Source organism: Alosa sapidissima, chromosome 3 (assembly GCF_018492685.1).
Source record: "Alosa sapidissima isolate fAloSap1 chromosome 3, fAloSap1.pri, whole genome shotgun sequence".
NCBI lineage: Eukaryota > Metazoa > Chordata > Actinopteri > Clupeiformes > Clupeidae > Alosa > Alosa sapidissima.
In genome coordinates this window covers 2,470,758-2,576,833 of record NC_055959.1, presented here as the reverse complement: position 1 = coordinate 2,576,833, position 106,076 = coordinate 2,470,758, and the positions used below count along the sequence as shown (strand labels likewise).

The 106,076-nt window shown below is 43.0% G+C and overlaps 9 protein-coding genes across 15 annotated transcripts; 4 read left to right on the top strand and 5 right to left on the bottom strand.

Annotated features, from left to right (window-relative positions):
- The first annotated feature begins 1,148 nt into the window (after window positions 1-1,148).
- On the top strand, window positions 1,149-7,867 carry tecra (trans-2,3-enoyl-CoA reductase a). 2 transcript variants are annotated; one of them, XM_042087540.1, is made up of 12 exons: window positions 1,149-1,396; window positions 1,708-1,897; window positions 2,576-2,627; window positions 2,727-2,771; window positions 2,939-3,042; window positions 4,008-4,123; window positions 4,659-4,764; window positions 6,503-6,575; window positions 6,660-6,703; window positions 6,803-6,860; window positions 7,035-7,123; window positions 7,443-7,867. In XM_042087540.1, the coding sequence occupies exons 2-12, from the start codon at window positions 1,736-1,738 to the stop codon at window positions 7,614-7,616; spliced, it is 1,023 nt and encodes a 340-aa protein (XP_041943474.1). In that variant the 5' UTR covers window positions 1,149-1,396; window positions 1,708-1,735; the 3' UTR covers window positions 7,617-7,867. The 2 variants fall into 2 exon arrangements, with proteins under 2 accessions (XP_041943474.1, XP_041943473.1); XM_042087539.1 differs by having other exon boundaries at window positions 1,150-1,396; window positions 1,704-1,897.
- Window positions 7,868-9,118: 1,251 nt separating this feature from the next.
- Window positions 9,119-14,439, bottom strand: samd1a (sterile alpha motif domain containing 1a). 5 transcript variants are annotated; one of them, XM_042087536.1, is made up of 8 exons: window positions 12,384-13,065; window positions 12,219-12,295; window positions 11,549-11,846; window positions 11,208-11,347; window positions 11,032-11,092; window positions 10,824-10,914; window positions 10,387-10,501; window positions 9,119-10,142 (listed from the first exon to the last, which is right to left on the bottom strand). In XM_042087536.1, exons 2-8 carry the CDS (start codon window positions 12,222-12,224, stop codon window positions 9,993-9,995), a joined length of 861 nt encoding a protein of 286 aa, XP_041943470.1. In that variant the 5' UTR covers window positions 12,225-12,295; window positions 12,384-13,065; the 3' UTR covers window positions 9,119-9,992. The 5 variants fall into 5 exon arrangements, with proteins under 5 accessions (XP_041943470.1, XP_041943466.1, XP_041943467.1 ...); XM_042087532.1 differs by lacking the exons at window positions 12,219-12,295; window positions 12,384-13,065 and adding an exon at window positions 13,804-14,439; XM_042087533.1 differs by lacking the exons at window positions 12,219-12,295; window positions 12,384-13,065 and adding an exon at window positions 13,846-14,436.
- A 203-nt stretch (window positions 14,440-14,642) lies between these two features.
- prkacaa (protein kinase, cAMP-dependent, catalytic, alpha, genome duplicate a) lies at window positions 14,643-38,982 on the bottom strand. The gene is made up of 10 exons (XM_042087538.1): window positions 38,313-38,982; window positions 28,068-28,129; window positions 27,453-27,581; window positions 27,235-27,333; window positions 26,268-26,350; window positions 25,195-25,321; window positions 24,677-24,772; window positions 24,115-24,237; window positions 21,255-21,419; window positions 14,643-18,316 (listed from the first exon to the last, which is right to left on the bottom strand). Exons 1-10 carry the CDS (start codon window positions 38,359-38,361, stop codon window positions 18,191-18,193), a joined length of 1,059 nt encoding a protein of 352 aa, XP_041943472.1. The 5' UTR covers window positions 38,362-38,982; the 3' UTR covers window positions 14,643-18,190.
- Window positions 38,983-41,861: 2,879 nt separating this feature from the next.
- On the bottom strand, window positions 41,862-46,614 carry asf1ba (anti-silencing function 1Ba histone chaperone). Its single transcript, XM_042087542.1, has 4 exons — window positions 46,140-46,614; window positions 45,649-45,764; window positions 45,082-45,258; window positions 41,862-42,632 (listed from the first exon to the last, which is right to left on the bottom strand). Exons 1-4 carry the CDS (start codon window positions 46,246-46,248, stop codon window positions 42,438-42,440), a joined length of 597 nt encoding a protein of 198 aa, XP_041943476.1. The 5' UTR covers window positions 46,249-46,614; the 3' UTR covers window positions 41,862-42,437.
- Window positions 46,615-47,576: 962 nt separating this feature from the next.
- On the top strand, window positions 47,577-52,896 carry crb3a (crumbs homolog 3a). Of its 2 annotated transcripts, none has more exons than XM_042087545.1 (5): window positions 47,577-47,945; window positions 48,147-48,202; window positions 48,554-48,739; window positions 51,517-51,575; window positions 51,726-52,896. In XM_042087545.1, the coding sequence occupies exons 3-5, from the start codon at window positions 48,652-48,654 to the stop codon at window positions 51,927-51,929; spliced, it is 351 nt and encodes a 116-aa protein (XP_041943479.1). In that variant the 5' UTR covers window positions 47,577-47,945; window positions 48,147-48,202; window positions 48,554-48,651; the 3' UTR covers window positions 51,930-52,896. The 2 variants fall into 2 exon arrangements, with proteins under 2 accessions (XP_041943479.1, XP_041943478.1); XM_042087544.1 differs by lacking the exon at window positions 48,147-48,202 and adding an exon at window positions 48,031-48,108 and having other exon boundaries at window positions 47,580-47,945.
- A 734-nt stretch (window positions 52,897-53,630) lies between these two features.
- tubb4bl (tubulin, beta 4B class IVb-like) lies at window positions 53,631-56,757 on the bottom strand. Its single transcript, XM_042087531.1, has 4 exons — window positions 56,586-56,757; window positions 55,598-55,706; window positions 55,247-55,357; window positions 53,631-55,003 (listed from the first exon to the last, which is right to left on the bottom strand). The coding sequence occupies exons 1-4, from the start codon at window positions 56,640-56,642 to the stop codon at window positions 53,946-53,948; spliced, it is 1,335 nt and encodes a 444-aa protein (XP_041943465.1). The 5' UTR covers window positions 56,643-56,757; the 3' UTR covers window positions 53,631-53,945.
- A 3,353-nt stretch (window positions 56,758-60,110) lies between these two features.
- LOC121706080 (zinc-binding protein A33-like) lies at window positions 60,111-64,336 on the top strand. The gene is made up of 6 exons (XM_042087530.1): window positions 60,111-61,294; window positions 61,857-61,952; window positions 62,038-62,268; window positions 62,982-63,004; window positions 63,124-63,242; window positions 63,604-64,336. Exons 1-6 carry the CDS (start codon window positions 60,890-60,892, stop codon window positions 64,137-64,139), a joined length of 1,410 nt encoding a protein of 469 aa, XP_041943464.1. The 5' UTR covers window positions 60,111-60,889; the 3' UTR covers window positions 64,140-64,336.
- Window positions 64,337-64,445: 109 nt separating this feature from the next.
- LOC121706079 (zinc-binding protein A33-like) lies at window positions 64,446-68,667 on the top strand. The gene is made up of 7 exons (XM_042087529.1): window positions 64,446-64,574; window positions 65,468-65,872; window positions 66,390-66,485; window positions 66,783-67,013; window positions 67,122-67,144; window positions 67,393-67,511; window positions 67,724-68,667. The coding sequence occupies exons 2-7, from the start codon at window positions 65,477-65,479 to the stop codon at window positions 68,284-68,286; spliced, it is 1,428 nt and encodes a 475-aa protein (XP_041943463.1). The 5' UTR covers window positions 64,446-64,574; window positions 65,468-65,476; the 3' UTR covers window positions 68,287-68,667.
- Window positions 68,668-68,724: 57 nt separating this feature from the next.
- On the bottom strand, window positions 68,725-72,632 carry LOC121706085 (G-protein coupled receptor 183). Its single transcript, XM_042087541.1, has 2 exons — window positions 72,581-72,632; window positions 68,725-69,770 (listed from the first exon to the last, which is right to left on the bottom strand). Exon 2 carries the CDS (start codon window positions 69,746-69,748, stop codon window positions 68,732-68,734), a length of 1,017 nt encoding a protein of 338 aa, XP_041943475.1. The 5' UTR covers window positions 69,749-69,770; window positions 72,581-72,632; the 3' UTR covers window positions 68,725-68,731.
- Between the last annotated feature and the right edge of the window lie 33,444 nt (window positions 72,633-106,076).

Sequence of the window (106,076 nt, the reverse complement as noted above, 5' to 3'; positions counted from 1 at the left end):
TTCGGTAAGGTCTGCTGTTTATTCTGATATATGGTTTGTCATGTGCACGATGGGTTCGTGAAGTATTCCACCGAGATGAATGGGTAGGGAGATGGGTGTAGCACCTTATGTAGACGTTATGATTAAATGTAATTATATTATTTACTTTTCTCGCGAACCGTTCACCACAGCAATTAGCGGCTGACATTGTTTAAAAGCTGAGAAAAAGTTCTTTCATGTGATGTGATACATGTGCCTGTGTGATGAGTAGGCTTAGCTATTGCAAGTATTTCAACTGAGAAGAATGGGTGAATTTGGACGCACTTTCTGTCTTGCCATGCGCTGTCATTTTCTCCACTGTGTAAGACTGAATTAGTTTGCGCTGTGATGCTAAGATTATTTTGACAGGCTATAGGCTAAATAAAAATCGCTATTAAACGGACGCAAAGCAGAATATTGAAAGAAGGGGGCACCAAGGCCAACGCAAGGGGCAAAGACGTGGCCGCCGTGAAATCGTACTTTATATTAGGCCTCAGATATGTAGGCCTAGGTCTATGCGTTTGTTTATGTTGGAAATGTACACTGTTTAGTTTAGTTATATAAACACTTAATACAACAAACTGTAGTCAGAAGAAAACCCCTCTCCTCTTCCCTGAGGAGAGAGGATTTCGGTAGCTTGTTTCAGATTTTGACCACACGGGGGCAGCAAGGTGCCCTTTTGAGTGCTGAGCTAAGCAGTACTATCTATCTTTGAAGGGCTGCCTGATAGCCTATTAATCAGCACAAATACATAATTTCATTACAGGACTACTAGCCAAGTTTATTAGAGCTCCTTGACCCTAAATGTCCAAACTGAGTGGTCGACTGACTTTCATTTAATTGTTGTAATTTAATTAAATTACAATTTAGATTAGGCTACCAAATTAAGTGTAGCCTATTTAGTGTGGAGTCAAACAAATAATTCCACTCTGAAAATGTATAATTGATCTCGTTCTAATTAAGGCAACTCAGCTGTTTATGAAGCTGCGTACATGTGAAGTTTGTCTAAATGTTTTTTACTGCAAGGTAGCCTAATTGTGAGAGGAGGTCGTGGGCACAGTGTTGTTCCATTTGCCGATTTGAAATGTGGGCGGCTTCTTTAACCCACGGACACGCGGTGGTCGTCTAGGCCGTCTCACTCTGGGTGTTGAGGACAGCAGACCAGCAGTTCTGGTCTTTCAGGCGCTGCTGCTGAGCATGCTTGAGTTTGACAAGGTCACCATACTACAGCATGACAAATTTGGCCGCTTATATTTAGCTGTGTACACGACGCCCGTGGATTATGCCTTGGGTCTCTCGGGTTTCGTCTTCAAGTGACTGGTGGGAGTGAGTGCTTGTGAGGCGGGTGACTTGTAGCAGCTCCTCAGGTGTTTTGAAGGTGGGTTACGTTCTCGCGGTTCTCTACCGTGCAATCTTTATTTGCTCTCTCGCTTTCTCTCTGCCCTGTCTTTTTGTCATTAGTTGGGGGGGGTCTCTAAACTCTGGCTATCCCTCCTTAGTTATGTGAAACCGAACGCTTTTGTCTTGGTTAAGGGGAAAGCAGTTTAGCACAGGTGTCAGGGCGCTAGTGTTGTGTAATGACGGCAAATGACAGCTGACAGGTGTTTTTAAACGCTCTCAAGAAGGTGGACGGGAAATTGATTTTTTCACTCTTCCAGAAACAGCTCTTTTTTGTTTTTTGTCAGTCAGGCACTGAGGCAAGTGGTCCGAGGGCATCATGGATGCCCTGGCGCTAGAGGCGAAGGGCAACAAGGCTGATGCCCCAGCTGCTGCCCCTACCAAAAGACCAAAGCAACCGAAAAAAGCTAAAAGAATCGTTTACTTTGAGTTGGAGATATTGCACGCAAAGACAAAGGAAAAACTCCTCCTCCTGGACAAGGTAAGTGTGTGTGTGTGTGTGTGTGTTTGTTTGTTTGTTTGTTTGTTTGTGTGTGTGTGTGTGTGTGTGTGTGTGTGTGTGTGTGTGTTTACATTTACCTGAACAAATGTGGGGTTATGGTTTTGTTAAATTAAATTCTCAAAGCACAGACAGGTCAGAAAGACCATTTATCTGTAATGGACATGATTTAACCACAACAATTCTACAAAGCAAACATTAGCAGTGCTTATTATGATATACTAATAATAACTGAAATGCCATGAGACTTGCTCCTCTATCAGAGATAGGCTATCTGTCATGTGTGGGGTAGCGAGTCTCACAGCCAGTGACATACTTAACCGATACTGTGGTTACATGTGGACATTATCCGGCTGGTTCTTTGAGGTCGTGTTGCATTTGGAAGGCGAGAATACCCGCTGAGCTCACAGGAATCTCCTGAGCTAGCCGTGAGTGTGCGCTCTCTGCTTGGTCAGGCAGCCAAGCTAGCAGAGCAATGCATTTGGCAGGCATGTGCATATATATGTGCACAGTGTATGAATATATTCAGATGACAATAACTTAAAAGGCGGCAGTGGTACATTTGTGAGATGTTTTCTTAGAAATCATGTCTATCGGAGGCAGTATTGAAATGATTTTTGCTTACATATTCCTTAAACATATGTTGTTGTTTACATCAAGGTGGAGCCCACTTCAACCATTCTGGATATTAAGTCCATGTTCCACAAATCAAGTAAGAAAAACAGATAAGGCATTACATTACTGCTCTGAAGGGCTCCATGTTTGAATCATGCTGCGCTCATCATCCATATTATCTCTTGGTTCCTCCCAGATCCACAGTGGTATCCTGCTAGACAATCATTATGCTTAGATCCAAGTAAGTAGACTGTTTCCATTTCAACCTGTGAAATCACAGAAGTAACATCTCCACACCTGCCACAGATATTCCTCTGTGGGAACTAGAAGCTTCTTTTGGCAGGTTAGCTGTTTGGATGAGTTTTATTTAGAGCTGTCTTCATGACTGATTGGAAAATGATTCTATAGAGGGGAGGTCGCTCAAGGATGAAGACATCCTTCAGACCCTTCCCGTTGGAACTACTGCTACTTTCTACTTCAGGGACCTTGGGGCTCAGCTCAGCTGGGGAACAGTAAGTCTGCAGGGTCGCCACAGTGAAGTATGACCTCTACTCTACTCGAGTGCCCAGACAGAATCACAGCATGCACAGGCATTCTTAAACAGGATGTCTTTTCTTTTTTTTAAGTGACATAGGACCCCCAGTCATTCACAAAGACACACAACAGTAACAATAGAACACACTCTACCCCCACACAGTCTGTTTTCTGTTACTCACACACACACACACACACACACATTTCAACTACTCAGAACACACATACACCACTGAGAAGATATGCTGACAGACAAGTTGACCATCCTCTTGTTCAGTTTTCTCTTGCTTCTGTGGTAGCCCTTCTTCCTTCCTGGAACATGTAATCTCACCAGTGTCATATCCACGCAGGTGTTTATCCCTCTGCCCTCCTGTTCACCTTCTGCTGGAAGCCCCTGCAGCTCACATTAGCCCTGATGCTCACGTCTAGCATTGCTGTTGTGGTAGCATGGAAACGTGCTGCTAACTGCTGCCAATGAATGTTAGTTTTAAGTGCTTCAGAATTCATTAGTCTTCATTAGTGTTCCACCACCTTTTCTCACCAAATAGTTCCTGTTTAGTCCTGTTTGAGGGTCAGTTCGCTTTGAAATAGTTCTGCCATGCACTCTCGTTTAGACAATGCCTCTTTAGTTGAATGCCAAGTGTACAGAAGGTAATGACACCGTCATGTATATTATGGAGGCCTTTCATATCCCACTTAGCAGAGCACAGATCTCTATTGGCTACTTGAATTTGACCTGTTGCCCTCGATGATAACAACAGTTGTTTTGCAACTTGATCACTGAATTGGATCACCTGTGCCTAAGAGCCCGAACCAAAAACGAACTATTATTGAGGCAATGTGAATTTTATTACTCCTACTGTTAAATAGCAATTTAATATTTTTAATGCAAGTTCTCTACCACTGTGTCTTTTCACTCACTTTCACAACCTTATTTCTCTAGGTGTTTCTGGCAGAGTGCGTTGGACCCCTTGTCATCTATCTGTTGTTCTACTTCCGGCTCCCCTTCATTTATGCCCCTAGATATGACTTCACCACCCCTAAACAATGGGTTGTACAGTGAGTACTCGTCATTTCCCACCTATTAACCAAGGTTTATAGATTGACTTAGCAAACATTCGTTAGCTACGAGGTTAATACGCCGTGGCGGGCTATACATGGAAATGCATCTCTTTCCTTCATTCTTCTTTTATGATTAAAGCACAGTCTGATTCACTGGGCTAGTAGGCACTGTGGTTAATACACGGGTGCGCTTAATACTTTTTTTCTTTTTTTTTTAATTTCCATAAAACACTGTCCTGAGGTTTATACACAATGCTGCTAATACACTATAGACTGGTTTCATTTGACCCACATTGCATATCCATGCTGTTGCACCATTGTCCATCTACTTCACAGGGTGTATTATTAGGCAGATTGTTGCTTTAAAACCAGGCCCTCATGTGATGACACTGCTGGTGTTTTCTTACAGTTGTTAAAGTAGACATTTACAGTGTGGGATGATGAATAGACTCATCTAGTGTGATTGACTGATATAGCATGCCCATTACCCGAGGTCAAGCCTTCATCACCCAGCTTATGTCTCTCATTGCAGCCTTGCCTGCATATGCCACTCCTTCCACTATGTCAAACGGATCCTGGAGACCATGTTCGTGCACCGGTTCTCCACAGGCACAATGCCCCTCCGCAACATATTCAAGGTAAGTGACGGAGGAGTTTAACCCCGATGGGACGAGTCCTTGGCTCATCGCACATTCTCTAATTTGAAGAAGCGTTTATAAAGGTTGACATATATGACCGTGAAGCCACTGACACAGCACCTTTCGTTTGAATCCCTCAGTGGTCAGTGATTTTGACAGTATTACTGACATTGCACTACATTTTGTTGAAACTCAGTTTATAAAATGGCCTCTCACCCTCATTCCTGGAACTAATTTGGTGTTTTACCACAGTACTGTTCCAATTCAGTTCATAATGATATTCATGGTTTATGACTAGTTTATGACCGGTTTTAAGTCTGTTGTAGTGGATTTGGAGTTTACCTTTGTAATGTGGGAGGTTACAAATGACAAGTTACTCTATAACTCAGTTACTCTAACTGTGATAACTAAACTAAAATTCAACTTATCAAACTAATGTAACTTATTGGATTTGATTACTTACGATTAGTTGGAATGGCAGATAACATGAGCAGTGCAAACAATGCTCAAAATTTGAGCTGAATGGAACCTGTCTGCAGACATCTAAGATTACACCATAATGAATATTACATTCTACCTATAAACTCTCTCTATATTTAAAAGAATATCAGATGTATCCCCTCTGTAATCACCAATATTTTATTACCGGTACATGTTTCTCAGCAACTCTACCAAATTACAACTACATTTATTTTGTATTACCAATGTAACTTTGTTACATAGTTATGAATATCATAGTGTGGTGTAGCACACTGGTAGAAAAGGGGCTCTAGTTACCACATCATTTGACACTTCAGACATCTCCACAACACACTGAGGGAGTATGACATGCCATTTCACATTTAAGAGATCCCTGCGGACACCTTATGCTTGATCATGTCACAGAATAAGTGAAATCTTATCAGAGTTTGATTAATTAGAATTTTAGGGAAACACATTGACATGCAAATATCACATCATATTTTATTTCGATATGGATTGTTCAAGGGCTGATTTCACAACAAGATTAGGTAATGATTCTTCCCACGTAGAGTTGTTTGTGCATGGCAGGAGCTAACTAAAGTCATTTTTGCTACGATGAAACATTTTTGAAACTGCTCCCTTATCAAGTTCAGGTTTAAATATAGCTCAGACAGCAGCTGGAAGTTTTCATAGAGCGGCAGCACCCTGACATGGTGGTTGTGACTTTACCTGTGACTAAGAAATGACTGGCTCCCACATTATATTCTATACCATAATATGCAAACATTAAGTGTTTTTCGAACTTGGTTAGCATCCAAAAAAGATTGCACGGCTGAGGATGAGTTTACTTAATTAAATCCTCCTGTTAGTTAATCAGTCTTGAACTACCGAGACCAAGATTTATGCTCACTGATGGAGTTGTATATGTAAATTGCCATTTGATTGAGAGGAATGCATATATAAATGCCTTGTTCTTATGGGTTAATTTTAAAGGAACACACATCATTTTTGGGTTAAATAAGAGGGTACATACCATTTCTTCTCTGAGCTGTATACTAACTGGTGTAACCCACTTCCAGGGAAGTATACTATAAGCTAGGCTAGCAGTGTTAACGGAGCCAAACAGGGTTATTGCAAGCACAGAGAAGAGAAGGGGGAGTGTTCTTATGGAACTGGGGTAGACAGCAAATGAGCAAATTTCACAAAAAGCTGTCGTGTTCCTTTAAAATTGACCCAGCAATTACCCATAACAACAGCCATGATATTTCCCTTTCAGAATTGCTCCTATTACTGGTTCTTTGCAGCATGGAAGGCATATTACATTAACCATCCTCTGTACACTCCACCAAGTAAGACATACCTCTCATTTTTAACACTGTTTTAAAGCATTTCACAAGATTATCAACAACACCACTGTAAATATGTGTTTTCAGTGTATGGGGAGCAACAAGTAAAGACTGCTCTTATGATATTTCTGGTAAGAAGCAGTTGTGGTATAGCTAATACATATTTTATTGCTCTTTTGGATTGCACATTTTTTAACGCTGAAAGACATTGTTTGAATTTATATTCACAGTTCTGTCAGTTAGGAAATTTCTCCATCCATATTGCCTTACGCAACCTCAAGCAACCTGGTGAGTTAATGAGGCAAGATGGCATGCTCTTTCCCAAGAGTGCATAGGCACACCCACACCTTTTAATTTACTGTCGGTAACTGCTGAAATTGGTATGCACTATGCAGACATCCAAGCCAAGTGCTGTCACATTGAAATGCAGTTGAAACTTTCTCATCTGACGTGTCATCACAGGTTCAAAGGTGAAGAAGATCCCTTATCCATCTAAGAATCCTTTCACATGGATCTTCTGGGTGGTTTCCTGTCCAAATTACACTTACGAGGTATTGAAGAATGACATCGACGCGCTGTGTGTAGTGGTATTTGCCTGAGTACTGTTGAGTGCTGCTGCCCCCCACTGGCTAGATGGATGTTTTGCATTGAGTAATGAGGCAGACAGTCCCCTGCCAGACACAGTGCTGCTGTAAGCTTGCTAGAGGGCATTCTCGTCCTGGAGCTGTCTCACAATGACATCGCTACAAAACATCACATATTTAAGAGTCTGAATGATGGAGAAGCACCAGAATAACTTACTGTTTATGGTTTGTGTGTGTGTATGCGCGTGGGTGTATGTTTGTGTGTGTGTGTGTGTGTCCTCTCCAGTGTGGCTCCTGGGTGGGCTTCACAGTGATGACCCAGTGTGTGCCCGTGGCCGCCTTCACCATCGTGGGCTTCATCCAGATGGCGATATGGGCACGGGGCAAGCACCGCAGCTACCTGAAGGAGTTCCCACACTACCCCACCCTCCGCTCCTCCATCCTGCCCTTCATCCTGTAGGGCACGCCAGACACCCTGATGGACCCTGGGGACTCAGCAGTCCTGAGTAAGAGGGAGAGAGGAGGGGGGGGGGGTTACCCCCATCACCTCTCCATCTGCTCATGTCAGCAGATGTTTACCACAGCATCTAGTGAACAGTTTAGACTCTGAGCAATGAAATGCTCTTGATGGACGTTGAAGTGATACTAGACAAGGAAAGTGATTCATGAATTACATTGCCTGTGTCAAATAAATCTATTTGTAGCCTGAAACACTGACTTGTGGGTATTTATGCTATGAAGGTTGAATGTGTTAAAAGAAACTGTTGCCATCACATCGAATGAATATTTCATGCATAACTACACAACACCATTAGTCTAATCAGTGGGAGTTCTACCTCTACCCAATAACCTATTGCTTTTATCTATCTGGATTACAATAATAACTATCCAGATGGTATACTCTGAATCTATAAAAAGTTTTTTTTTATAATTGATTACACAAGACCAAATTCATATGTCACTTCTTTCTTTCTCTTTGTGGATATAATTATATCCTTTACACAGAAATGACTAAAATATACTTTCAGATGAATCTGAACATTTGCATTGGTATTTTGGCTGTTGAAGTACCTTGAGTTAGCCTGGGTGAGCCCAGACAAATCTGTGACCACTTTTGATTTGTTCTGTAGATCTACCTGGCCACCTTCCAATTCCCAGCCATTCCCAAAATCACAGAAAACCCTTTTTAAAGTTAATTTCACTGCTGGATATGTCATGCCCCTTGGAAATGGGAAGTTAACGAAGGGTCCCCTTACCAATTCTCTTTTAAAAGTCCGGTGTCAACAAGACTAGCCTTAACCGTTTCAGGGTAACCCTCATCAAACTGGAAATCAAACACCAAACAATAAAACTTTTGTCCCTTTCAATTTTCCCCCCAAATATATGAAAAAGAACACTGCGTTTCCACATCAAAGCTCAACATCCATGGTGCTGCTTGGACGCAAACGTCCCCTATCTCTCCTCTCAATTTCAGCTGATGGTCTTTGCTGTCTCAGTTCCCTCAGCCTGATTTTTTAAAATCCAATTTTCCTACAGCTACAGCAAGACTGGCACACTCTGAAAGGCATTCAAACGTCTATGCTACAGCAACACTGGTACACTCTGACAGGCATTCAAATGGAAGTGTGTAAAATAGACATATCGGTATAACCGATGCTCAACCATCACAACACAGAAAACAAATATTGAAATTGATGCCTTGAGTTCGCATTTGGAAAATAAATTCCAGAATGTGACTGAATAAACTTATTGTAACCATGAAGAAAAGATGATTATATCATCAAAAAATATCTTAAATGTCCGCTTGAATAGAGGACACCCTAAGAGATATGATAATGCCTACTTGGTGGATATGCAATCAATGGCATAAAAATGCAAATAAAATCAAAATGGGATTCCTGAAAACCCTCAGTTTAAAAAGAATTACAATGACATGACAAAATGAAACAGGACATAGCCTCATCAGATGCTCAGTCAAATCACTTTAATATAAGCGCCAGTACAGGTTAACAAAACAAACCTGCTCTTCCAAACAAGGTTTCCCCCGAGGCCACATCATACTTTATCGTCAAACTGTTAGTTCTTGAGAGAGTAACAATTTACTCTTTATGCCCAAAACAAACACTTTTCTGTTTCCTGAATTCAAATGAAAATGCATCAGTTTATGTAACTTATGGATATTTCTTCTCCTTAGTGCCAGACACAGAGATATTATATTCATTTTTTTATTTTTGTTTCACATGCATTGGATGCACAGATAAGTACCTTCAAATAAAAACGGAAACCTGATGTCTGTAAAATCAAGGAAACAGTCTGACTTAACAGTACATAACGGTTAAAATGCTATTGTTATGCATCTTATACACACATACATATATACATTCAAATCCAGAGCTAGTGGTCAAAATTACTGCTCCATCAAGGCAATGGCAGTGTATGTACCATGTAGCCATTAACTTTATAACACTATATACATTAACCATATCTTACATGGAATCCACTAAACAAGGTCTCCACACATGTGCAAAAGTAGAAGCTGTTCAGAGGCCAGTCCCAGAAACAGAGGGAGAGAGATTGAGATGTGGCACAAGATAGTCTGTGCTCTCTCAGTTCTGAGGATGAAGGGTGAGAACCTCAGCTCTGGCTGACGTGGTTTTTAAAGTGTCTCAGCTTGATGCCACTGTTTCAGTGGTGACCTTTCTGACTCACTCAGGGTCAAGATGGCTAGCTTGTTCGCCCTGTCTAAGAATGAGTGAGTGAGTGAGTAAATGGTTGAGAGACAGGCGTCCCAGGTTGCTGTACGGACGCCTAACGGGGAGGTGGAGAATGGCGACCATCAGCTGAGGTCACCGTCGTCCTGGAAGACCCTCCTCTGCAGCATCTTCACGTGCCGCTCGTAAATCTTGAGGGCAGGCCCAAGCCTAATGGACAGGCCGGTCAGCACATCACTGCGCTGCATCAGGAGAAGAGCCCGGCCATCAATTTCCTGTCAAGGACAAAATGGTGTAAATAACAAAAAGTCAGACGTTTGACCTTATGTAGATTCATCTTAAGAGTGGTGATCATGATTATTTTTGCTTGTCATTTATCTCCAGTATGGCTAAGAATATCAAGGGATCTGCTTTAACAATTCATTTTAAAATGGTTACTCTGTTGCAAACGACTGTGATTGAACATATAGCTCCCCCCTGTGGTGAGAGCAGAGAGGACAGCCTAGGGGTATATAGTACCTGGGTTCTGAACACCAACGCCTGTTCAGGGAACCCTGCTGTGGTGAAATAACTGGCAACATCTGCCACAGTCCACTGCATCGGATCCGTACCAATCTCCCCGCTGCCCTCTGAGCTGAAGACACAAAAAGCAAAATGGACAGGCATGAGAAACAGTTGAGGCCATGTGGCAATATGAGAAATCTTTTCTCTGAACCTGTCAAGATGTTGGCATCTGCGTTCAAACAAAACTTGAACGTGGCTCTTGCATTACTACATACTTCAAACAGATAGAGAGGGACTTACAACATCTCACTGTGTGTGGGGGTGCTTGTGAGAGTGTGCATGCATTTGTGTACATGTTAACTAACCTTCAACATGAAATAAGTTGCAAGATAAAGAGTCTATTGTTTGCTTTTTATCCTATTATGAACATAGAGCTCTAAAGACATATATACACTTCTCTGCTCTGCTCTGTATCCTTGACGAATGCATCTTGTTCCAGAGTGGAGGTCACAGTCACCTTCATCCCCTTCGTACTCTCCTTACCTGGAACAGGACAGGCAGTCAGGACAAGATGATCAATCACCACAAACCAGCAGATAAAACCCCACAAGGTCATCATCTCATCACACAAGGTGATAAAATTGGGCCCTCTCCACTCACCATTCTCTGAGCCATAGGAACACATTTGAGAATGTCCTTTAGAGACCTGCATTGCTTCATCCTGCAGACAGGCACACAATAAAGTGAGTGTGCAACAAGTACACACTAAAGGACTTACATTATACAAACACATGATATACATCCAATATATACATCCGATGATCAAATGGACTGACCTGCGTGTGGCTGCACTTTGACCCCAGCTGATCCGGTGTGGCCGCACTCTCTACTGCCCTCATCCCTTCTTCTCTCTTCAGAGCGTACCTCTGAACAGACGGGCAGAGAGCAAGAGGCTGGCTCCCCAACTCCAACACTCCTATCACACACACACAAACAAATACAGTTAATTGCATTTCTTAGCATGCCTAGCACACCTTTCATCTGCATATTCCCTTTAAAGGCAACGTTTTGAATGACTATCATCAGGGGCGCTGCTTGAAAATTTGGGCCCTATGACAGACAATAACCCCCCCAACCCAGCCCACCCACCAGCGGCGCCCCTGACTATCATTATTACCTGTCTCCCGGAGCGATCCAGTTGGTAGGGGCTCTGCTTGGTAGGCATTGCCCTCATATCCCTCATGTTTTAGTGGGGCCAGGCTAGGAGAACATTTGCCCAGGCTGGGCCTGTCTGAAGGCCAGTGGCCATTGCATGATGGGCCCAGGGGGTGAGGAAGAAAACTGACATGGGCACAGATGCCCATCTCATTTCCATGCCCAGAGCAGGACCCAGTGTTGCCACACTCATCCTGTGTGTTGTCTGTGCCATCCTGTGTCAGAGCGTTATTCAGTTCCACGGCCATGGACACGCTCCCCTGTGAGACAGAAACTAATGTGATGCTGAGCAATACTTCATTATATCCACATGTTTAATTAAAGTTAACAGTGAATGAAAATACAACTATCACACACTAGAGCCCACAGCTTGAGATTTATATTAAAAAATTGTAATAATACAAAAATGTCATTATCTAAGAGAGAAATAGTGTCCAGCTAGGGAATTTTCTCTGGTTTTCAAGAAAATGTGCTGGAATCGAATAATAAGATTTAGGTTGATGCCCTAAGAATCTGTTGTCATATGATACACACTGCCCATCACTGGTAAGAATGCAGACCACCATGATCATTCACATTGTCCCATCGGCATGGGCAATGCTCTTTCTGATTAATTCAATGAAACACATTACCGACATGACCCCGTAGCAGCATGTTCGCGTTTTCGAGATCGGTATAACCTTCTTGCTCTTCGTCAGAGAGAAAATGTCTGTGAAAGACAGTCAAGTTGTTTTGTGTCTTTATGAATGCGTTATGTATGTAAACTGCGCCATATCAACAAACGCATTAACACTGACCTTTTGCCTGAGTGGATAGCGGGCATACAGAGTGGGATAGCCCATCATCATCTGCTTGAACGCGAATGCAGAGATAAAGCGCTAATGCTGAATACTGAAGAGCGTATGAAACTGTTTGAAACAAGTGACAGTGGTTGGTGCAAAAAATTAAATTGCTTTTGTACGATTGTAAGAAATATGTGCTGATACACTGCTCGCATGTCGACCCACAACGTCGGGCAGTCTCGAAAACGTTGCGAGTTTTTAGGCCTTGCTAATGTCCGTGTCTTCACAAAAGCGCTTTTTGGGAGGCTACGATTCGCGAAAACACTTTCATATTTCAGAGTTTCAAAGGGGTCAAACGTGTAGTTTGCAAGCGGTCGGTCGCCCCCCCCCCCCCTCCTCAAATGTGTTTCCAACGACACATGAAACGTGAGCCGTGTCTCGCCGTACGTATGTCTGTGTGTAACTAGCTGAGGCGCGCGAGTGCGAGCGCTAACTCCACAAAGCCCGCCCCGCACCTCACTGAAGCGCTTGCGACTGAGAACACGCAAAACAGACAACTAGCCTTCAGCCTGTCCTGTCGATAATCACCAAATACACAAACACAACTGTTTAGAGTGTTGAGCAAAACACAACAAGAGACCAATCAGATAAGACATCCGAATTTGAAGAAGTTTCCGTTATTTCCAAAAGCTCTATCAGTTCCTCTCGCTTGGATTACCTATTTCGTTCAGGGGGGAAAAGGGGCAAAACGCAGTGCTGACGTGCAATCAAAAATGCTAGCTAGCTAGCTGCCTTTTCCTTTGCATCGGCGCTATGTCGTGAGTTCTTCGATAACCGCACCGACTACTTCGTTCCCACTTCCGAGACGAGCAGGCTACTCTGACAATTAGCTCCAGTCGACGAAGCAGATCTATGCAGGCAGGCAGGCAAGCTCACTACCCATTCACTTTGTTTTGACTAAGGGACATCTCTCCCTGCGACAGGCGCTCGTTCATACCTATACACCCCCTTATCTTAGAGCTTTGAAGTGCATGACCTTTGAAATGTATCGTCCTCACGGCGCTCGCGTTCAGAGCTGAACCAGTCGATCCCCTATATCCAAGCTGTTTTTGTTACGTTCTGGCCTCATGTCGTTGCATGCTTGGTCTACACAAGGCTCTAGTTTGTAGGCTACTGGTTCTTTCTGTTCGTTCTCATGGTACATGTCAAAGTTTTATGCTTTTTGTTTGTTGCATTAGTTACAGTTTCTACTTGGTTGCAAACTTGGTTCACAAACACTTGCGTTGTTCACGCTGACAGGAGAGCGCCTTCCATTGTTGGCGTTATTACCCTGGTCATGAGAGGTAGTGCCGCTCCCCGTCTGCGGCAGTTTTCTGTGGGTGCACTTGCTTAAATCACTAAAACCATTAACATCTAAATTCACTTTGACGAATACCTGTGTCAGTGTGAAAATGGTCGTTTCAGACACTAAACTCACAGTTGTATCCTCGCCAATGTCGGTAGAATCTACTGTTGTGTCAAGCGTAGAGTCGTGAAACTGGCTGCCATGCATTACTTCCATATCCCCCATCTCATCCTCCGTGGGACCGAGAACACTGTCGTCGTTGCTCGAATCTGGGAGCGCTGGTTGTTTTACCACTGATCTATTTGTCACCTGACTCAGTTTTTTTCGATTTCTTTGAACCTTTGCAGCATTTCGATAAGAAATCGAGCCTTTGTAGTTAACTTTAAGGACCGTTTGTTCTTGGATCAGTTTCTCCAATTCTTTACAGGTTCGATCTGGCTCGGACCCGTGTCGTCTTCGTACCATCCTACAAATTCTTTCAAGATCTGGTCTCGCTTTTCTTGACCGTAAAGAGTCTATCGTCTCAAGTATCCAGTCGCGATACGATGGTTCAGACATTTCTTTACAAACAGGTTCGTCGGATTCTTTGAGTGTTCCCAATGTGACTGCGCTACTTCAAGCCGCGGTCGCGGTCCGAGCCCAGTTGAGACTCGAGAGAACGGAAACCTCACTGTACGCGTGCGTTGCTCACTTTGTGCGCTTAAGGTGGACTGCCCGAAGTGGAATGTGCCGCCAGGGGAGCAATTTAAGGGCGTACCGACTGGGACAGGCGTCCTTTAGCTGCATTCGCGCGCTCTTCCCAGACTGCGCCTCATCTGCTATTCATTATCAGCTTCGATTAATGAAAAGCTAGTCAACTAGCCACCCTTTGCTGTCGACCATCCATGAATAACAGGTCCAGCGTCTAACAAAATGCAGCCATGTAGTTGTAATTTTAACAAGTAAAACTTTATTGGAATGATACATGTTGTAAAATATTACTTTTTTTTTTTTAACATACTCGATGTGTGCTAAGGGTATCTGTCAAGTTATCCAGAAGGTAAAATAATTAAGACTGATAAAGGCAGAGATATACAGTATTGTTCCCCGAAAAAAGGTACAACAGACTACACCATCACCATACCTGCATCGGGAGGAAAGATTCCTGTTATTTATACATTTAGAAAAAAAAATGACAAAAAAAAAAAAATCAACATTTTTTTCCTCCATGATTCATAAAGCGAAATGTCTGTAGCCTAAGAAGTGCGTAAGGGAGAGTGGATGCATACAAAAGCAAAGGTAAGCATGAACTGGTGACCACAATAGAGCAAAACGGTGGAAGGAGGGGAAACAAGGAAGAGGGAAATGTTGACAATCGACACCGTTCAAGAAAGGTTAAAAGAGCCAGATAGGCTATTAAGTACTCGGTGTCATTCACATGTATATTATGAAGGTGATTGCTCCTTTACAAACCATTTCGGTTCTGCTCTTTCCTTTTTTTTATGAAGCACTGTGCTATCATCCACACCCCAGAGACCAAAAACTTAAAACCAACCTCCTAAATCTGCACACCCAGTGTCGGTGTGTTATACAGCCACCAGGTGGCGCACACCACTGCCGCACTTCGAACAATAGTAATGTGAACGACGTGAGTTAAGAGCGTGAGGCCTGCACCAACACCAGGCCCGATTCGGTGGACATCCATATGTGACCTCCACTCTAAATATGACAGGAGTGGTAAATAAAGGTGAGAAAACAAACATGATGAGTGCCTTGCACATCGCTCCAGAAAATGTGCAAATCCTTTTTTGCATCTTCATCACATTTGAAAATCACTTTGAGAGGATTTTGCAGGAGAAAGGTGCTTCATCACCTAACCATAACCACTAACCTGCAATGCAGTAAAGCATTACACTGTGCAGGGACCCTTCGAGAAATCTCTGAAACCCAGTATGTTTCCTCCTTCATACACATACATTTTTTACAAGACAGAATTCATCAGTTCTATTGAGTCAATTAACCCAGTCCTTCCAAACAAAAATAGCATTTGAAAGGTTTAATAAGCTGGCAACAGACTATTAGATTTGTGAACATTCAGTTGAAATAATTTAAACTAGCCTAAATGTCATGACAAAACAATGTGTTAATGTTCATTGAAGAAACAAAAAGAAAAACACCAACACATATCAGCTGTGTGCTGTTGCAGCTGGCAAAAGAACAACTGACTGGGCGGATGGGCCAAAGATAATGAAATGAGTATGAAAGAAGTTCACATCAACCAAGAAGCCAAAAGTAAAAGTTTGGACATAAACAAATTGTTTTGCATTATTGCACAGGGTTCTTAAAAAGCCAACCGTGTTGGGGATTAGGCCATAGATTGTCTCGCATCCTGCAGTACACACAGGGAATCCTGTCCAAAATGTAACCGGGCTAGCAGACTTTAAAATGACCCTCTTGCAATGATTAATTTCTGTACATTATAGGTAGATTTTTTTTCCATTTACAGATGGAATTGTAAGCGACATGGACGCATTGGTTTCCAGAATACACATCCAGAAAAAAAGTGTCTTTGTTAATGGAGTTAAGGAGGGGTAGGACATGTCAGAGGCTAGAGAGGGATTGACTGGACAATTTAAAAAGCTGCTTTAAAAGAAAAGCAGACGAAAAAGTTCACGGATCTTGTAGCCCAAGCTGGGGGGGGGGGGGGGTCTTGAGTAGAACTTTAAAAAAAAAAAAAAAAAAAAAACCTCAAACCTGGCATATAGTAACAAATCTACACTCACTCCCTAAGCTCCCTTCAAATATTATGAAGCAACAGAAACAAAGGCATACACACACACAAACACACCAACAATAACCTCCACCCCACCTCCAAAAAAAAAAAAAAAAAAAAAAAGATACCCACAACCTTGTGAAACCTGGCCCAAACAGATACCGAGAAGAACCAAAGAAAAGTGTTACTTACCCTTTTATACGTGTTATCTACAAAAATGGCATGCACCATGTATCTGAAACGTTTTGCGTTTTGCTACTTTTCCCCCCTCTTTACAGTCTCCCATCACTTAAATTACTTACATAGCATTTAGGCTCTCAACAATGCCGTCAACATTTGTGATTTTGGCAGATATCATGTCAGTTTATTTGTAAAACAACCAAAAAAAAACTTTTATTCCACAGCTATTAAAGGCGAGAAAAAGCGATAGGAGTGAATGAAAGGGTGTGGAGTCAATCATATCGATTTATATTTATGTGCTACAAGAATCTATGCTCAGGAGTGATCATAAAAATGGTGGTGATTACTAAAAAAAAAGGAAAACACATTATAGATTCTGTCCAAACAACTAAACAAACACTCACACACACACTTAAGAAGACACACATTATTCGCATAAAGGTTATTAACAAAAAAAAAAGGGGAAAAACCTCATTCATGAGAGCCACCCACAGATGGACATAATTATCCCTACAAAAGGCTGAGCATAGGTCTGCTAACTGATAGGTCCCTAGGACAATTAAGACCTACATGACAAACCTGCTGAGAGACCAACTTTCGGTACATGACTCAAATCTAGTCTTGCTTTTTAAGTGGTCAACCATGATGGAACAGAAAGCGCTGGAAAAAAATAAAGAAAAAAAGTAAAAAAAATACTAACAATCGTGCCACAATATAAACACATAATCGATGAGTGTGTGTGTGTGTGTGTGTGGTGTGGTGATGCATCAGGCATCATGATTTCAATTCTCAAGAAAAAGAAAGAAAAAAGACAGAACAGAGAGGGTTCGCTGCCGCCACAAGCTGAATCCCAGTGGAGGTACTTTTCAGCACGACCACTGAAAAAGCTGCCATCATGACAGGCACAGTAGAGACATTAGAGCTGAACTTTGTATTGCTTGGGCAGGTGAAGGTTAAGGAGCAAGGGCAGACTGAGTGTGTGTGTGTCCAGATGGGGTGACGTGTGGTTTCTAATAACCAAGCAGTGATGGTGATGCCCTTGTTCACTGACAAGCACCCCCAGAGATAACCCACCCTGGGAAGGGCTGCAGCCCAGCACCACATAGACATCAACGCCAGCAACCAGCTGCAGTGACTCAACAGTGTCACTCTGCCTTGATTTTAAAAAGAAAAAAATAACCAAAAACAATGACGACGGATTACAAGAAGAAAAAAAGTGGACTGCATCTCTGCCACCAGACCAAGAGATAGAAAGAGGGGGGAAAACATTAAATGGATAAGTAATAGGTGAGAAACAATCGGAGAAGGCAACACTGCTGGCTCTATCTGGACCACTTCATTGCTCCTTCCGAGGAAGGGAAGGAAGGAGGGAGGGGGGTTGTACATTGTTGTTGTCGCTCTTTCTATGTGCAGGTCGGCAGTCCCGTTTTTTTTCCACCTTTATGCCCCCCCTCCCCCTTAACCCTTTGCTCTTTCTCTGTTCCTCCCCTCCACTTTTCCTCTTCCTCTTTGTCCCCACTCTGCCTCTGCTGCACCTGGGTGCGTTCAGAACTCGGCAAACTCCTTTGCACACTTCTCTGTGAAAGACACCCGGATCTCCTCCTCCTCGTAGTCATCGAAGTTGCTGGTGTCTCCAGGACCTTTGCACTTAGGGATGAAAGGAGCCTCCACCTTAAAATCACACACACACACACACACACGTTACTCTTCATGCCACTTCAAAGATCATAAAATGACATTCTTCGTGACGCATATAAAGATCCATGTCTACAGTATCACCACTTCTCTTTGTTACAGCTCTAAAATGGTGTGCTAAACTGCTAATTAGCCACACTGCCCTGTTTATAACGGACTGCTCCTTTGGACAATGGACCACACCGCATTTGAGTATTAGAAGTTATTGCACGTTCAAGGTGGTAATGCAACCACTAAGTGAACTGGAGCGCTTTAACTTCTGATAACCAAACTTAACATTATTATGCATTCAATTCTAATAACCCAATGCCATGAAGTCCATTATCTCCCTTATACCACACTTTCATTCAATTTACTGATATCATAAAATATAACAAAATGTCTGATATGCTAAAACTGTCTTGTTTGTAGAACTACTTTCCATCACACATTAATTAATTTCTCAACTTACAGGACAAACTGCCGTTACTAGTTCTAAATGGATGGTTGTTACAGCCAAAGATCAGTCATTAGTTCCATCTCTTTCATTGCCAAGCTAGCATATCTTGAGGTTTTGTTGAGCCTTAGCTTTGTAAACTCACTGTTTTATTTACTCCAAATGCAGTGTAAGCCACCTCGGTCATATGTTACACATCAGTCATCAGTCACCTCAGTCAGATCGGCAATTTGTAACGCTGTTGCAATGTGACATTTCATTTAATTTTTCACGAGTTTGGCGATTTAATACACAAGCATAATGCGGCCAAACAACTGACAATACTTCATAGCAGACATGTGGACTCGAGTCACATGACTTGGACTCGAGTCAGACTCGAGTCATGATTTTAATGACTTCAGACTTGACTTTATAAAATTCGGCATGACTTGCGACTCGACTTGGACTTGAATACTATTCACTCAAGACTTGACTCGGACTTTGCCTCTTTGACTTGTGATGACTTGACATGTCTCGAATCAAAAACTAAATTTCCTGATCGTGTACCAGTCAACCCAGAGACGCTTTCCCGCGACTAAAAAAAAATAAAAAAAATAAATAGCGGAGACAAGCGGCCAGAGCACAGTTCAGTAGATTACTGCCACTACCCCCACACGCGTTACGCACTGTGTGTAGGGCACCAAGAGACAGAGGAAGGACCAACATTTAGCCAATCACTAGTAGCTTTACTGCAAACTGATTTGCACTCTTGTTAGAGAACGTTTGTCAAAAAGCACCAACAGCATGTTACATAAAGATGATACTTTTCGAGTCCTCTCCATTAAGATCCAACTTAAACTTATGCTAAGCTACTGCATTTAATTGAGAACACATCTAAGCACGCACGAGAGGGAGAGAAAACGAGTAGGTTCCAGCTGGCTTGTCATTGTTGATGATGATTGATATCTTCTTTTAAATATAAGAAACATATAAAAAGAAATCGTGGAGGCAAAAAAATACGAGATTAGAGGAGATTGTGAATTTATCCGTTTCTCACTAGCCTACTATACTGTTATAAACTATGAGATCCAGGTCACTATGACATAGCTGCACTCACTGTGATTTGGAAAGTGGACAAGAATATTATGAAGAGTTGTCTTTGCCTTGTGTAATGGAACTGGTGAGTCTTGAAGTATTCAATAATTTATTTACATGAAGCACATGATATGCCGATTGAAACGCATTCCACTCAGCTACTGTAGCTAGGTGGCTACTGGCTACCAGGCTCATAATTCACTTTTAATTGCAAACAGAAAATGTCAAGCAAGCATCATGTCATACATGCTTCTCTTTCCAAAGGAATGAAAGCTGTTTGTGCCAACTTAATATCATGCTTATCATTGTTAAAATTGTGCTATACATGTGGCACAAACAAGTTTGTGGACTAGCCATAGGCTATATTTGAACGGAGCTGGTAAAAAAAGATCATTATGAGAACGTGTGGACAGTGGCACACAATGGGCTTAAAGTGACCGTGCACCATTTACAAATTAGATAAACAGCATCAAATGTCTAGTATTTCTTAAGAAATGAATACTTTAAAACAAAATTACTGTCATTATTATCTTTTAAATAATATAAAACTGTTGACCTTGGCTTCCCTTATGAGTCACCACTGGCAGACAGCCTAATAAATTGTTTGCAGGCAAATCTGTGGCCTAGCGCAGTGAAATACCATCAGTCAAATTATTACTCGTCCTTACAGTGGGCTCCGCAATTTGGAAAAACATTATATATATTTGCAGCTGTGCTGAGTGTCATGTAGCTATCCATTTTGTAGAGATTACTCAGGTATGCACATGTGTATATTACACAGGTATGCACATGCATATGTCGTAAAAGATTACAAGACAGAAACATTGAACATATTTTAATCTGTATTTATAGAAAAAATACTGTGGATTAGATGGAAGTGCTAAAATTATGATCGATAGTCTAATAATGGCATTATTAAGTGAAGAGTACCTGATGACTTGTTCAGGACTTGAAAAAGATTGGGACTTGGACTTGGACTCGACTTGGCTTTGATGTGACTTGGACTTGGACTCGACTTGCCCTTCTCTGTATTTACTTGGGACTTGACTTGGACTTGACTGCTAAGACTTGGGACTTACTTGTGACTTGCCAAACAGTGACTTGGTCCCACCTCTGCTTCATAGGTATGAAAATATCTCAAAGTTAAAGGAGAAATCCAGTGATTTTTTCCATAGATCTCCGTTTGTCGAGGTCCTGCAGCGCTCACTCAGGCACCTGGCCCACCACACTGAGAAGACATTCAGCTTGTCCTTAGCCGCCGCCCCTTCTCACTTTGCACTTTCCCAGAGTGACGGGACTTTACTTCCACACATACAACTGAACAGGACACCACCGTGGGGCTGGTGTCGCACGGCGGCACCTGGCCTGCCTCAGCTCAGCCTTCACTTTTTCACTGACACTGACCTTCCGCTGGTAGATGGCGATCCAGTCGGTGGTGGCGAACCACTTGTGGCCCTTGATGTCGTTGACGCCGTTCTTGAGGTTGCCGAAGCGCTTGGTCAGGTCCACCTGCAGCAGATTACGCAGCAGGTCCTTCAGGTCCGAACTGAAGTGCGATGGAAAGCGCACCTAAAAAAGCCAAAGGGGTCAAAGGTCACTGCTGGGGGTTCAGCCATGAGGCCAAATGAACGTCCCAACCTAAGCAGCTGTTAATCGGGTTCTGCATACAATTTCCCTTTTAGATAACATTTCCTAATGCATTTCTACACAGCTGTGGTTGCACAAAGATTTACAAGTCAACCATGACAATGCTTTGAAAAGGGCTCTGATGCTCTGACAGTTGTTTGTCCTGCACCTGGGATGTGCACAGTGACCTCCTCTAACTGAATGTTCTGAAAATGACATGCTCACACATTCATTTGCTTGAGAGAATCAGATATTCTAGTAAACTTCCACTCAACAGACAAAAGGGATTCTATATTCCACGTTCACACTTCATCTTCAATAATGCACACTTCTACACCAGACCATCTCTTGACTCAGAATTTCATACCGTAAATCCTCAAATTATGGCCGGGATTTTATTTATAGCTGGGCCTCGGATAATAGCAGGGGCGTGGTCAATTCGGACAAATAAAGGCCGGTCCCCAAATACAAGCAGGGGTTATAATTGCATACCAGTAGGAATATCAGTCCACGAGCACTAGAAGACATTGTTTCGATTTAACTCAATGAAATTGAAAGCTCTATTATGTTCACTGTGTGCTGCTACCTTGGCCAGGGCTCACTTGTAAATGAGATACCCATCTCAATGTGATTTTCTTCCCTGGTTAAATAAAGATATAATAATAAAAAAATATATAAAAGAGCTCTTCTTAATATTTTATATTGTTGGTTGGTTTAATACTGTTGCCAATGAAAAGTCGTTGTCCTACACCATGGGTCTCCAACACGTCGCTCTCTAGCTACCAGTCTCTTGCCGCCCCCTTCTGAGCTTGCAAGAGGCTGAAGCAGTACTACTACATTTAAACACAATTGTTCCCGTGAAGCGTTCCATCCTACGAATATAATAAAAAGTAAATCATGCATAATTAAAAAAGTAACTCAATTTAGGCTACTTGGCTACACAATAAGGTTTCCATTACAGCACAGCGCACGTTCAATGAATGAATGGAAGTGGCTACCTTGTCTCGCAATAAATAATAGTGAAATACCCCCCAGATTCCAGTGCCCATCAGTCCCAACATGCAGCAATATAATCAAACAGTGCAAAAGTAAATTAAATACCAAGCCAAACCGAAAATCTTCTGCTTTTGACAGCCTACCGATATGCCGGTTACAGAAAGTGTTGAACAGTGTTGGCCCACTTTAAGAGTAGCCTTTTACTTTACTTCTAAGAATAAAATTCTATAACAGAAGCCTAATAAGAAATAAAGGCCTGCCTCGAATACAACCTGGCACCAAATAAAGTAGGGCTGCAGCTATCGATTCTTTTTGTAATCGATTAATCTAGCACTTTATCGATCGATTAATCGGATAATTTTTTTTTTTGCATTTTTAAACAACCAAAACACATAATGCATAACGAAAATGACATGGCTGTAAAATGATCAAGCAATTGGCACAGAGGTATTTATTCTAACTCCAACATTAGGCTACAAAACTAAGCCAATTTATTGCAATTTACCCATTTAGTGTTTTTAAGTGTCAGTGCCATCAATTAAATAATGTTCAAAATGCTCTCTGTAAAATTGCAGCCTCTTGTGCATGACTTAGCTGGGCGAACAAAGCTGCCCATACTATGTTGTGAAGTGCTGGGAGGGAGAAGAGGGAAAGCAATTTAAAGTATTAATGTGTAGCCTACAACAAGTTTCATGCTGTAATCTAGACCTGACATCAACATAAATATCTGTTTTATGTAGATTTCTACACCTGCAGCATTTACCATTAGGCTACTAACAAATAATTTTACCATTAGGCTACTAAAAAATTATTTCTGGGGTGAGCCTATTTGCTATGGTAACCTAGCAACCTGTGCGTGTGCGCGCGTGTGTGTGTGTGTGCACGCGTGCGGTGCGTGAGGAAAGATGAGGGTGCATGCATGTGTGTGAGGGGTTCTTTTTTTAGGCATACTGTCTTGCAATTGAACGTGAATAAGTTTACTTACTTAAAAACATCAAAGCTAAACAAGCTATCATGACATCGCTACAAATACAGTATGTGATTAAAATCAGCCAACATCAATGTAGGCTATAGGCTACGTAGATAGATGATAGATAGGCTAGATAGATTGATAAATAGCCTAGCCTACTTTATTGACGCTTGGTGAAACAGCATGGAGTGGATATTTAGGTTCTGATGCTTGTTCTTTTCCTTTTTGAGTATGTAATGATCCCAAAACCTTACTTGAAAACTTTAGACATTCTCTGCCATTTATGGATATCTTGACTCCGCCATCGCGTCAGAAATTTCAGAATGTACGATTCACGTGCTAGTGGTGTGCTTCCTGAACAACGGTCCGTGTGGAACAATCAGATCCCTGCGCGTATAGTGCGTGTCATAGAAATTTAACGAGGCTTCGAGGCAGGGTTTTTGCCTCGAGTAATTTTTGTAATCGAATTATTCGAGTAACTCGATGAATCGTTTCAGCCCTAAAATAAAGGTCTGTGCTTTGTGCAGCCTAAGTAAATAAATGACCCCGGCTACAATTTGAGGATTTACGGTATACACCCATAGGTGACCCATATGTGGAAAAACAGAAGAGAGCAAAAAAGAATCGGAAGCAATTGGTCTCCTTTTTTTGCAGTTCAATATCTGGACTGACCTTTCCCGAGACAATCTTCTCGTAGATCTGAATGGGCTGGTCAGCAAAGAATGGGGGGTAACCTGCGGCCATCTCATAAATAAGCACCCCCAAAGCCCACCAATCAACAGCTTTATTATAACCCTAAAGAGGGAGAGATGTAAGGAGAGGCAGAGAAAAGGACAAATAGAAGCAAGGTCAGTAAGAGACAAAAAAAGACATGTCCTTTCATGACTAAAGCCCGGGCTACAACAGGCCCGCAACTGAATCACTTTGTTTGTGTAGCATAGCAATTGTTTTTGAAAGTCTGGACTAATTTTTCCGAACATACCATCACGACTGATGTAGCCAGTTCCATTGATTACAGTGGAACTTATTTATTGCAGCTGACATAACACCAACGGAATGGTTCAGTTACGTGCCCAGAATAGCCTCCCTGTACTGTACCGTCCTCCCATGACTCGGATATAGCCAAGATCAAAACATACAAACAGACACGCACGCACGCGCACACACACACACACACACACACACACACACACACACACACACACACACACACACACACAGAAGGGGCACTCACTTTGCTGAGGATGATTTCAGGGGCCAGGTACTCTGGGGTGCCACACAACGTCCAGGTCCGACCTTTCACCCTTTTGGCAAACCCAAAATCTGTTACCTGTGTAAGGATAATCAAACTTAGTGTGAACACTGAGACTCCCACACCCAAAATGGCACAACGCCTGAGCTGAAAGCATCTAGTGAGGCTGACACATGTTGTGACTGAGGCAACAGTTACAATCCTTATTGTTGTGCTTACTGTGACTAAGTATGTGAGTCACTCCCTGCCCAATGATCTAAAATCCCAAACATTTCTCACATTCTCACAGATATGGATGCAGGCCAAATCTCAGAGTCAAACACAAAAAGTAGCAACGTGATTGATGGGTATTTTTGGTATTGGGCTCTGAAACACAGCCAGTGGCCATATCTGGAGTAACTGGGAGAAAGTCATGCAGGGAATGACTCCATCAGGACACCCAACTCCTCCTCTGCTGTCAAATCCTAGGATAGGATAGCACAGGCAGCAGGTGGACGTACCTGTATGTAACCTTGCTGGTCTATGAGCAGGTTCTCCGGCTTAAGGTCTCGGTAGATGAGGTCTAGTGAGTGGAGATACTCGAAGGTCAGGACGATCTGGGCAGCGTAGAAGCGGGCATGGGGCTCACTGGGAAGGAGACAAGCACAAAACAACAAATATTTTAAAAGGCTCTTCCCACCCTGTCCACCATCTGTTTGACCTTCTGCCCACAGGCAGACGATACAGAACACTTAGAACACGCACCACTTGACTGTTGAAGAGTTTTTACCCAAAGGCCATCACTACACTGAACACTACCATGAAATCATCCAGATAACTGGGATTGTGCAATAATTGTATTTATTTATGTTTACAGCATATGTTGGCCGTATACCTGCTGACTGTGTTTGAGTGTTGGTGTGTGCGTGGAAGGAGGAATGTGCAAATGTTATTTATATAGTTTTATTTTTTTACTTATTTATTGCTTGAGATCTGTCCTTAGTTGGTGCAATGAAATTCCGTTGTATTCTTTTAAAGGTCACAATAAAAGGAATCTGAATCTGAACAAGTGATCATGAGAGCAACAGACTCAGTTACAGTTTCAATGACCTTCTTCACAGCCACATTTCTCTCAACACATAGAAATACACTTTTAATCTGATTTGGTATACAAAGGGACAGCTGCTTGGTTGACTTGAACTTAGACAGATTGCAGAGAACAGAATTTCATTCATGAATATAGGCATTCTAGTGTGTCATCTGTGCTATTTTACACTAAAGAAATGTGCATAGCCTAGTTTTATGTCACTCATAAACAACAATACTACAAGTGCAGGTTCTCTTGTTGTGTGTTAGTCTGGCTGTCCACTTGTGGCTCCTAGCTCATGTTTCACTTGCATTACACAAAGTGAATCTGAATACACAAAGAGAATCTGAATTCACAAAGTGATCTTGCATCTGGTTAAATTCAGGCTAACAAAAACAGCCATTACACAATACTGCGCACAGTATAATAATGGAACAATTATTAAGCTATGGTGTTATGGTTGGTATGGTATTACTATGGTAAATATGAGGTACAACGACAACTCACCTGAACCTGCCAATTCTCCTTAAATGAGAGAACATCTCGCCCCCAGGAACGTATTCCATGACCATGTACAGGTTTGTGTTGTCCTGAAGAGCACAGACAGCGGGCATAAGGGACCATCAGATGTACAACAAGAGTCATTGTCAAACATGTCAGAAGGCATGATACTGACTGATATCATAAGGCTGGGCAGTATATATAATTTAAGATTTGTCGATATATTTTCAAACTAGATATCGGATAAGACATTGTTTATATCAATATAGTTTATTTTCCGTTAAAATGACTACACGTTTCTTCAATTCAGCAACCAAAAAATAATTCTGACTTTTTAAATTAAGTACATTCAGAATGCAAATTCTCAACGTGGCGATGTAGAATGCAACAACTGTGCTGTGGAGCTTGCCTGGTGTAACTATAGATTGTACTTTGCTCGGAAACCCCTGCAGCTGTAAGTTTAATAACAATAATTGTGCCATGCTATCACATGTTATATCCATTTCTTGTTAACAAACATAAAATACCACCCAAATAAGATGTACAGACACAGCCATCTTCAGAGCAAAGATTCTAGAGCGCTACAGAGTTTGTTTTTTCCCAAAGTAACGTTGCTGAACTGCAGGTCTACACAGACACCAGCAAAGATTCAGTTGACAAACAACCCCTGTGTAAACTATGAAGACAGTGTAGGCCATTTGCGTAGGCTTGGGTTTGCTATACATTTTAAGCCAAATTAAAAAGTGCAACTAATAACCCTAATGCATAGCCTAATGCTTTGGTGGAAACAGGAATTTACAGAAAAAATATTGTATATATAGAAAAATATCGATATATTGTATATCGCCATTCTGCTAAAAATATTGAGATATGACTTAGTTCATGTCACCCATTTCTACGTCATAGACTGTTTTACACACACACAGGACACACAGACACACACGCACACAAACAAGCAATGGCATGGCCGTACCTTGAAGGAGTGCTCCAGCCGCACTAGGAAGGGGAAACTGACAGCCTGCAGGATGCGCTTCTCGTTCAGCGTGTGCTCTATCTGTTTGAGCTTCACCACCTGACACACACACACACACACACACACACACACTTCAGTGAGCAACAATACTAATGCCGCAAGGAGCAACCACATCAAAGCCACAGCAGTCATGGGAGTATCCATTTAGGCCACTCTACCTTCTGTTTGTCAAGGATCTTCATGGCAAAATGCTGGCCCGTTTCTTTGTGTCGTACCAGCATGACCCGTCCGAACGAGCCTGTGCCCAGGGTCTTCAACCGATCAAACTGGTCAAGGGCTGCGGTGTTCTGTGGAGAGGGGAAAAAAACAGTCAGAACTATAGTTGATAAATAAGATAAGGATTTGATTCTAATGAATCAGTAGAAACTTTAGTACAGTTTACAATCACTTAACACGCATGGCCTACAATCGTTCAGACCCATGTTAAGGAATACCATAGAACCAAAAGCATTTACCATATTTTTGGAGCTTACAAAAAAAATACTCTCCAAAACCTCAGTTATATATGGGGAAAAGATTCACCATTCATTTCATGTACTGCCTCATATCATTGCACCATATACCCAGTAGGGGGCACACCCCCCCCTCAGACACTCAGTACCACAGTCACAAAGGTGAACTGAAGGTGAAACATACCAGGGCCTGCCTGATAGCGTGTGTACATGAGGGCATTCCTTCAATGAGTGAGAGGCCAGGGCGGCCATGTTGTGTGTGTGTGTGTGTGTGTGTGTGTGTGTGTGTGTGTGTGTGTGTGTGTGTACTGGTGGACTCACCTGTGCAGGGTTCTCCCATTTCCTCAGGAAGTCTTCTTTGGCTTTGGCGAGGAACTCCTTCACTGTAGGAGACAAGAGAGAACAGAGGCTTAGAGCACATACATTTCTTTTCTAGAGGATTTCAGCAATGATCTGACGCCTGATCGGCAGCCAACTTAAAACTGCAGAAAATTACCCAAATGTCACTCACTGGTCCAGAAAAGCAACTGTTGCATCAAAGAATTTATAACCACATGCTCTCATTGATTGTATGATTGCACTATTTGTGGTATGCAGGCATTGTACAACAGGGGCCCCATATCCAGTATTCACAGAATCATCATATATCTAGTTCATAACAACAATTAAATTAGATATAGTCACCTACAAATGAAACAGAGGGCGCTTGTTTTATTAAGCAGGTCTTGCATAGAAGCCATAATAAGGCCATATCTGTGTATTATTTGAAATTTTAGGCTATGGTATGTTTATTTTTTCTTCACACAGGATGTTAGTGTGCTGTGGGACATTTTAAGTGTCAAAAGTGTGCCGTGGAACAAAAAAGGTTGAAAAACACTGGCTTAGACTACCAAATAACCTAAACCTGGGGGGAAAACCCCTCTCATGTGGGTGTCAATAGTGGTTGAAATAGATCAAGTCATTGTAGTTCTTAGAAGAGCACAAGATATATATGATAAATCAATTTCATGACTGGTTACACCGGCAAGACAACCAACTCATTATGCAACTTCAGTTCTCTACATTCATTTCTTACATATTTCATAACAGGATATGTGACTGAAAGGCTTTTCAGTTGGAGATGTAACTACACATGGGTGGATTATCATGGGGACATTATCTAAGAGGCTGAGGGCTGCAATACCGTTTAGTTTGATAGCTATATTAAAATTGTGACGTCTTGGCTATCTATCTACATTGTTATAACATAGCCATATGTTGTTAGGAATTTGATGGCTGCAATGGCACTGCAGGGTTAAACATATTCCAAACAACCAAAATAATAGTGAAGTTTACTGACTGACTACTGACATAATTTTGAGGGAAGCCCTAAAACCAAGTAATACTGATCATCATATTTTCTGGTTAGTCTACAGCCATAGCAAGAATAAATTGGCATAATTTCCCTCTGGGGATGAATAAACTAATCTATCTATCTATATATCTATCTAATACAAGTTTGTTTGTTTGTTTAATGTAAGGCCATTTCCGCAACTAAGGCTATTTAATGGCCAGAAACTTAAATATATATTTTTTAAATCTATGCTAATAAGATATTCTAAAACCTTCAAAAAGGTGGGACCTTACTAAAAACATCAGCTATAGAATTTTCTATCTAATACAAAAGGTAACCTATATCAGCATCAAATAAATAAAATGTTTTAATAGCAACTTTGTTGTCTATAAAAACACAACAAATATTGACACATTTGACTAGTTGAGTCTTCGGAAATAAAAATCAACACAGAAAATGAAAATCCAGTACAACAGCCTCTTTTCAGTCAGTCCTTTTCACTGGTCTAATCTGTCTAAGCGTATAACCTGGTTGGTCTAGTCGCAGCGAGTATTATACTTGTTTGAAGGGGCCCATGGCTATCTCCACTAAACCAATGCTAGCACCGGTCTAATTTCCACAGCTGCAAGAGGCATATTGACCAGATCCCTGCATTATATAACACATCCTGCCCCGGCCAGCCACACAGGAAAACTGGAGAGGCAGAGCCCCTGATCGATAGTATCCACCACTGTGTGCACATGGGTGGCATCTGCCTTTAAACCGCCACACAAAGCCCCAAAGTTCAGACCGGCGACACGTTAAAGAAGAAGCCTTCTCCTTTTGCCCTGAAACTGGCCTAACGCCGCCCATACACGCCGCTGTCACATGCACAATCATATTTGGTGGCCTTATCTTTATTGGGCTAAACGCTCTGTGGGAACATCCAGATTACAGAAGGGCCTTCCTCATTCCACACCACCACTACTCATGAAAGAGAGAGAGAGAGAGAGAGAGAGAGAGAGAGAGAGAGAGAGAGAGGAGAGAGAGAGAGAGAGAGAGAATAGTAAGTAAAGATCAGACAGACAGACAAGAGAAAGACTGTAGATGGCTTCTAAACGCAATAGTTCTCAAATAGTCATCCACCAACACTGATCCAATAAAAAGTTTGACCATCTATCATTAACATCACACACTCACACACTGTGACAGTCTTTTTGAACACCGTACCCATCCACATGCCAGCAGTGGCGGCGATGCTATCTCCGGCCTGCCCCCCACCCCACCACACCCAGACAGTGCTGCTGCTCCAGTAGCCTGCTCCACTCCGCCCAGCCACACATGCACAGGAGGTGAGAAGAACTCGACTCCTCACAAGCCAACCAGCCACCACAAACCCGTGTGCACAGAGTAAAGGAAATAAGATACATCAGTGGAGATAACCGAAAGCGCACGCACGCACGCACGCACGCACGCACACACGGCTCTACATTTCCTGCCAGAAAGACCACAAGAAGTTTCCTCAAAGGACTCTTAGCATTTGGCCTTTGTGGTTCATAGAAACCAACAGGTCCATTAAGCTCTTTCAACAGCAAAACAAAACAGTAGTGGCTTCTCTCTCGTCTATGTTTTTACTCCCCGGGTTCCATGGCGACCGCCCTGGAAGGATGCAGCCGGTTCCCACCCCTTACCCCACTCCAGCAGGGCCGTGGGACAGTCAGACGTGGAGCCTCCCCCGCCATCAGCTGTTCGAGAAGCTGCCGACTCTCGGGCCTCCCGTGATTCTTTTGACTCCCGTGGCTCTTTAGACTCCCTTGATTCTCGTGGCTCTTTAGACTCCCTTGATTCTCGTGGCTCTTTAGACTCCCTTGATTCTCGTGGCTCTTTAGACTCCCTTGATTCTCGTGGTTCTTTTGACTCCCGCGATTCTTTCGGCTCCCTTGATTCTCGCGGCTCTTTCGCCTCCTTTGCCTCTCGTGATTCCCGTGCCTCTTTGGGTTCTTTGAGTTCTCGCAATTCCCTGGATTCCAATGTCTCTTTTGGCTCTTTCGTCTCCCGCAACTCCCGGGCTTCTCGAGACTCCCGGGACTCCCTTTTCCCACCGTGCCTCCGGGAGCTCTTGCGCTCGCTCATCGGGCTGCTGGGCCTCGTCCCTCTCACAGACTCATGCTTCCTTGGTGATGGAGGCTGCCCAGGGGTTGAGGCCAGGGCTGCAAGTGGAGGCTCTGGCTTCAGCACTAAAGAGGTAGCCACCACAGCAGCTCACAGTGCCCTGGGTATTCAGTCCTCACAGTCCAGCCTGCAGAGAGCACGAGCCTCTCAATCTCCTCTGTGGTCACTGTAGTCACCACAGCTGCTAACTTTACCCAGCACAATCAATTGGACCCTTGCTCCGTTTCAATCCTTATCAATATTTATTCTGCACACAGAGTAGACACGCAGGCACACACACACAGTATTGATCCTCCCTTGGGTCCGGTCACCAGGAGGGGCATCATCACCAATCACAACAACAAAGGTGAGAGACTGACAGCTCGTAAAGCCAATCCCCTGGTTGGCTACTAACCATACTTCATTAACAGTTGTTACGGTGACTGGACACAAGAGGTCGAGTGGCGCTGGAGTGACATGGAAAACCACCCTGGAGCTCAACCCACCAACACACAACCATATCCTGTGTGTGTCCTCCAGCAGACAAAGCATATCCATCTACCGTCCATCCCTCCATCCCTCCATCCATCCACACCCATTCATCGATCAGACCCATGGATGGATCAGTAGTGCCCAGCGGCAACTGTGTGCCACTTTGACGTAAAGCAGGCTGGGAAGTGTGGTGGTGCTGGTGGTGGGAGGGGAGGCTGTCGGGTCAATGGGGCCAAAAGGGGGTTAGCAGTGGTCTGGGCATCAGATAGGGGGCGCGCTAAACCAGATCTCATCTCCACAGCCAAATAACGCTTGAGCTTCCAGCCGCCACTCGGTGTGGGGCATGTCCCTAGTGGCACGTGGCACAACGCCATGTATCCGAGCCAGTGAAATTTGCGGTCAGAGCAACAGTGGGTACATGAGCACAGAGATCCACAAGCTCATTTGACGAAACCCGGAGATGATGGCCGTATTTCTGGTAAGTTCACAAAATTTGTTTTCACTGCTTTTAAATCCAGTCGCTATGTGGTTCTTTAAGTCCTGCAGTCAGCATGACAGTAAAAAGCAGAGTGGGGAAGGAGGCAGGAAGGCAGCATCTGAGCTTCACAGTAGAGAGGTAGGCACCCTGGCCATGGTGAACATGGGGAGCAGACACTGGCGGGGATGCAGCTTAAATGCTGTTAAGCGATGCAGTGCTGTTTATTTCCCATGTATATCTTGAAGACCTTGCATGTGCCACATTAAAAGGAAAACTGGCTACAACCTCCTGACTAAACAAAGGCTGGGGGCAGAAGGGAGAGACAAAGAGAGGAGCAGAATGAGACAGTGAGTCAGTGAGTGGGAGTGTATGGAGTGGGAGTGTATAGGGAGAGTGTGTAAAGTGACAGATGGGTGGAGGGAGGGGGTGCAGAAAGACAGTCAGACAAAGCAGTCAGACAAAGCAGACAGACAGACAGACAGACAGACAGAGAGAGAGCACAGAGAGGGAGAGAGGTGGCCAGACGGGGGGGAATCACATAAACACAGCGCAGCACACACGGATCGACACTCTATTAAGCCCCACGCTACAGGGCTCTGGCCCGCGCCGCTGACGGACACACGGACGTCTCCCGGGAGACAGACACACGGCCGCGATGGAACTCCTGTGTGACGCAGCCAATGCCAGGCAACAGAGCAAACACGAGACGCTGCATAAAGAGAGCATTGTGCGAGTGTTAGTGTGCGTTGTGAGAGAACGTACGTGTGTGTGTGTGTGTGTGTGGGGGGGGGGGGGGGGGGGGGGGGGGGGTAAAGCACCGTAAGTCACACACCCCTGTCCAAATCTCTAATCAGGGAACAATCTGCAGAACACCGCAAGCTCGTCCAATGCCCCAGCTTCCTGTTTCGCTGCTTTCACTACACTGCTACTGTTTTAAAACAAAAACAGCTAGACAGAGAAAGCCAAGTGCTTCAGGGGATGTCACTATCCCAGTTGAGCAGCTGAGGCCCACATTTGGCTTTTCAGAAAAAGAAATCTTTACACAGTTTAGTGGACTGTACTGGAGCACCCTCAACTATCTGAGTTAAGCAGCTAGATAACCAAGGACAGTGACCGATTTTTAAAGAGCAATATACAGAAGCATTATGCTTCCTAATTTTTGGATTTCAGGTAGTTCTTTTTATTCACACTACACTGCATTCATTTAACATGCATAACATAGACTAAAAGAAACTGTCCTTCTTCAAATGGAAGATTTATTGAACGACTCATTCTGTGAATCCATCCCAAATCTGACTCTACCAAGCCACATTGATGACAACGGTTCAATGATGACAGGAGAGGCCTGATTTACAACCTCACATGCATCTACGAGAGCCAGACCGAGCGAACGGCAGCAGCAGCAGTCAGAAGATCTCCTCAGACGAGCTGCTCACAGCCAACCACCCCATCAGCCGTCCCTCCTCCCACCCACTCAGCCAATCAAAACACTCACTCCAGCCAAGGACCCCCGCCCCTCAATCCCACCCCACCCCCACCACCACCCCCACCACCACACACACACAAACCCCTTTTTGAGCAGCATAGCTCTGTAAAGTCAGTCAGTCAGGCACTCACTCCAGCGGCAGGCCTCAGGCTCGTCCGGCAGCTGGAGGTGACTGTCGTTCTCGCCGCTGCCCAAGCACGGTCCGGCGCGCTGGAACAGTCTCCCCGCCAACTTTTGCAGAACCGACATGCCACCAGAGGGTGTGTATGTGTGTGTGTGTGTGTGAGAATGTGAGTGTGTTTATGTGAGAATATAAATGTGTGTGGCAAAAAGTAAAAACAAGTGTAGCCTTATTGGTTAAGTGTGCCCAGTCCCCAAGTCCAATCAAGAGCTCGCACCACCCCTCCGTCTCAGTTTAACTCGATGTTTTGTCCAGACCTCTCCAAACTTCCTTTTAGCCTTTTTGTGCCACCCCCACCTCACACACCCCCACCTCACACACCCCCACCTCACACACCTCCACCTCACACACCTCCACCTCACACACCTCCACCTCACACACCCCCACCTCACACACCCCCACCTCACACACCCCCACCTCACACACCTCCACCTCACACACCTCCACCTCACACACCTCCACGTCGCTGCGTCCACCTCACACCTCACACACCTCACACCTCACACACCCCCACCTCACACACCCCCACGTCACTGCGTCCACCACTCTCTCTTCCTCCGTTTCCCTCCCTCCTGCCTGAGCTCAGACTCGGCCAGCAGGCAGGCGGGCAGCGCTCGGACCTTTTGTTGCTTCTCCACTTCCTGTCCCGCCACACACTGTCCACCCAGCCCTTTCCTGTGGGCCCGAGGCTCCCCGAGGCACCAGGAAACTCCCGCTCTTCCCCTGACCGCTAGCGGAGAAAAGGGCAGGTAGGGCAAGAGTGCTGCTGCTGCTGGTGGTGGTGGTAGTAGAGTGGTCGTGGAGGGCAAGAGGAGAGACATAGACATTTGCTCCAGAAGCTCCAAACACCACCCCACCCTCCAAGACAGGTGAACTTGAACCCTGCCAGTCGTGGCCCACGATCTCCTTAAGGTCCTTCCCGACCGGCGCACTGCAGGTCTTCGTCCTCCGAACCATGCAGATGTACTGGAAAACGGAGTCGACTCGGCGTGTGCCTGCGTAAGCCCCCACCACCACCACAACTCTGACCACCATGCCCCTGCACCTGTTCCTGGGCATCAGGGTGGACCATGGGCAGACACAGCTGATTGGGGGACTGGCTTTAGTGGGGGGAGGGCACTGTGTGAGGTTAAGTGTTTGAAAAATGTTTGAGAGTTTAAAATATGATTTGTATGAGAGAGACAAAGAGAGAGTCATAGAGTAATGTCAGGTGTGTGTGTGTGTGTGTGTGTGGGGGATGACATTAGTGCAGCTGGAAGTTACAAAGTGTGTGAAAACGCATGCTCCTTAGACTGGATGTGTGTGTGTGTGTGTATATATATGTGTGTATGTGTGTGTGTGTGTGTGTGTGTGTATATGTGTGTGTGTGTGTGTATGTGTGTATGTGTGTATGTGTGTGGGGGGGGGGGGGGGGTTATTATTTTTGTATATAATAAGGTTTGTTTGTTTGTTTGTTTGTTTGTGTGTCCATGAGTAGGGGAGAACTCCAAACCTGCCCTCCTTGAGGGGATTGGCTTACCGGCTCGCACTGCTACGGCTTAATCACCCACCTCCATGAAAGGCTTCAGAATAGGAACATAATCTGCCAACCCCCTACCCCCCCAGCCCTGCACCCTGCCCTAGTCCTCTCCAGTCCCCCCCTCCCCCCACTCCATACCAACGCCACCCTCACAATCCCACCACCAGCGGCAGCAGCAGCACACGTGCCACACCGCAGCTGAATGTATCGGGCATATTCAAATGACATGCAGTCCCATGCAAATAGAAATCCACTCTTCACACTTACGCTCCACCGGCAGCCTGTTGCGAAGGCCCATTTCACACATCCCTGCTTCACCTCACGGCCAGCAGACACAAACGCACGCGCGCACTCTCTCTCTCTCTCTCTCACACTCACACACTCTTACAACCAGCGATGTCGGCGCTGGCTCTAAATTGCACATTTTGCACAAGGTCTTTCGACAGTGGTGGCAAAACAGGCTGGATTTAAAAATCTGGCAGCCACGCATGTGTTCCATTCCTGCGGTAGGGTAAAGCTAAATCACTCACACATACACACAACACAAGTGAAGAGGTAGTGGCTGGCCTCTGCAGGACAGTTTGGTGGGGGGGGGGGGGGGGGGGGTTCTCCGGCGCCGAGAAGAGAAGTGAAGAGGAAATGAGATAAATAGGGAACAGAGAGTTGTTGGGATAGTAGGAAAGGAGGAAGAGAGAACAAGAGAAAGCAGAGCTGCCCAAAGATGGGCACAAGAGGGTCACACACACACACACACACACACACAAGTAGTCTTGTTCTAAACACTGGGCTATCACATGATGTTCAAGAGACTCCTCAGCGTCACAGTTAAGCCTGGAGTGGATCACATCGACTGGATCATATGACACCTCTACAGCCCAGAAAATGGCTCCCCCCCGACACACACACACACCACCACCAGACTTCCAATACACCCCCCCCCCCCCCCCCCCCCCCCCCCCCCCCCCCCACACACACACACACAGCCCCACCATCGCTACTACTTTGTGACTGCCACAGAGCATGAACATAAACAGACTTCCTGTGAGGGGAAGCGTCTCTGCCTGCAGGTCAGGCGGACCCGGCCCCCTGAGGGACACCAAACTGTATATTTTTGCATGCGGGCCCTCATAAGAGCCAGAGCGACCCAGCGCTTTAGTTCTAGGTCCCTATACCCTCCATTGCCATCTGACCTACACTGCACTTCTCCTCAAACTTTGCCACTTTCCCCATCTCCAAAACATGGGACTAGAACATTACAACAACCCACTACAGCCTCTCCCCCTGGGGATGGCTTCAGGGAGACGAGCCTCCTGTTTTGGAGACAGGCTCTGATGCAGATTTTCTGAGGTCACAAAGGCAACTTTTCCGATCTCGGAGAGGTTGACAATGAGCTTGTCAACACTACATTATTTTCCTCTCTATTGCACATGTGGTATAAAACTCTACTTCCCCTCCACAGGTATGCTTTGTATACTGCCACCCATATCTTCTTCTGACTCAGAAAACAAAATAACAGCAAACATAAAAAAAAAAACCTGTTGACCTATGCTCCATCCTAAAGGATCCACTGTCTTGAGACAATGTGCAGACAACACTGAAATACAAAACATTGGGGTTTGTTTCCCAAAATGTTCCCCAGAAAGAAAGAGATTGTTTTGAATACTGAACAGGTTGTGATAGTCGCGGTGGAACACTGCATTTGGGAACTAAAGCTTTGAACTGAAAATCCAAAGAGATAGCCTACCTGTTCCTTACTTCCTCTTTGTTACAGTCATCTCAAAGGTAGATAACAGCAATTTATCATCTAACCTGCCCCCTGAACAGTCAACTTGTGAATGAGGTTGCCATACCCAGACAAGGAAACACGGCTCCGAGCTACTGGAGTCCTATATCTTCAGTCTCACGAAAATATGTATGTTTGTGTTAGCAAACTCTAAACAACACGCATTTGAGGTCTTCATTTTAGCTTCTTCTATTCTAATTCATTATATACAGCAAAAAAATACTTTAAAAAGATGTCTAATTATTTGGCATACCAAGACTATCAAAACTAATCTCAACCATGGAGGAAAAGCTTTGGTTGACACTAAGCACAACAAGTCTGGGTTCATGACACTCGTGTTCCATAACACGCTCTCTCTCACCCCACACACAAACACACGTTATGTTCCATTATATTCTACAAGTTCTACATTTGGCCACATACTGCTGGACATTGCAGTGATAACCTTAATGGTACATTACCTTTTGAATACCTAACCAACCATGACAACGATAGGCCTACTTCAAATGCTACTGTGTTTGAAAGTCCTGGCTAGTGGATGCATTTTCAATATTTGCTGCAAGCATTACGCAAAGTTTTTTTATTATTATTATTTCTCACCTAGACATCATAACTGTGCATCACGTCACATTCAAAATCAAACCAAACTGTCACAAGTGCAATGGCAGGGTAAAAAGCAACGTTGCAGATCTCTACAGAGTGTAAAATGGCCAATGTCAAGCAATACCACCAAGTATTTCCTTTTTGAAGGCGAGGTTCAAAGACCCCTCAAACTGACAGGAAGGAGGGAAGTGGTTGAAGTAAGACCTATCGTGAAGCTTATCCAAACCGGTGCATGTAACATTTGCGTGTGTTAGTTCGTAAAACGACATTGGAAGAAAAAAAGTCAACAGGATTCGAGGGCCTTGACCGACTGCTGCTACTCATCTTCAGGAGAGCAAAGAAAACAACTAAGCTAGTTAGCTAGCTACGCGTTTACATAGGTGTTTCAGTGCCTTGGCTACCTAGCCAGTCAGCTAATAATACATAATCGAAAGTGTTCCCCATTGACATTTGGCCCACCTATTCAGGTGATGCATGAAGACCCGAAATAATTCTGCATCATACTAAGGTTGCTAGCTATCCAGCCAATTGACTAATGTTTAACCATACAAGCAAACTCACCACTCTCCATCTCGTTGCCCTTGTTCTTGGCGGTGGGCGCGTTGCCCATGATTGCAGGCCAGGTAGGAGATCCCTTGATACAGAATTTCTTGCGATTTTCGTTACGTCCACTTCTCAATCGAGTCTTCAATATCTAGAGTCGATGCGCACGTAGTCTACAAACATAATTCGCAACACGTCTATACCAATCGTGGTATCTCCCCGTTGTTTGTTCTACCTTGCGTTGAAAAAAGTCCGTAGGTAACGTTTGCTAGCTAAGTAGCTAGCTAGCGAATAAACGCCAGCTAGCTCTGTGAGTTAGCTATGTAGCTACCTTTGGGTTGCAGTAAACTGCTAGCCAACTAATGTTTCTCGGCTCCCTAGGTACAGTAGAAATCGTCGAAACCAGTTCTTTGCGTGTATCTCTACCCCTCGAACGTAGCTAACGCTACCCCCTCAGACTCTACTGTAGCACCCAGCAAGGCCCGGACTCTGCTGCTGGAGAAGCCAAGACTCCTCTAACAGCTGGTATTATTTCTCTAATAAAAAATAATATTCCCCTTTTCAGTTGGTCCCTGCCCCGATGACTTTCCAGGATCCAGAACCGCTGCAGCTAGCTAGCTTGTTCGCATAATTCGACAGACCCCCATTAATCCTCCGACTACAGCTAGAGGGAACTCCAGCTTCAGACAGAACCAATCCCCTAAATCTTTCTTATTGGTCAATGTTCAGATGACAGGCTCAAAGAATGTCTTTGATTGGATACAGTTTTGCATGTGTGGTCTGTGCAGAATTGTGATTTGTCAAAGACTATCTGTCAGGTTAACTTTGTCCCACCCTCGCAGTCCAATGAATAACGTCATCTATTTTCATACTATTCATACAGTAAAGATCCACATTTCAGTTCAGTCATTCAGAACTGCAACTTAACTGTGCAAAACATTTCGTAGATCCACATAAATTATTCTGGCCAGCAGCCCATGGCTTCTGAAACGAAATGGCCTCTCCCGCCCGACTAATCTGTGATTGGCTGTGTGACGTCAAGATGGTCTATTTTTAGAAAGTTGGTCAGAATTTAAAGCACGCGGACACCCTACGTTTTTAGAATATAAAAAATAAGTCGGGTTTATGGCAAGTCACAACATTGAGGTCACTTCTGTTCTGTGTGTATAAGCGTATTATTAGAACGTTTGATTACTGTTTTCCAATGGGCAGGAAAATATAAAAAATGGCTACACAGCATGGGAATTGTTGAATCATTAGGGGGCGTCTTGCTCGAGTACATTGACCGTTTCATAATAACACGGCAAAATCCAAAGTCTTTTTGATGGCAAGAAGACTAGCAATTGCACTGCAGTTAAACTATACCATTTTCCATAATGTGTCTGGCAATACCGTTATACTTTTACGTGGTAGAATCCAAAATGGTCATTAACTGGCTAAACTGTTCATTTATTATAAAACAATACATTACTAGGTTCGGCATAAGGGAGGGGGAAAAAACATAGGCTCTTATGTTCCTGTGTTGCATGGTTGCGTGCTGTAACTGCTCACGTTGCTTAGCAACAGGAAGCGAGCTGATCCACTCACTCCAAAATGACTGGTGCTCCTTTTTTATGAATGAAACCAGAAAAAATGTGCTAGGCTACTCTCTATTCCCTTGTATCAGGCACCACACCATTTTGCATGAACAGAGAGCATGACATACGGCAATGAGCATAACCAAAAGGAGTGGGAATCAGACACCATAACCATAAAAAACTTCATCCTGTCTAGCATATGGCATTTAGTGGATATGCAATAGCATGGAATCGAATTATTTATTAACATTTGAAATGACAGGTATGATGAAAGCATAAAAACATACATTTTTTTAAACAAGTAGAGAAAGAAAAAATCATGCAAAAACAGCTTAAAGCAACACCAAAGAGTTTTTGTACCTTAAAATAATGTTTCCAAAATCGTTTCAGTGGTTAATCAACTCGTAACAGGGTGAACGGCACTTCTGCAAAATTCGCTTCGCTTCTATATATGTAAGTTTGCCAGATCGGGTAGCGGTTCTGTAGTTCGATGGAATGAGACATAAGAAACTACAAGTTTGACTTGCATCTGATGTCGCAATACATCGTACTTTCATAAAATCATGCAACATATTCTACCTTGTCTGACATCGTTATTTGCAAAGCCAGTGCTTGATAATTAGCATGCGTGCGACTAGAGGAAAAGTTCTTTTAAAGCTCAGAGGAGTTGTGTTGTGTTTTAGTTCTACTCATAGGCACTATATTCCCCATGAATAGAGGAGTGTAGGGGCTGCAGGCATGAGCAGGGGAAGAGCTTCCCTTTAATATGTTCGTGTGGGTGCACAGATAGCTCTACATGTGATCACGTCTTTCACATAGTATTGGAAAAGAAAAGATAGGATTCCAATTGCAGCAATCTCCTGACTCTTTGTCAACTCACCCCACACTGGGATGAGAATTGGATAATTGAAGGTTAGGTATATTTGCTTTAGAACATGACATGAGAGACTAGCTCTTTTGGCAACTCTGGGATTATGAATCCTTGGCCTCGACTTTGCAGATCATGTACTTGATGTGAGCATCCCTGACAAGTCAGACAAAATCTAAACTCCAAGATGAACACTCTGTCTACTGGTAGTCCAATGATGTTGAGAGGGAATGTTGTCCTCTCTCCTGGCACTGATAGCAATCGTCATCTTAATTCCATGATCCACCATCACTTCTCACCCACTGTTCCTTTGATGACCATCTGCTATGTCTGCATTCCACAGCAATGTATAGAAGGGATTCTATAATCTTTGCCTTCCATCAAGACTAAGAGCAGAGACTTTCTGATGAGGAGACACAGCACTCAAAAAATCCTCCATAGAAATGCATGGGCTTAGTTTGTAACGCCAATATGGCAGTTGTCTACGCATATTACACCCCTTCCGCGGCAAAACGTTGACATGTGAATACATTGAGCCAATCATGTGCTATGTTGTGAATACATTGAGCCAATAATGTGGTGTGTTGTGAAGACATCGCGCCAATCATGTGTTGTGATCTCGCCGCTGGAGCAAGATTGCAGTAGATTGGTGTCGTGAAGCCTTGCGCACGCGCATTTCTGCCGAGATGAATGCCCGATGAGTGCCCGTGCCCAAAAAGCGTTGCCGAGTGGAGGGACTTGCCTAAAAGGACTTTGCTAAGAGTCAGTCAAGGCTTTTTATTATTTCCTCACTGGTGGAATGATTAACAGTATGCTCAACATTCTAGCTATAGTTTTAATCTATATATAATATCTAAATCTCTTTACCTTGTATCTAACTAATTATCAGAGTTAGTTTGCATGTTTATGGTTATTGTTGTTATTCTGTTAAATTCTACTCTGTCTATTATTACTAAAATCAGCTATCACTTTAAGTCAATAAAAGCCTCTACTAAGAACTTAACATAAACATAATGCTCAGAAGTGATTCTGTTTTGGTGATGGAGTATTAAAGTGTACAATCAAGAATGTCTGATGTTAGTGACCTCTTGCATCCCCCTCTCACAACCAATCAACCAGATATAACAAAACATGGTTTATTTGAAGACATAGAAAAACAGAGTATTAGATATACAGTATAATACACTTGACCACCCATACAAACCCAGTCACCTGCATCCTCCACTAAGGAAGAGTTGTTGGTAAATACAGACGGCCAATGAGGAAGAGTTGTTGGTAAATACGGACGGCCAATGAGGAAGAATGGTAAAGGCACACATTCACATTTAGCCCAACAGGCCACCTGCCCATTTCCTTAGTAAAGAGTAAAGACTTTAAGGTATAAATAAATATTTAAATTATAGATATGATTATCCCAAGATCGTAGCAGCTATGCTTGCTTCAATGTTCCCTAGTGCTTTTGCAATGAGGCTCTCGATACGATACATTCTTCAGCCAGAGGCGCACAACGTCTATCTGCTGTAAGTGCATACCAGCGGATAAAACAAACATACTGAAGAGGTTTGGGGGCTGTTAAGGCTTAGCTGGCTCAGTGTGTCTTTCAGGCAGCCACTCCTTTCTCACTTCTCAGGCTTGACTTCCTGGACTGAGTGAGGCCGTGGATGTGCTCCTGTGTCAGGTCTACATGCAGAGTCTGTCTTACATGCAGTCCATGGAGTTGTCTGGCATCATTCCAAGACCAAGGGGTGGCGCTTTGCCCCCAGCACAAGAGGGCATCGTGGTATTGGGGGCCGGATCCACATTCTCCAGATCCTCCATCTTCTCTGCACTCCCCTCCCAGTTGATGTGGAAGCGAGTTACACGTGGGTTGGAAGCCAGAATGTTCCTCTGGAGCTGAAAGAAAAAGCACAAAAAGTTGTTGTTAATGTTCTGTTTGCTATGGTGTGATGTCAAACATACAAACAAACTTAAGAAAATAAATGGAAAATAGCTATTTCCTGCTCCCAAATACAGGGTTTTTGCAGATAAACAAGATCATTGTTTGACTCAAAGGACTTTTATCATTCATAGTGCGACAAGTATAAAAAATATGGAGGAAAATGAGAATTACTTGCAAAGTACCCATCCATGATTTCATTCAGATTTACAGAACTGTGTGCATGAAATAGTGCGTGTATGCGTTTCATGCATGCCCAACATTTTTGTCAGCCATCTTGAGCAGGTCACATAGTTTATAGTCCATGTGTGTGCGAGCACAGAACTTGCAACCAACTGAAATGTGTAGCATAAGTAAAATGTCAGTGTCTTCCCAGCTTTTGAGGTTTAACCAATCAATTAATACCAATCAATGGTACATTTTAAACTTTTTAAGACCTCACAAAAACCCTGAAATAGGGTTTCTGGGTTCACTTGCCTTTATCTGGTCTATGTAACCTGTTATTATAGAGAGGTTTCGATCTATGGCATTTCCCCCACATTAGGCCTACATTTCTGTGTTCAAAGCTAGCACACACCAAGTCGAGGATTGGACATCTGAAAATGTCGGGCCTCTGAGAATCTACGGTTCAAATCAGTGTGATGTGTGCTGCATCATTGGCAACAACAAACCTCTGCTAGCTTGTATGCAGCTGATTCAGCATGTTGAATAGGCGTTGGAGCTGTTGGTAAAATGATTGCTCCGACTGGCTGTTTAATTTACCTATCTGTTGTCAAGAAGCACAGTGTAAGGAGATACAGTCCTGGCAGTGTTTTGCATCTGGACTACTGGATCTATTTATGTGGTTTCTACAGCAAGAGTAGGGTGAAAATGGTAAACAAGTGCAATAAGTGCTGCTCTGTTTACATTTTGTACATCTAGAATGTACACCACTCAGAATGTACTTGGTAGCTGACCATGGACAGTAGTTTTTGCAGGGGTGTTCCAGTGCAACTTTTCTGGCCTAGTACAGGCAACACAAGGACACTTAACAGTCAGTCAGTGTCGCAGCTGATGCTTTGCCATGCAATAGCCATGATACTGCTGACAATGACATGAGCAGTTTTTAAAACCATACCTGTACCTATAACCTGGACACTGCTCAGTGTTGCGTTCAGGTGTTGTCAGTTATTGATACAGCTGATAACTTGATGTATGAGGATGGATATGGACAACTTATCAAGAAGATATAATATTAAAGTCTATAACATCCTTATAAGATCTAAAAGATAAAGTGTATGGCTGTCATAAATAGCTGTAAAACCTCAAAGGACAAACAGCATTAATATACAGTACAGTCATTTTATCCAAGAACACAAATGCATAGTACAGGTAAGGGAGGTTTTTCCGTTGGCACTTGCAGCCAAGCCAAGGTGTAACACGCCAATCTCTTTCCATTACAACTTTGACTGTGCCACACCGTGCTGAGCTGGTCCACTCATTTTGGACTTAATCCTGAGCTGGGCCAAAACCATACCAAGTCTGCCTCCAAACATGCTAAGTGACTTGGAAACTACCATCAATTTTGTAGCTCAGTCATTATCCAGTTCATCAGTCAGTTTTCCACTGATTTTCCACCGTTTCAAGGTGGCTTCGAAATGAGTCTACTTAGAATGAATCGTACAATATACCGACCAAAGATTTCAGAGTACCTGCGTAGCATTCAAGAACCTTTTTTTTGAGTGGGAGATGAATAAATGGACATTGAATAAGCAACGTTAGGCTAACCACAACCACTCAGTAGCAGTAAAGCTAATTACCAGATATACATCAATTCCTCGTAGACATATAATATATAATATAAATATTATTTGCATTAATGTATTTTTGCAAGTACACTTTAAACTGCAAAATCCCCTGATATTCCATGACTTTGCCCCACAAATGATACAATTTCATGACTTTCCATGTCTGGAATAGACTCTATCAAATTTCCACGATATTCCAGAAATTCCATGACCCGTGGGAAGCCTGGAGTCACTGTCAGAAGTATTGACAATTTGACTGCATGTTAATCAGATAAGAGATTGGTTCCCAATAGAATTCACAATTGAATTGAATCATAATTGAAGAAATCCGGGATATGTAAAGATCAGAACTACCTCAGCAACCATAAGATTCAGTCATGCTCCGGTCAGATGTCGTATTAGGGTAACACAAAGTCATAGTCTGTGGACCCCCTAAAATAGCCTCGGCCATCCCCTGGTCACCCTCATGCCACTTCCACTGCTTGATATCACTTCAATTTGGGAAGGTCGTTTTAAACATTTGAAGCAAGAAGTCAAGGGTTGCCTAAAAATGTAAGGCAGAACTGTGGTGTTATATTATGAGTTCACAGAGTGTTGTGTGAATTGATGCCAATACTACCTGTGAGTAGTCTGGCTTGATAGGTGGATTTTCCCGCAGCTCAGGATCAGTGTACTCATTGTTCACATAGTAGCCAATGCGGATGAACTCCTGTCCACGGTATGTACAGGTGATCAGGACAACAGTAACGCCTACTGCATCACTCTCTGGTATGAAAGAAGGGTTTGCAGCCTCCGCCTGGTAAAAAAAAAAAAAAGGATAAAAAAAAACTTTAGCCCGCCAGGTAAACTGGCTGAACTCGTACAATTGGGTATAAGGGAGCCATCAGGTAGCGCAAGCTGAAGGAAAGCAAAACATGATGGGGACGTCAAAGTCAAAGTCTGCTTTATTGTCAATTTCTTCACATGTCAAGACATACAAAGAGATCGAAATTGCGTTTCCTACTATCCCACGGTGGAGACAAGACATATTTTACCAATTAGGTCCACAGACAGACATAACATTCAAGTAAACAATATAAAAAGTACAAATAAGAAGGCACATACAATGAAGAAATAAGAGCAGCAAAATTTGGTAGAAATTGTGCAATTGTGTATACAGTAGACAGTCAATATAATCAATACTCACCTGAAACACAAACATGTGTCTCCCAGCTGGTACAGGACCAACCAGCACGGAGTCAAGAGTCTGATCATATTCCTCACTCTCTGCTGAGCCAACATATATTATCTTCCATTCCAGGTCTTCAATACCGAAAACGCATTTGAAATAGACACCATAACACGGATTAACCTTTGCAGCATGATGTGTTAACGTTCCATGACTAACAATTGTCCATCAAGGTGTAATTTCTCTTGTCACAATACATATATGTTTTTATTTTGACTAATAATCTAATCAAATTCCAAAACAATTCAAATCAACGTTGACGGGAACTTCAGTGGCATTCTGGCTAATACTAGCCAAGATAATGTTCCTCTCCCGCCACGAACATCATCTTGGAGGGAAAGAGGGAATTTCTAACGTCATGGCTGGCAAGCACAATAAAGTCGCATTGGCCTGTATCAAATATACTCTGCATGTTTTTTTTTTATCAGGTAACGATATGTTTTGCTCACCTTCGGGTAGATCTTCCATGCACTCAAATGTAATTTCAAACTGAAAAGGGTTTCCGAAAAGACTTGGATTGTCCAAAACAGCAACATTGAGAACCTGGACCTTCGCCATTAGTCTGGCGAGTAGCTAGTTAAAATTGCGTTTAACGTTTAACTGAACAAACCTAAAGGATGGCTGTCAATGCAGTTAGTTAATTAAACAAAACGTTTCTCCAGGAGTTAGCAAGGCCACTAGTTAGTTTCGTTAGCTAGCTAATAATAGCTAGTTAGCAAGGTGACAGACAGACCTGGCCGGTTAAACAGCTGGTTGGTTAGCAGACAAACCAATACATCTACGAGCTTTCTGAATGAGATCGTCTAACGTTAGATAACAATACACTTTGGTTTAACAGTACTACAACAGAAACTATGACCCTTCTACGGTCTTTCTTTCTCCCGGAGCTGTACAGTCCTCCCGCCGACTACGAACATAAGCAAGCGCACATAAAAAAAGAGCTAATTAATCTAATTTCTGATTGGCTGTGGATTTGCCATGACCCCGTAATACGGCCATTTGGATTGGCTAAAAATTGGCAAGCGTTATCCAATTGGAGCATTTCACAACGAGGTATCAGATTGGGTCGTTCCTTAAAAACAATTCTCCACTTTTTATGTAAGATTGTTCTCTTAATACCTGACTGAGAAGTGGGAGTGTAGATTTAAAAAAATATTTTACAATTATATATGGATCTATATTATATTAATTATATAATGATATATTATATTATATCTGATACTAGTAATGTTGTGGGCCATTAGGCCTCCTACACAAAAAATGCTCCATCTATCATTTCCAAAGAGCTTAATTTCCAAAATCCGCCCAAGATGATGTTATCATAGCTTTTCATTTTAAGCAGTTTTCAGTGTCAGTGATAACATTGCTGACATGTGTTCTGCTGACAATAATATGAGTCAATGGGTGGGAAAGAATATTCAGACAACACCCTCAAGATCCATTTCAGTCTGTCACTCATGAGCTATTTGTATGCCAAACCTTATTGCTACCTTTTTTTCTTGATAATTATTCTGTGGTTGTTAAATAAACAGGGAGATTATGTGAAAGTATACGGTGTACTATTTCCAGTATAATGACTGCCATGGCACGCACCATTTGGTTAAGAAGTGTGACACTAGGCTATCCCAAGAAACGAGTATTTTGCATTCATATATACTGACCACTGTTTTAGCCTGAATTTGAGATAGCAAATGCAATTTGGACCAGAAAGGGATTAACAGAGCACACTGCGATTAGTCGTGCTCCTGGAATTTTAAGAATTCTTGCTTTCCTAATTGTCCAGAATATCATGCTAAACCACTGGGGGGCGCAACATGCCATTGTAATACATGATATTTAGTAATTGGAGGGCAAAACGCACTATGGTATGACGCTTAAAACAATAGCATTTACTTGCTGTCCTTTGTGGAACTAGAAAAAGTTTAGTGTGAGCCAAAAGCATTTTGAAATGTTCGTCTCAAGTCTCCACGGTGATGGATGAGAGTAGCGCTCCAGTGCGCACAGCGAGCAGGTGGATTGCAGTCGGCTCAAAGTGCACACAAAGACACGTCTGTATCGGCCTTGCAACAGGTTGAACATTGGGCTCAGGTACTGTAACGTGAGCCTGCGTCATGTGATCACCACAGGGACGACCAGAGGAGGAGGAAAAAACTGTTTTACATAGGTCGGTCTCGGCATTTCTTTTTTTTGGGGGGGAAAGAAAGAAATTTTGCTTCAACCAGATCTGTGTAGGCTATAAAGGCTACTCAACAGAGGTTAGTAAATGTCCTATATATGTACTAATGCAAGTTAATTATATGCCAGAACTCCTTCGATTGAATTTAAATTATCGGTCGCAAGGCGGAAGCGGCATTTTTTCTTCATATCATTCAGAAGGATAACCATCACCATTGGATAGAGCTAATTCTACGTGAACAGGTATTGATATAATTCATTCCTTTAATTTGATTCTTCAGCATTTGTCCATGGGCATTTCTTATCCGGATGGTAGCCAACTGGTCAGTCAGCGCAGGTCAGTTTCAGTTGACTTTAACCCTACTGGTCACTTGTTTGGTCCACTCCATAAATAGCCTAGTTCATTTTATGCTTGCTTTTATAAACAGCATGTGAATCAGCATCATAAGTTATTCGTTACGCCGTTGCGCCGTTATCCTCTATTTACCTCTGGTTTGTTGCTAGGCTATTATTAGCAGGTGCAGGGTGCCATGCTGGACAAAGATTAACTTGTTTCTTTTTGGACATTTGGTTTTGAAAATTGTTGAGATATAGTTTATGAGAGAGAGATGGGTGTTATAAGAGAGATGTATTTTCCTCAGTTTTAGTACATTCTCAACTCTATAAACATATTTCTCATTTCTCACAGGGTGGCAACGGCTGAGATTATTGAAAAAATGGCATGAACCTGATTCTTGGACACAGAAAGCCGACCCACAGAGTTGAGGGGTGGCAGAAAAACTGAAAATGACACTTGGGCCAGACACAATACCACATTTTGGGCTGGTGGCAGGTGGTGTTCTCCTGCTCTTCCTGAAGAATAGCTCTGCTAGAGGTAAGTCATGCCTGGCCCCTCCACCATTTCATTGCTGGAATTTAATCTTAACCACCCAAGAAGGCACTCACTCCCACAGGCTTGGCAGTTGAGGAGCATAGGGCTGGGAGGGCGTGTACTGTGCAGTAAAGTTTTTTCAGTCTTCAACTTCACTATCCACTATTTCCTGTTCTGTTTTTTTAGTTCCAGTCACTGACAGGCATCAACATGTCAACAAGTTGTAGGAACATTCAAGGATGTGGGAAGGCAATGTGGTCCTGAAAACAGGAATAAGGCACTTTACACTCTACATTCCGTAGATAAATATTATATTATTCACCCAATATGTGGGTCCCTACTGCACTTTGGTCAGTGTCAGTCCTGTTATCTTTCATTTAAAATATGCATCTCATGTACTGGAATTAAGGAACTAAGCAAACAACAATAACAGCAATAAAAACTTTGCTGTCTTGACCAAGATGCCACTTCCGTCCTTGAGCTCTTTGACCATTTACCTTAGGTGAATGATTAACTACTAATCTGTCTCCAAACAACCCTCCAACCACCATATGGTTTTGCCACAAAGTCACTGAGAGTTCAGATCTCCTCAAGCTTCCCCTACACCTAGGCCCATGTCCAGAAGTGGTTTCCAAAAGTCACACACAGGTTCTGTTGTTGCTTCTGCTTTCTTTCTCGCATGTCCCATTTGATGTGGTCACTGAGCACAGTGCAATCGCAGACTGATCACATGGCCAGAGGCATGGAGAGAAAAGCTACTAAGTTGAGAAGTGGCTTGGTCACTGTAGAAACCTGAAGGGCATGGGCTAGATTAGGTCTGCGAGTCTAATCACATTTTGTCAGATTCAGTGAATTGTTCCTCGCTGTACTTAAGTTGTCCGTTGTTTGATGTGTGTAATAATAAAAAAAAACAGTATTCATACACACTCCTGGTTCTGTAAATGGGTAACAAAGCAGCTCAGACCAAGCCAGACACAATTCCACCCATTTCCATTTCAAAGGATTTAACCTTTATCCAAAATCACTGACTAAGTATAAGTATATATACTCTTGATCCCATGAGGGAAATTTGGTCTCTGCATTTATCCCAATCCGTGAATTAGTGAAACACACTCAGCACACAGTGAACACACAGTGAGGTGAAGCACACACTAATCCCGACGCAGTGAGCTGCCTGCAACAACAGCGGCGCTCGGAGAGCAGTGAGGGGTTAGGTGCCTTGCTCAAGGGCACTTCAGCTGTGCATACTGGTCAGGGTTCGAACCGTCAAGTCCGGTTACAAGTCCGAAGCGCTAACCAGTAGGCCACGGCTGGCCCAACGACTGACTGTACAGTCATTTAGAAATTCTCCAAATGTCTCCAAATGTACATTTCTCTCAAAAAATAAGAAAATTCGAATAGGTGTAGATTTCTTTTCTGGGTATATTGAAGGAAAGTGCAGTCATTTTGTGTGACACACCCTTTGAAAGAGTTGCAGTTCCTATCTAGTTTTTTTTTTTAATTATTACTGTGACTCAGAATGGCAAGGTAAGAAGCCCTCCTCTTGTAGGACTATTTTGATTTCTGTGATGTAGGCTGTGTTAATATGTTTGTATGGGGATGTTGAATTACGTTAGGTTCTTCTAAGTAGTTGCAAAGATTTAAGTATGAGTCTTTGCATATGGATTTGTTGTACTGTATTAGGTTATGTGCAATAAACACTAAGGGCTAAATTTTAGCAATCTGAAACGCTTGGTCAGAGATGCAAGGTTTAAGGCGTGTCCACTCCACATTCGCTAATTTAACAGTGTGATTTTGTAATCAGACGCCAGGCACATTGTTCAAAAGGGTTGTTCTTATGTTTCTTAATCAGTCATGGGTGTGTTTTGGGCGTAACATCCTTTAAACCAATGAGAGTGACATCTGTCATTTCCTTTAAGAGCAAGCAGCGAAACGTCAGACAGCGTGTCGGTATTTTGACAGAGCGCATCTTAAGGAATCTACTTGCACACGAGAGATTCCACTAAACCTTGCTTTAAAAATCTGTGTGTGACTAGAGTATAGCCTACATGCATCTGCATTCGCTTATTATTTGAACTCATAGGCAAAGGGAAACTAACTTCACCGTGGTATCATAGGCAACAGCAAAACACAGTTATTTACTTTCACTATTGAGGGGTTACAATCGAAAACAAGCAACACTTACCCTAATAATGTTCGAATGACTGAATAAAAATCCTAAGGATATTTGTCCTGCAGACGTGTCATTTGGGACTTGTTACTAAGGGCTGTTTACGTCTCGCTTTATATGCGCATTTCGTTTTAGACCAGGTTTTTCTTGGTTAGTGGCGTAATGATTTTAAGAGGGTGTAAGATACTAATTTTTGTATCATGTGCCTGACCACACTTATTTTTTTTAATTGACACGCCCGTGGGCACAATGTTCAATTGAAGTGGAGTGCATGGCGAAAAAGTCATCACTGAATTGGGTGTAAGATACGAGCAAGGCTTGGCGCCACGTTACACCGGGTGTACGATAGGGCCCAATGTGAGTGAAGTGAAGTGTTCCAGTACTCATAGCCACCAGTCCATCCCTCCTCTCTGAATTGTATTCATGTGTAAAGTTATTATCTGGCAGTGTCTGCGTCTCTGTTTCATGATTGGTTAAGACACAAATTTGTTTTTCATATAGCTAGTTTGTATCTGATTGCTGGAGTAAGTAGCTGATTTCGGGAGGAAATGTTCTATATTCAGCATGTTTCATGTTCAGCATGTTTGACCAACTCACTAATTTTCCACAGCTGGAAATGCTACAGTCATCAGTGGTCTATCCAGAAATGCAAATACCACAAGCCCCCAGGTGAGTACAGAGCCTATGTTCTTTGTTGATGTTTTTGTTGTGACTGACACTAAAAATCTCATCTCTTAATCTCTATTCGGTGCAGTTTTTCCCATTCATGCCCTACTGTAGTAGTCTTCTCACATTGATCTCCTGTGTTTTGTTTTACAGGATGTTGTAGTCATCGTGGTTCCCATAGTGGTGCTGGGTCTGCTAGCCATCATCGCTGCAGTCTTGGCATATCTCTTCATTGTGGTGAGGAAAAAGAGGCAGACGGAGGGCACGTATCGGCCGAGTGCCGAGGAGCAAAGCGGGGCACACAACGCAGCCGTGCCCGATGCCCTCAAACTACCCAAAGAGGAACGGCTGATCTAATGCACTAGCAGGACTCTCAGCACTGCTACCATCCGAGTGATGTCACAGTTTGCTTCCAAAAGGGAGTTGTGCCTTCATCCAAATAGGTTCTGTAGCGGCTGCTGGACTACAGTGGAGTGTCAGTAAAGACACAGAGACAGCTGTGCATGGATTGAGAAATATTCATGTGATGTCATCAGACTGCTCGCTATTAAAGAGGAGATATGATAGAAGCGTACGCTGTCATCGTCCACCTCACATGCTTTCCAAGAGGCTACCTACAGATGTGATGTCATTCCTAGCCTTATGATACAAGGAAGGTGGAAATCTTCAACACTGACCAGAAGGATCATTTTATAGAAGGATAACACTTAACAAAATGTACCCTGTGGGTAAGCTTAAGCTTGAAGGACCGCAAGAGGAGATTCTTGTGGTACTAAAGAACAGATGTTCTTCATGTAAAGTCCTGTTTTGGGATTCCTGTGGCACTAGCCTAACTGTTTTAAGTAGCTATAGTAACTGCTGCTAGTGAGCTAGTGCTTGTTTGATACACACAAACTGCACATAAACATTTCATGCTGGTTATTTGGGATGTGTTGAAACCCAAATTACAGTTTTTACTAAACAACTTTACTTAAATATTTCAAATGTTTAATTATTTTTGACTTTTTTAGAGATATGATTGGCGTTTAATGTATGTGATGTGACACTAATGGTCTTCATAGTAATGGGAATCTCATTGGCAAGTTTCATGTATCATAATTTGAATGTAGTAGTAAGTAGAAATGTGGTGTTTACACTTTAATCGTTTTTAATTTCAATCAGACATTTCTTGATAACTATCAATAAATGCACAAACCTTGTGCAGTTTACTAAAACTACAACTTAGGAATTACTCCGACACTTTATCTTATTCAGCTGTAATTACAATGTGATCTCCATCTAATTTGTGAATGTTATATTAAATGTAATTTTTATCAAATCAGAACTGGCATTCCTATTTGTGTTTGTCACAGTACTTTATAGAACAATTTTATTTTTTTAAGCCTTTGGACCTTTGTGTTAACCTAAGCTTAAAATGGTTTGTTTGCTAAATATCCTATTAAATCTGGATATATTTGCCCAGTTAGATTTATACTGTTGATGACCAATAGTAAGATATTTTTGTCGTTTTTATATATTGCCATCTGTTTATAAGTGCAGAAGTTTTAGTTACCAAGTAGTAGTAGTTCATGTGAGTGGTGAGTGGATGCTAAGTGCCATTAGATTGTGATGCGCAGATGCAGCTACACTTATAATACCTTTGTAAGCATCTCAACAACGTAATCTTTTTCTGTGTGTTAAATTAAAACATCCACTTAAAGTCAGGCAAAATTAATTATAGGCTATGGCAACCCATAATAAGGTAATGTGATGAATCCATATGATGGATGTCGTACATCTCCATCTAGTGGTGGTCTTAAGAAATTTTCATCTCTGGTCTTGTAAACCAGTGGCAGCACTAAAATATGAATCCATTCCTTTAAAACCTGGTACAGGTAAATGCGTTTGTGAATACAGCTCTTGGGTAAATTCAAGTTAATGATAACGTATTCAGTGTAAAACAATTACAGTTTGCCTATGTGAGATGTACATTTCAACTGTTTTCCATTAAAAGGTGTAATAACATTTATTTTATTACTAAATTATAATTAAATCAACATACATAAAACACAAAAGGCCTTGTTTTTAGAATTAGCCTTTAATCAGGTTCACATGGACAGTTGATACATATCCAAATCTGAAGGCTTCAAAGTTAAAATAGTTTGATTTTCACTTCTGCAAGGCAATGAGTGGGCAATGTGGTGCAGCAGTGCATTCACAACATACAAAAACACAATGATGAATTAAATAGAAAGTTCAAAATTCTGCAAAACATCAAGATTTATTAAATGGGAGTAAACATGATTGTGAATGAAGTTCACTGAGGGGACTATGGGGGGATGGAATTAGGATGGAGTGATGGGGGGTGGGGTGGAACTCTGGTTGAGCGGAGATTTAGGCGACCTCCTCTTCGCCCTCCTCCTCGAATTCGCCCTCCTCGGCGGTGGCATCCTGGTACTGCTGGTACTCGGACACCAGGTCGTTCATGTTGCTCTCGGCCTCGGTGAACTCCATCTCATCCATGCCCTCGCCTGTGTACCAGTGGAGGAAGGCCTTTCGGCGGAACATGGCGGTGAACTGCTCGGAGATGCGCTTGAACAGCTCCTGGATGGCGGTGCTGTTGCCGATGAAGGTGGCGGCCATCTTGAGACCACGTGGGGGGATGTCACAGACGGCCGTCTTCACGTTGTTGGGGATCCACTCGACAAAGTAGCTGCTGTTTTTGTTCTGGACATTGAGCATCTGCTCGTCCACCTCCTTCATGGACATGCGGCCGCGGAAGACGGCGGCCACTGTGAGGTAGCGCCCGTGGCGTGGGTCGCAGGCAGCCATCATGTTCTTGGCATCGAACATCTGCTGGGTCAGCTCAGGCACTGACAGAGAGCGGTACTGCTGGCTGCCTCGGCTGGTGAGGGGGGCGAAGCCGGGCATGAAGAAGTGCAGGCGAGGGAAGGGCACCATGTTGACGGCGAGCTTGCGGAGGTCAGCGTTGAGCTGGCCAGGGAAGCGCAGGCAGGTGGTGACGCCGCTCATGGTGGCCGACACGAGGTGGTTGAGGTCGCCATATGTGGGCGTGGTCAGCTTGAGAGTGCGGAAGCAGATATCGTAGAGGGCCTCGTTGTCGATGCAGTAGGTCTCGTCGGTGTTCTCCACCAGCTGATGGACGGATAGTGTGGCGTTGTAGGGCTCCACCACTGTGTCTGACACTTTTGGCGAGGGCACCACGCTGAAGGTGTTCATGATGCGGTCGGGGTACTCCTCACGGATCTTGCTGATGAGCAGGGTGCCCATGCCCGAGCCAGTGCCACCGCCCAGGGAGTGGGTGAGCTGGAAGCCCTGCAGGCAGTCGCAGCTCTCGGCCTCTTTCCTCACCACATCCAGGACAGAGTCAACCAGCTCAGCTCCCTCAGTGTAGTGGCCCTTGGCCCAGTTGTTTCCAGCACCACTCTGGCCTATGATATGGAACATTATTCGACACAAATGAAGGCTTGGGCATTCAACTAGAACTATTACTAAAACTGAATCATCACTGAGACACTAGGGCATGCTAAGGCCTATGTATCATGTTCACTGAAGACTCAAAGAAGATTCAAAGCTTTGTGTTTTTTTTTTACAATTTCTGTAAGTGGGTCATTTTAAATGGATATCAACTGAAATGAATACAGAGGGTATTTGAGAAAGGTGCCATTATTCACCAAAGACGAAGTTGTCGGGCCTGAAGATCTGACCGAAGGGACCCGATCGGACAGAGTCCATGGTACCAGGCTCCAGATCCACCAGGATGGCACGAGGAACATACTTCCCACCTGACAGGACCGACACAGATATCTACCATTACTCCCCTTCTAGCATATCATAACTGTTCTTAAAATATACCTATTTATCTTTTTAAACGAAATAACAATATTAAGTAAGTTAACAACAATATAAAATACTACAGGAATTGAGGACGACGACACATAAATATAGCTGATTTATTCACTAATTTAGTTGATTCTTAAGCCAAAAAAAAGAAAAGAAAAACATGCAATAAGAAATGTACACACCTGAGGCCTCATTGTAATAAACACTTATCCTGTCTAGCTGGAGGTCGCTGTCTCCATGGTATGTGCCGGTTGGGTCGATGCCGTGTTCATCGCTGATCACCTCCCAGAACTGAGGCGGAGGAGAGGAAAGGCGGACGCCACAGGGGAAAGGGAAGAAGATTAGGACATACTGTATTTTCATACTCGCATGCAAAAATCGAAAATCCTCATGCTGCAGGATTATCCAACCGAAAAGCACGAATGTTTGAGCAAATTATACGTTAATGGATGACTAGCCTACAAATGAATGGTACTGTCTGTCCTTTAGTGGGGGATGGATGGTGCAAAAGACTCCCAAGCGTATTCGAGGTTTCCCCATGTTCATATAAACTATAAGCTTTAAGTTACTATTTTCTCTTTCCTAATTTAAAAACTAATGTTTTTAATGTAAACCCCCAATTATTCTGTTCATTTTGTTGCGCGCGATTGAACCCTGAGAAAATAGGTCATTCTGCAAAAGGATGCTTACTCATGTAATAACAATGCAATTGATCTCCCTGATTCCTTCACAGTGTTGTATAACTGGTAGATATAAATATTGGGCTGTAATTATGCGACAATTATCATATAACTCACAACCACGCAAAGACAATATGGCCAACATGACCAATATTGCCTGGTTGTATAAAAAACGGGTGTCTTTTCAGGCTTTCCACCTTCCCATTGTTTAAAGTGGGATGAACCATTAGGCTACTTTTATTTCATCGAATAGGCTAAATCTACACTTGTCTCCTACCTAATTCTGCTAAATTCTCATTTCAGTCTTGTCTGAAACTTCCAATAGCCTACTTGCATTGGAATTCTGGAACATTCTTATGGGCCGATTAGGCTACCTATAGCTTTTGCCCTGAGTAGCGGCTTTTCGTGTGATCACGCCCACGACACCGTGCAGCTCATCTTTGCGAGAAAAAAACGCAAAACAACACAAAAACGCAGTCTTTCAGCCTACCTTTGCACCGATCTGGTTACCGCACTGGCCGGCTTGCAGATGCACGATTTCGCGCATGGTGCCGCAGAAAAGTCAAGATGTTCGCGTGGACAAGAGACTTAAAAACAGCTTGCACAAAGCGTCTCAGCTGGAATGCCCCTATTCTCTCTCCGTGGCTTGAGTCCCGTACGCTTGGAGAGATTGCGCCCGCCTCTCTCGCCACGACTGGGCCGAATCCGTGGTGCAACATGACGTCATCGCCATGGTAACCAAGGACCGGAGGAGAGAAGGAGGACCTTGGGCTCGTGGAGACACCGGATAGGATGCTGTGATTTGCACTCCAATAGTAATTTAGGAGACTATGCTCCGGAGGGATGGAACTATGGTTTGATGTGCGTTTACGTTATGAAATGGCTGTGCCAAAGGTTTATATAATAAGATGGTTGGAGTATTTTTTTTAGCCTTAGTGTAGTAAGGGTTCAGCAAGTTCATATCAATGCTAAGCCTCAAGGTTACAGTGGCGCTAACATCTGTCACAGAAAGGCAAAATAAAGAGACATGACTGTGCAAGTGACCCAGTGTAGCTTACTGAAGGCCTTTTTTGTCAAGCGTTTTGCTGGTAGAAGGTTGGCGTGCTTGGCTTGGAGTAAATGTTTCTATTCATTAATTCGTTCATTCTTTGCATTTTATGCATGGAATTTTGTATGGTCAATGCAATACTTTACTGTTTTTCTATTTTGATCTGAGGGTAGGTTGTGGTTAGTGAATTCTACCTTAAATATTTCCATTTTTAGAGCTATGATGACCCTCCAGATGTATTAAGGGCCCCCCACTAATTGTCATATATGTGGGAGGGGGGGGTTGGGGGTCCTCCCCCAGAACATTTTTAATTAGTTTGATGTGATTTCCTGTATTCTGGTGGATTTTGGGGATGGCCAATACTAAATTCAATCAGATTCATAGCCTACATCCTGATTTGTTGATATTGAGGCAATGATTCCATGCAAAGGCTTGGGCTTCAGGACCCCCTGACCCCTTGGGCCCCTGGGCCTAGGCCCGGTAGGCCCGTGCAGTAATCCATCCCTGTGACCCTCTCCAGTGTTGTAATGTAACGGAGTACAAATACTTCGTTACTGTACTTAAGTAGGCATTTCACGTATCTGTACTTTACTTCGCTATTTAAATTTATGTCAACTTTCACTTTTACTCCACTACATTTCCTAGATAAAATGTAATACTTTTACTCCGTTATATTTCCACTAAGCATCTTCGTTACTCGTATAAAATTAGAAGAAATGTGTGCGACTGCAATAAGGGAGGTTTGGCGAATCACTGCTCCTAGATTGCATTACGCACGCTCCGCGCTCTATTTCAGTGCTTGTTTGTTGCTAAAGGAGGAGGGAGGAGGACGCACAACTGAAACCGTCATGGAAGCACGAGCAGGAGCACCTAGTGGAGGACCTCGCGTTATCATAGATGACCACCCCGACGATAGTGGTGAACTCAGTGAACAGGGTAGTGGTGAAGAGAACGTCATACACCCGTGGCCGTATTTGCAAGAAATGTTTCTGTACATTGGCAACTTTCTGTGTAGCTGAACACTCCGCTACCTGCCGCAGCGGCCTGTGAAAGGCTATTTAGCATCGCAGGACTTGTCTTCAGTCCAGGAAGAGTAAGACTGAATCAGGCCCGGGGTGGGTAATCGGGAGAATTCCCGGTGGGCCGCTTCACTTTTGGGCTGGTCGAGGAAAAAAATATTGACATTTGTCACGTTAGTCTATCTTTTCTTAAAGTAGGACACGTTCCGCATTCTGTGCATGACACCAATGCCTCTGCATGGGTTGTAGCCTACGTGAGGGAGTTCTCCCCTCCCAAAAAGAGTTGGTTGGGTCCATATAGCCTGTCTTTTCCAAAAGTTTTCTCAGATACCGATAGCTGAGCCGGCCCTACAGTAGGCTAGAAACAAGCGTCAGGAAGAATGGATGGTAGAAAGAGGCCAGGAGAGACTGAGCAGAAGATCAACCAGTCGAAACCAACCACTGAAAATGATGAGTCCGAAATTAGTGATGAGAAGGCCATGACTACAGGGACAAGTAGAGAGGATAAATTAAAGTTATTTAATGTAAGAAAGAGCAATTACCCTACATGATAAACCTATATGCCTTGTTTGCTCAGAAGAGGGTGTAGTAAAGGAGTAGGCTAAATCACCAAACAACAATATAGCCTACCCATGCAAAAAACATGTAGCCTAAACATTAGTTCAATATGCCTTTGTGGAAGCGTGGGATAGGCTACATTTCAAATGCTTTCTTTCTTTCTTTCTTTCTTTCTGTTAACTTGTGGAATAGTGGAATATTTTTTGTTAACTTCTCAGTTGAAGTGAATTATTATATAACCTTTACACATTTGTTGTTAATAAAAACTACAGGATAGTAATTGCTGAAATGTTGCTTCATTTATCCAATTTACACCACTATGGAAAACATGGGCCGGTCTTGGGCCTGAAACTCCCGGGCACTGAATTCTGGCAACTTTGAAAACCAGCTTCTTTTGAAGATGAACAGACACCTTTTCAGTTTCAACTAATGACTGGCATATTAGTAGCTGCTGGACATAGGTGGCCTGTGTGTGTGTGTGTGTGTGAGAGAGTGAGATGGTGACCTGGGGAGTAAGCCCTAGAAATGCTCATACCGCATGACCAAAATGTTCTCCCTACAAGCAGGTCATTTAAAAAAAAAAAAAGAAATAAGTTATTTATTTTTCATTTTTACCTGAAGTTCATACAAAAGTGAAATTTCTTGATGAGTGAGATTAACCTAACCTGGGAACCCTGAATATGCTTTATGCTTTACCATAAAAAAGCCAAAATAAAGTTCACAATAAAAGTTCAAAATAAAACCGCTTGCTTTTTACTTTTTACTTTTACTTCAAATACTTAAGTACATTAAATATCAGAAAATTACTTTTGATACTTAAATACAGTATATATCAGATACTTTAATACTTTTACTTAAGTAATATTCTAAAAGGTAACTTTCACTTCTACCAAAGTCTTTTTCTAGTACGATACTTGTACTTTTACAAGTATTGCTTTCTAGTACTTTATACAACACTGACCCTCTCCCCACTTAAGGTAATGACTAATTTGTCTGTGTAGGCCCGACGGGAGAGCCGTTAGTCTTAAGGATCAATATGGTGCTTCGAGGCAGAGCACCAAAGGATGCCGGAGGAGGACCAAATATAGCTTCTTCTCCCTGCTGTTGTTAGCAACTTACACAACTGATAGAGCACGGGCACAGTCCTCAATCCGAAGGGCGGGATAAACGCTTGTCTTTTAAAGGTTGTATCAACGATGGCGGGGTAACGTCACTTCTGTTGACGTTCAAACAAAACAGAGAGCTAGCTCGCTACTCCCTCCCCCTCCCTCCCGTGCAATTGAAACTCTCCTGAACGCACATCTCGTCTTTGGCCTTTGGCCTTTGTTTCTTTCCTGTGTGGCTATTCTTCTCACAGGCTAAGACCACTCATGCTACTTATGACTGTCAATGCCACACAGAGACTGGGTTTAACCTGGCTCTTTGAATGGGCATTGTTCATGGAAAACCTAACTTTAGATCAGGGTGAGGTTCTACTTCAGGAAGGGAAATCCATCAGCCCTTACAGTTAAAAAAAGAGAAAAGAATGGCAGTGTTGTGAGCATGCAGTCATGAAAACAATGACTGGTTGTACTCTTGTAAAACACTGTAAACGCCAGGAATGATTAAATAATGTCCTTTTTTTTTTAATTACTCAAATGTTACCTTACCAGCCCCTGAACTTTTTGTCAGTTAAAAAGTTTATGATTTTTAAAATGTGCTACATATGCAGGCACTAATTTATTTAATTGAAGTGTCTGGTAATATATGCTATAGCTTAGCAAAGTGTGGGAAAGTCCAATCTAGAATTTTGCTCCTGCAAATGACTGTTTTCAGTATGAAAGGGCATTAGAAGCAGGGCCCGTAATTACACATCAGGACATCTCACTGTAAACAAAACTGGTTCCCAACACCTCCATTAGCACCAATCAGCTTTGTCTTCCTGTTTCTAGACACCAGCTGACAATGTTGTCATACTGGCTTCTGTGTAGCTGCTTTCATAGGCTGAGGCACTGGCAGGCTGACTAGAGGAGGGGTCACTTTGGGAGAGAAAAAAAAAACAAAAGACATCCTCTGTTAGACAATGGTAGTAAATTCAGCGGAGAGACAGGCAGCTACACGCAGTCAGCTGCTCCACAACCCCTGAAGTTAGCGTCTGCGTTGAAAGTGGTCAGGAAGAGGACCGGTGGAATGTCATCTGGGCTGTCCTTACCAGAGGAGGACCTCTCCTGCCCTGTGTGCTGTGACATCTTCAGGGACCCCGTCCTTCTCCCGTGCAGCCACAGCTTCTGCCGGGAGTGTTTGCAGCGCTACTGGGAGACTTCGGGGGCTCGTAGCTGCCCGGTGTGCCGGAGACGGTTGTCCCGACGCAACCCCCCTGCCAACCTGGCCCTCAGGAACCTGTGCGAGGCCTTCGCACAGGACAGGGTGCGGAGGGAGGCCACCGAGGCCGGCCAGCTTTGCCCGCAGCATGGGGAGAGGCTCAAGCTGTTCTGCCAGGAGGACCAGCTGCCCATCTGTGTCGTGTGCCAGGCGTCCAAAACACACAAGGGCCATGAGTGCCTGCCACTGGAAGAAGCTGCTGTCGACTGCAGGGTAAGACACACGCACACACACACACACACACACACACACACACACACACATACAACTGAGTGAGATAGAAATGTAGCTGAACCTCTGTAACAGCAAGGTGCTCTATCGCACGTGTTGCCTTTGTTTCTGTTAACTCTGCTTTGTCTCTGCCCTTATATGGAGCACAAGGCTTGCAGAATGCTGTTAATCAAGTCTGTTTTGACATTATCATGGGGCATATTGGCAAAGCACCACTGGAGAGAAAATACTAAACCACACAAAGGTGTAGAGCTGCATTCCTTTCAAGTTGTTTTTACATCAAAAAAATCATCTGTTTTGTTTCTTTGTTTTATGACATCTGTGTTTGATAATTGAACTAATAAAAAGCCCAATGCATGTCTATAAATAGGATACAAAGTTTGAGCTGGATTAAAAATAAGAGTGCTTTTCTTTTATAAACTGTCCTACTAACAATGTGTGTTGTGAAAAAGTTATGATTGATCTATCAGTGAAGTGCAGGTCTTTAAATAGAGATATCTGGAATCTGGCTCGGCTTGAAAAAAAAAATTCATCTGGTTCGCAGGCTGAGCTGAAGGCTGCTCTCAAAACCCTGCAGGACCAGCTAGCTGCCCTTAATAAACAGCGATCCAACGTAGACATGACCCTTGAGCACATTAAGGTAATTACCCCATCTTCATTGACATTAATTGCATGTGCCGTGTGAACAACCTGTTTATACTGAGACTGTGGTGTTTCTCTCTCAGCTTCAGGCCCAGTCAATAAGTAAGCGGATCAAAGACAAGTTTTTGAAACTACACCAGTTTCTGTTTGAGGAGGAGAAAGCCGCCCTGTCCAGTCTGAGAAAGGAAGAGGAGGCCAGGCTCCACACGATTAAGGAGAAGGCCGTGTCCACCGCTGAGACGATAGACTCCTTCTCAGAGACCATCAGGAGCCTTCAGCAGGAGGTGGCGGCTAATGACTTGACTGTGTTACAAGTGAGTGCCTGGGTTTCACAGACACGGTTCGGTTGCCAGATCTCTGTGGTTTTGCTCCATCTGTTTACACTTGCTTAGGACTCAAGGCAAATAGGACAGATTATTTTTTCAATGTTATATGACCATAGAATGTGACTAACATAGAAAACATACAGAGAATATGGAAAGGGCAACACACAAATCCTTATACCATTCATTTGTATTCCATTTCATTTTCTCACAACAACAGCAATAACTGGGTGTGTATAACATACCTATCAACACTCCCGTTTTCCCGGGTTCTCCCGTATTTCAAGGTCATCTCCCGGCACCCTCCCGTTTTGTTATTTCTCCCGGAAAACTCCCGTAATTTGCATGGCCTTCAAACTTCATAAACTGTTATTGAGTGTTGTTGATACACTGAACTTGTGTCCTCGGAACCAAATCTGACAGCAGCTGGTGGATACATAACTGGCATGCGTAAGGTAATGGTAAGGTAAAAGCAACGACCGAAATGCAGTGTTGAAACACGTGAAACATATTAAATATGCAAACACTGATCCTGTACAAACACTGACACCCCCCCCCCAACCTGGCCAAGCCAACCCATAATTATCCCTGAATCTATGCACACATGGTCTCTTTAAAACCAATCATTTCTGTGTTTTTTTGTTTTCATTCTGATGGAATCTACAAGTTATTTATCATTGCTCATTGTCTGACTATGTTCACAGAGATTTAAAACAACTATGAAGAGGTAAGGGCATTTCACATGGTTCACTCAGTTCAGTTCAGTTTCTCACTCAGCTTTTATTCAGTTACCCATTACACTATATGCCAGTGCCTGTGAATATTAAAGCCATGTGAGTTCCACAGAGTCCAGTGCTCCGAGCCAGAGACGGAGTTGGCCTCAGGGTTGTTGATGGATGAAGCCAAACACCTGGGGAACCTGAAGTTCAGGGTCTGGGAGAAGATGAGGAGTGTTGCTCCACACTGTGAGTGAGGACCAAAACACTTACTCACCACTTGCTACAGGAAGTGAAAATGTGATGTTTTTGTTCTGTATTTGTGACCCAACCACGCTGAACTAGAGAGTTCTTTGTTGTTGGCTCTATCTGGAAGAACAGGAAGTATATTTTTGGGGGATTTTTGCCTTTAATGTGATAGGACAGTGAAGGGTCTGACAGGAAGGGAGTAGGAGAGAGATATGGGGTGGGATTGGGAAATCCCGTGGGCGCTTGGACCTGAATGTGTTATGGGCACTGTAGCCAGTTGTGCCTCCCTGAAAGAACAGGTTTTTTATGCTACAAGTAAACTCCTTGAAGGCTAAACCTTTTACCATTCGTTGTGTCCTAGTTCCTGTGATCTTGGACCCAAACACAGCCCACCCCTGTCTCAGTCTCTCAGATGACCTCACTGCCCTGCAGCACAGGAGTCCCGCGCCGCGTCTCCCTAGCAACCCGGAGCGCTTCCACATGAGCGCGGAGGCATTGTGCTCCACGGGCTTCTGCGCCGGGACGCACTCCTGGGTGGTGGACAGCACCGGCAACCAAGACTGGATCCTGGGCCTGGCCTACCGGTCGGTGCAGCGCAGCGCCGAGATCTCGGCCCGACCTGAGAACGGCTTTTGGACACTGTGTCTGCGAGACGGCGTGTACCGGGCAATGACGTCACCGCCGACTGTTCTGACACTGAGCGGGAAGCCCAGGCAGATTAAAGTTGAGCTCGACTGGGAGGGAGGGGAGCTGTCTTTCACAGACTCAGAGGAGGGCGTCACCCTGTACACGTTCACGCAGACTTTTGAGGAGACTGTCTTGCCATATTTCTACACACAAAGTAAACACCCTCTGAGGATTTTACCAGAACCAGCAAGTGTTACCAGAGGAGTTTAGAATGTGGAAACCAGGCCGTTTCTCTGACAGTTTTAGATAAAGTCGTATTCATATTAATGTATATCATATATGTTTGTGTTTGACAATGGTCTATGCATTTCTTGTCAAACAAACATTGAACAAGGGAATAAACTCATTGCATCATTGTCAAGTTCATTTTAAGAATAAATTGTATTGTTAATAAATATTACTTCCTTTTTTCTTCAATTGCCAATTGTAAAATAATTTTCTATGTAGACAAAAGTGGCAAAAGAAAGTATGTGGAGAAACCTGATCAGCCACCTGGGTTTGTTTGTCGGGGCAAAGATCAGCTCATAGATAGAGCCAACAGAGGAAGGGCGGCATTTATGAGGAAGCACTTCAGTATGAGTGAACGCAGTCAGCAGAATCAAGCTTTACTTTACACAAACACACTGCCTCAACTGATCACATCAGGTAAGTTTACATGTATGTTTTAACTTCAGGTAAGAATATGCTGATAACCTTTGGTTTGTATTTGTGTGTTGTGGAACCTCATAATTCAGAGATGGCCTCTGGGTCTGTGTCTCACGTGTGTGTTTTTTAATGGGCTAGCCGCTAGCTCGAGGTAGGCGCCTGCGCTTTGTGTAAAGGTTTGTGTATGAAAAGGTGTTTCGCCTGGTGTGCAAACGTTTATATCTCAGCCACGGCCCATCTAAGATCTTGTACACTGTTTCAGCTTATTTTAATGCAACACTATTTAAGATCTTACACTGTTTCAGCTTATTTTAATGCAACACTTATGTTCATAACAAACAATATGTGCTGAAGTGTGATATGCAGACCAAGGAGCCAAGTGTAGCCATTAGGACATTCACTTAGTTATGGAGATATGGTTTTACCTCAAGATAATTAAAAGTTAGTCAAATGAAAGTCAAGTTTGTTGAAACAGGTTTGAAAAAGTGGTTGGCTATGTTTTGATTATTAAAAAAAACATACAAATCATGGTCCAAGAAATTTAGGTCCACTAATTATATCCTTCTAGTGTTTCATTCATGGCATGGTTTCACAAGCTTAGGCATCTCAATCTCATTTCCAATTTCCTCTTAATTTCTAATCAGGGACACATAATTAAATATCTTGATGACCCAATAGACACACAAATGGACAACATGTTTGTATTCACATTTTCTAGTCAATATTGTCTGTGGCTTCATTCTAGTTGTGGCCTCATTTACTGCGCACATGTGAATAAAGGCACAACTAGGATAAGTTGTTAAGTCGATAGCAGTGATATATAACTGCCCCACAATCTCTCCATGATATGCAGTGATTTTGTGTTTGTGACTTTGTGTTTTTCCTCATGTCAGTCTGTAGTCATGGCGTATCAGCCTCTACCAGAGGAGGACCTCTCCTGTCCTGTGTGCTGTGACATCTTCACGGAGCCCGTGGTCCTGACGTGTAGCCACAGCTTCTGCGAGGAGTGTCTGAAGAGATACTGGGTGGACAGCAAAGTAAGGCTGTGCCCCGTGTGCCGGAACGTGTCCCTGACGGACAGTCCCCCGGTCAACCTGGCCTTACGGAACCTGTGCGCGGGCTTCAGGAAAGACAGCGAGAGAAGGACGGTGGTGCAGTCAAAGTTGTGTAGTCGTCACGGCGAGCAGCTCAAGCTCTTCTGTCTGGAGGATAAGCGTCCAGTGTGTGTAGACTGTCTGACCGTGGAACACAGGGATCACAAGTTCTGCTCCACACAGGAGGCTGTTCAGATGTACAAGGTCTGTCTGACATGCTTGACAAGAGTTTTGAAGTGTATTGAAACTACAAGAAAGGGTAATAGGCCTATGTTATTTCTATGGCATTCCAATGACTAAATGATTAAATTGATATTGCAAATATTCCTGTCTAAACCAACTGATGTTTGAGAAGTGCCTATCATTTCTAGTGTAACATATTATGTTAAAATTAGGTAACCACTGTTCAAAAGTGACATGACATACATTCAACAATTTGCATGTAATGCTGTCAAAAGCTGAACTTGTGACAGAGGGATATAAATATTTTTCTGTATATACTAGAAATATTTGATTTACCATTCCTTGTAATGCATTCAATGTACCGGTAGTTCCTTATTTTTGCATTTTAAAGGTACCATCTTGACCACTAGGCTGCACTGTCTTAAGAGCATATTGTGCACATACAGTAATTTCCATAAAGATATAAAGTTTGTGTAATAAAGATATAATATCACATATGTTTAAATGGTAATCTTCAGGTATTCTCTTTGCTTCGCAGGATGTTTTGAAGACTGCTGTGAAGCCGCTGCATGAGAGACTGGCCACCATAAAAAAGAACAAAGAAACCTGGGAACAAACTGGACAGCTTTGTATCGTATGAATATTTCCACATCATTTTGTACACATCACCATGAAACACAAAGCCTTATGTGTATACATTTTGATGGAATTAACTATATAGAATTGTATAGAAATGTATAGAGTAATGGGATAATTATATTATTTGATTTGAAGAACTGTATAAATGTCTTTCCAAAGTCAGGGCCTCTCAATATGTATTAATTATTATATAAGAATGATACAGTCATTATCTAAAACTTTACAAGTGCTTCTGGAGCATATTGAGCCCACAACAATGCATGTTCTGACAGTCTAACTGCTTCCACTTCAGAGTCAGGCTAAGTCCACAGAGAGCTTAATCAAAGAGGAGTTCAACAAACTGCATGTGCTTCTGCAACTGGAAGAGAGCATTTTGATTGATAAGCTGAGGGAGGAGAAGGACAAGAAAAATGAGACCATTGAGAATAAAATTGAGGAAATCACACAAGTGATTACATCTATCTCACAAACCATCACCCTCATCGAGCAGGAGATGCCAGCCAATGACCTTTTATTTCTGCAGGTCAGTCTCTGCATGCAGTCATTATGATCCACATAATTCACTAAACCCCACTTTACATTTTACACTGCATGTTGACAGTATATCTGTTTGTATTTATTTTTTTGTCAGAACTTCAAAGACACGGAAAAAAGGTATTGGACCAACTTTTTCCTCATTCACCAACTGTGATATAGTACTATTTATAAATGAATTAGCAATACATGATGCCAATATTATGTATACGTATATCATCATTATACACATACATACACATAGATAGATAGATAGATAGATAGATAGATACTTTATTCATCCCAAGGAAATTTTTTGAGAAAAATATATACTATATATATAAATATATACTATATACTGTACACACACTGTATACATGTCTTTGCAGAACAGAGTGTACAGTTGACGATCCAGAGGATTTAACGGGGGCACTGATTGATGTGGCAAAATATCTGGGCAACCTTAAATACAATGTTTGGAAGAAGATGCTGGATATTGTTTATTTCAGTAAGATCTTTTGTGCTTTACTGACATATGGGTTTATGGAATGTGGTTTAAATTCTGGTTGATGACTGAAAATCATTTAGAGAGAGGTCAATTAACATAATCAGCCAGTTTGGTCATTCTTTTGGAATTAATTCCACATGAAATTACACTACGCTAATGAAATAATCCTCTTTCCAGTGAATAACAAAAATGTTCTCTTCATTTTTGTTCAGCACCCATAGTCCTGGATCCAAACACGGCCCACCCCATGCTGAGAGTGTCCGACGAGCTGAACACCCTCTCGGCCGGTGGGGTGCAGCCTCTGCCAGACAACGCTGAGAGGTTTGACACCTACCTCCAGGTGCTGGGCTCCGAAGGCTACACGTCGGGGAGGCACACCTGGGAAGTGGAGGTGGGCCAGAACCCGAGCTGGCTGCTGGGCATGGTGAGGGAGTCGGTGAAGAGGAAAGGGCCGGTCATGCCCTTGGGCCCCGTCAGCGGCCTGTGGAGCATCTGGCACCGCGACGGCGGCTACATCGCGGTCACTACTCCGGTGACCCCTCTGCTGGTGAGGAAGAAGCCGCGCAGGGTGAGGGTCGAGCTGGACTATGAACGAGGGGAGTTGGTGTTCAGTGACCCCTCCACAAAGGTCACACTGCACAAGTTCAGATACAGATTCACAGAGAGAATGTTTCCCCTGCTGTCTACAGGCACTGACCCACCATTGAGAGTTTTACCTCGGAAAATGTCTATTTCACTGGAGTTGAATGATCAAAACAAGCACTTTCATTTTTAATATGTCGTAGGGTTTTAATGAGTCATTGAATAGGCATATTACTAAATTCAGAGCAGAAAATGGTCTGTGCAGTCATAGAATAGTCCTCATGGTGTCAGTAAAGTCCCAGCTAAACCAATGCTCTACTATCAGTCAAGGGGCAATATTTTGCACATGACACTGTAGACATAATGTTATACAACTATGGCACAACTATGGCATTTTGTCTTTGTCTTTACTACTAACATTATATTCTTATCCTTAAGTAACTCTAGGATTTGGGTACTGATATGTAGCATATGTTAGGCCTCAATCCTAAAATAGCTAGAGTTGCTGATAATTGTTCTCATATAAATGAACAACTATCTGAAAACAAAGTTAATAAAATTAAAATGATGTTCAGATGTGTGTGTCTATCTGTCTGAGTGTGTCCTATGAGTTCCGCTGTTTCATGTGCAGTATGGGGTTAGGCCGGGGAAAGAGGTGTGGTGGATGCTACGGTTGCTATGGTTTCTGTGCTGGCGGTGATCGTGGGCTTCTCGTTGTTGGTGGACTGGTTGCGGGCGCAGCACCTCTTGGTCCAGGCCTCGGGCAGGAAGGGCACCTTGTCCAGGCGCGAGAGGAAGATCATTGGCTGGATGGTGCTGCTGATGTTCAGGAAGGCGAAGCCCACCGGCTGCACGTAGCAGCGGAAGACGTCTGGCGTGTAGCGGTCTTCAAACGGGAAGAGCGCCACCAGTGGCAGGTAGTTGACCACGATGATGACCAGGATGGAGAGCACCATTTTGAAGGCCTTCTTCTTCATGGGGTGCATCTCGTCCTTGCCGGCGCCCTTGGAGCGCTTCAGCGCCAGCAGGATGGAAGCGTTGCACACCATCATCCAGGTGAAGGTGGCCAGCACTTCGCCGGTGAACACCTTCTCGAAATTGGGCAGGCCTCCGACGGCCTTAGCGGCAGAATACGCAAACGTGAGCCCAAACACCAGGATTGTGAGCATGATTCTGTACTTGGGGTGCTTGAGGTGGCCGAATGCAATAGGGAAGACGACGGCCACAAAGCGGTCCAGGCAGATGCATGAGAGGAAGAGGGGTCCGCTGGTGTCCTTTACGCCGTAGGAGAACTTGCTCGCCGTCCAGACATCCTTGCTCTGCCATTGGTACATGTTGGCTATAATGATGGGCGTCATGACCCCGAAGTAGGCGTCCATGAAGGCCAGGCAGCCAAGGTAGATATCGGAGGTGGACGGCTCACGGCGGTTTTGGATCAGGATGACAATCACCATGACGTTGGCCGGGATCCCCAGGATGACATTGATCAGCTGGATGGCCATGTCAAATAGAATGGCCTCCACCATTTCCTCGCACCCGTCAAACACGCTGAATGGCTTGGCGGTGGCGTTGACCATCATGCCATCTGTGGCGTTGAGTAGAGTGGGGCTGGAGGTCTGGTTCAGTCGGAGCTGAAGGCCTGGAGGAGCTGCCATGATCCTCAAGCGGTCGTTCGTCCTGAAATTTGGATGGAGGTCAAATGACTAGGATAAGAGACATGGCACTGATATCAACGGCCATCCTGGCTCATATTTGTTAGATAGATTGATAGATAGATAGATAGATAGATAGATAGATAGATACTTTATTGATCCCCAAGGGGAAATTCAAGATTGTACTGATTCAGTGTTTTACTTTGACATTTGTAATTTGTTGTATTTGGGAAAGAGTGACACATTGTTTGATCACTCTTTTGTCATACATATTACGGGCAGCCGTGGCCTACTGGTTAGCGCTTCGGACTTGTAACCGGAGGGTTGCCGGTTCGAACCCCGACCAGTAGGAACGGATGAAGTGCCCTTGAGCAAGGCACCTAACCCCTCACTGCTCCCCGAACGCCGCTGTTGTTGCAGGCGGCTCACTGTGTCGGGATTAGTGTGTGTTTCACCTCACTGTGTGTTGGGATAAAGGCAGAGACCAAATTTCCCTTACAGGATCAAAAGAGTATATATACTTATACTATTCTCTTTCCCGTCATCTTAAAAAAAAACTGCCTTAAACTCTTTGTGTTATTTGGTCTCTCTCTGTCATTGCTAGGAAAAAACATGCCTGCAGCTATTTTCTGTTGTTCAGATTTGAGTTGGGACCCTCCTGAGATAAAATCCCTTTGTGTATGGATGTCCTGTGGATCTAAGAGAGGGAGGACGTCCTAAAGTACAGGCCACTTGTTGTAAAGACTCCTCCCCAACAGTATAAATAGACTGCTACCACAGTCGCACACAGTCTCACAGTCATAAAAGTGATATACTCCTGTTCTGAAACCAGGCATCTTTAGGCCTCAAGGCCAGAACACATATGGTGTACCATATATCTATAGGCCATGCTATTGGCTTAATGGTGCTCTGTTTTAACTTAAGAACAGAAAATATGACTACTTTGTCTTCATTTATCGTAATGACTTACATTTTACAGTAATATTGTTTGGCACGCATCTTATATGCGGTGAACCTCCTGGAGATAGTCATTCAGCAACACACAGGAGGAGATGTTAAATTCTTTGTGCTAATAAATAATTATATTACTCACAGAGTGGCCAGATCTCTCTGTAACTATATATATATATATATATATACTAATATTTGCAGTTAAAGCCATATAAGTTACCTCCCAATCAGTCCCAAACACACCCCACATTACTGAACAGCACAAGCTGTGTTGTTACATGTGTTTGTGTACTAAGCATTGCTGAGCTCTCTGAGAGTCGGAGGACTGTCTCTGCCACTGCAGTGCTTTATAGCCAGGCACCTTCTGCACGCCCTGCCCCCAACCCCACCACTGCAGTGCTTTATAGCCAGGCACCTTCTGCACGCCCTGCCCCCCAACCCCACCACTGCAGTGCTTTATAGCCAGGCACCTTCTGCACGCCCTGCCCCCAACCCCACCACTGCAGTGCTTTATAGCCAGGCATCTTCTGCACGCCCTGCCCCTCAGCATCTGGAGGGCACACAGGGGCTCGGATCGCTGCCTCTCCACTGCTCCAACACACACACCTGGCCCACGGCGCTCCCCTTCCACCTATCCCAACGGGGCCATGAACGCTGTTTGCTCAAGATCTGCCTCTCTTGAGGTCCTACCACTAATCAATTGTGTGTGTGTGTGTGTGTGTGTGTGTGTGTGTGTGTGTGTGTGTGTATGTGTCTCTCTCTCTCTCTGTATGTGTGTGTGTGTGTGTGTGTGTGTGTGTCTCTCTCTCTCTCTCTGTATGTGTGTGTGTGTGTGTGTGTCAGAGTGAAATAAACATTAACTGACACTTCAATTGAGACTACATGAGAAAGGATCAGAGGTGACAGTGACACCGCAATCTATTCTCAAAACAATCAAATGTCTAACAAATTGTGAGTCCAAATCTTAATCATAAACTAATATTTAAACTTTAATTGATTATTAATATGGGAGATTTACATCTTATCTTGACAAACCAGCCGGAACGCAGATGGGCACTACCAATAAAGCTATAATCATTTCTGGTCAAATTCACAATGTTGAAAATGTCAGTCCTGCATGGGACAATTCACTGTTAATTGAATCCTAAGGTAATTAACACATCAGCCCGTAGGAGTGAAAGTAACTTATACACTCTAAAATTCAATGTAATCAACTAAAATCCTCTGAAATACTAATTTAGCCTATATCAAAACCAGTGATTTATTGGCTTTCCAAAAGAGAACCCTAATATTCAGCTGGAATTCACAGTGCATTATGTTTAACATCTTGTCTAATTACAAACTCAATTATGTTATGCATATACACACAGTTATATTTCAAGTTATATCTCAAGTTTTTAAGTTTGCTTTGAAGTGTCCATCTTATATTTTCATTTTCAACAGTGATCTTGCAAGATCTTTCAGATGTAGTGTATTATGCTGATGCATAACCTGAACAATTATCCAAGGGCAATATGAAAATACAAATGTAGTTTGATCTCTTACTGTTAAAGGTTCGGAAATTGGTACTGCTGAAAGTGGACAAATCACATAATTTGGATAATACAGTGGCTAAAGGCAAAAGACAATTCATAGACAGATCTTTGGTAAAGCTCCCCTTATACAATGTGCCAAAGAACTATGAAGGAAAACATTTGAATAAAAAAGCATCCTCACAACCAACCCTCCATAACACAATGTAATGGTTAAATTGAGTAAAAGACTGATTTTACATTTTAAAAAAAAATCATAATCTACTAATTTCACTTATTAATGAGATACTCACTCAGTCGAAGATACTTGTTGATATTAAAAATGTAAGTGGTTTCTTCCATTAAGTCTTACCTGTATTGAGATAAGAGGGGGCCGTTCTTGAGGGACCTGTTTATAAAGGCTTCTGAAGCCTTGAGGAATTGAAAGTCTACATTGTGGGGAGGAGGCTGTACTAGACTGTTTTTTTTTTGGGGGGGGGGTGGGGGGGGGAATCCTCCACAGACATGAAACAGCTCCTAGGGTGTTTTTTATGGTGACTGGCATGGGAGCACATCCATAAGTGTGTCAACAGGGCTGGGTTATCATGGGGCTTGGATGACTCAAAAGAGAATAGTAATCATACAGGGTGACTGACCTTCTACTGACCTTCTGTCAGAGACGGAATGCAAACGGTTGAGCTTGACTGGTAGGAAGGTGAAAACCCAGCTTGTGAGCCGCAACATTAAATGGAGACGGACCACAAAATAGGCCTCTTATTTTATTTCAATAAATATATAAATAACTCAGCTGTCTGGGGAAAAAGAGCACAAAGATAATTACATACAAAAGCAAGAAAGTGCTGAAGATGCAAGCTTCCCCATGTCTGAACAACTGCTTGTCTTTTATCCACTTTTGAAGGTGTGGACAATGATGAAAAGAATCACATGTTCCACCAAAAGGCTATTTCACTATTATGGTCAATATAAGTCCAGTGCAAGTCTAGGATACTTTTTACTTTTATACTTTGAGTACATTTACAAGCCTGTACTTTGTTACTTTTTACTTAGTGAAGAAGTTAAATCTGTAATCTGTAAGTATTTTTAACTAACCTGACTCTCGCCAGATGAATTTCGTTCCGCCTAGCTCCACTCATCCATCTGGAACCGATCCATTGGAATGGTGTTTCAGAAGGCTGGGCCTAATCAAAAAATGCTTGCATATGATTGAATAAGCCACTTGTCCGTCATCTATTGACGTGCTACTTCAACCACTCACATCGAAGCCAACCCGTGACGCTGATAACAGTCTCACAGTCGCTTCTACTATGTCACATCCAGGGTGCGATTTGTAGGGGGGGATGGTGAGGATTTCCCCCCCTCTTGTTTTCCTATCCCTACCTCTGCTAAATTATTTTTATCCCTGGTGGGGACAACATTTATCCCCCTCTGCCCCTCCTATTGATTAATGCTACTTCATATAAGTAAAGCGCTGCAACGTAAGAACAGTCTAGTAGGCTAGCCTACATAATAATCTGACATCAGAAACGCACCGTCACCATCAGCACTCATGCTGCTGACACAGTGGCTGCGTGATAACTTAATTTGGCCTTGATCGTGCAGGACATTTCAGAATGTTCAGTGTGTAATCCATCATAAATGGCTAGTTTCAATGGAAAAGTTAGCTGGACAAATGAAAGAAAACGAGAAGGATTCAGTGAAGCATAATAATGTTTTAGAACCTTCAAAATTAGAAAACTGATGCAACTGAGGTGGAGGACAACTGCACGTAGAGTAGAACGTAGGCCTATTGTTCGAAGGAACTTACATTAAATGAGGAGATATTTGCTAAATGTCACAAAAAGTGTTACAGAAATTGCTTGGCATCGCTTATTCAATGGCTCTCTACCGAAACACCTGTAGTTTGCGGAGGACGAACGAGAAAGCACTCGTTTGATAAATCAGCCAGTAGGCTAGGCCTAGTAGACAAATAACATTTAGAAATAATCTGTACTGCAAAAACGAATGTTGGTGGGTATTTAAACTATCTAGCGGGTGTTTTAACAGCTGCAAGAAATAGAAGCTTCATGGTCTTTATGTTCTGGTTCGTAAATTATTTTCATAAAACTTCAAGTTGCCCTATAACTTTACTCTCCAAACTCTTCACTGCACTGTAGGCAATTAACTGACAGTATGATAGGCTATTTATTTTCTGTAGGCTACAATAAACACATTTATTTTTTCAACTTTTGCAATATTACGCACTTGGCTACTGAACGCAAATCAGCAGGAGAGAGAATGCACGTAGCCTACGCAGCGTGTAGCGAAATGTGTAGGCTATTTGGTTACCAACTAACACTGTTAGCCAATTCACTAACTTAAGACTTCAGTGCCATCATATACAACGTTTTTTTACACAACAAATACAGAAAGGATGGAGGTAGCAAAAGTAGAGGAGTCATTTCAGATGGGGCAAGAACAAGGTGAATTTGTATGCTTGTCAAAACGTAGTCCTACCCTGCATTAGAGGAGCTGATCATACCAAGCACACTCGCTGTTTAAAGTCATACACCACGGTAAACTAAAACTAAAATGTTACAAAGGTGGCAAAAATAATATAGGGTATTATTAGCCATGACATTTAGGCTATGAATCGTTCGTTCATTTTTTTCTTTTTGGGGAGGGTGGGGTGTTAGTTTTAACAAACTTATTCAAAATCATCCCCATCTCTGGTTTTTACACAAATCGCACCCTGGTCACATCTATGAAACTCCCGCCCTGCGTCCTGATTGGCTCAACCATACAATCGTGTGCTGAAATCACTCTCAATGGAAGAGGTCCCAGATGGATGTGAGTGAAGCTAGCCGGAGCTAAGCGGAACGAAATTCATCTGGCGGGAGATTTTTAACACTGCAAAATCAAAAATCTAAATCAAGGGAATATATACTGTAACGTCGGTGTCTTTTGGACGGAGGGCTAGCCTCCCAGAATGCAATGTGTGTGAATGCTGGTTTGTGTAATGTCGGTTCTAGTTAGTGTAGTTGCGTTTTCCTTGTCATGTATGTGTTAGCTTGTGTAGTCTTTCTTTAGGTTGTACCTCATGTGTTTTACCCGGTGTATTGTATGTGACTACCCTGTTCGTGTATCGTGCTCGTTTTATTGACTTCCCTTGTGTTTCCTATGTAATGGTGTCTTGGAGTGTGTGTGATTCCCGCTTCAGCTAATAAACCTTTTGATTAGACAACTGTGTGTGTTGCTATCAAATTGTTACATTGATGTCAGAAGCGACTTTCAAACATGACCTCCGCCCAGTGAGAGAAGCTGGAAATGGAAGACCATACCGCTGGGTGGAGGCCCACACAAGAGGATCCAGAAAGAGCCCTTGTAAGGACTGCTAAAGAGCTTGAGGCCTTCTATCGTTACTGCCGCCGGAGGAGAGGAGCTGTCGCCTGGACCTGTCTGCTGCCATGGGAGGAGATGTTGCCGGAAGAGGGGCCTGATGAAGCGGTCGCGGAGAAGACGGCGCTGGCCTGGGCGCTGACTCCGCTGCGAGCCGCGGCGCGTGAGCAGAGCCGAGGGAGAGCGGCGAGGAAGAGATTCCTGGACAACGGACGGTTGGCAGAGGCGCTGGGGGCAGCGAACTCACGACGGTGGGGCAGCTTCGACGGAAAGGCCCTCTGAACTTAAAAACGTTTGGGTGCGTGTGAGAGGCACCGTGCTGTGTGGGCGCTTGCTCGAGTTGGCCTGTTGGCCGGCGCCTTTTAAAAAAAAAAAAAAAAAAAGGTTCGCTGTGTTGGGTGATAGCACGAGGTAGAAGAGGGGGGGTCAAGCCTTCGTTGTGACCATGACGGAGTGGAGCGGGCCGGGAGCAAAGGAGGACAGCTCTGCGAGGAGGCAGTGTGAGGAGGGACGCCGAAAACGGTAGCTGACGGCCTGAGAGCTCAGCGTGGTCCGGCTGCAGCGGAGCTGGTGCCTGCCTATCCTGGTCAGTGCGACTGAGCGACGGAGGTGCAGCGACAGTTGACCCGTGAGTTCCGGTGCTTGGTGCCACAGTCTACGGTAGTTAGGCCACCTAAGGCCCCGTCTGGAGAGGAGGAGTGCCGCGGTGACACGCCGCGGAAAGTGCAGCCTGAGGGCGGCTGCTGAGAGGGAGCTGGTGACGAGCGGGGACGGCCACGTGGCTGCTAGCACGCCCGCACTGGATTGCTAGCAGCGTGGCTCCCCGTTGAGTGAGCTCCTGCGGCGTGTGCACCCCACGTGTTGTTGGCGGTACTACAGACTGATGGACTGAGCGGGTGAATGCCCACACCGACGTTATGGCAATGGCTAAGCGAGGAGATATTGCCGAGGACGGCAATAGCTCGCGAGGGGGCTGTGTAACGTCGGTGTCTTTTGGACGGAGTGCTAGCCTCCCAAAATGCAATGTGTGTGAATGCTGGTTTGTGTAATGTCGGTTCTATTTAGTGTAGTTGCGTTTTCCTTGTCATGTATGTGTTAGCTTGTGTAGTCTTTCTTTAGGTTGTACCTCATGTGTTTTACCCGGTGTATTGTATGTGACTACCCTGTTCGTGTATCGTGCTCGTTTTATTGACTTCCCTTGTGTTTCCTATGTAATGGTGTCTTGGTGTGTGTGTGATTCCCGCTTCAGCTAATAAACCTTTTGATTGGACAACTGTGTGTGTCGCTATCAAATCGTTACAATACTTATAACAAGACATTTTTTCACTTTTTACCTTGTAGTCAAAATATTCTTGTTCTATTGGCAAATCTTGCCAGATCATTTTGCCTATTTTAAGTAGTATTTCCACATACAAGACAACTATCAAAACAGAAGCCTCTGCCCTAAGGATGCAGCATGTCAGTTGTTCTCACCTCTTTGCTTCGCCATGTCCCTCCAGAGATAGAGATCACAGGTGCTTTGAACTGTGTACGGGCATATATTTACATATGTGTGTGTGTGTGTGTGTGTGTGTCTGTTTTTTTATTTCTCTTTGAGGATATGAGATATTTGCATTTGTGTCTTCCATGGAAAAAACATTGTGCCTTGTACACAAGTATAGGTCAAGAGATTCCAGCGATTCTTTCTCATAATTTATAAAGACACATAAGGAAACACATTAGATAGTTGAATGCATGTTTAGAGCAATGTACAAATATTAAATATTTACCAAGTAACATGCACTACTAGTTTTTACCAAGAAACATGCATTATGACTTAGGTTGTTGATTTATATCTGGTATGTTAGTGTTCGAGATGATCAAGGGTGATACAGTATAACTCTGTATGGATATATTTTTCTACTTTTCTCTCTCTCTCTCTCTCTCTCTCTCTCTGTGTGTATGTGTGTGTGTGTGTGTGTGTGTAGTGGTCGATAGTGTTTTCATAGAACACTCACAAACCCTGTGCACAGTGTGTCTGCAGCTTTTACATGTGTGATATGGTCATTTCATATCTTTCCATATCATAGTGTCTATTCTGCTTTTATAGCATGTGGATCCTTTGACTCTGTGTTTATCATCAATATAGACATTACATTAAATCTTTTATTCATGCCAGAGATGTAATCTCAGATGATAGGGAGAAATGGCTTGTGGCCCTGCCCACACCCCCATCATCCTCCGTGTAATGTGGTTTTTATACAACACTCTCATTCTTGTCGTGACAACACCTTCCACCTGGGGGCAGTACAGAGCTAGCACCATGCTGCACACTGTAGAACAAGAGGACTGGGTCGGTGCCACTGCGCTATCTTCTCCATTGGCTGTAGTAACACAGTAGTGTGACTCCTGTTGTGCTCAAGTTCAACTCAAGCCTCAGCTACACATCAGAATGGGATGACTGAGTCTGACGAAGGGCTCGCGTTTTCATCTGTGTTTTTTCCACCTCCGGTCCATTTATGTGTTACTCACTGCCTTAATATTACTCATCGCTTTAGATACACTTCAACAACCATTTTTTTGGATTTTCTGTTCTTTTTCCAGAAATTCCCTCAGGGGTAACATCTCTCTATCTCTCTGTCTCGCTCTCTCTGAGGCCTGAACTGTACAATTCCTTTCTGATGTTCTCAGGTGTTATTTTTCTTGCAATTCAAATGTGAGTTGCATGGGCTTTATATCAAGAGAGAAATTGAGGTAAGCTCAAACTTTTCTTCTTCTTTTGTCCATTTACGTCTTCCTCCTGCCCATCCCCCCTCCACACACTCTATCTCTCTCCACTCCTCTGTGTTCACTAAAGCAGAAAGTTTGTGTCACAGATGGACGACCAGTATGGCGTGCTGGGTCAGGACATCTTCCACAAGGGAATATATATATATATATATATATATATATATATATATATATAGTTCACCAGGATCTAACTCAATAAAAATAGCCCAATGCATAAATATTTCATTCTGTTGATGGATGTTGAAAAAGAGGCCCAAAGTGAGCTCATAAACAGAGCGGATTACACGGCGTTTCAGCCCTATCTCCATACCACAGCTTTAAGACTGTGAGGCTGTGAGCTGTAATCCTCACCTGCTCTCACTGCCAGAGATGGGACCTGGAAGTGCTCTTCCTCAGCCTGGACATCAACAGTGTCCTCCAAAGGGCAGCGCAGTCTCTCTCTAGTTTGTGGTGGGTGGGGGATATGGCTTCTGTCTATTATTTTAAAATAGAGGAGTTGATTCTTATTCTGGGAGGGAAAGTGCCTTTTGACAACTCTGATCTACTCTTCAAGTCTAATGTAGCTTACTTATCTTGTTCCAACAATTCATGAGCAACACTTTTGTGAGTCACAGTGCAGTGGTTATGACATGCATCGCTAATGAAGTCCACAAAAAACAATATACAGTGCGATAAGATTATGTAAACAAAGCAAACCATTATGATCAGATGTACGGTAAACTCTCCATCACGCAGACTTCAACTAAACATATAATTAAAAACACAGATGAACTTATACTACTGAACCCAATTACTAAAGCACAGTTCAACATAATACATAATTAGTGGACCCAGTATTCTATTCAAATCTCCAGTGATCCATAATCACTGTAATAGATTTGCATTTTCTCTGTGTTGTAGGCTAACTAATGAGATCCTGGCCTTCTATCTCATTTACACTCCATAAACCCCAATCTCCTAGCCTGGCTAGCGCCACCACTTCTCAAAGAGACGTGGTCTGGGAACCAAACGTTCATTTTCTCGTATTTGAAAAAAATGCCCAGATCCGTTTATTGGGTGCCACGGATGTCTATCAAATGCGTCTGTGCATAGCTCATCATCGTCTTGCTTTCCCACCTGTTCTGTGATTGGTTCCCTATCTCAGGCGAAAATTTGCTCCATGGTCTCCAGGCTGCCTTAGCAGCGTGAATCAAATCGCGCGCAAGGCAGCATGGGAACACCCAGGCTACCAATCTCCCATCACTAAGGAAATTGCATAGAGCTAAGTGGTCTACAAGAGAAAGAAGAAAAACTCTTCACTGGATTAACTAGATATATCGATATTGAGCCATGGAATGCTATTGTTATGCTACTGTACGTTATGATTGCTATGATTGAATTACAAACACGACACAAGAACTTCCTCAGCGGATGTAAGCTAAAGAGCGGATGTGGAGGTGGAGCACAGTATTATGGCGGAGACTGCCCCGCAGTGAAGACTGTGATACACACTCACAGGCACATGTAACGTCAAGCTGACTGATTGATGACTCACATCCCACATCACTGATACAGCACAAACAAACCGGTTAGGCTTTTAGATCCTGGACTGAGAGCATTCAAGCCTCCTGTACATGGCTGCTGTCTCTCTGTGAGCTTTGTGAGTGACTGTCAGGCAGGCTTTGCTTTGTTGTTGTTGTTACTATTGTTGTTGTGTTATTGTTGTTTATCCCTTTAATGGTACAGGACAGTGAAGAGAGTGGCAGGAAGCGAATGGGAGAGAGAGATAGGGTGGTATGTGGAAATAAACCGGGTTGGAATTTGAACACAGTTCCCTGTGGGCACGTGGAGCCGAATGTGGCATGGGCGCTGTTGCCAGTTTCGCCACGATGACCCTTGGGCGTGCTTTTTGACAGTCCCAGAGATGATGTAATATGAGTCACTACTCAAGATCAGATGACAGTGGCTCATCTGATGGACAGTGTATCAGCCTGATCTGAGAGAACAGGAGGAAGAGGAGGAGGAGGAAGAGGAGGAGGAGGAAGAGGAGGATGAGGACGAGGAGGAAAAGAAGAAGAAGAAAGAGAAGGAGGACCATTACAGCTCTTAGTAATGATTATTATAATTAATTATTAATGGCAAGTAACGAGCGCCTGCTTGAGGGGAGAATCTCTGTCTCACTATCACTCCACTCCACATCTCCTTTATTCTTTTCATCTCTTCTCTCTTATTCTTCCCATTTCTTTCTCTCTTTTCATTCATCTCTCTTTCAGCTTCCTACTTCTTGTTACCTCTGTCTATTCCTCTTCTCTGTCTGTCTCTTTCTCTTCCTCTCTTACTTTCTTTCTTCTCTTCCTTTATCTTTCTTTCTCATTCCCCCTTTGTCTCTCTCTTCCTCTCTCTATCCCCCCCTCTATTCCCTGGCTGTCTCTGTCCTTTTCCTCTCTCTCTCTCTCTCTCTCTCTCTCTGCCTGCAATTGAGAGCTCTAAGCGGTATGGAGCTATTACTGGCTGTGCCCCATATTGAATGCCACCAATTACATTTCTCTAGATGTGGTTCAATTATCATAATCATAAGCATTAGGGCATTCACTCCATACCAATAAACAAATAAACAAACCCATCCATATCCATTTGCTTGGCGCTACTTAATGCTCTCAATTAGAGGGGCCACAGGAAGTTGCTTCACTCAATTAAGGTACTTCACCCAAACAGACATTTTCCACTTAGTCAAGTTTAGGGACTATAAATGCTACTCTTGAAATATGATGAAGTCAAGGAAATCATCAGATAAATGAAAAATACCTTGTGGGCTGAAGCCAGAGAGAGCAAAGTCAGACACGCTTTTTTTGTTTCACTTTGAATCACTTTGAAGACTGCATAAATGTAAGCCTGACCTTTAAATACACCGGTGGTCTGGCCTTTTCTGCTTACAGGACTTTGGCGAGGGCACTAAAGTTTCTTTGAGGCTAAGAGAATAAATTCTGGGGTTTGGGCTCACTCTCAGATTTGTGACATTTTCAGTATGAAATCCAGAGGGGCAGAGCAGGTGGTAAAAACAGCAGGCCTGGCCTATGCTGATGTATGAGAGAAAGCTTCAGATGGCAGGGCAACTGAGTTCGGAGGGCAACTGCATGCCAGAGCAGAGCAGAGCCGCAGTGTTTGGGTCAGCTTGGATCACCAGGTCCACATCGGTCAGGACACCCAACTTCACGCTCCCTGGGATTAAGCTGAGACTCAGTGCTAGGACTTTTTTTCCACAGAGCTAAAGCACATCGGATCAAAAACAGACACTCAGGACGCTTATGATCATTTCACAGCATTTTTATTTTATTTTTCTACAGATGGGAAGGCATATTCATTACAACATCTCAGACACAACATTTGTGCTAACTGGTTTGCGTGGTGTTTGGTACATCTTTGTCTCCCTCTAGAGCCAGAAAGGTTCATGATGGTTGAAGGTTGAAGACACTATGGGACCTTCTTACAAAAGTGAACATCAGCACGGAGATAACACCTATTTTACCTCTTTCTCAGAGTCCAAAACAGTTCAAAACAGAAGGCAGTTGCCTTGTTGCCCCTCTGTTGAGTTAGATCTCCTTCTATGATACAGAACATCAGCCTCTCTCTCTCTCTACTCTATGTTTCTCTCTCACCATCTCACCTCACCCGTCACCACCCGGTCACCCAGTCCACCTCTGTGTAGCCTCCCAGGGGACTAGGATAAGTAAACACTACACATGGATATCAAGATTCACAGTGGCAAGAGCCAGTAGCTTTATAGTCCTCAAATGAGACAAAACACTACAAGGGTTAAAGAGAGACAAGTGAGGGTTAAAAAAGGTTAGAGAGAGAAGCAAACAAGGCAAACCCGGGGGGTATGTTTGTTTAGTTCAACAGGGCAGAAATCCTACTGGGACAGCGGTGAGGAAAAGGCCATGCTGACCAAACATGCTTTGCATACTTATGTAGAGCAAATGAACTGATCTCTGTACTGGCTCTCGATTTTATTTGACATTTAAAACTAATACACAAAGGATATGCCAACAGCTTTGCGCTCTGCTATCAGGTCTGTGAGCAGCCATACATTAAAATGTTATGCAAAAGTCGTAATATGATAATGATCCTATATTTTCATTACTAAAAAACAATGCCCTGGTTATTTTTCATTGCCACTGGCTGAAACGTCTCACGCTGCTGGCAAACATCAGCTGCAAGATTAATTACCCGCCGCACTCACCTCTGACTCCTTCTGAGAGGGAGCGAGGGGAACAAATGCATACAGGGTCGAACAGCGGAACGGTGCGCTGACAGGGCAATCATCTCGTCTACCATGGAGTCAGGGCAAGGGGCCGCTGTTGGCGTGGAGGTCAATAGAAGAGATGTAGCCACAGGAACACCTCTAACCAAGAGCAGCGGAGTTTCAGGATGAGGAAAGACCGAGGCTAAGCTAAGATGGGAGGGAGACATGCCCACTGCCCAGTTGTGAGGCACTCAAAACACAGCAGGCTAACTGTCAGCCACTGCACTGAGTTTTTCAGGTGGTGGTTTTGAAAGATGATCAAGAGGTGGTTTTGACATTTTCAGTTTTTCAACCATGTACTTATGCTTTCTGTAAGGTGTGGTTTCACAGACAGTGGATCATTCCATTTATGGCCCATGTTTGCCTGTCTGATGAAAAGTAGGACTCTGCTAAACAGTTAAAGACCTAAAAGAAACATCTGACTCTGATAGGGAGGTTACACCGGTCATGTAACTGAAGTGTTCCATTCACAGAGCGTCTGTTGCAACAATTAGCTTCCACTGTAATCAATGGAACTGGCTGCACCAGATGTGATAGGGGTGTGAATCTTAGAAAAAATTAAAACTATCTTCTAAAACTATTGTTACGCTCCGCAAACAGAGCTCTTCAGTTACATGCCTGGTCTAGCCCGGGCCTGATGTTGTTTTCTTTATCCTTCTGACCCATTTGAATGCTTAAACCTCTTTTCCTCACCTTTGTAACACCACAGAAAAGTGACATATGGTGCAGTTTAAGGGGCCATCCACACGGAGACGCTTTTTGGTTTAAACGCACGTGTTTTGCATTGTCTTGGCCGATCGTTCAAACGAATCCTGTAAACGCACTGCCCGAAACCGCACTTTTTTGAAACCTGGTCCCAGGGTGAAAAAATTTGAAACCGTAGTCTCTATGGACGGTGAAACCGCTTGTCATCACCACAGCTGCCCTGGACATGACACTTGTAGTATTGCCCAACAATACTAGTTTTCATACATGACATTACCTACGATTACTCTCAGTAGGATAAATATCACAACTGGTGCTGCGCAGCGCCAATAGCTTATCATGACTTGGTGGACTGAACAGTGTTTTTCCTATGTGTTTTCTTGATGCATTCTAGCTACTGTCAGTGACTGACGCGAAAGAACTAGTCAGAAGTTATTAGGGACGTGCGGTGTACGTTTACATGTAAATTAATCATGCCGGTATCCTTTATTTATTTTACATGTATTACAACAGAGCGGTACAAAATATGACTGCCGCCCAGTCCAGCACATTCTTTCCACAAAAATAAGTCATGCTTGTCAAATTGTGTACATTTCCTACTTTGTTCCTTTTTTGTGTGTTTGTAATTGAGTGTGTGCAGAGTGTGTAGTTGTTTTTGTGTATATGTGTTTTGTGTGTGTGTTTCTTGTGTGTGTGTGTGTGTGTGTGTGTGTGTGTGTGTGCTTCTGTTTGTGTATGTAGGTGTGTTTGTATGGGTGCATGTGTGTGTGTGTATGTGTGTTTATGTGTTTGTGTGCGTGTCGTGTGTGTGCATGTATGTGTGTGTGTTTTTATGTGTGTGTGCATGTGTGTGTGTCTATGTATGTGTACATAAATAAAGCAAATCAGGGAACCACCTACTCTTTGCGATAAGTGCCATGGGATCTTTAACAACCATGGTCCTTAATTTAACATTCATGCAAAGGAAAACATCTTCTGCAGTACAGTGTCCCTGTCACTGCAATAGGACATTGGGATTGATATTTGTTTGGTGGCTTTTGGCCACAGGGAAGAGTGCCACCTACTGGCCAGCCACCAACACCACTTCCAGCAGGAACCTACTTGTCCAAGGAGGTTTCTTATCCAAGTACTAACTGCTTAGCTTCAGTAATTCAGCAAAGTCAGGGTATCTGCTGGTCTGGCTGCTGGCTAAAAACAAAAGGTGAAAGGCATATATGATTCTAACTGTCTCACTGAATTGCATTATGCACACTCAATTCTCACTGGTATCTGCTAGACAACAAGTACCAAAACATGATTAGTTCATAGATTTCACACGTAAAATACATTTTATACAACCCCACCCCCATCTTGCCTGTTCATAATTCTGAGAATTTCTTGAATTGTGTGTGTGCGTGTACGTGTTTATGTGTGTGTGTGTGTGTGTGTGTGTGTGTGCGCGTGCATGTGCTTGTAGATGTGCCTGTGTGTGTGCATGTGCATGCATGAGTACATATGTCTACTGTGTGTGTATGTGTCATACGTATCATTACTGTGAATGTATGTGTATGTGTGAATATCTGTTTATGCACATGTGTGCATATGGAATTAGTTAACATGACCCCTGGAGGCAAAACAAAAAAAGCAGTTTTGACCATGTTAGGTCACAGATACCTGCGATTACAACACCTCATTTTTACTTTTTCGTTTTTAACTTTAAAAAGGTGGTCCTCCTAAACCCTACGGTTCTCAAGATATTCACAGAAAACTGTGTCCGTCCTACCCTCCTTTCGGGGGGTCCAGTCCAGGGGGGGGGCTACAGATCAAAACAAAAAACAATGGTTCCATGCTATCCTTGTGGGGCTAGATGCCCACCAAGTTTCGTGCACCCCGGTCTTTCAGTGTACCGGGAATCCTTGACGGAAAATTGGCCAGCGGTCATAATAATATGCATTCATAGTCTAGTGAAGTCAGATATGAGCATACAAGTCACTTAGAACTCATGTTAAGCCTATAGTTAGATGCGCACTAAATGCGAATGCGTGATTTGATGCAGGCAAAAGTATCGACTAACAAAGGTATTAAAAATGTGCCGAGGGAATAGCCTTTACAAACCGTAAAAATTAAGTTTACAAGTAAAAGTACAACAGTCAGATGTCTACTTAAGTAAAAGTACTGATCTTTTTACCATGTTACCAGGGATGGGCAGTATTTCTAATAAATGTATTTAAAATATGTATTTCAAATACAAAATACTATTTTGTAATTGAAACACTTGAAGAGAAAACTATCATTAACTTGTTCAGAAAATTGAAATAGTCTGGCGAGGTGGGGCCACAGGTTGGCACATTCCCAGGATGGACCTGCTGCGTCTTCATCCATTGTTTCGTCCATGGTTTCGTCTCTTATCTAAATCTGACCATGGAGTTGACTTTGGCGGAAAGCTGAAGGTGATTGCTGATAGGCTGTCCCAATCAGTGGCGTCTGCACAATCCAATCACAGGGAAGCAACAAATTGAGGGTTTCCGAGAAGAAGTAACAGTATTTGCCTCTCAAATGTACTTGACTAAAGTCATGAGTACTCCCCAAAAATGATACTCGAGTAAAGTACAGATCCCTCAAATTTGTACTCAAGTAAATGTACTCCGTTACTGTCCGGCTCTGCTCAGGTTACACAAAGTTCACTATTAGTCGACACAAACGATTCTGGTTTCCTTGCACTAGCCATTTTCGTCACAGCCTGTCTAGTATACAGAGCGCACACTTTGGTAAATTTCTGTAACAGAAACAGTGCCACCTATAGGCTTGGAATATGAAGTAACGTGTTGAATCGTGTTGAGATGGGTCCGTTTGGACGCAAATATTCTTGAAACGATTCCAGGGAAGACGGGGGGAGATCGTTTTGGTACATGTGGACTAGGCCTAAGGGTGCAAGTGTGAGCAATGGGACGAAGCAGAATAGGCTACAGACAGAAAAATGTCCAAATATGTTCAATCACATCTTGAAAGCATTTCAGCGCTATTTCATTAAGTGTTAGCAATATTTTTTTTTTTTTTAAAAAGCCTGAATACCAGCTTTTGAATACATTTAGTAGAATGATTTAAAAAAAAAAAAACGTGTGTTTTTGTTAGACTTTAGGATAATTGGACACCACTCATGAGGGAGACAAAGCCGGAGCTTTAGTCATAGATGGTGATTGCAAGGAGCCGAGGGGGCCCCAGGGCAGTGGAGTGCTCACACTTGATGTAACGCTTTATAAATTATATTTCAGATCTCAGGGATGCCTTCTAACTCAGGGTAGCGGATGTCTCTATGCGCCCGCAGGTCAAATGCTGGATATTTTAACAAGCCATCATCTTTGTTTAGTACAACTCCTGTGTTCAATGTGTGGGTCCCCTTTTTTTGCCTTGCTCTAAAATCTGGCAAAAACACACACGCACACACACACACAAACACACACACACACACACACACACACACACACACACACACACACACACACACACACACATTATGCAGAACACATACTGTACACAAGCAGGCACTCAGACACACACCTATTTACTATTCAGCTTATAGCTCTAACCAAAGGTAACTGTAAATCATACAGGCAAGAATTGCACATCAGCATTGGGCTGGCAGAGATTCCTTGAAGAAAATATCCATTTAAAGGATATGACGTTACATAGTATTTACTCGTATATATCTTCTTCACACTGCAAGTGTAGAGACAGTTCATTTTGAAATGGGATAAGATTCCTGTCAGGGGCAGTTGCTATGCCGGGGTATTCACTTTAAGGGAACTAACATGAATCATATTCTAAAGCCACTGATGCACTGCAGGGTGCTTAATGTCGATTACGATTACACGGTCATATTTTTAGTTTACATGACTATGAGTGTTCCTGACAGGCAAGTAGTAGTTGTTGTTTTCTTAAGTAAATTACTAATGCCAACAAGACAGAAGGAGAATTCTGTAATTTTCCTTGTGCAGAGGCTATTCATCACAAATGTGGATGCGTCATGAATCCTTAGATGCATACAACGAGCTCATTTCTGTTGTTGTATCAGGGCCTCTGGCAATTATACTCTCAGAGAATAACCAGAGTAAACAAGATTTAGTTTAGGATGCTTCACACACACACTTGTCGTACAATAATTCCCTAATGTAACACGTTCCAAATGGGGTGTCTCAGTATAGACCTACACTGTGTGTAAAAATATACACATCTGACTCTGTGAGAGCAGTGTAACGGAATCGTTATAATGACTTATGCATACATTCATAACATGATAATGTGATTATAAGTCATTAGAATATTTGTTATAATCATTTTCAAGCAAGCATGAGACTCTATGAATGTTCATAAAGAATTATGACCTGTAGCTTTAATGTATGTACCAGATCGTATAAATATGGGCCGAAAATCTCAGAGCATTCTAATAATTATTATTATAAGACGTATGAGGTGACATAAATCAATATACATAAATGGTGACATAAAGTTTTACAAATCATTGTAATGATGATCTTCATAGAAAGTGTTACTTTCAAGTAGGAAGCTACTTTCAAGCTGTTAATAATAAAAATGTCTTTAAAATCTTCACATATTTTATATGGGGTTCTTGCATGTCAGCGCTGAGGTGTGAAATGCCATGATGGACTTCTCTAGAAGCTCCAAAACAAACTTCCTGCTCTCTGAATTTCTTGTTCCGAATCCCATCAACCCATCAGATGTCCTCGCGGCCCTGACAGCTTGGAATGCTGGAGTGCACGAAAAACCCCACGGTGTGCGAGAGATCTGCTCTTCCATCAAGATTTAGCTCTCAACACATTCCATGTCAAACATATCGGGATGGAGTAGTACATGGCACAGACATCTGGGCCTGGACTCCATCTGTGACAACAAGTCGAAGCTCGATGAGGATATCTTCACTAGGAACCGATGTTGAGGTTTTGGCAGGCTAAAGCAAAAAGAGCTTTCTTGAGCCTCACTCACAATTACATTGGAACAGCACATTTTATGACTCACTGTCCTCATAGAGTTTGTAAAACCAAAGACCATGAGATACACCAGAACTGGCTACTTCAGTTAAATCCAGGACATGCATAAGCCTGCACATAACTTGTCTACAGACTGTTGATGCTTCAAGATAGTTCTAAAAATTCATGCGAGCACTTCATGTTCCTAAGGATTGGTACAGTCTCCTCTGATGACCTTGGACCCAGCGCGTGATGCTGACTGGTTGTTCTTCTGGACCAGTGAGTTTCAGAGAGCCCAAATTAAGGACAGCTTCATGATGAAGAGTTGCTTATATCATTTGAAGTGCATTTTTAACAGGACGTTTAGGAGTTTGGGAAGGGTTTATCAGAGTTATCCCTATGGCTCTGAAGCAACGGGAGTCTCTGTGCTTTGCTAATCGAGTGATTTATCTTATTTTATTTATCCTTTATTTATCCAGGATGGTCCCATTGGGATACAACATCTGCCAGGCAGTCCTGATTGACTGAACTCTCAATTTGTGTGTGGTCATTATAACAGTAATACTGCAATAATGTGAGTGAGTGGATTCATTCTTGTTTCTGATCCTCTCCAGCCAGGAGGAAGCTGCTGTTAAGGAATAGCATGATGCTAGCTGGTGGAAACAAAAGGGTGCTGAGCAGCCAAAAGTATGGCGGGATATTTGGGTTCAATTCTGTCACGAAACCACTGGGGCTCAAGCTCACTAAAGAGACACGTGGGGGGCACTGTGACGCAACTTGTCACAGCGCACATACCATATTCAGGTCCACGTGGACCCAGGTTCGAGTCCGACCCAGGTAATTTCCTACCCCAGCTCTCTCTCTCCCGTTTGTTTCCCGTCACTCTCTCTACCGCCCTATCTGATTAAAGGCATACAAAGCCCCTCCAAAAAACTAAGGAAACACATGTCCCTTCCAAAAAAACAAGCTGCCGGATGTCCTCCATTGTTTTGTTGTGCCACGTTCGTTGTCGTCACGCTGGTATGATGTCACGCTACTTATCTCACTGACGCGGCTATCAGCATCTGGCCTACACACCGCCTACCATGTAAGGGCACTGTTGGCAGTCGAAACACAGGCCAGGTCAGGGTTTACCATTCCCAACTGTACTGCACTGTACTGAACTGAATCATACCACTCAATGGAAACACTATAAGGAGACGCGTGTCCCCTCCAGTCTGAGGCCGGCTGGTGACATTCAGTGGCTCAGTGTCACATGGGTCGGATCCACATGGCATGAGACAGGACATGTCTCTAGGACATGAAGAGCCAAGATGCAGCAGTCATGCAGCGACCCGCTGCGTCGTCTTCCCCAACACTGCCTCGTGCGCTCTGTGCCCCGTGGGCTCTCAGCTGGTGTGTGACGGGTGGAATCTCTATGGTTTTCCTTCTGCTGATACTCTTTTAGCTGCCGCACTTTGGGTAAAAGCATTTGCTAGGTGAATACACTCAATTGAATTCAACCACACAACGACTTTCAACAGTGGACATGTCTCAGAGCCCGAGGCCTAAACACACAAGAGCAAGCACATACGCAATGCAAAATGAAAGCAATCAGCTTTGTGAGGGATCCATCAAATCCCAGACAGGAAACATTAGTAATAAAAACGTACGAGTCCCTATTTATTAAGGGCGACTCTCTGAGTCTTTTTGTCTTTTAATGCACATTTTAATTTCTATTAACCATGCAGTCATTTTTATAACAGCAAAGGTATTTTCACTCTACAATTAGATTTGTTGTCATTTCAAACGTATTAAGCAAAAACCACTATGATTTGAGCAAATTAACTATTTAATGGAATTAGCTCTATAAAGTAGATTAGTTGATGCAGTTGCAACATTAGGGATGTGCATATTTAAATGATCCATTAAACTTGAATCCAATTGACATTAAAAAAGAACACACATAACATAAAACTAAAACCCTTTACAGACGTTCTTCAGCACTGCTTTTACCTGCTCACTTTGTCATATTCGGAGACTTGATGTTTTCTCTGTAAATACACACAGTTCAAGGCACTGATATAACATGATATATATTAAAGAACATCAAATTACTGATGAAGTGAAAGTACAAAGAAATCACATGTAGGCCTATTTCAAGTTATGTGTTGTTGTTGTGCAACATATTGCCATGTAGGTCAGCTATTACATAATTTGCAACAGTAGAGTTCACTAGTTCACATTCCGGAATTTGCATTTTTGGTGAAGTCTCTGGCCAGGGTCCTGAATTGCTTCGTGCCGGAGTCGACTGTGCAGGTTTGTAAACACCATTTAATTTGTTGGTGACAGGCAGAGAGAAAATAATAAATGGCAGAAAACTAATATCTACACACAGTCTCTTTCTACCACCCTTTGTTCATATGTTCTTTCTTTCTTTTAAACATTAACAGCTGTTTTAATATGTTCTTCAGTGAATGGTTCTGATTTTAAACATTAACAGATGTTTTAATACGTTCTTCAGTGAATGGTTCTGATTTTGGACTCTGCAAACATGGCTCTTGTATGGGTTTGATTATTTGTGCTTGTGTAATGTATGTGTTTGAGCATCACATTATGAGACAAAAGCCCAGATCAAGTGTTGTGAAAGTCCCATCAGACTAATTGGGGAGAGTTAGCCTACTGTGTTGTGCTTTGACGGGATGGATGATAGCTGTATATTTAAGCAGGCAGTTGAAAGCACTTTGGTAGTCATTTAATGCCACTGTCTTTCCTCTTGTTCAAAAGGAAATCCATGCTGACTTGTAAAAGGTATATTGTAGGCCTACAACCAGTGGTGTAGTCTAGTTAGCTGTAGGTTATACTGTGATCAACCCCAAAGGTCAATACATATCCTTGCCTATTTTAAGTGGGTACACTGCGTAGGCCTGCGTATCACATAGACTACACTGCCTACAACCATACTTTGGTAGCCTGTGATTAAGAGAACTGCAATCAATTTTTCCACATGCTCAAAAAAAGCACTTTCATAACACAAAATACATTTTCTGTGGACGGAAGGTCTCTATACAGACACTGGAACGATTATCGGCTATTTGAAGTCCTATATATTTCTAGTTCACTTTGTAGTTCCGTATATGTCATTTTGGCAGGACAAAGCCGTCAAGTGTTATAATTCAAAAGAGAGTAGACTCATTAGATGGCGGGAATGCATTGACTCGCTCAAGCGTGTGAGGTAGGCTACAGTAGCCTACGAATGAGAATTACATGATTGTCCAGGAAGCGCTGAACGGAAACATTTAACCTAAGGGTCTAGCCATACCCCCGGTATAAGAACAGAGCTTTCACATGTGACAATGCGAGTCGGCGTGAGCACCAAAGACTGTTCTTATTCTGTCGACGCTCAAGTGGTCTGTTCCACTCGCATTAGCCTCTGTGAGCAGTCAGCGCGTGCACTGAGGCGCTCCTGTGAATGCAGAGCACTTAAAGTGTCTCGGAAGTGTCCCTGGGGGCAGGAACGAACTGATAAATCTGAGCAAGGGATGAACGTGCGCCTGCCCCACTCACCTCCCCCTTCTTCTGCGTCTGTTTAAGCAGCATGTCACCTTGCTGAGGAAAGATGACCTAAGAGGCCAAGGGCTCAGACTGAGGATGTCTTCATGGAAGAGCTTGCTAGGCGATCGATTTAACTCTCTCAGCACATGCCAAACGTGTTAATTGTAGCCTATGATGCACACATGACACAAAAATAGAAAACAAAAAGGAAGGAACATCGATTGCAGCATGATTGAGCTGGGAAAATATCCAAAATATATTTAAAATATCCCAATTTGAGACTGCCTATACATGTCATGGCATGTTTAGTAGCCAACTGTGACAAGAGACCATTGCAGTGCAGCTCTGAGCAAGGTGCTACATGTTATGCTACGTTTACACGTGGCCGGCTATTTTCATAAACGGACATTTCACCCTCTCCGTTTTCAAAAATAACATTGTGCACACCTGTCCGTTTTCAGAAAAGTTTTCCTTTACACTAACCTGGGTATATGCCTTCAAGAGCATGCCAAACCTGTACGTGGCAGTGTAATGAGAAATTCAAGCCCATGTTAACCAATCAGAATCCCGAAAATATCAACAACAGCAACGAATCACTTCCTCTTTCTCTTTTGAACTGACTAAAAATCTCTGCCTAAATAATAAATAAATCTCTGTTTGTACGTCTTTAGGACAGAACAAACAGAGTTTCCCCAAAAAACAATCTGACCGGAGTTTTTAAAAACTCTGTTTGCGGGGGATAAAACCTCAGTTTGCGTCTAAATGACAGGGTCAAACGCAGAAAAACATCACTGGTTGCATCGTTTTCGTTGTCGTCTAAACAGTCTGTAAACAGGGCCTAAGCCTAGCGTAGGTGGTGACATTTTTCATTTCATAAAATAGCCTACATGTAGTTGGTGTTGCCAGACGTCACAGTTCATGCCCATCCAATATGGTTCCCACAGAATGTCTTCACTGGGATCCCCACTAGGCCTGCAACCAAAACAAGAAAAACTTACCTCGGGGAGATGGCATGTCAAGTTTGTTCAGAGTGATAACAACATTGCTATGGTAAGGAAACAAACCCATTAGTTTGTGTCTTTAACCTTTAAACACTGTTCGTTGCTACCCCCCTTCATTTATTGTTCGCGGTCAAATTTGACCGGACAGTTTTAACTTCTCTTAAATACCAATACCATGACAAAAAAGTATTATTTAATAGAACATTATTGTAAACAGACCCTTATTAGAACATTAACATTTACATCATGTGTGTTTGTGTGTGTGGGTGTGTGTGTTTCTGTATGTGTGTGAATGTGTGCAAACATGAAAACATGATCTGACAACATGAACTGTGTGTGTGTGTGTGTGTGTGTGTGTCTGTGAGTGTGTGAGAGAGAGTGGGTGTAAATGTGTGTGTGTGTGTGGGTGTGAGTGTTTCCGTGTGTGTACAAACATGCATATGTGTGCAAACATTGGTGGTTTTCCTGCACAAGTGGCAACATGACAACATGAACTGTGTGTGTGTGTGTGTGTGTGTGTTATAAATGTGTGTGTGGGTGTGTGTCTGTTTGTGTGTGTGTGGGTGGGTGTGTTTCTGTATGTGCGTGAATGCCTATGTGTGCGAACATTGGTGGTTCACATGTACAAGTGGCAACATGACAACATGAACTGACAACATGTACTGAGTGTGTGTGTGTGTGTGTCTGTGAGTGGGTGTACATGTGTGTGTACTGTATGTGTGTCTGTTTGTGTATGTGTGTGTGGGTGTGTGTGCTTCTGTGTGTGCATGCATGCATGTGTGTGGGAACATTGGTGGTAAGTTGTAGGAGTGTGTGTAAGGAGATGTCTTTTATCTCCTGGATGAAAATTATCCTCTTTCCCATTCATTTTTGACCGTAAACAAAAGAAGTGTTTCTACGTTGAATAAATCAATTCAAAATTCAAAGAAAGTAGTCAAACTAAAGTCTATGTGTGCAAAAGCCTTTTGTGAAGGATATCATAAGATCTTGAGGCAATCTGATGAAAAATGCCATATTTATGATACAGGGAATGTGTAAATCGGTCATTTTTGACCGGAACAGTGTCAGAAGGTTAAGACTTTGTCCAAGGAAATTAATTTTAAGTCTCACTGAAGAAATCGTATCAATGAATGATTCATGCTTCTTAGCTGTTATGTACTTTTAATGTGCTTAATGCTGCTAATGTAAATAATTAATTGTAATAAACACAATTTCCTTATAGGCCTAGCTTTTCAATGGCATTAACAAACAGATGCATTCTTAAGGCATTTCCGGTGGCACAGAAAACAACATTGAGCCAAAGCCCATCTATGGGCTTATTAGACATTCTCTGATTGAGCTAATGGTAACTTGAGGATAAAACAAAACAAAAGCATTAGCATTACGCTAAAGTCTGATTCATTTTAATTGAAAATAATTTACATTGGTTTTGAATATTTCAACTGGAAATCCACTAGGAACAGATTGAAACAGTCTATAAGTCTTTGGTTTTATATGAGCTTTTTAAAATTGTGATCAGCGTGGGGCACAAACTAACACAGGCTAATGTAACACAGACCATTTACGTAGTTGCAAAGGGTTGATCAGACTAGTCTGCCCGTGCCAGTCATACCTGTGTGTCCACAGGGACTCGATTTCGGGTCTGGCTCAGGCCCTGCTCACTTCCTGTGGGTCTCTTCACTGTCCTGTCATAGTGAAGGCAAAGAAGCTCAACAAATTTACTTTAAAAACATTATTCAACCAAAACCAAAATGTGTTTGGTTGAACCCCACTCTCCCCTGTATTTTATGTAGGCTATACACACTAGATTCTAGAACATATTGTGCAGGTCCTAACAAACGTAGCCTAATGTTTATGGATGGTTATTTGATGGTTATCAAATTATGGTAGGCCATATCTATTAGAGGAGCTAAATGTGTTAGCGCCAAACACCTTGTGCCTCTCTGTAGGAACATGCTCACACAGTTAGCTTGAGTGAGACGAATGATATTCTTCCTATTTGTCAGCCAGTCCAGATTAGCAGCTCCATGGCATTGCAATCAACAGTGTAGGCCTACTTTAGGTGAATTCTCTGCACCACCCTTCCTATTGCTATTCTGAGTCTGCCGTATGGACTCAACTTTCCCTCTATACAGTCTCATACTGCACTATCTGTGATATATTTGATATTCAGGCAGCAGGTCAAGTTACCATGACCTCCCAATTGTATGAAATAATGTACACGAGAGAGGGGCACCTACAGTAGACATTCTGGTAGCCTATTCAAACTACTCCACATGTCACAGTTCTCAGGGTTTGGGGGCAGACTACAGTGTCTGAAAACAGGTCTTAGATTAAGAGGAACATGTTTCCTTTTATTATTCTCTTCTCAAATTTGTGAATATATAGCACATAGGGTTCAGCCTAATGATTTCGGAGGCTCATGTACCACATTCAGGACCATGTGCCCAAGGGGACCCACCAGATCTCTCTCTCCCATTCGCTCATTGTCACTCTCTTCACTGTCATAATATAAAAATGGCAAAAAAAAAAATGTATATACAAATATTCCACTCATCTCAGCATGGGCTTAATTACACGTGTCCCTGTTTGACAGCAACAACACAACTGATCCAACCAAAACATGAATTCCTCCTCTCTGTATGAGAATCTTACATCACAGCATGCTCATCTTACAGTGATTGATAGCTGCCGTGCCGTTCCATGCCTTTCGACAGAACCGGTGAGTTGAAAGCTTTGACCCAATATCCGCAAAGCCGTTTTTGGTGTTTTATATATAGCACACATTTATATATTGCACATTCCGACGCGGCTCAACCGAGTGAGGCGTAGTGTTTCTCAGCGCCGGCAGCTGTGAAAGCTCACCTCTAATGGCTGTGGCCTGGGGATCACACACCTCCGCCTCCCCTCACAGCTCTGATTGGAACAAGGTTGCAAATGCCAAGTTGTGTGCTCTGAGCGGCGAATGTGCCCCCCCCCCCCCAACCCTCTTTATATGTGCCTTCTCTCTCACCCCCCCTCTCTGTCTCACACACACACACACACACACACACCCTTACATACACGAGGACACTCTAAAAACGGGCAAAGCACAGCTTACACAACTTGTATAGGGTGAGGGGCTAAAACCGTGATACTTCAGTCACAAAATAAATCCAAACCCTCACAGCAATGTGTGACTAAACACATTACACTAGATGACGTTGTCTGTCTAAGCTGTAGTGCAGGGCTCGAATTACGTGGGAGCCAGAGGGAGCCGAGCTCCCATAGAGTGAGGACTGGCTCCCATGAAAGCAACAAAGTCAAAAACTTGAGGGGGTCTCTCATATCTGAAGGTGTCTGGCATTGTAATTTAATCTTAAACAACCGCTCATTATCCATCCCTGTGCGATCTCTTACCATTAAAGACGTTAAATTAAAATATAGGCTACGGGACGTAGACCTAGGCCTACACTACGCTCTTGAACGCAGCATGACACACCACCACACCACTAGACTATATGAGCAAACCGTATCGATTTGACAGCACTCGCAAATCTGAAGAAGTCACCCTGCTTTGATGTGAGTGTTTTGTCTATTTGCATAGGCGTTCATTGGGCTAGCCTACGTGGTTTGATACGTGCTGAAAAGTCCTGTTTGCTGTTGAACTTGCGCTTCACCTATTCTATGTTGATTGACAAAGCCATAAATTATGGCCCATAATGCAGCCTACAATGATTGTGTTGTCTGATGATCTAGCTATCCTCTGCCATTCAGAGCTCCGGAAAGTTCCCAGCTATTTTGAAACACCTGTTAGGAATCTCTGATGTCGGAATATTCAATGGCTACTCGACAATATCTCAGTGCAAACTCCAAAATTGCTCGTGTATTAATTTTCCACACATTAGCCTACCAAAACATAGTTTGGCTGGCTTTATTCATTTCTGCCAGTTAGTGCCTTTTCCCCTGTGTATAAGTTACACTACATGCATTATTGTGTTTGACACTGAGGATAGCCTATCTGAGACGGTGGTCTGGTTTAAATGAGTTACGTTGTGGAATGGCACAGACTAAATCGTTTAGTCTATTTCTTTGTATTGTGAAATTGAAATGAGATATGGACTATTATAATCAATAATATGTTGAAATTAATTAAAAGTAATCAATTTCTATGAAAAATCTATGTCTGTTGTGTGCGTGTGTCAAGGTAAAGCCTAGGCCTACCGTGCGCATATACTGTACTGCGCAAAAGCGCCACTTGCGCCTAGGCTATTTCATTGTATCGCCTTGTTAGGCTATGCGCGGGGTGTGCCAACTTTTTATGAGATAGAGAGACCCCCTTAAAGACAAAAACATAATTCGAGCCCTGCTGTAGTGATTTGAACATTGACAGTTTGACATACTGTTTCTGTGTATTATGGCTGTGGTTGTGTATTTAATCATGCACAGAGCCATCTTGCATTAGTTGCATTAGGTCATAGCATAGCTGTCTTCCTCTGTGGTCAGGGCAGAAGAAGCAACATATTGTCTAAATGTACAATCCCCCATGCATGCTACCACTACAGAAAGCCAGGGGTGGCGCTAGTGGGGGAAAAGCTTAGTATTATATATAAAACCATATACCATATAATATTATAGATACAATTATCGGGGTTCCCAGAATTATTGTCTGTCATAGGGCCCAAATTTTAAAGCAGACAGCCAAAAGAGAAGGAGTGCCTTTTGTCCTGCAAGTAGAGAGAAAGAGAGAGAAACAAACAGAAGTTAAAAGAGAGAATGATGACTGGGGTGATGATTGGAATGATAATTTGACATAAATTAGCCATTTTTACAGCCCTAATAGCCCACTTACTATTCACTTATTCGCTTAAGATTCATCTTTGTGTGCTATCTCATTTTAGGGAAGCAGATGCTTGTGCTACCTAATGGCAGCACATTTAAGGCAAATGTAATGTGTCATTTCTTGAAATAGGAATCCCAAAATAACCCATCGCTCTGACGATTTCAGTAAGAGGCATACAGATTTCAATTAAGCCATTAAGTGAAATTAGAAATTTGCCTGTCAGAAAGATTGTCTCCCAATCGGAAGAATGGTGAAGACAAAGGACAGGAAATGAATTATGGCATTTTTCGTTACTTAGCAGTCACATCCTTCATATTGAATGTCAGGGAAATGTCAGAGAGGTGCTCTTCATTGCATTCCTCTTTGTATCCAATATCTCCTCTTTCTTTCATCCTGGCTTTCTTCTCCTCTCCATGGATTGAGCAGCTCTGGCTGAACAGCTCTTATATGAGTAACCCTCTAGAAAGGGTTGCTGCAATCTTTGTAGTTAGAACCGTCGTCCTTGAAAACGTAGTTCCAATGATCAATCACAAACATGGTTGTCAACGTTTTAATTGCATTAGTTTGACTAGATTGACCCTCTGTAGTCGTACCTGAACAGCCTTCAACTGAGTATTTCAATTATAATGTTTTATTCATCTTGAGTGCAGAGGTGGAATAATCCTCTCATTCACGCATGCGTGTGAGCAGAGGCTGTTATTAAGAAAATATTGGGACACGACAGAAACATTTTCTTCCATTAATTATACGTTGTGTTCTCAATCATTTCTATGATTTAGCTCCATAGATGCTCTAGTAAATGTGCAGGACAATTTTTTTTTATCATCAACTTATAGCCTGACGTCATTACAGTAACACTGGATGGTGTTTTGAATGACTGAACTTGCTATTTTCGACCAAACAACAATCTAGAGAGAAGGGGGGGGGGGTGTCAGAGATAGTGAGAGATAGTTTTGTAGCATGTATCATGTGATTTATGAGGGTGATTAAGTCAGCCATTTATTGCTTATTATGACCATACCACTCTAAGCAAGCTTGATCTTGCTTGATACTGTCAGGTGAGCGCAGGAAGAGAGTGGATAACGCCCACAGGGTAAATGTTGAGAGAGCGAGATGAACAAGTATAGAACAGATTTTTTGTTTGCTCAGAGGCATATGTTCTCTTAAAATATAATATATGTGCTTGCAAAAATCCTGCTGTGCTCTCAAGAAAATCCCACTGCATACTCAGCAAAGAGGCACAAATATTATACCGTACTCAGGGTGCATCGATCATACTGCATGTCTGGCCAAACCTCTTGCTTTAAAGAGTCACTTTGGCAATCTTCCCGATGGACTATCTCCCTAGGGACTGGTTGTTGGTTTCCAGTTGGTCTTTATCTCCCTTTCTGGGCTGCACCTTGTGAGGATTCTCTTCATCTCTCTGTTTCATGTTTCCTTGTCTGTCCTTGTCCACAATTCTTATTGTGACTCATGTTGAGCAGACTGGCATTGTTTTTTTTTTTTGTTCTTGTCATTTACATCAAGAATGAGCTCATGCTTTCCTGTAACATGCTTTCCTGTAACCTTGTTCAAATCTGCATGCTGGTGCCAAACTGGAGTTCACCAGAGCAGTCTTGTCCATCCAGAATATGGTTTCTTGGTTTGTTTCTTCATTTTATCTTGACCTTTGGATCAGAGCTCCTCATCCAGCCTCACATTGCTTTCCTTTAGACACCAGGTCCATGGTTAGTCAATTGATTAGTTTACTGTAGCTCAAGACATCACTGACCTGGAAGATGTTCACTATCAGTCAGCACACTACAGTTGCAGATGATCCTGGCAGCCTCCTTCTTCTTTACTTTCTGTGAGAAGGAGACATTCTACTTCCTGAGAGGAGGAGATAGTCTCGTCCCTGTGAGATAGTGTACTCTCTGTGAGGAGGAAATACTATGCTTTATGTGAGGAGGAGATAGTCTACTCTCTGTGAGGAGAAAATAGTCTTCTCTTTGTGAGGAGGTGATAGTCCTACTATCCTCTGCACAGTGGAAATCACATGGTGTCCTTGGAGTCCTTGGAGTTTGGTGAGGGGTGTGAGGTGATGATCTTGCCCAACTGGAAGTTAGCACTTTTCTTATCACCATGGCTGTGATATCAAGCTTTTCATCCAACTTGCTGTCCACTGAGCAGCTTGTTTCTGGACTCAGCAAACTGCTCTAGGCCTCTTATCGGTCATTTAAAATTTTCTGTGACCACAAGCTCGGTCTGTGATGCTGATCACCAGTGACTAGGTCAGCCAACACGTCGCCGTCCATGTCATATTGGATGATCCTGGCGGCCTGCTATCTTGGCCGCTTGGCCTCTCTCTTCACGGTCTCCCTCTCTGCTCTCTGCAAAGTACAATGGGTTCAGAGAGCTCTTGACCGTGGAACACATGAGATTTTGGGGCCACAGTGGCTACTGATTTGATCTTGGTTTGATGTGCAATCTTCTTTGTATCCAAATAATATTCAAATTGTATCAAATATAATAAATGATCATACAAAAGTATGTTTTTAGATAGGATATTGCAGTTACATTATGCAAATTAGGTAATTTTTTACCTTTTTCCGTTCATGTGCAACTTCACCTTTACAAGAACATCATGGCAAAGCAATTATGGACGTTTTTACTTAATTAGTGTAAATATACACTCTGTGCATTATTTTGTGAGAGCTAATTTGCATATGGTATCATTTTATCAAGTAATTTGCATGCGAGGACGGGTCTGTGAAAAAATAGATTCTAGTTTTGAGGCTGTATTGTAACTGATCTTCCCCTGCAGTTGTCCACTTATTTTAGTAATAATAAATAGTATATAGAAATAGTATACAGTAATATTAAAATAAAAAAAGACATTAACATTAATTTCTACGAAATGTACCTTTCAACCAGTATTGTCATCAGCATAATTTGCTAGCTATCAAATCAAGACTGGTATGTCCAGCTAACGTAACGTTTGCATAGTAGGAGGCAATGGTTTACATGTCAAAGAAATCTTATGACAATTTAAAGGTTTTTGGTCATATTTTCCAATTTCAGTGCACAGTGACTTTGTACACTGGCACTCTTTTCATTCCTATTTTGCATTTGAGCAGAATACAGCGGAATTTTACTTCGATAAATTAGGGAAGGAACTTGCGGTCCGTGTAACGCTTTGCAGTGCTATGTTCTATTTGCAGAATTCACATGAAAAAATATAAAAATAGGCTTAAAAATCCGTTATCCATTCTTTAGGACGGCACAGTAAATGGGTTATTGTTGCTTATTTTGATTTTCAATTGAGCACAGTTAAGTTAATGATGCGTCAATTTTCTAATTTCCCTTTTTTGCCCTTGTGGTTGGACTGAACCACGAGCACCGGGGGGGGGGGGGGGAGAACACCATCTAGCTTGGCCAGGCTAGATGGTGGAAGAGAGCGCCGCCTGAAGTTGTTTGTGATTTTGACATTACTTTAGAGGTTAATAACTAAAACAAGGCACGTTAAACATAACTTTCAGCCTATGTTGAACATATCAACAGTAGGTCCTAACCTATATTTGAATACCATGGCCATGCCATACCAAATAATTCCCCAAACCAGAATGCTTTGCCATCGACGTCAGTCTTGACTATACCGGGCTATACAGGCTACCCCAAGCACTGTTTGACATGGCATTTTTGCTTATTTAACGCTTTACGCTAGACTAGGTTTCATTAGGCTAAACGAAGAGACAACAGTGAGCCTAATTTATCAGTTTATCCATTTATTAATTTCAACAGCAAATAGCCTACATTGGCCTGTAGGCTAGGGCTCAAGTCCATTGGTAATGCTCATGTAGGTCTTCAAAGCCTCCCAGAACATAGGCTAGAACACGTAGGCCTACTCATAAGTGTCAGGACGCAGCAATGTCTCCCTCTGCATCTAAGGTTCTGACCTCGAGCTGACATTATCAATCGCTTGGCACCTTGATGCAAGCTGAACGGTGTTTGATAGCCTCGGGGAGAATCGGGGAGTGACAAGCCATCTATCTCTACATCCGCTGATAAAATGTGATTACCAACACCGCGCGCCAATATGTATCAGCCCCCCCCACGCGTGGTTCAGCCCAACAAAAACAGTAAAAAAAAAACGGCAAAAATCCAATATTAACTGAATTTTACTTTTGTTTCCAATCCAGTTTCTGTTTTCTTTATCTTGCGTAACTAATGACACATTTAGATAATGACTAATGACACATGATATGCAATAATGTAGCGTGTGCACAATTTGGTTAAGATGCGCTTGCTCATAATTTTTTTATTGCACAGTGAGATGGAGTACGTCTTGGGACAGAGAATTAGACGTGGGAGGGAGAGGGTCTGCCGGCCCAGACTGACCTATCTCTCCCAGAGTGAGGAGGAATGTAGACGTAAGCTAAGCAGCATTCTTTGTGGCGTGTTGTGTTTTACACAACATTTCCATTAATCATGGATGTGCTGATGACATAAATGAGGAAATATAGTAATATAGTACTTAAGGAGACGTGATGTTGAACTGCATGTGCTGATACCATTTAACCCAAATGCCCCAACAGCAGCACGGAAGAGGAGAGCTTAGAGCTGCATCGTCTATAGTGAGGTATAGTGAAGCAAAGTAATCTCGGTCTAATGTTAGACTACATTGCAAAAATATCACCATGCATTTATAACCTTGTGATTCAGTGAGGGTGAGCTCAAAACATCGGAAAGTATGTCTTTGTGACATTTCTTTATTTACATGTTGTCAAAAAGAATGCCAGTCATGGCTCATCATCAACAATTGCGGCGATTTCCTCCCATGCCTATTTAACCAAAGCTAATTTGGGTTTTTTTTCTCTCGTCCCCATACAATGGCACTTCTCTGTCTTTTAGGGCCCTGACGAAACCACTCCTGGTGTGTACCTGGCAAATCAGTGAATACATAGATAGATAAATAATCAAATCATATGAATACATAGATAGATACATATTGCAGTCCATCCCATTGCAGGTGGTCCTGGCAGCCTCCTTTGCTCAAAGTTGTGGTTGGCACACAGACAAAACTGGGCAGCTTGGGAAGTCAAAGGAGAGAAGTAATAATAAATAATAATAAAGCTTTATTTGTATAGCACCTTTCATACACAGAATGCAGCTCAAAGTGCTTTACATTTGAAGCATGTAACACAATAATAGTCAGTCAGTCATTATCAATCACTTTTCTTTGCTGTTTATGATATACTCAGCAACATATCAAAAATATAGAGAAGTGGAGAATGGAAGCTTCAAATACTGGCTGTATTTTGGTGACATACAGTAAGAGGTTGCTTTAAGACACACACACACACAACACACACACACACACACACACACACACACACACACACACACACACCTCAGACACTTACAAGGCATCTCGTAGAAATTATTAGTGTGAAAAGAACACTTGTAGGACATTTGCATTGCATCAAATCTTCCTTGTAGATAATGACTACTTCATTAGAACCCCATAATACTACCTACATAATATGATGATCTCAGCTGAAGTATGCCGTATCTCAACTGATCTGCGTTATGTCCACTTGTAACTACATTACTGTAAGATGATTGTGTCAACAGCCCCTCAGCCCCCCAGCTGTGCCCTCCAGGTGGATGGAACCAGAGTCCCTGACACATCTGGCTAGAGGAAGCAGACTCAGCCATTTGTGGATGAAAGCTTACCATCTGTGCTTATGGGCATTGAGTGAGAGAGAGAGAGAGAGAGAGACTCAAAGTGAGAGGGTCAGCAAGAGAGAGAAAGACGGATAAACGGGTAATAGGGAGCGACAGAAGGCAAGAGAGAGAGAGAGAGAGGTATAAAGACAGAAAGAGTCCATTGTCAGTCTGTTTCTGTCCGCGACTGTCTCCCCAGTTGTTTGTGTTGGGCTCCTGTGGCTCTGCGATGCTCGTGTTCCTCCATGCCGGGCTCCACACAAACAGCAACACGGATGCACGGAAACAGAGACAACGACGACAGGACAACAAGAGCTGCCTCCCCAAACCTGCTAACAGCGGGAGATGAAGCGCAACAGCCGTTCACAGTGACTCACAGGGTTCAGCGAGTGCACAGATCAATACACACTCGTCACCTAAGGGTGTGGGGGGACGCACTGCTCTTAGCCGGGTTGAGTTTTCAGTAACGTAGGAAACAGACGCTGAGTACAGCCTTGTGGCAAAATGTGCTGTGTCCCAACAAGAGGAAGAAAAGACATAGCCCCCCCCGCCCCCCCCGCCCAGAAGATTCATGGGCCTAGTGAGCAAGCCGAGGGGCAGGAGTGTAATGACGCCATGTGGACACTAAGTAACAGGTGAAGAGGACACACACCACCTGTTGTCTATGTACCATGTGTGTGTGTGTAGGTGTGTGTATGTTTGTGTGTGTGTGTGTGCATGTGTGTGTGTGTGTGTGTGCTCACTGAACAAATTTACCACGGTCATAACACTTTAGCATTAAGCCTCTTCCATTAATTACATCAATTAATTACAGTCATGTCACAGATTCCCAAATGCCCAATTACATGGCCATCAGCTCAATTACACATTTATTTATTCATGGCTTTGTGCTTAATGTTATCACTGTGATTACTGATGAGACTGTTTATACTCAACTAAAATGGGAAAGGCATCATTCATGTCGACCACAGGGAGAGTTAATCACTCTCTAAAGTGGTGTGGGTAATGGAACGGCTGATTAAAATTCAGTTAGTGGTGTTTGGGAGATTTGTTTGGCTCCGATGCCTACACCTGCACTGATTCTAGGTCAGCTCCTTAGCTTCTTGTACAGAATCCACCGGGATTCATGGACACTAATTTTAAGTTTAACTAATGTCTCCTATTAGACAGGACAGATCAGTGGGTTAGAGCAACAGCTTATTAGCATCTAGGTTAACGTGTATGTTGACTTTTATTTATCATTACAGATGATTACATGTTGCTGCATACAGTACATACACACACACACACACACACACACACACACACACACACACACACACACACACACACACACATACACACACACACACACATACACACACACATACATACACACACACACACATACACACACACACACAGATATGTGCATGCACCCCCCCCCGCACACACACACACACACAAACACACACACAGACACTGGAGCCACATCACATATCTAGTGGAGAGTGCACATAGTAACTCTAACTCTGTGTTGCCTCTAGTAGACACAAGGGACTTACTACATTGGGCTTGGTAAACACATCATGAATAAGTCCATTAAGTATTAAGGGTTTGGATATAAAGAAACACTGAACAGGAAGCACTCGGCCAATGATTGTTCATATAAAAAGCAATAGGTGAAATTGCCTCTTTATCACCATAATTATGCGGCTCAGAAACTAGTCTTCACGTCACTGGGACACAGGTGGGAGGACAAAATTGGTTTCCTGACATCCCTGTGACACTTTAGCTCACAATATGATTAAAAGCAGTGTTGCTGATTCCATTCTGGGTGTGTGTGCGTCAGTACATGAATAAATGATTTAATCACACATACTGTACGTAAAAGATGTGTGGTTTGATGAACGAGGTTGGTATTGAGGGCGGACGATTCCTTTGTTGGTTATGACAATATGGTCAGATCTGACAAATTAATCTTGCTTTACAAAAACACTCGAAAAAAATTATTTCCTCAAAAAACAACAAATGTCAAGTGTGCATCCCACATTGTGTAGTAATTGCAATGTGACAGAAATTGCATCATGATTGATGATCATGAAAGATAAAGGGCAATCCTATCTGCTGCAAAGTCCCTTCTATTTTACTAGCAAAGGGCCTTCCTTTCTCAACTGAAACTTCTTCAGTGTTCCATTTTATCCCAAAGTATTCTATTCCATTCCAAAGTGTTCCATTCCATCCCAAAGTGTTCTATTCCATTCCCAAGTGTTCCATTCCATCCCAAAGTCTTCTATTCAGGCTTGGAATTTCACCATTCTGGGGGCAAGGCCACTTAGCCTTCAGTTGGGCATATTTGGTGGGGGGCACAAAGGCCACATGTCAGGGCACCAAGGCCAAAGTTAACTATACAGTAGTAGGCTATAAAAATGATCAAAGTTGTATTTAGCCTATTCACTGCAGTAGACCTGCATCCATGGGCGTAGTTTTAGGGTGGGACGCTAAGGACTAGTCCTAATCAATATTTTAAGATGACAAAATTGTCCCCACCAATATTTTAGCGAACTCATTTGTGCTGCTGATCATTCCGACCGACAGCCAGCACAACAGTAGGCTACAAGAAACGTCATATGATTTGCTGAAAAACATAGGGGGAGGGGGAAGGGGATTTATCTGATATGCACGCTACACGCACGGAGAGTGTCAAAGCA

What these genes read in the sequence shown, in the direction of transcription:
- tecra (XM_042087540.1), top strand. Translation starts at nt 1,736, where the DNA reads ATGGATGCCCTGGCGCTAGAGGCGAAGGGCAACAAGGCTGATGCCCCA. An exon ending in ATCATTATGCTTAGATCCAA is followed by an intron (nt 2,772 to 2,938) that starts GTAAGTAGACTG and finishes ATGATTCTATAG; the next exon opens with AGGGGAGGTCGCTCAAGGAT. An exon ending in CCTAAACAATGGGTTGTACA is followed by an intron (nt 4,124 to 4,658) that starts GTGAGTACTCGT and finishes CTCTCATTGCAG; the next exon opens with CCTTGCCTGCATATGCCACT.
- samd1a (XM_042087532.1), bottom strand. Translation starts at nt 14,271, where the DNA reads ATGTCTGAACCATCGTATCGCGACTGGATACTTGAGACGATAGACTCT. An exon ending in TTCCTATGGCTCAGAGAATG is followed by an intron (nt 10,915 to 11,031) that starts GTGAGTGGAGAG and finishes GTCCTGTTCCAG; the next exon opens with GTAAGGAGAGTACGAAGGGG. An exon ending in ACAGAGCAGAGCAGAGAAGT is followed by an intron (nt 10,502 to 10,823) that starts GTATATATGTCT and finishes TTGTGTCTTCAG; the next exon opens with CTCAGAGGGCAGCGGGGAGA.
- prkacaa (XM_042087538.1), bottom strand. Translation starts at nt 38,361, where the DNA reads ATGGGCAACGCGCCCACCGCCAAGAACAAGGGCAACGAGATGGAGAGT. An exon ending in CTGAAATCATCCTCAGCAAA is followed by an intron (nt 24,238 to 24,676) that starts GTGAGTGCCCCT and finishes CTCCCTCTTTAG; the next exon opens with GGTTATAATAAAGCTGTTGA. An exon ending in TCGCCATCTACCAGCGGAAG is followed by an intron (nt 18,317 to 21,254) that starts GTCAGTGTCAGT and finishes TGTGATTTTAAG; the next exon opens with GTGGAGGCTCCTTTCATCCC.
- asf1ba (XM_042087542.1), bottom strand. Translation starts at nt 46,248, where the DNA reads ATGGCGAAGGTCCAGGTTCTCAATGTTGCTGTTTTGGACAATCCAAGT. An exon ending in CATGGAAGATCTACCCGAAG is followed by an intron (nt 45,765 to 46,139) that starts GTGAGCAAAACA and finishes TCGGTATTGAAG; the next exon opens with ACCTGGAATGGAAGATAATA. An exon ending in GACACATGTTTGTGTTTCAG is followed by an intron (nt 45,259 to 45,648) that starts GTGAGTATTGAT and finishes TTTTTTTACCAG; the next exon opens with GCGGAGGCTGCAAACCCTTC.
- crb3a (XM_042087545.1), top strand. Translation starts at nt 48,652, where the DNA reads ATGACACTTGGGCCAGACACAATACCACATTTTGGGCTGGTGGCAGGT. An exon ending in GAAGAATAGCTCTGCTAGAG is followed by an intron (nt 48,740 to 51,516) that starts GTAAGTCATGCC and finishes AATTTTCCACAG; the next exon opens with CTGGAAATGCTACAGTCATC. An exon ending in CAAATACCACAAGCCCCCAG is followed by an intron (nt 51,576 to 51,725) that starts GTGAGTACAGAG and finishes TTTGTTTTACAG; the next exon opens with GATGTTGTAGTCATCGTGGT.
- tubb4bl (XM_042087531.1), bottom strand. Translation starts at nt 56,642, where the DNA reads ATGCGCGAAATCGTGCATCTGCAAGCCGGCCAGTGCGGTAACCAGATC. An exon ending in GTAACCAGATCGGTGCAAAG is followed by an intron (nt 55,707 to 56,585) that starts GTAGGCTGAAAG and finishes CCTCCGCCTCAG; the next exon opens with TTCTGGGAGGTGATCAGCGA. An exon ending in GCCCGACAACTTCGTCTTTG is followed by an intron (nt 55,004 to 55,246) that starts GTGAATAATGGC and finishes TCCATATCATAG; the next exon opens with GCCAGAGTGGTGCTGGAAAC.
- LOC121706080 (XM_042087530.1), top strand. Translation starts at nt 60,890, where the DNA reads ATGTCATCTGGGCTGTCCTTACCAGAGGAGGACCTCTCCTGCCCTGTG. An exon ending in AAGCTGCTGTCGACTGCAGG is followed by an intron (nt 61,295 to 61,856) that starts GTAAGACACACG and finishes TCTGGTTCGCAG; the next exon opens with GCTGAGCTGAAGGCTGCTCT. An exon ending in ATGACTTGACTGTGTTACAA is followed by an intron (nt 62,269 to 62,981) that starts GTGAGTGCCTGG and finishes CTATGTTCACAG; the next exon opens with AGATTTAAAACAACTATGAA.
- LOC121706079 (XM_042087529.1), top strand. Translation starts at nt 65,477, where the DNA reads ATGGCGTATCAGCCTCTACCAGAGGAGGACCTCTCCTGTCCTGTGTGC. An exon ending in AGGCTGTTCAGATGTACAAG is followed by an intron (nt 65,873 to 66,389) that starts GTCTGTCTGACA and finishes TTTGCTTCGCAG; the next exon opens with GATGTTTTGAAGACTGCTGT. An exon ending in ATGACCTTTTATTTCTGCAG is followed by an intron (nt 67,014 to 67,121) that starts GTCAGTCTCTGC and finishes TTTTTTTGTCAG; the next exon opens with AACTTCAAAGACACGGAAAA.
- LOC121706085 (XM_042087541.1), bottom strand. Translation starts at nt 69,748, where the DNA reads ATGGCAGCTCCTCCAGGCCTTCAGCTCCGACTGAACCAGACCTCCAGC.